The sequence below is a fragment of the Panthera onca genome, chromosome C2 (assembly GCF_046562875.1).
Source record: "Panthera onca isolate mPanOnc1 chromosome C2, mPanOnc1 haplotype 2, whole genome shotgun sequence".
In the NCBI taxonomy this organism is placed as follows: domain Eukaryota; kingdom Metazoa; phylum Chordata; class Mammalia; order Carnivora; family Felidae; genus Panthera; species Panthera onca.
Genome location: NC_138347.1, coordinates 9,377,675 through 9,521,853, shown reverse-complemented (window position 1 = coordinate 9,521,853; position 144,179 = coordinate 9,377,675). Strand labels below are relative to the sequence as shown.

Genomic DNA, 144,179 nt, shown 5'->3' with positions numbered 1-144,179 from the left:
GAGAACATACACTCTCGTATTTGCCTACCTTCCTTGGAAGAGAAGCCACGGGCTCCACGTTACAGAGGAGTAAAGGGGGTATCATTCGTTTTGATTTTTTCAAGATTTTATGTTTTCAAAATTAGATGGAGTCTTAATCAAAAATATTGGGGCAGGGAGGGGGGAGTCAACTGCCCTAGGAAGGCAGATACAGCTACGTTATTGGGGGGCGCACCAATCTAGACATCTGCTCCTGACTTGCCCTGGGCTCAGCCTCACATGACCACCCGGCTGCACTGGACCCTCCCCCAGGGGCTCCCACAGACCCTCAGCCTTTGCGTCCCCACCTGAGCGGGGTGCCATCCCCTCCTTCGCTCTCTCCCTCCTCACCTTAGTCTCCCCTTCTCCTCCCAGCCTTCCCTGCCACTCTCTGCTAGACCTCAGTTACCGAAGTCGCAGTCCTTACCATTGCCAACGCTGGAATGTTTTGGCACCCCCTGCTTAAAAGAACTCCGTAACCCCCCTCATGTACAGGTTGACATCCGAAACTTCCGGGTATGGTAGGAGGAAGCTCTTCATGTCCAGGGCCCCCACTTATCCATTTCTCCGCCCATCCTATGCTCCCAACACTCCAGACAGCCCTGCAAGCCTCCACGGGCCGAGCACACTCCAGGGCCCGGGACATCTCCCCTCCATGCGGGCACCCTCCTCCTCTTCTCTGCCTAGGGAACTGCGACCCCCACTTAAGGGCTCTGCTGGAGCATCACCTCTTCTGTGAAGACTTCCCTAACTCCCCAGGCAAAGACAGTCCATCTTTCTTCCCCTCCCCACAGGTCTCAGGTTTGTAGAATAGCACTTACCCTGCTCACTCATAATCATTCTGCTTTTAAGATTCTCTTCCCCAGCGAGCATCGAGGGCAAGGAGATAGCCTGCAAATCTTCGTATGTGAGCCCTCAGCACCTTAGTCACCTCGCCTAAAACACGCATCCTGCTGTGTTTTCCTCCATAGCGCTGACACATACGCGGCCTGCTTATCTTTTCTCTGTCTCCCTGCCCTAGAGTATGCGCTCCATGAAAGCGGGCACTTTTGTCTAATCTGTTCTCCCCTCTATCACCGGTTCCCAGAACAATGCCTGGTCCACCCAAAATGATCAGAACAGGATTTGGCACATGTGATTCATTGGTTGTTGAACGAATGCTGAAGTCCCACCCACCCCTTAGAACATTCATGGATTTTCTTCCACCCTTTTCTCCACCTCCCTGGAGATCCAGCAACAGAGACAGTGAGGCTCTCCCCTCCCATCCTGTCATTCCGTGAGCGTATTTCAACCTTGCCTCTAAAGAGAGTATAAAAATCCCAAAGGCAGGTGCCATGACTTTTAAGAAAGAGACAATTAAATATAACTAGTGCCAAGTGCTTCCAAATGTATTATATCACTTCGTCTTCTCCCAAACATCCCACAAAATTATTTCATGATTCCAATTTGGCATCTCAGGTAACCGAGGTGCAAACTTACCCAAGTTTATGAGGCCTTTAAATAACAGAGCAAAGACTCAAACCATGTTTGACTCTAACATTGGTGTTCTTTCCACTACCCTACTCAACTTTTGGTTACTACAGCTTAGTGTTAAGTTTTCCCACAAATATAGAAAAGCCAAAAGAAGAAAACCAGTCATGTACAAACTCATCATCCAAAGACAATCATTATTAACGTTTATTCTATGATTTAGTCTTTTTCACCCTACATATTTTTAAATAATTGTAATCATACTAGGAACTGGTTATACCACCTAATTAATATTTTCGTTTGTGTCCCATATTTATAATGAATATTATAATGATATGATAGTTATTGTGTTTACCCCTGAAGACATTTTTCATGTATTTTTTAAAAATTTTTTAATGTTTATTTATTTTTGAAGGAGAGAGACAGAGCATGAGTGGGGAAGGGGCAGATAGAAAGGGAGATATAGAATCTGAAGTAGGCTCCAGGCTCTGAGCTGTCAGCACAGAGCCCAACATGGGCCTCGAACTCACAAACCGTGAGATCATGATCTGAGCTGAAGCGGGACATTTAACTGAGCCACCCCGGCACCCCTTTCATGTATGTTTCAAATGTATACTTTTTTCCCTTGTGACTTGCCTATTCTTTCTCTACTCATCTCTTTGAGGCCTTAATAATTTCCTTGTACCTGTTATAAAGCTCTTTCTAACCCTTCTGTGAATTCTTTTCTATTCTATTTATCAATTATCTCACCCAGTAAGTGCCTAGCATCATGCTGAATACAAAATGGGTGTGACATAATATTGTTGATTAATCATTTAAAATTATTCAACCAACCCAGTGACCAAGATTAACATCACCAATGATATGTCATATTGATATTGTGTATTCCTGAAATGATTCAATGATAAAGGCACTTCATCTCTGTGGTATTCTTCCCCAAACTCCATAACCCCAGTCTAATCATGAGAAAACGTCAGACAAACTCAAGCTAAAGGACATTCTCTGAAATACTCGACCAGCAGTACTCTTCAGCAATGTCAAGGTCATAAAAGGTAAGGGAAGACTGAGAAACTGCCACAGATTGGAGAAAACAAAGGAGACATAATGACTAAATTCAACATGGTGTCCTGGATTAGGTTCTTAATAGAAAAAGGACGTTAGTGGAAAACCTAGTAATACCAGAACAAAGTCTGCGGTCTAAGTAATACTAGGGCACCAACGTCAATTTCACAGTGTTGCTAAGTAAGCCATGGTTAGATAAGATGCTGACATGAAGCGAAGCTGGTTAAAGAGTATGTAAGAACAGCCTGTGCTGCCTTTCCAACTCTTCTGTAAATCCAGTTATTTCAACATTAAAAGGTTTTTTTTATTATTATTATTTTACTTTAATGATTCACTCTGGATACATAACCAGCATCACTTCACAGAAGATCACATTTTTACTCTACACAATCTTAGCTCTTTCATCAACAACTGCAAATGACAGAATAAAAGAACTGTTTACCGGCTTCGTAATAAATCAGAAGATAGCTAAGACCCAAACAAGTATGATGTATTGGATGTGAGTTTGCCAAGTTGGAAGAGAGATCAGAAACATGATTAGGTCATTAAGACAGGTCAAAATCACCTTTCTAAGGCAGGAAAAGTAGACCAGACAAGCTAAAGGACAAGTTCCCCTAAAGCAGCACGGTGTGCTGGAAACAGCCCGGGTTCTGAAGCTGAACCCTGGCACTGCCCATCTCCAGTTGGTTGGGACCTGAGGAAAGCAAATGACCTTCCAGAGTCTTGGTGTCTTCAAATGTGAAATTGAAATAGTAATATTTCTTTCGTGGGGCTCAAGAGTAAGGGTCAGCAAACTTTTTCATCAGATAGGAAATATTTTCTGTTTTGGGGCAGATGATCTCTGGCTCAGGTGTCACCTCTGCCAACATAGCTTGGAAATAGCCATAGACTCTGACCAGAGTCTTAAAGAAGGTCCTAACTGGGGAGGGAGAAGAATAAGGAAGAAGAGATTAATAACTTTCACGTGCCACAGAACTCCCCCAAGCCAAAGCCAGGATGTAGCACTGTATAGAGCCCTCTATTTCTAAATGTAAATACTGTTCATGTATCAGCACCCTAGGAATACAGTAGCAGTAACACATGTTCGATATGTTATTTTTAAAATATTCAGTACAATTACAGGAGAAAGAAAAATAGATGGGATGGATGGAATTCAAAGAACATATTACTTATACAGTTAGGAAGCCAGGGGCTTGTGCGAAGCAGGTGAAACACATTGATGTGTTAAGTAAATTGATGTGTTAACCACAGGCAGCGAGTAAGCATATAGCACAATCCAGAAGATATGCTGTAGAAATAATAAGTTAGCCATATAGAACATGTAAAGATAGAATAGATTGAAGCTATTCTCTTAAAAGGGAGGTGGAACAAACAAGTGTTACCAGTAGATAAAATGAAGTAGAAGAATCAAGTCATAAGATCCAGATCATGAAACCTTCAGGCTAATAGCTTTTTCATCCCTAAATTGGTCACTCATTGATGACATCCATTATGGTCCCATTCTGGCCCTGTATGTGCTCTGTGCTCAAAAAACACACTTTTTTGTGGTGCCTGGCTGCCTCAGTCGGTAGAGCATGTGACTCTTGATCTCAGAGTTGTGATTTCAAGCCCCACGCTGGGTGCAGAGATTACTTAAAAATAAAATCTTTAAACACACACACGCATTAAACCCACAGTCACCATATTAGTTTCCCATTATTTCTATAACTACCACAAACTTAGCAACTTAAAAGAACTGAATTTATTATCTTATGGTTCTGGATGTCAGAAGTCTAATGTAGGTCTCATTGGGCGAAAACCAAGGTGCCGACATGCCTCCATTACCTTATGGTGGCTCCAGGGAAGAATTTGTTCCCTTGGGTGTATGAGTTTGCTAGGGCCGTGTAACAGAATACCACAGACTTGGGGCCTAAACAACAGATATTTATTGTCTCACAGTTCTGGAGGCTGGAAGTCCAAGATCAAGATGTTAACAGTATAGATTCCTTCTGGGGGCCTTCAGGAAAGGATCTATTCCAGACTTCTCTCCTGGCTTGTAGATGGCCATCTCCTCCTTATATTTTCATATGCTCTTCCCCTTTGTCCTTGTTTGTGTCCAAATCTTCCTCTTCTTATAAATACATCAATCATATAGGATTAGGGGCCACCCTAGTGACTTCATTTTAGCTTAATTTCCTCTGCAAAGACCTCATCTCCAAATATGGTCACATTCTGAGGTACTGGAGGTGAGGACTTCACCATATGAATTCAACAGAGGTGGAGGACACAAGTTAGTCCATTCACACTTGGCTTTTCCAAATTCTAGACACCACCTGCATGCCTTGGCTTATGGTTCCTTCCTTCATCTTCAGGGCCAGCGGTGTAGCATCTTTAAACAGACATCTATCTCTCTGACTCTGTTTCCATTATCACATCTTCTCTAACTCTGACCTCCCTGCCTCCCACTATCCCCAAAGGCCTCCTGTCACTACACCAGGCCCAGCAGATAATCCAAGATAATCCCCCCATTTCGAGCTCCTTTATCACATCTGCAAAGTTCCCTTTGCCGTATGAAGTTATATATCCATAATTCTAAAGACTAAGGCAAGGACATCTTTGGGGGTCAATATTCTGCCTAAAACAGCCACTAAGCAGGTTAATTGGTGACCTACAGCCATTGGCCGGATATCTTCCCAATAGATATCCAAGTATGTGCCGGTTACAGCACCTTCCACCCACTGGGCCCCCTTGTTTAACTTCCACTCTAGTCCTTGTAATCACATCATTGTCAAGGAAGGCTGATGCAGCAGATACAGGGTCAAAAAACAGCCCAGGATTCTAGAATCCTGGAAGTATGGTGCCAGGTGCGTTCACTACCCCATCCGTTTCTTGTTGCTTTTCATGGTATGTTTTGAATTGATTGAATAAACTGTGTGATTTAAGCATCTCAATTGGTCTGTGAAACTTCCTGTTCCATGACAGCTGGGATAGCCTGCCTGGCGGGGTATTAGAGGCTACCAATACATCAAGGTCATTTTCCACACGTCATCTGCTTTCATACAGATGCAGATTTTTCAGTTAACAGAGAACTCAGTGAAATTACAGGAAGGCAAGGTCCAGGACATGGGACTTGGACTCAGGGAGGCTAGTCTTGGGTAGAAGCCAGCGATGAGCGGCCCAGAGTCCCATGAAGGTCTCAGCATCAGAGGACTGGGTGGTGACAGAGTATCCACCATCAAGGAGAAGGACCCTGCAGGCCAGCGTCCCCTTAGCACATTGCCCAGGCCAGCCCTGCTTACACAGTGCCCGCGGCTCCTGGCAAGCCAGATTCCAGGAACATTGTGTCAACTTGCTTTGAGGCACTTAGACACACCAGTGAACTTGGAATAATGTGAGCAGTCTGACAGCTGGGACACGAACAGGAGGGCAAGGAAAGGAACAGTGAACAGAAATCCTGTCTCCCCTTTAGTGCTGCTTCTGAGCTATGACTTTCATAATTTATGGAATCCAGAGCAGAAAAAGAAAGTTAAAAAACTTATGCATCCATAGATTTTAAAAACTTTCTGCCTTTTTCCAAATACCAAAATACCAAAAACAGAAAGATTCCAGATTTCAAAACGGAAATATATGCTTAATTTAATTTTTGAGAAAGGAACACCGTTTGAAAAACATTCACAGGTGTTCTTGTATACCAAACGTTGAGTTCTAGAAATAAATTTTTACTTCAAAAAGCCTTTAGAAAGTTAAATTAAAAAAAAAAAAGAAAGTTAAATTAATATCCTTTTCATTCAATGTAAGTCTTTTAGAAGTTTAAAAAAAAAGAGCTTTTATCAATAGTAATTGTCACTGGAATGCTTTCAAACCCCTACATTTTGGATTTATTATTAAAATGGGATGAAATGTGGCAATGCAAGCTGGTGCAGCCACTCTAGAAAACAGTATGGAGGTTCCTCAAAAAACTAAAAATAGAACTACCCTATGACCCAGCAATTGCACCACTAGGAATTTATCCAAAGGATACAGGAGTGCTGATTCATAGGGGCACATGTACCCCAATGTTTTTAGCAGCACTATCAGCAATAGCCAGAGTATGGAAAGAGCCCAAATGTCCATTGATGGATGAATGGATAAAGAAGATGTGGTGTATATATACACACACACACACACACACACACACACGCGCACACATACATACACACACACACACATACACACATATACACACATACACACATACACACATATAATGGAGTATTACTTGGCAATCAAAAAGAATGAAATCTGGCCATTTGCAACTACGTGGATGGAACTGGAGGGTATCATGCTAAGTGAAACTAGTCAGTCAGAGAAAGACAAATATCATATGACTTCACTCACATGAGGACTTTAAGAGACAAAACAGATGAACATGAGGGAAGGGAAGCAAAAATAACATAAAAACAGGGAGGGGGACAAAACCGAAGAGACTCATAAAGATGGAGAACAAACTGAGGGTTGCTGGAGGGGTTGTGGGAGGGGGATGGGCTAAATGGGGAAGGGGCACTAAGGAATCTATTCCTGAAATCATTGTTTCACTATATGCTAACTAATTTGGGTGTAAATTTTAAAAAATAGAAAATAAAATTTTTAAAAAATGGGATAAAATGTGTCCTGCCTGGTAAAAGCACATGGGGAGTTACAGGGACCATGCCAAAAACACTTTGTTTTCTATTCCAAATTCTAAATCAGGATAAGCCTAACACACGTGGGCGTGTCATCGACATTGAGCCCACCACAATGATTGGAATCAAGTGTTTCCTTGAGCAACAGGCATCATTAATAATGCATAGGTGACAGCTCACCAGTCTCTCCAAGTGACAGAAGATCCTATAAACCCTATGAAGCTCAGTAATTGATCTCCACATCCCAGGGTTATAAAAAGCTGCCTTTTCTGATAGAAACCTTCATAGTTAAGCTTTCAGGAAATAAATGATACAGGTATAAGGCAAGGAGAAAAATAGTTTATTTCCAAGAAAAGACTAATCTAGGTTTTCTGCCACTGACATTGTCATATATGAAAAGACGCTATGTGAGAAATACCTCCCAAAACTCAGATACAACCCTAGTTTCAGAATTCCCTGATCCGACCCTGAATTTATAACCAAAAGAATAAAGAACTCTTCCTGAGAAAGGTTGCATTTTGCTTTCATATCAAGAATACATCTGTCCTCCCTTTAATTCCAATTACAGATACTTATTCCAAGGAATTAATCAGAGATGTGAGAAAAATGCATATATAACAATATTTATTTCAGGATCAATTCTCAAAGTAAAAAATCTGAAACGATCGAAGTGCCCATCAGTAGGAAAATCATTAAATAAAGTGAAGAACAGGCAAAAGATGGAATAACACATTGCCTTTAAAAACTGGGTTTTCGAAGAGTATTTAATGATTGGGAAGTATGCCTATGATATAATGCAATATGAAAAGGAGTATATAAAATTACAAATATTATCTGATTTAAATTTTGTCTCTAAAATGATTAGATTACTATTTTTATGATACTTTCCTGTTTTTTCCAAAATTTCTACAATGGAAAGGTATCACTTCCATTACTGGCGGGGGAGGGGTGAATATATTATTCAAAGAAATGGATTTATCCCAAAGAAAACTGCCCCTTTCCAGTGCTACTATTTTTACAGTAGCCCAGAGTACGGACGGAGAGGAGATTACAGGGAAGTTTCCAGTGACCACACCCTCCAAACTGTTTCTACCCAAACCCTCGCAAGGCATCTCCCTGGTTGAGATCGTGTCTACACCCCCAGGGGAAACACTACTACAAATACTGAACCAGCCCAACTATAACTTTTCAGTTACACTGATGGTTCCAAGTTTGACAACAAAGCAGCGTTATTAGTAAAGTGGGCTCTGTCTATTCAACAACAGACGATCCTGCCCTCCACCCCCAATATTCACAGATAAGCAGTTCAACAAATACACCATCTGCTCATACAACACTTCCAGGGTTCCAGCACTCTGTGTAACGATACAGAGTGTGCTGTCCATGTGTGTGAGCGGCATGTGGGCAAGACCGAGAGGGGAGGGGAGGGAAGGAAGAAAAGGGGGAGAATGCTCACACAAATGACTAAAGACTGGGCCTGGCTAATCTAAAAATTCACTAAGCATAAAATTATTTAGCATTTCCAGGATAGGGAAGAACACATCTCTAACCCTGGCTTAAAGGAGAACAGCCCGTCTGTTTCTTCTTCCAACCACTCAACATGAACATCACCAGCTTTGTCTTATGCCTCTGTGTACACAAGTAGTCTAGAGCACTTGAAACTGGTGCCCAGTGAAAAGGGAGAATTGCGTTGTTCTTTCAACAGGATTTCCTAGGCTGAACTGCATGCATCATCCACATGGGTTAGCACACGGGTTAGTGAAGATTTGGCACGGATATGGAGAGACATCTAGTGGCCAGTTGGGTGAAAAACAGGGCAACAGAGCCTGCAGGATGGCATTTTATTTGATAAATAATTATTAAGTATCTAATGTGTCCTAGGCAGCAGGCTAAATCTGGGGGAATACAAGGATTAAGACCCCAAAAAAGGAAGAATTTTTCATAATTTGTAAATGTATCACATTAGAAAATTCCTTTCTTCTGTTGTCTCTATGAAAGACAAAACAAAAATCCTACATTCAAAACAGAACATCCCTTAGAGGAAAACCAGATTATTCGCTCTCCTATTTAAAGGCAATTATTTTCCAAAAGCTCTAGAAATATTCTACATCAGTAATTCCAAATTTGAAATACACATAACAGGCTTTCTTTCTTTGATTTTTGTAACAATTTTCCCCTATTCCCTCTCCCAACCCAGAAGGCTGAGCCATATAGAAATACTGCTCTTAAAGTAATTTTAGGGGCACCTGGTGGGGGGGGGGGGGTCAGTCAGTTACGTGTCCAATTCTTGGTTTCGGCTCAGGTCATGATCTCACAGTTTCATGAGTTCAAGCCCCACATTGGGCTCTGTGCTGACAGCGCAGAGCCTGCATGGAATTCTCTCTCACTCTCCCTCTTTCTCTCTCATGCTCAAAAATAAACATTAAAAATAAAAACAAAAAATAAAAGATAGGATGAACTGTTGCTATTGATACCCTTGTGTCCTCCCTTGTTTCCTTCCCAAATGGTCAGTGTCCACTCCATGCAGCCTTCCCAAAACCCCCCAGCCCACAGCAAGGCATCCACGGAGCTGACTGAACCTTTGTGACCATTTTACAGCCCGGCTTCTCTAGGCTGGCAGCCCCGTGACACCTCTTTCCAGACCTTCATGACAGCACCCCTGTGGCACCTGCGCCTACAGAAAAGACTGGGTGGGGGGCACGCTGCATTTCCCTCCTGTCACAGCTGACCCCCTTTCCTGTCAGCCTGGTGCACAGTCAAGGCTCTGAACCAGCTCACTTGCTGCCCTCTCCTTCTCAGCAAGTGCCTTCTTGTGGTTCTGAATATCAGCACCGTGCCAGGCTGATCCCGCAGAGGGGATGAACTGGGGTCAAGACCTATTTGTCCCCATGCATGCTCACACACACACACACACACACACACACACGCACACTTGTACACCTCCTCCCCATTTCACAACACAGTCTTTTTTTTAATTTACATCCAAATTAGTTAGCATATAGTGAAACAATGATTTCATGAGTACATTCCTTAATGCCCCTTCCCCATTTAGCCCATCCCCCCTCCCACAACCCCTCCAATAACCCTCTGATTGTTCTCCATATTTATGACTCTCTTCTGCTTTGTCCCCCTCCCTGTTTTTATATTATTTTTGCTTCCCTTCCCTTAGGTTCATCTGTTTTGTCTCTTAAAGTCCTCATATGAGTGAAGTCATATGATATTTGTCTGTGACTAATTTTGCTTAGCATAAAACCCCCTAGTTCCATCCATGTAGTTGCAAATGGCAAGATTTCATTCTTTTTGATTGCCAAGTAATACTCCATCGTGTGTATATATATATATATATATATATATATATATATATATATATACCACATCTTCTTTATCCATTCATCCATTGATGGACATTTGGGCTCTTTCCATACTTTGGCTATTGTGGATAGTGCTGCTATAAACATGGGGGTGCATGTGCCCCTTCGAAACAGCACACCTGTATCCCTTGGATAAATACTTAGTAGTCCTATTGCTGGGTCATAGGGTAGTTCTATTTTTAATTTTTTGAGGAACGTTCATACTGTTTTCCAGAGTGGCTGCACCAGCTTGCATTCCCACAAGCAGTGTAAAAGAATTCCTCTTTCTCCACATCCTCACCATCTGTTGTTGCCTGAGTCATTAATGTTAGTCATTCTGACAGGTGTGAGGTGGTATCTCATCGTGGTTTTGATTTGTATTTCCCTGATGGTGAGTGATGTGGAGCATTTTTTTCATGCGTCGGTTGGCCATCTGGATGTCTTCTTTGGAGAGGTGTCTATTCATGTATTTTGCCCATTTTTCACTGGATTATTTGTGTTTTGGATGTTGAGTTTGATAAGTTCTTTATAGACTTTGGATACTAACCCTTTATCTGATATGTCATTTGCAAATATCTTCTCCCATCTGTCAGTTGCCTTTTAGTTTTGCTGATTGTTTCCTTTGCTGTGCAGAAGCTTTTTATTTTAATGAGGTCCCAGTAGTTCATTTTTGCTCTTGTTTCCTTTGCCTCCAGAGACGTGTTGAGTAAGAAGTTGCTGCGGCCAAGATCAAAGAGGTTTTTGCCTGCTTTCTCCTAGAGGATTTTGATGGCTTCCTGTCTTACATTGAAGTCTTTCATCCATTTTGAGTTTATTTTTGTGTATGGTGTAAGAAAGTGGTCCAGATTCATTCTTCTGCATGTCGTTGTCCAGTTTTCCCAGCACCACTTGCTGAAGAGACTGTCTTTATTCCATTGGATATCCTTTCCTGTTTTGTCAAAGATGAGTTGGCCATACGTTTCTGGGTCCATTTCTGGGTTCTCTATTCTGTTCCATTGATCTGAGTGTCTGTTCTTGTGCCAGTACCATACTGTCTTGATGATTACAGCTTTGTAGTATAGCTTGAAGTCTGGGATTGTGATGCCTCCTGCTTTGGTTTTCTTTTTCAAGATTGCTTTGGCTATTCGGGGTCTTTTCTGGTTCCATACAAATTTTAGGATTATTTGTTCTAGCTCTGTGAAGAATGCTGGTGTTACTTTGATAGGGATTGCGTTGAATATGTAGATTGCTTTGGGTAGTATCGACATTTTAACAATATTTGTTCTTCCTATCCAGGAGCATGGAATCTTTTTCCCTTTTTTTGTGTCTTCTTCAATTTCTTTCATAAGCTTTCTATAGTTTTCAGTGTATAGATTTTTCACTTCTTTGGTTAGATTTACAGTCTTTGATAATGACAATTTCAGGAGATGAATGAGTAAGTGGCGACCACTGTCATAAAACCAAGCTTGCTCACCCACAATGCAGAAAGTCTTAGCTGTCCAAAGAGAAGACCAGGTCAACAGCCCGAGGTCAGAAGAAAGGACTGTGTGCTTCCAAATGAAAAATAGCCAGAGAAATTACAAAGAGAATCATAGTAACTAATCAAATTGGAAGATTCAGAATTTACCTTCAGACAGGATTTCCTCTGTTCACAACTGCATACACACGTCCATGTCGGGACAGACCAGTGGACCAGCAGCACCAGCATCAGGCAGCCCCAGCTCAGCCCCGTGTCACAGCCTCCAGTAAGGACGGTCATGCTGGCCCTCCCCCAGGCCTGTACCCACATCTCTCTCAGCCTTATAGCCTGCCATAGGGTGGCCATCGCCTCCATGGCCCAGGACAGTCCCCCTTTACACCTGTTAACCTGGCATAAATATTGTTAGCGCCCTCATTAATTACAAAGAGTCCTGGTTTGGACACTAAATTATATGGCCACTTACTTTGGGGGACCTTTCTCCCCACCACATACCTTTCCTCTCTGACTTGCAGAGTCAGTTCTAGCATGTGACATTCACACTTGTGAGTTCCCACCAATGTGCCCTGGCCCTCTCCATGGTTTACAGAGGCCAGCTGCGATACCTTCTGGATCGTCTACTGATGGAAAAGGTAAATGGCTCACACGTGCCTTCTGTTCTCTCCCTTCCTCCTTCAAACAAATTGAAAAATAATAGCATCAGATATCCGTGTGCAAGTATTTTCAACAGTACAGATAAACTAATGCATGGGTCCTGTCAACTGAGACATATTAGAAAATAAGTACAGTAAAACCTTGGTTTGCAAGCATAATTCATTCTGGAAACATGCATGTAATCCAAAGCACTTGTATATCAAAGAGAATTTCCAGACCCATTAGCTCACTTGTGATCATGTGATGTTGGGAATCATGTACTACTTGTATCGCAAGACATCACTCATTTATCAAGTTAAAATTTATTAGAAATGTTTGCTCATCTTGCAGAACACTCGCAGAATAAGTTACTCTCAATCCATGGTTTTATTGTATCTGTGAGTAAGGGAAGATACTCGGTGTAAATAATCATCTGCGAAAACTTGCAGGGGGGCTTCATTCAAAATTTAAATAGGATGAAATTCACAAACATCATTATTTACTCATAATTATTAGTGACTCTCAAGAAAGTAGCAGAGCATAGTTCAAATGAACATTAGAACTGACATGTATGTGTAAATAAGTCTACTTTATAAATGTCATCATTACTCTGCCAACTGTGAACATGTACCTCCCACCACGTGGTAGACACTCAGCAAGTACTTGTTGACTCTTTTATTAATAGAAGGGGGAACGGATAAAGGGCCTGAATATGAGACAGGAAACCATCAAAACCCCAGAGGAGAAAGCAGGAAAAAACCTCTCTGACCTCAGCCGCAGCAATTTCTTACTTGACACGTCCCCAAAGGCAAGGGAATTAAAAGCAAAAATGAACTATTGGGACCTTGTGAAGATAAAAAGCTTCTGCACTGCAAAGGAAACAATCAACTAAACTAAAAGGCAACCGACAGAATGGGAAAAGATATTTGCAAATGACATAGCGGACAAAGGGCTAGTATCCAAAATCTATAAAGAGCTCACCAAACTCCACACCCGAAAAACAAATAATCCAGGGAAGAAATGGGCAGAAAACATGAATAGACACTTCTCTAAAGAAGACATCCAGATGGCCAACAGGCACATGAAAAGATGCTCAATGTCACTCCTCATCAGGGAAATACAAATCAAAACCACACTGAGATACCACCTCACGCCAGTCAGAGTGGCTAAAATGAACAAACCAGGAGACTATAGATGCTGGTGAGGATGTGAAGAAACAGGAACCCTCTTGCACTGAAGGTGGGAATGCAAACTGGTGCAGCCGCTCTGGAAAACAGTGTGGAGGTTCCTCAAAAAATTAAAAATAGATCTACCCTATGACCCAGCAGTAGCACTGCTAGGAATGTACCCAAGGGATACAGGAGTGCTGATGCATAGGGGCACTTGTACCCCAATGTTTATAGAAGCACTTTCAACAATAGCCAAATTATGGAAAGAGCCGATGAATGGATAAAGAAATTGTGGTTTATATACACAATAGAGTACTACGTGGCAATGAGAAAGAATGAAATATGGCCCTTTGTAGCAACGTGGATGGAACTGGAGAGTGTGACGCTAAGTGAAATAAATCATACAGAGAAAGACAGATACCATATGTTTTCACTCTTAGGTGGAACCTGAGAAACTTACCAGAAGACCATGGGGGAGGGGAAGGAAAAAAAAAGGGAGGGAGCCAAACCATAAGAGACTCTTAAAACCTGAGAACAAACTGAGGGTTGATGGGGTGTGGGAGGGCAGGGAGGGTGGGTGGTGGGTATTGAGGAGGGCACCTGTTGGGATGAGCACTGGGTGTTGTAAGGAAACCAATCTGACAATAAATTTCGTATTAAAATGAAAAAAAAAAGAAAAAACTAGAAGGGGCCCCATTTCTCAGGCCATGTTTGCAGGCAGCTGCACAGGGGTGGTGAGTTTGAGCAGGCAGTCAGACGCACCTCGCTCTGAAGCCTGGCTCTACTGTCTTCAACGTCTTCAACTTCAAACAGTCACTGATCCACGCTGAGTTTGTTTCCTACTCTGTGAAATAGGGGAAGAAACGACCCCTTCACATTGTTATAACAGTGCATTTAAAGTGCTGAATGCAGGGGCGCCTGGGTGGCTCAGTCAGTTGGGTGCCTGGTTCCCGATTTCGGCTTGGGTCATGCGGGATCCTGAGGTCACGGGGTTGAGCCCCATGTCACGCCCCATGCTGGGCATGGAGCCTGCTTGGGATACTCTGTCTCCCTCTTCCTGTGCCCCTCTCCCCCACTCACATACTCTCTCTCTCTCTCTCTAAAATAAAATAATAATAATAAAGTGTTGAATGCAGTGCCTGGCATCTAGTAAGCTTTCAGTCCTTATTTTTATCTAACAGATACGTGTTGTGTTTATTAAATGCCAGTCCCTGTTCTAAGCACTTCACAAATATCAATTTATTTAATCCTCAAAAAAACTCCCTGATGTAGATGCTAGACGTTAGTACTATCCCCATTTCACAGATGAAACCCGGGACAGAGGGAGTTTAGGTTGCCTGCCCCGTTGGTTAGCACGCTGTCAGTCTGGCTCCAGAGTCTACCCTCTCTGCCAATGTGCTCAGCTGGTATTCTATTTTGCTACATTGGTCGAGCCCACAGAGGGAAGCATTAGAGCCCACTGATCCCCAGTGGGGCTGAAATGGAAGGCCCACAGGTAGTGTCTGGCACATACACCTGGACACAAGGACAGTCACTGTCATCGTGACACATCAGGACATGGTGACCAATGAGATACTCGATCGCCAAATGATTCTAGCTTAAAGCCGGATGGGTCCTGCATTGTGTTCTATTACTTTAGAGAGAAATGACTTCTGTTTTCTCCTTTGCACTGATCTGAATCATCCTGGAGAGAAGATGAATCCAGTAGCAAAGGCTTCCCAGGTAAAGAACCGAAGCCAAGTTATTCCTTCAAGAGGCAAGCATTTTAAAGGATCCTGCCGCTTTCATGTTTAGAAAGGACACATAAGTCAAACTGCGCTTCAGAAATATTCAGTTGAGGGGCACCTGGGTGGCTTGGTCAGTTAAGCGTCCAACTTAGGTTCAGACTGCGATCTTGCAGTTGGTGAGTTGAAGCCCCCATCGGGCTCTGTGCTGACAGCTCAGAGCCTGGAGCCTGCTTCGGATTCTGTGTCTCCCTCTCTCTGCCCTTCCCCCGCTCATTCTCTGTCTCTGTCTCTCAAAAATAAATAAACATTAAAAAAATGTTTTTAAAAAGAAGAAACACATTCAGTTGAAAAGCACAATTTATTGACCCCCTGATCTCACTAGGCTGAGAGCATGTGAGGGGCAAAACCTGCGACAGTTGTATTGTGTCCCCCCAAAAAGCTACAGTGGAATCCTAATTTCCCACATCTCAGAGCGTGACCTTATTTAAAGGGAAGGTCTTTACAGAGGTAGCCAAGTTCAAATGAAGTCGTTAGGATGGGTCCTCATGCAATTTGATGAGTGTCTTATGAAAAGGGGAAATTTGGACACAGATGGGCACACAGATGATGCGACAAGACAAGAAGACAGCTGTCCACAGGCTATGGAAAGAGGCCTAAAACAGCAACTTTCCTCGTGGCTGTCACAGGGACCCAACCCTACTGGCCCCTCAATGTCGGACTTCTGGCCTCCAGAACTGGGAGAGGATAAAATTCTGTCCTTTAAGCCACACAGTGCATGGTACTCTGTTACACAGCTTGAACAAGCTAAGACATATTGGGTAGCAGGTTTCTGAACTCAGACAAGAACTGAAGGTCACCCAAGAGACACATGAATGAGCAGATATTCAGTTACACAGGAGCCCGTGCCCCCGAGGGAGACCAGCAGATTCCCATGCTTCGTCGTGGTCAGGGTGGGAGGTGTTCACGTGATCTGAGCACCGAGGATCAGCCCCCTGCTGCCCCCATCCTGCTCAGCTCCCCTCTGGCCAGCCTAGCCCAGGGCAAGCAAGTCCCTTGCTCTAGCGCCTGCCTAGAGAACCCCGTCTCCTTATGTGACTGGCCTGTAGGTCTCCCGACACCTACTTGATTATGACCTGGGTCAGCCTCAGCTCCTAGAAGAGACAGGCATATGTCAGTGTGTTTTCCTCCACCTAGATTAACCCTTCATCTAATTGGCAGACATGTAGCAAATGGAAATAGTTGAACCCAAGGGTGTTACCCTGTAAAAGCAGAAGTCCTTCTCCATATTCCTTCTCCAAAAGTCTAGTCTACCTTTGTCCTTGACCTCAAGCCTTTCGGAATAAGTTATGTATTGGTCTGTGTGCCCCAAAGCCTCAGTGCTAACTCTGACCACCCATCTGACAAACATACCACTCTGCCCTCTTAACTCCCAAACCCTCTGCATCCTTGATGATTACTGTTGGGGGTCTGATGCCATGAAAAAAAAGACAAATATAAGAGTATTGAGGCTGGTTTGAGGTCTGGAAAATATTGCATTTATATTCAACACCAGCTTGAGCTAAGCCCTTCAGATTTGGAGGAATCACCTGTCTAACTAAAGTTTAATCACTTCCATGGCTTGGAGAAAAAAGAGAATGTATAGGATATAAGTAAGAAACAAAAGAGGCAGCGTCATATATCTAACTACAGTTTTCTTAATATAAAATATATAGATCTTAATTCCCTTCAAACATCTCTCAGAGGGGGAGAGACAGAGAGAGAGAGACAGAGAGAGAGAATCTTAAGCAGGCTAAGTGCAGAGCCCAACATGGGGCTCGATCCCTGGGATCATGACCTGAACCAAAATCAAGAGTCAGATGCTCAACTGACCGAGCCACCCAGGCACCCCAGGGATCAAATAGTCTTAAATTAACCATTTAAAGCCTTAGCCATTCCTAGTATAGGCAAAGAATATTTAATAACGTGAGGGACATATTTGTACATCAATGTTAAAGGGAAAAAAGCTATAATGTCATGTACATATAATCACACACAATGATTTTCTATATGTGTAGAAAAAAAGGAAATACTTCACATAATGGCATTTATAGCTGAGTGATGGATTCCAGGTAATTTCTTCACCTTATGTATTTTCCAAATTTACTATAAAGTGAGTTTGCATTACTTTTTTCATCAGAAAACAATGCTATAGTTTATCCTAACCATTTATCAATAATACACATACTTTATAAGCATATGAATACTGATTACTTTTCGCATGCAAGCGATGTTAGCCCATTACATAACATGTTATAACCAAACTCAAAATTCATTACAAATTGTGTACAAGAACACCTAGAAGCACAAAATGCACACCTCAATCAAAAATTAAAGAAAATGCGTGAGTTGTTATTTGGGCAAGGATAGCTTTTGGTAACTGACTCTGTTTGCTACTAGAAATACATGCCATGTGCACCATTCACCTGTCCCTCACTCACTCCAACGGCCTGCTCAGCACCACACACCCTGCCACAGCCCCACACAAATGCTTCGATTACCCACAGTCCTTAGCAAAACTAGGCCAGTGTCCAGGGCACTGGCTCCTCAGCTCACTCACACCTATGCCAAAGATGTAAAATTTGGTGTAGATGCCTGAGCCTCAATGCTTCAAGGTGTAGACCTTTCGGCCAACACTGTAGCCATTACTATGGGGCCAAAGGGAAGAACAGTGATTATTGAACAGAGTTGGGGAAGTCCCAAAGCAACAAAAGATGGTGTGACCATTGCAAAGTCAATTGACTTAAAACATAAATGTAAAAATATTGGCACTAAACTTGTTCAAGATGTTTCCTCATCATCAGGGAAATATGAGTCAAAACCACAATGAGATACCACCTCACACCCATCAGAATGGTTAACATTATCAACTCAGGCAATAACAGATGTTGGCGAGGATGTAGAAAAAGAGGAACCCTTTTGCACTGCTGCTGGGAAGGCAAGCTGGTGCAGCCACTCTGGAAAACAGTATGGACGTTCCTCAAAAAGCTAAAAATAGAACTACCTTACAACCCAGCAATTACATTACTAGGTATTTATCTAAAGGATACAGGAGTGCTGTTTCGAAGGGGCACATGATCCCCAATGTTTATAACAGCACTATCGACAATAGCCGAAGTATGGAAAGAGCCCAAATGTCCATCGACTGATGAATGGATAAAGAAGATGTGGTATATATATATACAACAGAGTATTACATGGCAATCAAAAAGAATAAAATCTTGCCATTTGCAACAAGGTGGATGGAACTGGAGTGTATTATGCTAAGCAAAATAAGTTAGTCAGAGAAAGACAAATATCATACGACTTCATTCATATATGGAATTTAAGATACAAAACAGATGAACATAAGGGAAGGGAAGCAAAAATAATATAAAACAGGGAGGGAGACAAATCATAAGAGATTCTTAAATAGAACAAACTGAGAGTTGCTAGAGGGGTTGTGGGAGGGGGATGGGCTAAACGGGCAAGTGGCATTAAGGAGGACACTTGTTGGGATGAGCACTGGGTGTTATATGTAAGTGATGAATCGCTAAATTCTATTCCTGAAATCATTATTACACTATATGTTAACTAACTTGGATGTAAATTAAACAATAAATAATAATAAAGAAATATATCTACTTCATTTATGTCTTCCATTGCTTTCTCAAGTGTATGAAATGACAGCTTATGTGGAAATCAAATCAAAGTCAAATTATCAATGTTATGTGTGTGGCTGGAGTTCAGAATTACCTTCATAAAGAGTCCTGAGGCCCCAAATGAATATTCATTCCACACTCCACCTCCAATCTCAGCTAACAAAAACAAGGGAAAAGAGTAGAAATGTTCCCAAGCTCAGGGCTCAGCCAGTGTTTGCATATGACCAAGAAAAAGAAAGATGTAAGCAGACACAACCAAAGTATGGGCTAGAAGTCCCTTGTAATTGTAAAGGTAAATGTTTGATTCATTGGATTCAGGTTGAATAATTTCAGTTGCATGATAGAAAATTATACACTGGCATACAGCATAGAAACCCTTCATAAGCTTTGTGGGATCCCTACATGACCTTTTTAAATTTCCTGGTCACCAAACATGTGTCAGGAACAGAACTAGAACCACAGATGCCATGACAAGTAACTGGCCCTACACCCTAGGAAGAGTCTGGAAACTTCTTTCTCACGTCTTGATCATGTTCTTGGATTATGTTTGGTTTTAGTACACGTAATGGAGGCATAATTCCTCTTTCAGAAATACCTGGAAATTAACAATTGTTTAATTGTATATTATGCTTATTCTGGCTTCAGTGAAAACGCATCTACACTATAAACTCCTATAAAGACTCGAAAGTTAGACCATAAGAAATACAGCCCACAGGCCACTGCCTTGCCCATCATTGTCCATCCCTCTTTCTCCTACAACCTGCAGCCTCGTGTGAGGTCTGTTCACCATAATACAGTATCATTCAGCATAATACAGTGTCATTCTTATGAGCTGTTCCTAATACTTTATATTGCTTTTGCACATTCCTTGCTACTTTTATCTCATTTGTGCTTTACAATACCTTTGAAAAATGGGTGGAAAAGAAATGTAGTATGAGTTGAGACACAGAATGTTCTAAACCCTTGCAACTCAAGACCAAATTCCACTTTGGCACTTACTACTTACTTCTATAGTCTGCCAGCTGTTCTCCCTGCCTCTTCCACCCCAACCCACTCCTGCCCCATCTCCATCAGGACATCAAAGGGCTCTTTTAAAAATTCAAATCTGATCATGATACTCTCCTGCCTAATCCTCCCCAATGAGCCCATGTCACCAACACTGCTCAGTATGTTTTCCAGGCCAGCATTTCAGCCCCACCAAAGCCTCCACGTGTGCATTCCCCCCACCTGGACTTCCCTTGCCCCACGTGGTCACCAGAAGGCCAACTCCTACTCACCCTACAAGACTCAGCACAAGTATACCATCTTTCATGAAACGTGTTTCTTAGAAAAACTCAGTTTTTCATTAGGAAAGACATTTGAATCAGTGCCTTCTTTGGAGGGACACCCTTTGAGGGATGCTCTTGACCCTGGAGAGAAAGCTATACCAAACCTCAGATAATTTGTGTCTCTGCTTTTTCTTCTATCAGTACCCACAATCCCTTCTGAAGAGGACTCGGCATACCAGAATGGAAGCCATGTTGATGTTACTATCACGACCTCAGAAAATAGACACGGAACCAGTCGAAGCTGACAAGGTCTCACAGGAAAATGCACATAGAAGCAAAAAATACACTTGGTTATTTTCTGCCCTTGCATAATACACTTTCTGTGAAAGTAGATCTTCCCCTTTCATCACTGTGTCCAAGAACTTTTGGGAAATAAAGTGGCCACTCTGTGAGTTAATCTGTAAAACCATCAGATAATGAGCACACAGGAGGTTCAAGAGAAAGAACAGCTCCCAGACCAGCAAGACCCTCAGGACTAGATTAGCATATCTAAAGACAAAATGTGTTCCTTATAAAGGAGACTGGTGAGGCACAGAAGCTGTCCAGCCCTGTGCAGCTGGCATTCCTTGACCTGAAATTTCGTAACTCCAATCTCTGTCTCACCTTCATGAGACCATCTTTTCTGTCTTCTCCCCTTATTTTTTCTTATAAGGACACTTAAAATTTGTGATTTGTCATTGACTTTAGGGTGCCACCTTATCCAGGATGATTTTATCTTGAGATTGTTAACTTAATTGCATCTGCAAAGACCAAATAAGGTTATATTCACAGGTTTCAACCTACAACAGAAATCATGCATCACTCTAATTGAAACCTTATCATGAACACCTCCAGTTCTGAATCCTGGCTGACCACACTTCTCTCTGATTGATTTCATGCCCCAGGTCACATGACCTCTCTGGAGTTCTGATATTCCAACCTCTCTGCAGTTATATTCTTTATGGAAAATCAATGGATAAGAATTTTGGTTTTACACTTGAGTCTTGCGAGTCAAGTAATTGTGTATCTGTGCTGGAGAACCAAGGTTCCATCTTGTAATGTGTTGACCCAATACTCTTTCTGAGCCTACTGGCGTGGAGCCCAACTCAAGTGTGGTAAATTCCCTATGGTAAGCCATCAAGGGAAGCTTCCAGAGAGACTGCTTACTGGCCATTCTGCAGATGACCCTCTCCTATGCCTGGCCATGCAAGGATAGAGAAGCAGAGAGGATCAGAGGTCCTCAGTGAACCAGTAAACATTCCGGATCTTTCCACTCTGTTTCTGTGCTGACCACAGTGGACCTTTGAGCCAATATTCAAAGAGACAACTGTGGGGCCAGTTGGGGTGGCAGAAGAAGAGGTAGAGAAGAACCTTGAAGACCATCGTGAGCCCTAACAAACTGTCTGAGTGAGCAATGCCCACTGCAAACAAGTGGGACTTGTGGCTGGGCAGCCACTTGAAGGGAAGCACAGACCTCCTGCATGGGCTTTGACATGCAACCTCTCCTCCTTTAACATGCTCAGCTCTGACTCTGGTCATTACCCAGGAGACAAGGAGGGATGACAGGGACAGATCTTGAGAAAAGTAATGGTCAGCTGTGGAGCATCTTCTCTGTGAGGCCACAGCATAATCCCCTAGGAAGGGGAGTCTGATTTCTGCAGCCTCTGCCAGCCAGGAAGCTTCAAGCCATTGGGATCCAATATCCTCAGTCTCGGCAGGCAAATGTCACCATCCAAGTTCTCAGGGTCTCCTCGTTAAGATCATATGTGTCACAATGACACTACATGTGTGTCCTCAGGAAGACATTTCAGCTGAGAGATTAAAAAGTTCCAGATGCTTTCCTCTGTGCGCTTCTGGCAACAGTAGAAATTCACCGACTGTGGATGTGCTCATTACCAGCCTATGGCCCCTGAAACACGGAAGGGACTCAATGTGAAAGGATGGGCATAAGGGCAGATTTGTGAAGCCAGAGCTAGAGACAGGGAACTCAACAGTGCTTTCATGAAAATCATCCTGGTTTATGTTATTAAAGTTAATTTAACCTAAAAACACATTTTTCTTTAAGTATGAAACACATAGGTCTATAATGAGTGTCCTGCCGGGGCTCCTGGGTGGCTCAGTCAGTTAAGCATCCAACTTCAGCTCAGGTCATGATCTCACAGTTTGTGGGTTTGAGCCCCACATCAGGCTTTCTGCTGTCATCACAGAGCCTGCTTTGGATCCTCTGTTCTCTCTCTCTCTCTCTCTCTCTCTCTCTCAATTAATTAATTAATTTTTTAATTTTTTTAAAAAATGAGTGTCCTGCCTGGCTTCCCTTCATCTCCCATACCAAAACTCACCCTAAATGCTGTCTGCCCAGTCCCTAATCAATTCTGGCCATGCAAGCAAGAATGCAATGGCAAGGAGCTCCAGTTCATTCCTGCCCAGTCCCCTCCCCATCCCCTGTGTCACCAGATATCCATGGGACGTTGTCCAAAAGTGGCAGTGGTTTCTGGAGAGAAAAAAATGACTTACTCGAAAGAAGAGTTCAAGGAGGGAGTGGTGCATGTTTTGTGTTGCATTTCAGACCTAACCCCCCTGGGTCTCTGCCTAACAGAAAGGAATGAAATATTCTGGGAAACATAAGCAGTGCGATCATTAACTCTTAGGCACAGTGTCCTAGATACCCACCCCCACAGCTCTTCAGACAGGAAATAGCAATACCACTTTAGCAAATAGCAATGAACTTAATAACTTAGTATTTCCTATAAAGAGGAGTAGAGGAAGAGAGAAATGACATGTTAAGCTTGCATAACCTGCTGTGTCTCACACGTACGAATCCTACTTATCTAAAGGCTTCAAAAGTCAACCCCAATGTGAACACAGAAATGTCACTGTTTGAGATGAATGTGGTTATTGAATATACTTCTGCCATACTGACCTTTCCAAATGCCATCTAAGTTTCCTACAAGGATTTTGGAATACGTCATATACACCAATAGTAGGTATTTTTGTTACATTGAAGGGTTTCTCATCCTCAGGTAAGGATCAGACAAGAGCCTTAAACAACTCTTTTAAACCTGCCTGCCTTTTTTGTAATAGAAGTCTTCATTTTCGAAGGTGAAGTATGCTGTTTTTCATGACAGCTTTGTTGCCACCAACAGAAATTCAAAGTATGGTTCTGAAGGTGAATCAGGTAGGATTACCTACATGCTGTTCTTGAAATCCAGCTCAGCTTATGGAAGAAGTGCCATCCATTTTCATATTCCATTTTCCAGGAAAACGTAGTCCATGTTCAACAGAAGGCCATTAAATCCCAAACCAGTGGACCCTGTCTGCCGGCGGGACACAGCTACATTTGAGTCAACGTCTTAAAGAAATACATTATCAATGTGTAAACACGAACAGTTCCAGGAAGCAGGAGTTTGTATTCCTGCCTTGTGTTTCACCGAAACCAAGACCCAGAGCTCACGCTTTCAGACAAAAGTTGAGTCAGGTTTGACCCTTGCTTCCACCAACTTCACTGACACTCCAGAAAGGCAGAGTTGCCTGGATGAAACCAAAGAAACTTCTGGCAACCTCCAAATCCTGCTCCTGATCGTGGCCTATACAAAGTGAGCCTGAGAAATGTAATTCATCCTAGGAATGCACCTGGAAAACAGCAATATTATATCCACCAGGGGAAAAGTATTCCTGGGGAGTACTGTGGGCTCTGAAACGTGAGGCTTCTCGTGCTTTCATAATTGTTATCCCAATTAATGTAACTGCAGACACCATTCTGTTCCCAGGTACAATTGTGTCCTGTTCTGAAGCTCACAAAGCCATTTGCATCAACACTTGTCTCTGCGAGGGAGTCTCAAGGCTGATGACCCCTCACATGGGCCCATCTACCTCTGTGCAAGTGCATTTTCTTTGCATTTCAGTTATATCCCTGACCTTGGAGGGGACAATGTAAAGGGGAAGCCTGATTAACTTTCCATTTATAAACCAATTATTTTACTATTGGCACCTTCATTCTGAAATCACTGACAGAAAATCTTTTACAAAACAAAATGTAATGAATGAGAAATCGATTGGATTTTTTTAAAGTCTGCCTCGAACTCAGCTATTAATAAGAGATGTCCTTTAATAAGAAAGGTCTCTCTGTAGAAGTTACTCCACATCAGAACCCAACTGTGCTGCTTCAATGAAGGACAACATTTTCTGCTCCCACCACAGACTCCTTGCCCTGAATATGACCCTCCCAGACACTCTTCCCAGAGGGCAGCTCAGCTGCCCCCTTTCTCTCCTGTAGGTCTTCATTCAAATGCCACGTTCTAGGTGAGGTCTTCCCTAACCACCCTGTTGATAACTGTAGGGCCCCTGCCCCATCACACCCACCCACTTTCTCTATTCAACTTTCCTTCACAGCACTTCTATACTTGACAGTCTTTACCTTGTGTCCAGCCCTTTATTTTGCTTATTGCGTGTCTCCTTCTATAAGAATGGAAGCTCCATGAGGACAGGGAGATAGTAACGACACCCAACCAGAAACCAGAACTGAGCAGTCACTCAATAAATACAATGGTCAATGTTTAAAATGGAAAGTCAAGGGGTGCCTGGGTGGCTCAGTCGTTTGAGCGGCCGACTTCGGCTCAGGTCACGATCTCGCGGTCCGTGAGTTCGAGCCCCGCGTCGGGCTCTGTGCTGACAGCTCGGAGCCTGGAGCCTGTTTCGGATTCTGTGTCTCCCTCTCTCTGACCCTCCCCTGTTCATGCTCTGTCTCTCTCTGTCTCAAAAATAAACGTTAAAAAAATTTAAAAAAATAATAATAATAAAATAAAATGGAAAGTCAAAATAAAATTGCCTACCAGGGACAAATAATCATCCTTATCTCCACTAAGGTAGACAGTATGGTGAACCCATTGTCCAGGTGAGCCAAGGACAAAAATATGATAGGAGGAAAAAACTTGCCTTGTGCCCTTGCACATCAGATACAAAGCCTTGTGCCTTCCATTCCACCTCGGATTCCTGACTCTGGCAATGGCCATGATCTCTCTGCATACCTCCACCTGAAAGACTCCAGAGAGAAGAGACGAAATGTTCCTTCTGGCTTCTGGCTTGCTTACTGAGACACTGGTCAGTTGTTTGCAGGACCGGCTTCAAGACAGTGCAATCAGAAGGGCTCCCATGCTTTGTTTAATGTTCTGTTGTCAATGTCTTCAAATTCTTAATAATTTCACCTTTGAACTTGAAAGTGAAGTCCAGTAGGACAATGAAGGGTACATGTGAGCAGAAAAGATTCATGAAATGAAGGGAAAAGCTTCATGTTTTAGTGCCTTTAACAGCTCTTTTTGTCTATCTTTTCCAACAAGCAGTGCACAGGGACCCAACAATTATGTAGTTGGCCCCAACTGTATCCAGTTTTATTTCCGGAGGGCAACAAAAACTTTCTACAATGGTGAAAACCTGTTGTGTCTTACAATCTGTTCTCCCAACTTGAGAGAAACATGGTCATCTTTTTGGCTAACAACCACCACCACCACAAAGCTCAGATCCAATTAAACCAGAAATTAAGAAAAGCAAGTGAGGCAATGAGTTGCTTTTGGAAGGAAAGAAAAAATAGAGAAAATTATTTTATAAAAGTAACTACTGGAAATGTTAACAATAGCAGCTTGAAAACTAGTCCATTGTTTGGAGACTCGTCAAAAAGTTATTCATTGAAATCATAGGACAATGTCTATAGCAAGTGTACCAGGTACTAAAAGAGAACTGTTTAATCCACCTTTTCCCCAGGGGAAGAGTGGGGACCAGTAAACATAATCCAAGGCTTCTCAAATATTGGAGAGAATTTGGCCACTCAACAATTATGCAAATTAATTGAAGGCAAAATGTATCTTTAATTCCACAATTTTCTAACTCTGAGAAAACTCTATGAACCCACAGGTTAAATTAAAATAGAGAAAATTTAAATGAGCTGCTGAAAAGCAAAAGTTAGATGGGCCATTTATAAATTAAGTTATCATGACATCCATGATAACAAGAAATCAAACAGTTTAACCCCCATAATCTCAAAGGCATAATATTTTCCTAATTTTCCAGACCTCCCCTGTTTCTCTAACTCCACTATCCTATACAAGAGGATACAAGACCTGAGAAGCAAAAGCCAACACCTCCAGGGGCCCAGACACATAACACCAATGTGTAAATCAGGCTGGATACAAGACAACAGGAGAGGTGGGTGAGTGGGAGTTGCATGTTTCTTTTCTAAGGAGGATTTTTTTAAGTGGGGGCCTGTGTTAGTCTGGGTCTTCTGAAAAGCAAAAATCAAGAGAGGATGACATGTACAAGTCATTTATTAAGAGAGCTGCTCATGAAAGGACATGGGAAGGAACCAGAGGAGGCTATGAGAGATGCTGGACCATGATGCAAGTCTGCCCCAAGGAAGGAAAGAAGTTCAAGGGGATGCCTCCTGAACTGCAGAGCAAGTCTACAGAAGGTTGGGCAAGGCCACCGAGGAGGGCTAGAGCCACAGCCAGAGGCATCCCACCTCTCCCAGAAACGGAGCTGCCTCCATATGCCACCTTGCTCAGTCATGGGAAGGATGGCCTCCGTGCCATCCAGTGATGGATTTCAGAGCACCACAGCTGGGGCTGTAAGTTAATTTCCACCCTCACCATTGGAGATCTGAGGCCATACCCATGGTGGCCATAGTGCCTACAAGATACACCTGAAAGCCAGCAGTTAGAGACTCTGCCTGAGCCCACTACAGTTGCATTCTTCATTCTCTTGACACCACTCTCTGGATGAACCGCCATCATCCTTTATATCTATATGTCTCTGCTGATAAAATGAGAGTTTAGTTACCCACCACCCCGTTCAGAGACTTTGAAAAGATTTATTAGTTGAACAATGGGCCTTGCATTGCTAGAGCAAACACATTTTCAAAACAAGCTGTCATAATAGATCTGTTGGACGTTCAGTCACTGGAGTTGCCTTCAGGCCATGAAATTTGGATCCGGTGTTCAGTTTGTTCCATTTCCTCAAGGAGGTCACTGTGCCCCTTGGTGAATGTGATTCCATGGTCAATAAGTTATGCAGAAACAAACAGCCTTTTTTTGACTAATCAATTTTATACGAGTTTCTGGAACATAAAGGACTCTCTCGTCCTCTGCTTTTTATACAGAAAAGTGTTGCCCTTGGGAAAGTCTCAGTGATCCCACTGTTCCTCCCACAGATACCAGAAATAGTGTCAGTGTTATATTTTAAAAGTTGGGAAGACAAAACCCCCAGCACCACCACACCCAGGGCCTGTGAAAATATCAGCAGCATTGTTGCCACACAGCGGGACCAAATGTACAATGGCTATATTCCCCAAAGTAGTCTCAAGTTACCAAAATCATTCTGTTGAAGGCTGAAAGAAAATAAAGTAGAAGGTCCCTGTAAATACGGAACTAGTGAAGAGAAAAACAATAAAAGGGCATCTTTTTAAAAACACAAATGTAATATGAAACATGAGGGAAGATTAGTAGCTAAGTCCTCACAGGGGGGACCAGAAGAAAAAAGACAACTCTGCTGTTGACATGTCCAAAATACCACCTGAGAAAGCACATTGCAATGGGCTTGTCAGAGGGAAGGTGACAGTCTTCCTCTGTAAGAGTAGGCAGAGAAAGGATCCAATAAAACTATGCCCGCAAAAATACATGGTATGTGTTTTTTGGAAGGAGATAAGTGGAGAAATACTTTGTCAAGAACTAATGTGGTATGTAGGGAAGAAAAGAACGTCAGAGTTCTAAGTGAGCAACATTTTACTGACATTGTTGACCAAGGCCTCAGTTAGACTATGTCCTCTGAAAATGAAATCGTGACATCATCTGTGTACTGCCTTTCCAGATCATTATTCACCCACCAGGAAGCCCAAGAATCCTCACTTTCAACATGTTCCCCCAATGAACACCGTACCCTAATATTTTCTTTCAGGAAATGGCAGCCATCTGTTCAGTCATACTCACTGGAAACCCATCCATCTTGGAAAACTTTTCTCCTTCACCCTTACACCACCCATCACCAAGACCACGTGGCTTCACTTTCCCTTGAATCCATGTATTTAACCCCAACTTCCACCCTCGTCCAGACAAAGGTCACTCTTTGCCTACTCTCCAGTGACTGCACTCCAACTGGTCTCCTCAATTCTACTCTTGCTGCACACCCCCATCATTCTCTGAAGAGCAGCCATCGATCTTCTCCAGACACAAATGGGATTGTAGTGCTCCACTGTAACCTCAACTTCTCCAGTGGCTTTCAGTTCTGCTTCACTTACAAAGACCCTCATCCTCAACATGCCACACAAGATCTTGCATGGTTGCACCCTCTCTCTCCAACTGGTCCACCCACGTCCTCAGCCCCTGACACAGCAACGGCACTGACTTCTTTGAGCTCTTCCAATACTGTACTCTTTGTGGCTTCAGAGACTTTGCAACTACTGTTCCTCCTGCATTTTCTAAAGTTCAGAAGCTACTTCCTCAGGAAAGCTTTCCATAACATGCCTTCAACTACCCCATCCCAGAATAATTTATGCCTTTTTTAAATTTTCCTTATTCTTCACTACTTGTTACACAAAAGAGAGCAAACCGTGCACACTGTCAGGCACCTCGGTTTTTTGTTGTTGCTGTTGCTTAACTGAGCAATGTGTTCCAAAGACCTCTCTGAATCAATTCACTGAGTGCTTCCTTACTATCCTCTGCAGCTCCATGGGAGGGCACTATATAGAGGCACCATGGTTTGTTTAACCCTTTTCCCCATCCAAGTCTTTTGCTCAACAAGACTGCAATGCCTGTCATTGTGTACATATATATCCAGGTCTGACTGTAAGGTCAATTCCTGCAGAAGTAGGACAATGGAAGTGTACTGGTGATTTTGATAAATTTCCATGCATATGTATTTTAAAGTAAAGTCTCACTTTGGAAATCTAAAATTCTGGGGTAAAAAATAAATCAGGAGATGGTGGGAAAGCCTTAGAGCCAGACATGTCCAGGCTTGAGTCTTTGCTCTATTATTTATCAACGATGTCAACACAGGTTAGAAAACTCCTCTCAGCCTGTGTTGTGGCTTCAAGCAATTCCCAAGCCTCCATGCTCTGCTGAAACTGCCCCCATTTTTCCACTTGCCAACTGGACACCTCATCTTACATGCCACACATCTTTAAATTGCGAATACCCAAAATGAAACTCATGATTTACCACTCTCTGGGTCTCATGGTCGACCCAGAGAGTCTAGGACAACCTCTCTCACCAGCCCTGAAGTGATCTTTCCAGAATACAAACCACACCTTTGTTGCTCCATTGATTAGAGCTGTTTGTTTGTCCCCCACCTTCTGTGGGCAGGTATCTACATACCCAGCATGTGAAACACATAAACCACAGCCTCTCCCTGCCCCACGTGTACCCCTCCCCTGGCCTCTTGCCACAGCAAACTCCTGCCTTCCTCTGAGAAGCTATGTCTTTCAAGCAGCCTTCTCTTTGCATATGGAACTCTCGTTACCTCTGTGCTTTTCATTTCACTTAGCAAATAATTTTGAGTGCTTAATATGTGACATTTATCTTTTAACTCAAAAAAATGGATGTTTAGTTTGCCCCCAGACTACTGAACCCTTATAAACTTCATTCATGTAACAGACCCCTGAATTTTCACAAAGCTCCTCCTACTTCTGGTACACAGGTGTCTTACTAGGGTAGTATTTCTCAGCCTTGGCACCACTGAAATTTTGGGCCACATAATTCTTTGTTGGAGGATGGGGAGGGTGGAGAGCTGTATTTTATAATGTGTGGTAGCACATTCTGGACTCTACCCACTAGATACCAGTTGCTCACAATCCCCCATTTGTGACAATCAAAAATGCCTATAGACATTCTCAAATGTCCCCTGGAAATTAAAATCCCCTAAGAACCAATGTTTTTGGGCATTTACGATGCTTTCCACATCCTGATCAGCAAGCCCAAGTAGCATGACGTCATTAGGAGGTGGACCCGAAGTGATGTTCTGTGCAATGTCAAGATGACAAGGCCCCTGTAGACGTGTTGACAGTGAATACATACAGCTGTCCTTCTCATACAAAGGCACCACTACAGATTTCCCCTGTTGATGAGGACTGAGAAGGAAGCATTTGCCAGATCAATAGTCACGTACCAATTTGAGACCATGTGTCGATCTTCACCAGCCAACACAGCACGTCCAATGTAACAGCTTCAAAAGAGATCATCACCTAAAAAACTTTGTGGTGGCCTGATTACCTCTGCTATAATTCACCTGATACCTATACAGTGGGTAAATTTAATGGTGATATTATGGGACCACCACCTTGCAACCTTTATGTCTTTGATGGTGGCAGTAATACCTACAGTTCCTCCTGGGATGTGATGTTGTTTCTGATTTACTATCTTGGATAATGGGGGAATAACAGTTTCAGGTGGTCTTACTTGGTCTTTGCTCCTATTATGTCCATTATTTCACAGGTCATGAGACCTCCTGGGAGTTCTAGAAACCACTGAATATGTCTATCCTGTTCTGGGACCTGAGAAGTAACCACAGGATAGTCTTGTGGACCGATGGACCCATTGCAAAATGGACATGGGGTAAAACTTCATTTGTCACCTACTCTCCTAAAGCTGCTAATCTAGCTGTGGACCCAATGTGTGGCATTTCAAATCCCCTGTTACCAGTGTCAGCTTAGGCCTTGTATGTAGAAGTTCTCGAAAAGTCTGGCTAGTCCCCGTTCTCTGGCACTGGTTACATGGGGAAATATCTACAGATCCCTTGAAGGGGAGGATTAAAATAGTAAATTTTCGTGTAGACTTGTGGGAAACAGTAGCATCCTTCTTCAAGGGGACCCCAGCCTCTCATTAGAATCTTTGGATTCTAGATGCAAAAACAGACTTACATTTGAAAACTGAGTGAGAGACCATCATTTTCCACTGAAGTTACCTTATGTTCTCCAGCTTCTATTATCATTATCATTATTATTATCCAATTTTAACAACACCCTAGCCAGCTGTCTGTCTGTCTCCTGTTTGGGAACACCGTGATCTCTTAGCCATTGCTGCACATCTCTGAAGGTTAAGGCACCCTAACTGCTACTCTGCAGTGTTTCCAATTATGATAATCATGGCCACCTTTGCCTCGGCTGGTTCAAAGCTGCTCCGGAATCTTATCCCCACTGACACTAAGGAGCCCAGCTCCACGGCAGTGTTTACCACCATTACCCCAGCCTACAAAAGACAGACGCCACCTCTCACACATGTCAGTGAGCCCTTAACTTGGGCATTCCCATTGCCTTCAGAAGGAAGTGTCCTCCAGTCTCTTTCAAGAAGCATTGTTGAGTGGAGGGTACTCAGGCTTTACATAGACAATCCATTCTAACATTCCCGACTCCTTGAGCCTGACCCTTTCCTCCAAATTATGTCAAACATACTGCAGCATCTCTCTCCTATCCATTTGAGGCCATCAACCCACCCAATGTCAAGGAGTCACCTCAACAGACTACTAAGACCAGCTCCAGGTAACCATGACAACCTGACACCCTCGAGATCCACTCCTACGTGTCTTTGCTGACACATCTTCCCATTCCTGTAAGTCCTCTGACACACGGACAGATTTCTCCCGGAGCTGAGTACATTTCCCCACCCACTGAAGCTGTGCTCAGCTCTGACTCCGGTCATTACCCAGGAGACAAGGAGAGATGACAGGGACAGATCTTGAGAAAAGTAATGGTCAGCTGTGGAGCATCTTCTCTGTGAGGCCACAGCATAATCCCCTAGGAAGGGGAGCCTGATTTCTGCAGCCTCTGCCAGCCAGGAAGCTTCAAGCCATTGGGATCCAATATCCTCAGTCTCGGCAGGCAAATATCACCATCCAAGTTCTCAGGGTCTCCTCGTTCTCCATCAGGGAACTTTCTTTGACATTAAAGGGACTTTAAGGCTGTCCATTTAGTCTTTTCCATTTCCTCCATCCTTCAGATCAGATCCTGACTTTTAGAACCTTGTGTCCTGCAGCTTTAGGAGATGAGAACCCCCTTTAGAGCTACCATAGGAATACCCTGGCTTTCAGAGAGAGCTTCAAGATAGCAATTAGCTGCCTATTATTTTCATCTAGTATTTTCTTTTTGCAAGGCTTCCAGTGCCTTTCAAAGTGATTATCCCACATCACAATCCTTATAAATTTTCATTGCCTCAAAATGGGCCAAGTGTCACAGTGAGTTGATACCTCAACACTCTACCTCCACCTTCTCCTTGTCCTCATTAACCACAGATAAAAGCTTTGGTAGCTGTGATGCCACCAGATGCCAGGTGATGTCACCATGTGCTTACCACAACCAACGCCCACCAGAGTGTCTGCTTGCTGGAGTCAACACAAATTCCAACTCTTTTGGCCCAAGTTCTCTAGACAAGAGACCCTGGAGCACACACTTATGTGCTAACACTTCACTGCAACGTGCACTCCTAGAGAAGCAGGGGTGTGGGGGGGCGGGGGCGGGGAGAGCAATGAAGCAGGGCAAAGGGAGCCTAAATGCAGAAGTGCAGAGTACCAAGTTGGCCAAAGCTTCGTAACAGCCTGGCTGTTTGCGTGACCTCATGAGATGTCTTCAGGAAGGTTGTAGGGACTATGACATCTCAGAACAGTCACTGGGGCTCAGGGAGGGGGGGCAGTGGTAGGGAAGGGCCCGTCAACCAGCCTCTTCCTATCAGCTGCCTCCCACTGGGCAAAGTCAGCCCCATGGTTTTTGTGTCTCCACACTTTCAAGACAGAAACCCCAGCCTCTTCCAGTGCAGTGGGCTCTCCTTGCCAGTCAGGGCTGAAAGGACAGTGGCTTGACCTGCAGTGGTGGTAGCGGCGGCCTCAGTGACCTGACTCTGTGACTTTGGGAACAGTCCAGGCCGAGGCTGGGCAGATATGTGGTGCGCGGTGGGCGGATCTGGGTGGGTCCATAAGCGGACTCTGGCACACACCCTGAGCACTAGCCTTGCCTTTGCATATTAATAAGGCCAATGGGTTGGAGGTAAAGAAGCACAGACACGAGACACAATGACTTGCAAAGTCATGTGAAATCTGTTCTCATCCGTTTCAGATTCACATCCTTAGTTTCCTTCTCTGTTTGTTTTTTTAAAGAAAGACGGTTATATAGCAACTAAAGACATGGCTATTTCCTTAATGCAGTCACTGAACCCGTGAAGATAACCACAGTTTTCAGGGAATTTCACCTGCTTAACCAAGAAGGGGAATTTAGAAAACCAGAATTGTCTTAAATTATAAATTCTACCCTGGGGGTACGTTCTTACAGCTCACTGCTGCTGTTCCATCCCCTGGATTTTTGCTTTAATTAGCTAGACAAATTGCATACATTCTGCATTTCATTTTGTACTTTACAGCCTCAACTCCTTCGGCTTCTTACTGCCTCACCCGCCCTCTGGCTGATGGTCACGTCTGACTGCAGAACAGCTGTGTGTGTATGCTTGGCGGCAGGAGCCCACTTGTCTGAGACTACAATCGGCCAAAGGAGAGAGAGAACAGAAAAGGTCAGAGTGCCTCCCATTTGCACCTACTAAGAGCCAAATTGAATCTGAGGGACCTGGGATATTTCAATTATAAAATGTACCATGTCTGACTTCATTACAGATTCTGCTCTTATAGTTCTTTTATTTATTTTTAATTTTTTTTTATTTATTTTTGAGAGAGAGAGAGAGACAGGGCATGAGCTGGGAAGGGGCAGAGAGAGAGGGAGACACAGAACCTGAAGCAGGCTCCAGGCTCTGAGCTGTCAGCACAGAGCCTGATGCAGGGCTTAAACTCGTGAACCACGAGATCATGACCTGGGCCAAAGTCGGACGTTCAACCTACTGAGCCACCCAGGTGCCCCACAGATTCTGCTCTTAAAATGGCACAAAAGTTGACTACATCATATTTCATCTGAGTGATGGCCATTACTCTTTAAAGATACTGCATTGAATATTTTTATTACTGTACCATTTTGTGATGTGAATAATCACAATGTATTGCATCTGTGCTATCTGTTTAAGTCTACTGAAAAACCTTTCTGAATATCCCTGTATTTCATACGTTTGAATTTAGGACTTAGCAGCCAAAACAAACTTTGCCTTTGTATTAAACGAATAACACAGTGCAGTACAAGTCAGCCCAGGCCAAAAACAAGAGCACACACAAAAAAGTGTATTCAATGGCACATCTGCCGTGCCTACACAGTCTCCTGTTACAACCCAAGATAATGTGCACTTACCATATTATTCTGGTTTTGCATTCAGCAAACCAACATTCATGTGGCATTCGAATGCCACAAGAGGACAAGGCTTAAAAAGTAATCCTTCATTTTAGTTGTGGGTCCAGCTATCTTTGGAGTACATGACCTGAGCACTGCCAAGAGCTTACAGAGCAGCAAGATTGACAGCCCTGAAGGAGAGACAGCCAACACAATATTTACCCACTATATGAATGTGGAGGGGTTGTTTGTTTCCAGTAAGAAATATCCCCTCTTGGAACATGAATCTTTCAGACTGGATTAGAAAGGGGCTTTCGTAGACATCCAAGGAAACAGCTGATCGACACTTGGTTGTCAGCCACAGTGCCCACTGCCAGACATACAAAAGGGTCCCTCACGAGCATATTTTGCTTTAGGTTCTTAACTGTTTCCCAAACTATTCCTTTTCTGGAGTAAAATGAGAAAGAATATTACACAGATGAGAGAGAGCCATGTAGGAAAAAAGAACCTCACACAACAAAGGTATCCACCAAATACTTGAGGAAGGAAGGAAGGAAGGAAGAAAGGAAGGAAGGCAAGCAAAAGAAGGAGGGAAGGAAGGAAGGAAGGAAGGAAGGAAGGAAGGAAGGAAAGAAGGAAGGAGAGAAGGAAGGAAGGAAGCAAGGAAAGAAGGAAAGAAGGAAGGAAGGAAAGAAAGAAAGAAAAAGGAGGAAGGAAGGAAGGAAGGAAGGAAGGAAGGAAGGAAGGAAAGAAGGAAGGAAGGAAGGAAGGAAAGAAGGAAAGAAGGAAGGAAGGAAAGAAAGAAAAAGAAGGAAGGAAGGAAGGAAGGAAGGAAGGAGAGAAGGAAGGAAGGAAGCAAGGAAAGAAGGAAGGAAGGAAGGAAAGAAGGAAGGAAGGAAGGAAAGAAGGAAGGAAAGAAGGAAAGAAGGAAGGAAGGAAGGAAGGAAGGAAGGAAGGAAGGAAGGAAAGAAAGAAGGAAGGAAAGAAGGAAGGAGAGAAGGAAGGAAGGAAGCAAGGAAAGAAGGAAAGAAGGAAGGAAGGAAAGAAGGAAGGAAGGAAAGAAAGAAAAAGGAGGAAGGAAGGAAGGAAGGAAGGAAGGAAAGAAGGAAGGAAGGAAGGAAAGAAGGAAGGAAGGAAGGAAGGAAGGAAGGAAGGAAGGAAGGAAAGAAAGAAAAAGAAGGAAGGAAGGAAGGAAGGAAGGAAGGAAGGAAGGAAGGAAGGAAAGAAGGAAGGAGAGAAGGAAGGAAGGAAGCAAGGAAAGAAGGAAGGAAGGAAAGAAGGAAGGAAGGAAAGAAAGAAAAAGGAGGAAGGAAGGAAGGAAGGAAGGAAGGAAGGAAGGAAGGAAGGAAGGAAAGAAGGAAGGAAGGAAGGAAGGACGGAAGGACATGGCACCATATGCATTTTTCTGTATCTAAGGTCTTATCTGTCTAGTTAAAGTTTGGAAAGATAAACTAAGCAGTGTCTTTTTCATCCCTTTTTTAAAGTAACATAAACAAGCATCGCACTTATTAAAAACTAATATTAATTATAAAATGTGGAAAATAAGAAACGAAGTTCCCCCAAACCTATTCTTTAGCCATTACCTCCAGTAACCATTTGCTGCATATTCTTCCAGGCTTCTTTCTCGAGCATGTATAAAACATATGTACATATTTTTAACAAAATGGGATCATATATATATATATATATTGTATCCTCTTCTGTAAGTCACTTTTAAAATCTAATTTTCTATTATAGACATGTTTTACGTCAGAATACACAGTAACTATACCTCACTCCTTTAAACACTGAATAATATTTTACGAATCACTTACCCAATCCCCTGTAGATGAAGCAGTATAATTATAAGGTCAAAAATAAAGGCACGTCCTTCTTCTTAATAGATAGTGTCAAATTTTTCTCTAAAATACTACACCATCAACAACACTGACTACTGTCAATTTCCTTAATGCTTATGATCTGGAAGAAATGTGTTTTAGTTGTTCTAATTTGTATTAGCTTGACTATCAGTGAGGTTAAGCACCTCTCCTATTTATAAGTTATCTATACTTCTGTGAATTGCTTTTTCATATCCTTTGCCATTTTTAACTGGATTGTTTATTGCTTCTCACTGGTTTGTAGAAACTTAGGCACTTCTTAGGTTAATTGTTTTAGTTATATATAGTGAATATTTTCTCCACCTTGGTAATAGTTTTTTAATTGGGATTATGTTACTTTTAGCTATATAGAAGAGTTTTTCTTTCAATGCTATCAAATACATCTTTCTAAAACATTATGACTTCCAGGTCACATGTCACGATTTAAAATGCCTTGCCTAGGGGTACCTGGGTGGCTCAGTTGGTTAAGCATCCGACTTTGGCTCAGGTCGTGATCTCATGGTTCATGGGTTCGAGCCCCATGTCAGGCTCTGTGCTGACAGCTCAGAGCCTGGAGCCTGCTTCAGATTCTCTGTCTCCTTCTCTCTGCCCTCCTTCCCTTGCTCACACTCTGTCTCTCTCTCTCAAAAATAAATAAACATTAAAAAATTAAAAAATAAATAAATAAATTTAAAATGCCTTGCCCACTCCAACATAATGAAAATGTTTTCTGTTTTTACTAGTACTTTAAAGATTTTCTTATGTTGAGATACATAATCATTTCAAATTTACTTTTACATGCAGTACAAGTTAGAGATACAACTTTTTAAAAATTTTTTTAATTCTTAAATCTTAGTTTTATTGTTTTTCAATTTTACCCAGTTACAGCCAGTTTAAAACATAATTTCTTCATTAATCCATCCTATTGTCACTGATTGAAAATGACTCCTTCATCATCTACCAATTTGCCACTTACAGTTAAAGGCTTTTAGAGCCAAGACTGAGGTTTTCAGAAGAAGAAGCAATTCTGCCTCAAGACTGCAAATAGAAACCCTGGCCGAGTTTCCAGCTTGCCTGGCCTGCCCTGCAGAACTTGGACCCAACTGTGCAACATCATCTCTTTATTTTATTCTGCTAATCTCTTGGTCGAATCCTGGGCTGGCATCTTATTCTTTGAATTACCATGACCTTATAGTTTGTTTCACATCAAGGAAAGTAAGAATCTCCCCTATTACTCCTTTGCAAAAGTTCCTTGGCTCTTCTAGTGCCTTGCTTTTCCACATTAACTTTAGAATCAAATCTGCAACATACACTTGCTGCCTTAGAAGAACCCTTTCCCTCCTCCATCCAAAGTCCACTTAGAAGGCATCTTCTGTGTGCTGGCCGTGGTGGGTAGGGGCTCTTGCAATGGTCCCAAGCATTAGAGAGCCCACAGTCTGATGGGTTATAGACTAATAAAGAGTGAATTTCCATGATATAATGTAATGAGGGAAATAAAGGATGATCTGGATGTTCGAACAAGCTCAACGCCAATACAGAGCTTCAGGAAAGGTTTCTACAGGAGGTGCTCTCTAAACCTCAACATAATAATCATAGGAGTTATGCAGAAAAAAAAAATAAGGAAGAGAGTAGATCAAGGAGGCAGAAGATCAAGAGAGTAGGTTACAGAAGGCATGTTGAGCCAAAAGACCTGAAAAATGTCTAAAGTGATGGAAACATGATAGATGAGGCAAAGGGCCTGACACACTATATTAAGGAGGCTGGGTTTCTTCTGAAGACCGATGAGCTGCCTTCAAATGGGTTTTGAGCAGAAGAGAATAAGGGAAATTTGTCAGAGACAATGAGTAATCCTTGAGGATCTAAGCGTTCCCAGCCCAGTGGGGCACATCAGGTTAGGCGGTGCCATGTGACCAGTTCCAGCCAATGGGCTGTGTGTGGAAGTGACGTGTGACCTTCCATCCCAAAGCATTTAAAAGCTGGTGCTTGACCCTCCCACACTGGTTGCCACAGCAACCCGGAAGCCCCCGTGCTGAAACGGTGGCTCCCCAAGGTGGCAGCAGCCTGGACCACCAAGTCACTACTGCATGGGGGTAGCTGACCTGAAGAGCCACCCAACCCACGCTGGAATTATCACAAGGCAAGAAAGAAATCTCTATGCGCAAGCCACTGAGACCTCGAGACTTACTTATTTCTATGGTACAGCCTGGTGCTAACCTGACTAATAAAGTTCCCAAACACAATCCACCTTTTCAAAGCTCCACAAACCACTGAAAGTCCCTGTCCTCTATAGTTAAGAATACTCCTTCCTCCCTTGGGGAAAAAAGGATGATATAAACTCATGTCATTGCTATGTCTTTTCAGGGATTTACAAATCACTTCACTGATGAGCTCTGTGCTCCCCTGAACAGATGTGAGGTTCTTCCTGCATAGGGAACTCCAATCTGCAATTTTCCTCTCTCCTTCTTCATGGTCCCACCTTCTCTCCTTATTGCCTCTTTGTTCTTTCAGCCCTGGCCTTTTTCCTATCTTTCTTCATCAGTGAGATGGTCCTGGTTGCTAACTCAGAGGCAGCCATATGGCAGCTATAGCCACACACAACGACTTTGCTTCCAGCCCCTCTGTGCCTTCACAGGGAGCAGACAGGCTCCATAGCAATGCTGCTCCTGCAGACAGAGAGACCTGAGTTCAAATCCTCCCTGGTCTCTTCTTCTTCATATGAACTTTGATGGGTTCCTTACCTTCTCTGAGACGTAGTTCCCTGTTCTGCAAAATGGGGCTACTAGTACTTTTTGGAAGTCTTTTGGAGATTATGGGAAATATAAAGTTCCTAGCACAAGGCCTCGGCCCACAGAACATGAATTTCCTAAAGGTCTGTTTCTTTTTTTTTCTTTTGCCCTTTCTTCTGAAGGGTAAACCAGCTCCTTTTGGCTCCTCCCCGTTTAATTCCATTTTTATTCATCCAGGTCTTTTGATGGACAAAACCCCATACTCAAGTCTGTGGAGGATGCCAGTGATCAGCCAAACTAGGCACGGAGGCAAGATATACTCATGGAGGAAAGTTAGCAGGCTAGTAATAAAATTTGTAAATGCCCGGTGTTTAATATGAGGCATAACCCTTGAAGAAATACACAGAAGGAGAAATTTCCTAGGCTCGGGTTTAGGCTAATGACTCAGCACAGGAGGCAGAAGGGAGAAACTGGTCCTGTTTTCCCAGTGGCCAGGACTCTCACGGCTCAGTCAGGCACCCTCTCTAGTTCCTAACTGTCATCGGATTGACAGCTGTCCCAACGATGACAGACGAAGAGAGATTTCTGGACAGGCTCTGTCCACTCAAAACAGAGACCCCCTTAGGTACTATCACTTGTCTACTGATTCAGGAAAGTGAAACACATCTACTTTTGAATGAATGTACCCACCCCACGGTTGTGGAAGGTCTGTTCTGTACAAGGCACAAGAGTAGTTACCACCAAGGCTGTTCTTGACATTGAAGGCTGGGACGGTGTCTGGTGCCGCTTAGCTTACCCTGAACCTAACACCAGCAGCAGACACACAAAGGGTATTTACACAAGGTCAGAAGATCATCCCAGGGCCCCGTAAACAGTGCCCACAGATGTTCTCAAACTTCTGACTGGGGCAGGGCCAGCTCCTTACTGAGGTCAACACCTTCATGCAGCAGGTGGCCTGCACATGAATTTGTTTCAAGTCCAACAAAGCTCCAGCCACCACTCCCAAAGAGGAACGTGCACTTTATCCGATCCTATCACACTAAATACAAAAAATAGGCAAAGTTGCATATCAACATAACATACCCACGTGCCTAAGACTCCAATATCAAATGGCACATTCAAAGGCCCTGATAAAAGCAAAACAAGTCAATAGTGACTAGGTCAACATTTCTACTTCTGCTTCTTTCCAAACCCTTTGGTACATGGAAATTTAATGAATGGAAGGTTGATTTCTCCCCAGACTTTAAGGTAAACAAGTACCAAGGGTGTGACACAGCACCAAAAAAACCAAACAAGATCTTAGGATGGATTCATCAATAGAGGCACACCATCATGAACAAAGGCAACAAATCCCCACATATGAATGATAGATGCGCCCCTCCACAATCAGACCTGGGGGATCCCTGCAGGAGGTGACAGAGTGGTGACCACTGTGCTTCCTTTGAATCAGTGAGGACATTCAGGCAGGAGACAATCAGCTCAAACACTGTGTCATCTTTAAATGTTGCAAGAACCAGTGTGAAGACAGCTAGATTTTACCACATAGTTCCCAAGGCAGTGCTGAGACCAATAGATAAAAGTGACAGGGACAGAATATTGCAGCCCTCAACCAAATGTGAGGGAGACCTTTCAAAACGATTAAAGCTGTTCAAAAAATTGTTCAAAGTCTCCTGAGGTGGTGAGCATCCTGTCACTGATATATTCACACAAATGTGTCTTTCCACTTTCGTGGCTACGTGGAAATTTAGAGGGAACATGAGATTCTTCGGGCTTCAAGTCAGGTTTTGTGGAAAGTGTCCCAAAGGACAGAGAGGTTAGGCCGGGTGGCCTCAAATGACTGTAGTTAAGGTAACCAAAAAGTGTTGCTTCCTCAGATATTTTCTCCTACGACAAAGGTTAAGAATTTCCCCGGGTCAGGTTTTGAATCACATCTTTAACATTTCCAATCCTTCTCCCCACAGGCATGTCCCCTGCTCAGTGGCATCTGGGTGTCTTTGCCCACTTCTCCCAGACCCCACAGTCACACCCACACTCTTGCTAAAAGCTGTGGACTATAAACTTCATCATGTATAATGCAGAAAGGGAATCATTGATTTTGTTCTGATTAGTCATCATAATGCTTTTCTCTTATATGTACTTAATCGCTGTGGTTTCTCCGAGAATGGAAAGCTTTCCTCTCTATAGAAGAATCCAAATAGCTCTCTAAACAGACACCAGCTGGGCAAACAGTGCAGAGAATTTCGGTGCAATGTGATGAGAGCAACCACACCCACAGCCAAGGCCAAGCAGCCTCTCCACACGGCAGCCAAATTACAAAGAACTGTGGAGGGACTCCTTCTGATCTAACCGTAGGGTGCTTCCATTTCTTAAGAGAATGTTCCATCCAGCTTTGTGGTTAGTCGCAAAGCCTGAAAGTGACTCATGGACTAGAGCATCGGCCAGTGTTTCCCTTCCAGGACTAGAACCGGACGGAGTCGAGCAGCACCAGCTCCAGCAGGAAACGATAATTCAGCTGGCGGCCTGGCCTTGGGCCACAGTGACAGGCTTCCCTGTAGGCCCCGTCGCTCTGCAGGCTCCCCTTCCCGCCTTGCCTCTTCTCGCTAAGCCTGTCTCTCTGCACAGGGACGAGAGGCCTTTCGTGTCCATGTCTGAGGGATGCTGGGGAAGTGTGCAATCTTAAACACAGGAAACACAGACGGTGGCATCCAAGACAGTGTGCTCTCCTCCGCTCTCTGCTCTCTGTTCCAAAGGAGAGTTCCCAGCAGCTAACAGGGTTGTGTGACCACCCACCATTACAGAATTGTCTGGGGAAGGATGAGGTGGGGTAGGAAAAATGAATGGATGAATGGATGAACGAATGAATGAATGAATGAATGAATGAATGAATGAAAGTGACTTCTCTAAGACTACAGACTGTTGAATAACCAGGTGGTAATCTTCCCTTAACGAATGTTCTAGCATGGAGAGGCGGGGACATGTGGGTGTGAGAAGGGTCATAGCCTCCTCCTATTCTAAGGGAACCAATGCTTGCTAAGCCAAGAGGTTCCTTAGGGCTGGAGCTGGGACCTGTATTTCCAACTAATGCTCCAGAGGACACCGCAGCTGATGGAAGAGACAAGAAAGAAGAGTATCTTTGATGCCTAGGCCCCCTGAGGTCTGACCATGGGCACAGTCAACCTCCCAGAGTAGGCACAGCGAACTCAGAAGCTTCTCCTTGGACACAGGACCACCCAGCTTCTTGCTCCATTGGAGGAAGTATGAAGCCACATCTTCAATTTGTGTTTTCACATTAAGCAGCATCAAGCCCTTTTGTGTCCTCAGATTTTGCCTGGACTGGGTAGTGTCTCTACACTGCGAATTCCAAATTACCAGACACAAACACACTTTTATTTCTTTGCAATCTTTATTTGACCTAGAACACACTCGGCGGAAGCTGAGCTGCATCCTGCAAGGGTACACTGCCCCCAGCTGGTGCTGGGCTCGGCGACCCAACTGGACCACATCAGTAAAGCTGGCTCCACCTGGTCCGGGTCTCCAGGCTGAACACTGACCAGGCTTTCAAATACAAGACTTGGTGAAAACAGCGGAACTATTAAACCTACCTGTGAACTGAAAACTAAATTATATGTATGTTCATTCTCCTTGGAGCTGACCTGGGCATTAGTTACATCCATGTCTGAGAACTGTAATCAGCAAGATGCCAATGTCAACAGGGGGTGAGGCCCAGGGCACTGTGGGTGCAACAGTGCACTCCCCCTCTCTCTCCTTTGGAGAGTGGAAAGGGGTCAGCCTAAGCAAGGGCAGGGTTCTGGAGAGACATGGGGAGGGAGCGAGGGAGGCAGGTGGAGGCTGTGTTATTGGTATAGAGAAGCGCATCCCAGCAGAGAGGGTGTCTGCCTGGAGCACAGGTGATGACTGTCCTATGGACACAGACACCACAGGTGGCCTCAGAAACGAGCTCCTGCTCTGGCGGGTAGGAACCATGGGTGGAGGCCTCACAGAGCCCACCTCCCTGGCTTCTTTCCACGCTCCACCCTCTTTCCTAACTTCCTCCTCCAGAAGCTTCCATGGAGAAGCAGCTGTGCTGCGGGCAGGTGTGGTAGCTCCTGGGGCCTGAGTCCCATCCACAGACACAGGCAAGGAGGCCCCTCACTGCCCTGGGGCCAGTTTCCACTTGCTCTACCCTGACAGCAGCCCCAGCACTCTGGTCTGGAACTCTCCTTGTGGACTCTGCCCATCCTTCTTTATGTTCTTGTTTCTGCGTGACCCATGCTGGGATGTTGCCCTCTTTTTTTTCAGGGACCTAACTCGGTCTCTTCTTAGGAACTGCCCCAACTCCCTCTGTATATTGATTGCATTACCTCCACCGATTGTTTTTTGCAGAGCGTAGCTTCCCCCAGATCAAGAAATGCCCACAGCCCCTCTGAACTGAAGAACCGGGGTGAAACACAGAACTCTCTGGCTCCCTCTCCATCCTCCACACTCTCTGGCAAGCCCATCTTCCGGCACAGGCTGAGCCCTGCATGTCGCAGGCGAGGAACCACTGGCAAGAGGCGTTTCTCATTGGGTTCCAAGAATGTGGAATCGTGAACACCATGGCACATTCAGGAGGACAAGTCAACGAGAGCTGGTACTGCGATGGGAACTGCGGACAGAATTCCTCAGTGATGCCTCAACTTTGAACTTGGACGAGCAGGTAAATGGCAAATGAGGGAAGGAAGACCAGCCAGAAGGGGCATGGGTGCATGTCCATGTTTAGATCCTCCCCCAAAAGTACCTGCTATCGTTATCCCCTTGCTTCATCATATACACAGTATGCGATGGTAAGTGTATAACTACCACCTCCCCAAAAATCAAATGTGTGTGTGTGTGTGTGTGTGTGTGTGTGTGTGTGTGTCCCTTTGTAAGTTTCTTATACATTTTTTATACACAGGATGTACAGCACACAATTTACAAAAAATGATAAAATACATGATATCCCATAATATTCTTTATTATAAATCTGTACAGTTAATTGATTCGCACAGAATTTTTTGAATTTTGCCACACCTTCATAATTTCAGCCAACCAATGGCCGTAATGGGGGAGCGAATGTAGTTCCAGGACGAATGTTGGTTAATATTTTGTTTACATTAGCAAGTAAAGAGAAAGCAAAATGACAAAAGTATATGGCAGAGCCTCACCTCTTCATCAGTCATGTGAGCAGCTTTTTTGTTGAGTCAGACAATAGTTTTCAAATAGTAGAAGACCATGTACTCAATTTCTGTGTTATTCGTGAGGTAACATCCACGGACACGACCAACTTTTAAGTTTAATCAGTTCATCACCATTCACATTTCGTCCACCATTTTGTTATGTGCACATGGGTATGTTTATACCGAACGATCAAGCCCTAGTTTGTAGCGTTAGCCATCTCTTTCATGTAAGTTACAAGTTCTCCCCTCATGGCCTATTTCAAACTACCAAGGTGACGTCACCAAACGCAGAGTCTGAAAGAGATCGTAGTAGCAGGCCAGCATATGAGATTTTCACACACACACATAGAATAGAAATAAATTACCTCAAAAGCACAGATAATAGTAAAATCCAGTAAATTAATTAGGTGATGAGGTTAGCATATTTATTACCATTGTCTTTAGTATATAATTTTTATTGTAAATTTATATAATTTAATTTTTAATGTTGGCTGCGCTTAACGACTGGCTCGCAAAGTCCCTGAAAATTTAATTATTGGGTCTCACAAGCCAGTTCAAGCCACCTCTAACACACCATTGTATGAAAATGGGATCACGCTCTATGCAATCTTCAGGCAGCTGTTTTATCACATATTATGTTATTCTTGTCTTTGGACCTCCCACCCTCTTCTTTGCTCACAGCTCTGTCACAGGATGTGGAGCCCTGAGAACAACTCCCAGAATCCCTTGCCAACAGGATTTCTATTCTATTACCAATGAGAGGTGGATGGGAGGACAAAAGTAGATTTCATCATCCTCAGGCAGTGATGGTGGCAGAAAACACGGGCTCTGCAGAAGCAGTAGTGGCTTCCTGAGACTTCCTGGCCTGTGAGGGGCACCCTCACCCTTGGGTTTTGCCCCTCCCCCATCCTTTCCAACAAATTTGTAGGGCCTGATTTCCTGTATTCAGCCCTTCCTGTTGGAAATATGTAGAATGGTTTCTGGTTTTCAGATTAGAAGATTGGGATTTATCCATGTTCAGGCATGGAGCCCAGTGCCACCATTTTCACTGTGGTATAATATTCGATTCTAGGATGGTATCACCTAGGACACCCCACAATTAGGCTCCATTTCACACCCTGCTGACCCAGGCTTTAATGCTTTCAATACAGCCAATATACCCAAATTATACTGTCACAAGCAACCAGACATTGTTCTTGTGTTTACCCAAATGGCTCTCATGCTTACCCATTAGACATGTCATTCCTTGCTCTTATCAGCACCTTCTGCAGGTGATCCAGTGGGCCTTGCCTTCTAGTCCATCAACCTTGACCTAATGTGCTCTCCTGTGTTGAAGGAGGGCCTATTGATGGTCAAGAGACTGGTTCCTATAGGTCACTACAAGCCCACAGGAGCAGGATGAAAACAAAAATCATATAATAAAAATGTAGTTCACCTTCTCACAGTAAATTAGTGTTAGTTGTAAGTTTATAATAGTGAAACATAACGGGCAACAGTCCACATATGCCCACTAGTCAATCAGACTCAGCCACGACTTCTCTAGAGTGCCCCCTGTGCTCACACAATCTGTTCTGAGATATGCAGGAGAGAAGTTAATTTATTGTTAGGAAGAAAAGGGAAAATATTTCTCGCCTTGTCTGTGGGCCCTATTCACCCTTCAAAACCCAATTCAGACATCTCCTCCATGATGCTTTCTCAAACACTACCAATCTGAAATACCTTGCTCTATGTCCGCTGTGCCTTGTATATAATTCTTTATACCCTTGAGGGATGAGGTAATGTCTTTTCCCCAAAGAAGAGATTTGCTTACCACTTACTGTTAAGAGCATTGGAATCCCCAAGTTCTGTGTTCCTCAGCTGTGAGGCAAACCCCCTGCATGCTTAGTATCTACCTAGGCCCCTTCATGTTGCCCTGTGCGACATAGGGGATGACAAGAACCCATCCCAACATGAAGCTCATTCCACTTGCTGTGCCACGAATAACAAGTCCTTTGTCTCTGACCCAGGAACCTTGAATCTTTTGCCAGCATCCACAAAACAGGAACAGGCTGATGTACTAGCTTGTAAGTAGAATACAATCCCAGATCCTTCACAGATCCTGGACCGACTCTGTGTCTTTTCATCCTTACAGGCTCCAGAGTCCAACACAGGTCCTGATTAGTATATGTCTGGATTTTAATCAAGTTGAATTGACAAGGGGCGCCTGGGTGGCTCAGTCAGTTAAGCGGCCGACTTCAGCTCAGGTCATGATCTCACGGTTTATGAGTTCGAGCGCTGCACCAGGCTCTGTGCTGGCAGCTCAGAACCTAGAGCCTGCTTTGGATTCCGTGTCTCCCTCTCTGTCTGCCCCTCCCCCGCTTGTGCGCTATCTCTGTCAAAAAATGAATAAACACTAAAAAAAAGTAAAAAAAAATTAAAAAGTTGAATTGACTAGACCAAAGACAAGAACTTTTCTTCTACTGAGTACCATATAGCCCAATGTTTCTCAACCTTGGCACAACTGACATTTGAAGACTGTCAAACCAGGGCTTGATTGACATTCTTCATTGTGGGGGACTGTCCTGTGCATTGCAGGATATTTAGCAACATCCCTAGCCTCTGCCCAGTTGATGCCAGTAAACCCACTCTCTAGTTGTGGCAACCGACAATGTCTCCAGACATCGCCAAGTAATTGTTCTTTGGGGAGGCAATATCACTACCCCCAAGAACCACTGGATTAACCTATCCCAAGGATGTGGGTGACGGTTGGAAGGGCAAGCAAAGGGGCCATAATTAAATGATAATTTAGCATAGTCTGAAATTTTAACACATTGGGGAGAAATATAAAATACTGCATCATCTATTATATCTCAGTAAAACTAGGGGGAAAATATTGCACTACCTGCTTTTCACAGCTAACAGTAAACACAACTGTTGTTAACATCTATGGCATAAGTGCCATGCAGAGGCCATCAACTAGATCTCCCCATTTATACCCTCCAGCAATGCTGTGAAATAAGCATTTCATGTTATAGGAATCTGAGGGATGGATTGCATAAGTGGCTCACCCAAGTGGAACAGTTTACACTTAAACACAGAGCTACGAATCTCCAACACTCTTGCTCTTAATTATTAACCAACCTCGTGCTATAATCCCAGAAAGAAAGGGGGAGTCAGTCTGGTGGTTGGAAATCATGAAACGGGAAATCAAAGCCTATCTTAAGAAAAAAAAAAACCAAACTCACATGTCGATACCAGTGTCTTAACGGTTAAAAATACACAACCCTTTAGATATTTTAAGTGGGCAGATAAGTGTCAAAATCTGTAATAATATGTACTTTGATTCCTACATAAAAATGTTAAAATACAAGCCCTCATGTGTTGCTGTCTTTTCTGAAAAAAAAAAAAAAAAAAAAAAAAAAAAATGCTAACCAGCCAGTCCAGGAAGGAGAAAAGTGCCAAAACCTGTTTCAACAAGGCAAACACCACTCAGAACTTTGGTGGAGTACCTTCTCCATCTGGCGGTAGGTTAAAGAATTGTCCCTGAAACACTTCGAGCCACCCAGTACTCTGAATGAGTCAGACACACAGTGATGCTCCAAACTGATCAGATTTGTAATTTGGAGACAGCAAAATTACTAATTACCTATGGAATTACAGGGCTGAGTAACTCCTAAATAAAAATACTATTTTGACTATATTTAAAACTTTCTCTGAGAAGCTAACATTCTTAAGTACCCTACATCCTTACATAGATTTGGTCCATTCCAATGGATTTGGTCCATGAGGATGTATTCCCTATATACTTAACGCTCAGAAATATTTTAAATGCACTACAGTGTTTCATCTTGGAGGCAGAGAAAGATAGCAAGAAAGGAAGGGGGAAAGAAAAGGAATGGAAGAGGGAGGATGTTTTTGCCATATTCTGTGGAGAACCAAAAACCATAATTCTATTAAAAATACCTATGTATATTTGTCAAAGATTTAAAATTATATAAGTGAGCTTCTTGCAGGAATCCTGAAAAACATCATCTAGAAAAATAAATGATGACTTCTCAACTAAAATAATAAGTTTACCTAAAAGTGAAATTAATGTCCAATACTAAGATATACATGAATAACTTATGTTGATAAAAAATATCTTTGGGGCACCTGGGTGGCTCAGTCGGTTGAGCATCCAACTTTGGATCAGATCATAATCTCCCAGTTCATGGGTTCAAGCCCTGCGTTGGGCTCTGTGCTGACAGCTCAGAGCCTGGAGCCTGCTTCAGATTTTGTGTCTCCCTCTTTCTATGCCCCTCCCCTGCTCACTCTGTGTGTGTGTCTCTCTCTCTCTCAAAAATAAGTAAACATTAAAAAAAAATTTTTTTAATCTTTCTCCAGGGTGCCTGGGTGGGTTGGTCAGTTAAGTGCCCAATTCTTGATTTCAGCTCAGGTCATGATCTCACGGTTCATGAAGTTGAGCCCCACGTCGGGCTCTGAGCTGACAGCACAGAATCTTCTTGGGATTCTCTCGCCCTCTCTCTCTCTCTGCCCCTCGTCCCCTTCTCTCAAAATAAATAAACATTCTAAAAAATACACGTTTCTCCAATTATTTTGTTTCTAATATAATTGCCTCATATCTCCATTCCTCAAATCTTTAAACTGTTCTCTTTCTTTTCACGGTAATATTACAGAACAATCTGTAACACATTTTTATTCATCTAACAAATATTTTATTGAGCACCTACTATGTACCAGGCATGGGGCTATAGCAGCGAACAGCTATAACAGGAGAAGGGGCAATCCACAGGCTCTCTACTAAGTGTGAGACACCATTTCATTTCATTTTCACAGCTCTGGATGGTGGGTCTCATTATGCCCATTTTACACATGAGGAAACTGGGGCTGAGAGAGGTTGAGTGGTTTACCCAAAGACTCAGAGAATAAGTGGCAGAGGCAAGATTCAAAATCATGTATCTTCTCTAAAGCCCAGCTCTTAAGCCCTGTACCATCCAGCTACACATTTTCTTTCTTTAAAGTATATTTATTTATTTTGAGAGAGAGAGAGAGAGACAACACAAGTGGGGGAGGGGCAGAGAGCGAGGGATAGAGAGAGAATCCCAAGCAGACTCTGAGTTGCCAGCACAGAGCCTGATGCAGGGCTCGAACTCATGAACCACAAGATCATGACACAAGCCTAAGTTGGACGCTTAACAGGCTGAGCCACCAGACGCCCCCCAGCTACAAGTTTTCAAGAGCAAAGCAGACAGCACGCACGGGGAGCTGGTATGTGTGGGGCAAAATGCCTGGTCCTGGGGGGCACAGGGAGACTCGGCCCTGCCTCCTGGAACTGAAGCAGCACCTGCCTGCATGAGGCTTCCGGGACCAAGCACCCACCTGTCCACTCGCCAGCATTTGTTAACAGTAACTAATCTCCCAAACTCAGCTCCAACATTCTAGGGGGGAAAATCATTCTTAAAAATTAAAATTAAAGTGAAATTCAACAAAAAGACTAACATGAGGAGGATCATCAACAGGTCCTGTGATTTCCCCATAGAGGGGTGGGAAAGGTTAGGTTGGGGCTGCGGATTTCATGTGGCTTCCCTCCCTCCCCCCACTGAGTGAATGGGGCAGGCCAATTACTGGAATGTTCAGGCGGCCAAATACACAGACAAGTGGAGATCTTACGTCTGGACCAAGAATGCATTTTGAAAGGCTCGGCGACACAGAGCATAGAATGAGGAATAAAAAAATTACAAAAGACGCTCACTTGAATAGATGGAAAGTCAGCACTTCAATATATATCACTTCTATATATCATAGATTCAGGACCGCATCTAACAAAAACCAGAGTTGACATCAGAGGAGAAACCCCGTCGCAAACACCACTGCTCAATGAGCTCATTACTCCTGGCCGTTTCTGGCAAATCTTTGTTTCCCACTTCTTGTCTAAAACACACTGTTTGCTTGGCAGAAGGAGGGAGACGTGAGAACCTCCTACAGCAAATGTTGATATAAAGGAAATGTCCCAAGTGACCGGTGGTATTTATCCAGGTATTATTTCTGCCACCTGCACGGAGTTTACCAAGTAGGTTGGGGGGAAGGGGGCCGTGTCACTCTCTTGTCGTTCAGCTTGAGTTGCCCGGATACCCCTTTTTGGATTCAACAAGGAACATAAATCTAATTGTCCCTCTCTTCACTTAAACCGTAAGGATCCCAAATTAGGTCATGTCTGTGAACCACATGAATGAACCCTGGACACTGGAACTCTCTGTGTGGCTTGCGAGACCTGCCCTCTGAAACCAGAGGCAGCAAGCTTTGCAATCGAGATGTTCTGGGGTCTTGTCAAACACGGTCAACATTCAAGAGTTCTTCCCCTTGGCTCAGTCTCGGGGCGCCTGGGTGGCTCAGCTGGTTGAGCGTCCGACTTCAGCTCAGGCCATGATCTCATAGCTCGTGAGTTCGAGCCCCGCGTCGGGCTCTGTGCTGACAGCTCAGGGCCTGGAGCCCGCTTGGGATTCTGTGTCTCCCCCTCTCTCTCCGCACCTAACCCACGTGCATTCTGTCTCTGTCTCTCTCAAAAATAAACGTTAAAAAAAAGAAAACAAGAATTCTTCCCCTTGGCAGGCATCCATTTTGGCGTTCTCACTCCTACTTACTGATACCAATGAGCAGCTCTCCGAGTTCTGATTCCCTTTCTGCAGCCAAACTGCTGACTTACGTTAAAAACACCCTCAGCATCGCGTGGGTGGCTCAGTTAGTTAAGTGTCCACTTCAGTTTGGTTAATGATCTCATGGCTCGTGAGTTCTAGCCCTGCATGGGGCTCTGCTCTGACAGCATGGAGCCTGCTTGGGATTCTCTCTCTCTGCCCCTCTCCCCCTCAACAAATAAATAAACTTAAAAAAGAAAACACCCTCATAAACTGCCACTTGTGGGCACAATTGTCACTGCCCATTCACTTCAGAACATACTTAGTTTCCATGGAGCAGAAAAAGAGAAACAAAGGAAGAAATTTGACGAAAATAAACCCAGAAAAGGACACAATTATAAATGTATATAGGAGCAAACTTTAAAGCTGTAGCTACTGCAGAATCATAGGCAAGTCTTAAAATAAGGTTTCTAACCATTGTGGAAATTGTTAAAGTTTCTTTCATGAAATCAACTTTTTTTTTCCTTTAGGCTATATTTTCATATCATAGCATTATCACAACTGTGATTAATGAATTATCTGCATAATTTCTAATTTAATGTCGATCTCCCTGGTTATTCTGTAACTCTCTCAGGCGAGGACCTGACTGGTTTACATCCCAGCTGCCCTGTATATTATTAACTGGCACATAGGAGGGACTCAAAAAAATGTCAACACTAGCTTTGCAATAGCGCTATGATTTCATTATTTCCATGTGCCACCTGTGTCAAAAGCACTATACATCATTTCCCAGGTTTGTCACCATGCTACAGTTATGCAAGATGTTACAGGGGTGACAGGCGTATGGGACCTCCCTGGATATGTTTTTTATTTTGCCACTTCCTGTGAATCTTTGATTATTCAAAGTCTTTGATTTCACCTAAACAGTGGAACTTCCATTTGCCCTGACGCCCACACACCACACGATGCTCCTGGCTTGCTGGATTTCACCAGCGTTTTCCGTCTTTCACCAGCTCCACTTCTAACAATCCGACATCCTATATAATACCTGGGAGCTCATCCTTTCCTCCCGTGGACACTTGACACAGCAGATCACTGTGTACAACAGCGACCCTCCTGAGACAGCCAGCCAAAATGCCAACTATGATGGCAATTTTCATACGATTTATCCCTTTCTGTCTTCTCCACACAGACACCACCCAAAGTTGTCACATGGTAGTGATATTCAAGAAGAGCTAGCTGGAATACCAAGGGTCACAGAGAGATGTTATCATGATGAGCCAATCATCCCCTCAAGATTGTCGGTTGCCAATAAAATCCAGAACACGCATGTCCAGGTTCCCAGTCGGTGAACCACACTCCTAAGTACTATGTAGCCACATCTGCGACGGCCTCACACTACACAAAGAATGAGGCCACCACCAAGCTGCCAAGAGCCTCAGAAAACGGTACAAAGTACTTTCAAATCAACAGAAAGGCTTGCCATGTCACAATTTTTGAATAACTTCTCACCCCTTCCTCCCCAAAAGCCACCACTGGCTGAAGTTTGACACCACAGGCTTGAATCACACAATCAGATTCAAACTCTTAAATAAACCGCTGAACAGATATTAACTTCCCTGTAGGCCTGGGAACACAATTCAGCCCTGCTGGGCATAAAGGGAGATTGAGTATGTAGGGGCAGAGCCGCGTCAGGAGAGCAGAGCATTCTCAGAAAGTGGGTTTACCAGCTGCCCACACCAGCCCCGAGCTTGGCCCACTCTCTGTGCTTCTTGGCCCTCCTAGTTGATGTCCTCCTCCAGGGAAAAAAAACAAAGGGGGCCCACCTTAACACTGACATTAGTCTCTGTGGGTCAGAAAACAAGAGCTGTTCAGCTTTCCAATACCTTCACCAGCTCAAAGGCTCAAAGCATTACCTGTCGTTGACTCTTGTTGTAAAGACAATAGCAAACAGCAGAAATTCAAGGGCAAACAACTTTGAGAGCTTCTCTAAACAGTGAGGCTTGGCTACCAGGAAAGAGAAAAATAAATGAAAACTAATCTTCATTACATCCTGGACAAAAATGGCAGGGAGGGAGAGAGCCAAGAGAAGGAGAGAGAAATGATCGTCATTTAAAATGTTTTAATATGGCGGCGCGATCAAGACTAACTTTCCCACTGCCAGGCAGTGAGTCTGGAGAGGGCCAAATGGCCCATTCTCTCACAGGCTTTTCAGCAGAAAAGTAATACCCATTTGTATAACATTTATAAATCAATAAAGTACTTGCACATGTGGAAACTCAAAGTCTCAGCAACCCTGAGCTATTATACCCACTTTACAGATGAGGAAACTGAAACTCACGAGAGACACAGAGTCAGCCGGAAGTGGCAGAGCCAGGGGCACAATGGGACCAGTCAGCTGGTCAGTACAGACATGAAAGAAGCGGCTGAGGACTGTGCTGTGCTATTCTTTGAGGAAAAAGAAATAAAGCATGGTCCCAACAGTTTATTTTTGTTTTTACTGCCCTTGCCTTAGGAGACATATCTAGAAAAATGTCGCTTCGGCCAATGTTAGAAAATATTGCCTATGTTCTCTTCTAGGATTTTTGTGGTTTCAGGTCTCACATTTAGGCCTTTAATCCATTTTGAATTTATTTTTGTGTAGGGTGTAAGAAAGTGGTCCAGTTTCATTCTTTTTTTGCACATAGCTGGCTAGTTTTTCCAGCATCGTTCATTGAAGAGACTGCCTTTTCTCCATTATATATTCTTCCCGCCTTTGTCAGAAATTAATTGACCATATAAGCATGGGCTTATTTCTGGGCTCTCTGTTCTGATCCATCGATCTATGTACCTATCTCTGTGTCACCACCACATTGTTTTGATCACTACAGCTTTGTAGTATATCTTGAAATCTGGGATTATGTTACCTCTGGCTTTGTACTTCATTCTCAAGGTCATTTTGGCTATTTGGGGTTTCTCATGGTACATACAGATTTTAGTATTATTTGTTCTAAGTTCTGTGAGACGTGCTGTTGGCATTTTGGTAGAGATTGCACTGAATCTGTAGACTGTGTTGGATAGTATGGACATTTTAATAATATTCATTCTTCCAATCCATGATCATGGAAGATCTTTCCATTTGTGTCGTCTTCAATTCCTTTCATCAAAGTTTCACAGCTTTCAGAGTACAGGTCTTTCAGCTCGTTGGTTAAGTTTAGTCCTAGGTATTTTATTCTTTTTGATGTAATTATAAATGGAATTGTTTTTTAATTTCTCTTTCTGCTACTTCATTATTAGTGTATAGAAAAGCTACCAATTGCTGGGTATTAATTTTGTTGTACAGCAAAGGAAACCACCAACAAAGCAAAAAGGCCACCTACTGAATGGGAGAAGATATTTGCAAATGATTTATCCAATAAGGGGTTAATATCCAAAATATAGGAAAAGCGTATACAAATCAACACCAAAAAAACAAGCAAACAATCTGATTGAAAAATGGGCAGAGAAACTGAATAGACATTTTTCCAACAAAGACATCCAGATGGCCAACAGACACATAAAAGGATGCTCAACATCACTAATCATCAAGGCAATGCAAATCAAAACCACAATGAGATACCACTTTATACCTATCAGAATGGCTAAAATCCAAAAGACAAGAAATAACAAGTGTTGGTCAGGATATGAAGAAAAAGGAACCCTGGTACACTGTGGGTGGCAATGGAAACTGTGGGGACCATTGTGCACCCATTGTGGAAAACAGTTTGAAGTTTCCTCAAAATATTAAAAATGGAAATATCATATGATTCCATAATCCACTACTAGGTTTTTACCCAAAGAAAATAAAATATATATCTATATAGATATAGATATAGATATAGATATAGATATAGATATAGATATATATACCATATATAATATATAATATTCCATTGTGTATGTATATACCATACATGTATATCCAATATATATATGTGTGTATGTGTATGTGTGTATACAATGTATACAATGGAATATTACTCAACCATAAAAAAAGGATGAGATCTTGTCATTTGTGACAACACGGATGGCCCTACAGGGTATTACACTAAATAAAACAAGTCAGACTGAGATAGTCAAAAAGCATATGGTTTCATTCATATATGGAATCTAAAAAAAAATGAATAAACAGACAAAAAGCAGAATCAGGCCTACAAATACAAAGAACAAGCTGATGGTTGCCAGAGGGAAAGGGTGTGGGGCGAATGGGCAAAGGGGAGTGGCACGTTCAAGCTTCCCATTATGGAACGGATAAGTCACAGGGATAAAAGGCACAGCACAGGGAATACAGTCAGCGGTGTTGTAATGACCTGTATGTTAACAGATGGCAGCTACACTTGTGAACACAGCATAACGTATAGACTTGCTGAATCACTACGTTATACTCTTGAAACTAACGCAACATTGGGTGTCAAGGATACTCAAATAAAAAAGCAAGCAAGCCTAGTCCCCGATGCGGATGAAGGGGGCTGGGGGATTCCTCTCCATCTTTGCAGTGGATCTAGGAAGCAACACTTCAGGGAGTTACTTTTATTCTTACTCTGACAATTCAAAGAGAAAAGTGCCTAAGCTGATAAATTCTCATTTCAAAGGTGATTCATAGACTATTATCTCCAAAAAGAAATCCACCCAGAAACTTGAGATGAGAGAGTTAGGAACAAAGGGCTCCAGCTGTTACTTGAATCTGTCGGTGCCTCAAACGGGACAGCAGCTTAAACCAAAATATCAAAGGACTTTTTAAGGCCAGCAGCTCACCTTGAAGTGACTCCGGAATACGACCCCAGCCGCAGATGGAGACACTGGATCTCAAAGGCCAGGCCCACAGTGGCAGCAAGAGGTCAAGTCCACGACTCAAACCCAAGACTGTTTTCTGACTTTGCCACAAGGAAGGGCAAGCGAGGCACACCCTCTAGTGCAGGAGAGCAGCGGGCTCTCCACCCGTGCATTTTGAGGACAGGCAAGCTCTCACCTGATCTCGGAAGGTGGCCTGAGGGGGGCAGAGAAGGAAGTCGGAGGTGAATGTTGCCGCAGCGGAAGGAGCAGAAGGAACGGGTTGGGTCGGACCAGGGCTCTGCCCTCCGAGAGCGCCCTCTCCTGTCGCCACTGGGAATAAAAGTGCTGGGCCTCGCTGGGAGCGAATCCAACCCTCGCCAGTGCCCTGGGAACATATAAAGATAAATAAATCCCGAGGCTGGAGAGAAGGGACTGGGGCAAGATCCACCCCACCAGCCAGGTCCCAGGGAGACCCCACCAAGCTTCCACCACCCAACTGCTCCCCACTGCTCTGGGAGAGAGAAACAAACGCCTGTCTTGTTCAAGGAACGCAAAACACACACACAGGCTTGGGACGAGAGACAACACTCCCTTTGATGACATTTTGGATGATATTTCTTCCATTTCAAAAGGCACCAGGAATTTGCTCTAACTCAATGCTCTGTGAGATAACTGAGGCTGCCTCAGTTTTCCCAGCTTACTTCTTCAGGAGGTTAATTCCAGATTTCTCTTTCCACCCTAAACGTTGTAAGGAGTTAGGCCCATTTTGTTGGCCTTTCCTTTTTTTTTTTTTTTAATCGTGGCAAAATATGCGTAACATAAAAGCTGCCCTCTTAACCATTTTTAAGTGTACAGGCCAGTGGCGTTCGGTACCTTCACATGAGCCATCACGTTCCTCATCTCCAGACTTTTTCATCTTCCCAAATTGAACCTCTGTCCCCGTTAAACACAAAGTCCCCCGTCCCCCTTCCCTAGCCCCCCACATCCACCACTCTGCTCTCTGTCTCTACGTGCTTGACTACTCTGGGGACAGCACATACAAGGAATCCTACAGTGTTTGTCCTTTCGGGTCTGGCTTGTTTCACTGAAAGGTGACCTCGTAGTTCACCCCTGCTGTAGCATTGTGTCAGGATTTCCCTTCTGCATTTTTAAGGCTCAATAATGTTCCATTGTAGGGATCTATCACATTTGGTTTATCCATCAGCCATCAATGGACACTTGGGCTGCTTCGACCTTTTGACTCTGAATGACGCACCTATTATCAGAGAAAACTCTGCTTTTATTATTGTGATGTCACTGCCCAAGCCCATCTGAAGCTCGGGCCAGGAGTCGTCTCAGTGGTTTCGAAAACCCCCCTGGCGTTCAGTGCCCTCCCCCACGTGATACCCAGCCCCCACCACAAAGCCCAAAGCAATCAGAAAACAAAACTCCACGCTCACACAGTCCAAGCGTCACACACACCCCATCCCTCACCCACCCCAATCCTCACCCACCCCAACTCTGACACACCCCAACCCTCACATACCCCAACCCTCATACAACCCAAGCCTCACAGACACAGCAACTTGACATACCCCAACTCTCACAAACCCCTTCACACATACACCCAGTCCCCACACACCCCAGACCCCCCCTGTCTCTAGGGACTTTATGGGCTGGCCTCCAGCCTACACACAAGAACCACAGGGACTTCCCAGCCTTGGGGCATCATTCAGGGAGCCCCAGCATTTCCATTTCTGTCTCCCTCCCTCTCTTAATGGGACCGCATAGTTTTGAAAACAAAATGCCTCCCGCCTCTGCCACCTCTGCCATGTGAGCGAGGGCACCTCCAGGTCTCCTGGACAGAAAGCCCTGCTCTCACCTTAGACACTGGAAGCAGGGGGAAAAAGAATTCCTGTAAACTATCCTGAGTTATAAAGGTTTTTGCACACTAACCCCAGCCTCTTCAGACCTATTTTTATTCCATTATGTTCACTTGTCATCCAAAAGGAGGACTCAAGTAGAAAAACGCATTTTAAATATCCTAAGGTTTTCCTGCTGTCCTTGGGCCATAGGTGGTACAGAAAGCCTATGGAGAGAGCTGTTAAGGAAGGAGATGGATCTAGATGCTGTTCTATGGATTAGGCAGAAACAGGCTGTGCCAGTCTCATTCACCAGCCGTTTCCCCGGTAAAGACTACAGGTATGTAGTTGGTGCCCAATCAGTGACTATTGAATGAGGAAGTGAAGAAACGTTTCAAGTCAATGGAAGGTGAAGGGAGAGAATGGGTGCCCCCTTGAGTGTCCATCTTCACCTTGAATCAGCCAGGGTAAAAGTGCTGCTTAGCAGTGGGAGCTTTGGGGAAAACCTAGAGTTGAGTCCAGGGGCTATTTAGTCTTCGCTCACCAGAAGAGGTTGGGCCAAGGTGAAATTCACAGGCAGGAAACTCTGGGTGCACCTGCCATGGACCTGTTCATGGACCTTACGAAGCATTCCCCTAAGCTGTGGCTGCATGAGATGCAAGGACAAGAGTAACGAGACTCGCACAGATGCTCCTGAGCCCGGAAGGGCAGTCTAGTCTTTCTGGATCGTCTTGACAATGGGAAGTTGCCGCAAATTCCAACCTGCTTGCTTTCCGGCTTCTGAGCTCCAGCCCTCTAGGGAGGTGGATTCACCACTCACTGCACCAGTAGGTAACCCACCCTGTACCTCCAACCTCAGGCAGTTCAAGCATCAGTTGGTCAAAGTAGGGAGAAGGATGCTTTCCCACACCTTTTCAGGAAAATTGGGGGAAAAGGTTTTTCTGCTAACAACATATGCATATTGGCTGACTTTACCAAGCCTGTGGTTAGTTACAGCCACAGATTTGGGCAAGATTTGGACACAAAACAAAATGACCCAGCTGCTAAGACCAGGGCTGCTTCTCAACAGGGCACTAAGGAAGTAAATCTAGTACCAATCAAGTTGCTGATAAAGAAACCTGATCAGAAACAGCAGAAAAGACGCTCTCCTCTGTCTCTGTTAGATGGGCCCTTTTCTGTAACCAGTCTGTGTTTTTGTCATGAACCAGTGCATTCAGCTGTATCTCAGAAGACCCCCACTCTGGGTAGCAGTATGCTTGAACTTGAAACAGGAAAACTGGAACCCATCCTAACAGGAACCAAGAGGTAACCTACAAGGAACAACACAAAGCTGTTGACCCACCTCTTGTAGAAAGCATTGTTCCCGGTTTATTTAAAACACTAGGGCCACTGCAGAAATAATTACGCGTACTAACCATACTGCTCCTCACTTCAAGTGACCTCTTCACAGCAACCGAGACCCAGGAAAAGTCTGTCATTAAGGTTCATAAAGAAAAGATAGGTGTATCAACATTGAGGTTTTGTGGTGAGCTGAGAAGAAGCCTCCCTAGAGTCTGCTGGTTCTATCTCACCAAGCTATTTTCTCCCAACATGGCTGTGGTCTGGTCTTCAAACAAGCTGAAAGATAAGCAAATACCCTTCCTCTCAGCTTACATTTGACTGCCTTCAGCATCCAGTGTGTTTCATGAATGACAACAATATAGTAGAAAGCCACAATTCACCCACACTCAACCACAGAACTCCCATCTAGAATAAAACAGAATTGGGGCAGAGGAACCCATCCAAAAACAAAATCAAATTTGATTGAAAGGTGATACAACCAGCCTCTTTCAGCTACTGATCATTCTGAAGTGGGAAATATGAGAGTTAGGGAAATCACATGACTAACTCAAACCACTATAAAGTCACAAACCATGTCTTAGAATCAGAAACAAAAACTTGAGAATGGATTGCTAGACAAAATCTACACTGTCCAACTCAGTACCACTAATGACATGCAGCTGTTTAAATTTAATTTTCAATTAATTAAAATGAAATAAAATTTACAATTCAGCTCCTTACTCTTGCCAACCACACATTTCAAGGGCTCAGCGGCCACATATGGTTAGTGACCACCATATTGAGCAGCACGGATATGGAATATTTCCATCATGGCAGAATGTTCTTTTAGACAGCACAGGACTACACACTAAGAAAGGAAAAAAGAAAGGGAATTTAAAAAGCAATAAAAGAGTTCTCCTCAAAAAAAAACAAAAAACAAAAAACCCAGAAACGTAAGTATCCACCGTGTCCCTATCTTGTGCTTCCTGAAGGCATATTCAAACATAACGAACACATAGACGATATGAGACTTTAGGGCTACATAGACCACCGATGTTCCATAAAAGCTAGAAATGGAATATGTGCCATGGGTATTTTTGTAATTGTCATCAATAAGCTGAGAGCAACCCTTTCAACAAAATGTTAGTTGGTGGCCTCGTGCTCATTTTGTTGATCTATTCTTCTGATTTCTAGTGGAACAAGTTCAGATCCTCCTGAAAAGGAACAGGAAAATATCCTACTTCCCACTTCTAGAACACATATATTTACTAGCCCTCTTCTTTCCATAAATGTGCATCATAGATTAGAGTTTTTGTTTTTGTTTTTGTTTTCAGGAATTTCCTTAGCAGAAGCCTCTGCCCCACCACCACCTTGAACGCCAGCTTTGGGGCAGTAGAGAATGTCATAGTCAAGGTTCCTTGCACAACAAGCAACAGAAACCAATCTGTCCTACCTTAATTAGAAAAGGAAAATTGTCAGATGGATTCCAGAATACTTCATGAAGCCTAAGGATAATGAGGCATCATGAGACACTCCAAGACTTGACAATCCACTGTCTCTGTCTCAAATTTCTGCTTCCCTTTGTCCAACAATGTAATTTCTTGCTCTCTTCAGAACTTCATTCTCTGCTTCTCTTCTCACAGAGTAGAAAAGGGCCACCCCTCAGCTCTAAGGAGCATATGTGGCCACCTCATGACTCTTGAATTTCACATGTCCCTTGGTACTTAGAATTTCAGAGACCCAATTCCAAGAGCCCAGGAGAACTGATTAGCTCAGCTTATCTCTCAGTAGTCCAAACAATCATGGAGGGAGAGTGGAACCATCTAGAGTAAACATGTCAGCAGCAGCTACTGAGGTACAGAAGAGTGGGAAGCAGAGAATTCTCAGGGAGGGTGCTCTGAGCAGTGATACCAAGGATGTAAATGGGGAAAAATGTGAGTTTAAGAAACTAAAGGGCCATCTAATAGATACATTCCAATAACCCAAAATATTATAATACAGGATGTCTATAAAATCTGGAAACATAGCTAATATTATTTTTATTTGTAACAGATTAAATATGTCTTTGAAAACAAGTATATTCATTCACTTGTGTTTCCCAGACATTATGGACATAGTTTACATCATATGCTTCTTCATTGCTACATTGCTCAAAGAAAGCAAAGATTTTATAAAGAGATTAAAGTGTTAGCAAATTATTTCCAATATACTTGAAAAGCTGAGATGATTTTTATTCTTAAATTTCTGAATATACATGCTTTCTTTGGAAGGAAGTATAGTCATATTTTATAGTTTAATTTAGTGTTTTTGTAATAGTCTTTACTTTAGAGATATTCTGTGAAATTGATTTTTTACCAATTATCTCCCTGTTTTCTCAGAGATACTAAATATTGGTATTCTTTGAAAGGTACTGAAGCAAAAACGATAATAAAAGCCAAATTATCCTCTTTATATTTTTGCTGTGAAAAACTGAAAAAAAAAAAAAATGGGGACCTGAGTGGCTCAGTCAGTTAGGCGTCTGACTCTTGATCTCAGCTCAGGTCATGATCTCATGGTTCATGAGACTGAACCCTGCATCAGGCTCTGTGCTGACAGTGTGGACCCTGCTTGGGATTCTCTCTCTCCCTCTCTCTCTCTTTCTCTGCCCTCCCCCACTCGCACCTGTGTGTGCTCGCTCTCTCTCTCTCTCTCTCTCAAAATAAATAAATAAACTTTAAAAAAAAACTAAAAAAAAAAAAGTTTATAGGTCACTCAATGCAGCTCAGTTTTTTGGCAGACATTAATACTGTACTTTAATTTTTAATAATATTTGCCCAAATTTTTTACACTAAAAATTAATTTCTAAAGGAATACCTTTCCCTTGTACTGAAAAAGGCATTTATTCCCATTTGCATCTTTTTATCAGGTAAGTTTTTTTTTCTCCCGGAGCTCCCAGGAAAAAATAAAGATCAAGTCATTTAAAATGGAACACATCATGGGGGCCAGAATGGCCAAGGAAGTAGGTAACAAGCTGAACCTTTCCTTTATCCCTTTGGCTTTTCATGTCTCATGTCCCAGGCTTTCAAGATCTCCAGAAGCCCACCCAGTTTTCCCTCTGTTCATAGCTAGTGGGGTAACAGGAAAAACATAGGCTTTGAGGTCAAATGCTGTCAATAAGCTACATGATTTTGAGAAAATTACTTCATCACACAAAGCCTGTTTCCTCATCTGAAAATGAGATTAATGATGGAAATCTCACAGTTTTGTTGTGAAGATTAAGTGAGTCAACGTGTGTAAAGTACCTAACCTCAGCATACAATAAACATATCTATATTCATATTAGAATTATTATTGTCATTTTCTTTCTTTCAGTGGCATGGCTTTTAATTAGTACTATCTTTCTGAAAGTGACCTTCTTTAGCTTGGTCTTGCAAATCCCTCCTCTCCCAGCCTCAGTTCCAGCCCTCGGATGCAGCTCAGCCCAGACTCCGAAACAAAGGAACAGCAAGAACAAGTAGACGCTGAAATGGCTAATAAATATTGCTAAACCTCTATAAGTCTGATTGAAGAAAAGAGAGAAGGCACAAATAAAAAGTATTAGGAATGAAAAACAGAAACAGAAATACAGATGTGCAAATTAAAAAGAGAAAATTATGAACAATTTTTGCCACTAATCTGATAACTTAATTGAAATAGGTAATTACCTAGAAAAATATTAATTGTCAAAAATGACTATAGAAGATATAGAAAACCCGAATGGTCCTATGCCATTTACAAAATTTAATCTCTAATTTAAAATCTTTCTCAGCTGAGTAAGTACATGGAGTTTATTATACTATTCTCTCCACTTTTTATTATGGAAAATTTTAAGTATATGCAAAAGTTAAAATAATAATTTCTCATATAGAAATGTTTTTGCAGGTAAGTTTTATCAAACATTCAAGAAAGAGGGATTCTAATCTCTCATTAATTTTTTCAGATAATAAGAAAAAACAGTACAACTTACTTTTTATGCTAATATAATCTTAATGCCAAAAATAGACAAGAATGAGATGAGAAAGGAAATTTTAGGCCAGAGAAGCTATAATGGGAACCGGGGCATGTTGAACTCTATGGTGACCTGGCCTTTCAACTTTTATCATCCTTCCTCTTTTATGTTGTAATTTATCTTATTTAAACTTCAGTCCTTCCACTAATGCCTGATAAATCCACACACCTGCAGGGTGGTGTTGTAGATGGATGTGAGGAATAAAGCCTGTCCTATACATACTGTCCTGGCTCTTCAGAGACCCAGAGACTAGATGCGGAGGCTCTAGACCATGTGTTCCAGAAAGGAATCCTAAGTAAAGTAAACAGTGAGGATATCAGCGACTCTTAATGGTTTTGCTGCCCCTTTCTCTAGGTGACTATTCAAAGAAATGATTTCATCTGATCACATCTTATGAATCAGACAGGTACACCCCACAGCAGCCCTATGGCCATGGCTCAGGACAGGCTGATGCCTTTCCCCTACTCATCTCATTAGAAGCAAAGCCCATGACCTGCTGCCCTTGTCTCCCAAGGTGTTACATCAGATACATCAGAGGTTCAGAGCTATCAACTACTGTACTCATGTGGCCCTCCAGCCAGCAGTGTGTCCTCATTTGAGTCATAAGCCCAACTCTACACTATCTTGCTAAGTGAGACTAATTTTAGCAACTTCAGAAACTAAAATATTCTTGCACTTGGCAATTTCCCATTGTCCAAGGCTAGATCATTGCTAACAGGACCCACGTAAACGGGGATGGGCATGAAATATTTAAAAGACTGACATTATCTGCCCGATTGATGTAGAGAGTTCATTTGGGGAGTACTAAAAGGTAAGTTTGGTTATACCAAGCTAGACCCAGGGGAGAATGGTGTTACTTGTTTGAATAAACCAGCGGGGAGGGGTCCAGCATTCTTTTAGCAGCAGTGTAATTTTAATGAGTAAAATTATATAGAAACCTTCAATATATAAGGCTGATGAAATCAGAGCTGGTCTTCTTATAGAAGGAAGATGGAGATTCAGAAATTCACCCACTTGACTTTCTCCTATCCTCTGAGTCAACCCCTCTAGATTGCAGACTCCTTCCCTCGGCACTATGGGTATTGGGCACACAGCTCAAAGTCCATTGGCATGTGACATTAAAGTTCCACTTAAAATCTTTGTCACAGAGTCATCCATAATATGGAGTTAGGAGGTTTATGTAAAACAGACCCTCCACTTTGCCAGTGAGAAAACTGTGAGAAGGAGAGTCTTCCTGACCTGTCTGAACTCCACGTCTACTCAATGGCAGAGGCAAAAATATTATATATGCACCTTGACTCCCACCTCCTCCTATTTCCACCACACCCTACTGAAGTTTCGCCAATTAATTAAATGGAATTGGTGAACTTGCATCTACTACTGACTCCTGTATTGTTAACTATTCCCATACCTCAATGATACGTGTACACACTTCTGCATGGTTCTAAGGATATGTGTAGCAGAAGTCCTGGCTAGGCTATGGATGAGGCCTGCAGAGATAGATGGCCCAGCCACACACACGTCATCCACTAAGCATCATGGTAGCCAGAAGCAACTTGAACTTGTTGAGCCTGGGGGCAGGTAGAACAGGGCCAGGGAAGGGGAATCAACAGAAGGGAGGAATAGGGAGACTGTGGGGGTCCCTGGGAAAGAGCCTACTGTGCTAGATAAAAGGGTTGGATCTGATGGTCCAATCTCACCAGCCGAACCTGAGGGATGGGGGGAATGGCAATTCCAGGTATGACAAATGCCTCTGCCTAGATGTTGTCCCAAACTCAACCACACTGACAGTGTGTACACGACTTGTGAAAGAGAAGAGGTGTGGAATACAGACTATTTAATAAGCTGTAAGTCCTAGAGGATCCAGCACCCAGAATCTCCACAGAGGGTCCCCCCACAAAAGAGATTAAAAAGGTGTTTCCCTACTAGCAAGAGTGGTGGTAAGCCTCAGGAGGCAACAGACACTGCATCCTTCCCCCGAGCCTACTCCCCACCCCCAAACAAGGGTCAGCAGCCTGAAGGAACCTCAAAGCTACAAGAGACCTGAAGTTCCAAAAGCAAAGCAAGGCCTCCCTTTAAGTCCAACACAGGAAACTACAGAAAATCACACTGATTGTCCCGGCTTGTGTCACATGACAACTCCCGAACCAATCGCCATGGGGAAAGGACATATGCCACGAGTGGCACGTGGAAGTCAGGTGCGCTTTGGGCCAGCCAGCCTCTCCCAACCATACATCATGGAGGAGGAATGGCAGGACCCCTGAAGCTGAAGATAAATGGGGGAGGGGCGGTGAACAGACCAAACAACCGCAGATTCTTAGGCTGAGAAATGTCTAGACTGTTACCTAAAAACAATCAAGAATAAAAGGTTTGAATAAGCTGAAATCCTTTTAGAGAGGAGTATCTGAAAAAGGAGATGCAGAAGAAAATTTAAGAAGGTAACCATCATAGGCAAGGGGATAAGGACACTGATAAGGAGCTAACACAACCAGAGATGGAATAACAAGAATACAGATGATAAAGGAATAAACTAAAGATCAATAAAAGCTAGCTACCACCTAGTCACACCTCCCAACAGTACAGCTATGGTTTCATTTTATCCTCCTCAACAGCCCTGCCTCAAAAACTGTCATCCCCCAGCAAGAGCCAAGCAATCTGGGTTTCACGAGGTCATAGCATCCGAAGTCATTTAGCTAGTTCCACAGCAGAATTCGAAATCAAGCCCAGGTGTGAAGGACCTCTAAATCTCTCCCACCCCTTTCACGTCCCTCACCCCCCTCCCACACCATACTGTCTCCCATGTTCTGCAGTTTTAAAGCCAAATCATGAGGATTTTGGAGCTGGTGTATTTTTGAAGCTACGGTAACAGCCATATTAGAGGCTAGTGTGTAAGAATTCAATAACTACTGAGAGTCTACCTGGAATGGAGAGAAGAAAATTGGAAAACCAGCAAGGTTTAAGGTAGTGCTTCTTGGGTATCAAAAGCATCTCTGAATGCTTATTAAAACTACACCTTTGGGGCACCTGGGTGGCTCAGTTAAGCATCTGACTTCAGCTTAGGTCATGATCTCGCGGTTCACGAGTTCAAGCCCCACGTCAGGCTCTGTGCTGTCAGCTTAGAGCCTGCAGCCTGCTTCGGATTCTGTGTCTCCCTCTCTCTCTGCCCCTCCCCCACTTGCGTTCTGTCTCTGTCTCTCAAAAATAAATAAAAACTTCAAAAAAATTGAAAAAACACTACACCTTCTAGGGGTGCCTGGCTGGCTTGGTAAAGGGGAGCATGGGACTCTCAATCTCAGGGTCATGAGTTCAAGCCCCACACTGGGGGTGAAGCCTACTCAAATTTTTTTAAAAAGTTTAAAAAAACAGGGGCGCCTGGGTGGCGCAGTCGGTTAAGCGTCCGACTTCAGCCAGGTCACGATCTCGCGGTCCGTGGGTTCGAGCCCCGCATCAGGCTCTGGGCTGATGGCTCGGAGCCTGGAGCCTGCTTCCGATTCTGTGTCTCCCTCTCTCTCTGCCCCTCCCCTGTTCATGCTCTGTCTCTCTCTGTCCCAAAAATAAATTAAAAACGTTGAAAAAAAATTTAAAAAAAAAAAAAAAAAGTTTAAAAAAACAAAAACTGCACCCTCTAGGTCCTCATCCCCAGAGGTTCAAGGTTTTTAGGTATGGGGCGAAGCCCAAGAATGCCAGCTTCAACAAGCACCAGTGATTCTGAGGTAGGCCATTGGCAGACCAGTGTTCAAAAACACTAGTGAGAAACCAGGGCAATTAATAATGGCAGAGTGTGAGAAAAATTGGAGAGAGATGTATGTATTCTAATACTGTGCATACTGGGAAAAGAGGAAAAAGAAACACGTCAAAGGTGACCACTGAATTTACTTATCTCTGCTTTTGAAGATGGATGTCATCTTTGTCCCAGAAAGAGAATATTCTGGAAAAACTAAGCAACTGGAAGGGGCAGGGGGAGGGGGAAGTATCTCCTGCATCACTAAGTGGCAAAGTACCAAACCTAAGCAAAGGCTTAAAATAATTATTAATACTTGATCTAAGGTTATAAAAGAATAAGGAAAGAAAATAAGAGGAAAGAATACACTAAGTCAATGTTATTGATTTACACTCTCTGAAAGAAATGCCAGACTATTATTTAGATGTCAAAATAACTCCAAGAAGAGTACAAGGCTGTTTTGATCATTTGAAACCAAATACCTGCTTTCTCTGAGATGGGGCTTTCAGACATAGAGCCTCCTTAAATACCACTGCGATGCTCTGAACAGATCACATTTCCCCTTCAAAGGTTACACCATGTTAAATTATATGCAATTTCAAAAAGAACAAGTCGTTGTCCTACTTTGAGTCCCCTTCTCTTAAAAGCATGTTTTGACTAAGATTAATTTATAGCCCAAGGAGATTTGGGGAGAGGAAAAAACCTTGAAATTGCAAGCAAAAATAACTAAGAATTCCGGTCACTTCTTAAATATCAAGTGATGTTGTTTTGGGAATAGGACCAGATTTGCACAGAACCACAGGTAAATGGACCAAACTTTGGGATTTGCAGTATCCAATAGACACTTCAAGGCGGGGGGGGGGGGGGGGGGGTGGAATCTAGTGGATGCCACAGTTGTGGAGTGTAGCCATAATGGAGCTCAACGTTGGGCAATTTGCTCAGCCTCTAAGCCCTTCACCAAATGGAAAGTGGTACACTAAGAAAACACGAGGGCAGAGATGCTCATTACCCCACAGGAGTGGTGTGAGACTAATTAGTGAGTGCTCCTGAAGCACTTAAGAATGGATCAGCTGGGCAGTTTGGCTCATTCGACATTAGGTTTCTGTAAAATGTGCCCGTGGCTGCGTGGATAACTGCATCCTGACTGTTCCTATCACGATAGCTGTAGACGTGCTCATCTCTTTCTATACTAATAAGTCCCCTTATTCCCTTAATCAGATTTCTCCATAATAATGTATTGTTCGTGTTTCTTTTAATTTATTTAAGTTTACTTGGTTATTTTGAGAGAGAGAGACAGAGAGCAGGGGAGGGGCAGAGAGAGAGTAGAGGGAGAGAATCCCCAGTAGGTTCTGGGCATTGTCAGCAAGGAGCCCGATGCAGAGCTCCAACCACGAACCACCAGATCATAACTTGAGCCGAAATCAAGAGCCGGAGGCTTAACCAACTGAGCCACTCAGGTGGCCCCGTTTCTTCTTTTTAAAACAAACCAAAAAAAGCATCTCCTTGTGCTTTTTAATATTTTCTTCACATATGCTAGGAATCTCTTTGTCAATCATTTATGTAACACTTACTCTACCAAATCAATGTAACTCATTAACTGAAGGGGCCCCAGGAGAGCCTGTGTGGCAGGTGGTACTAGGGTTCATTCACCCACCTGAGGAAGAAAAACGTCCTTATACACCTCAGCTTTTGCATAGGGTCACTTTGGTAATTCCACGTCCAGAATTTTTTGATTATTCAGATGCAAATTACTGAAGGGAAGATGTTTTCAATGGGATAGGGATTAAGTATTTTCATTGCGGTTTTGATCTGTTGGGCCATTTCCTGGGTCCTTGTATTTTAAACTCTGGCCCAAGACTCATGGATCCTCTTTTGAGGATCTATGGTCTGCTAGGACCGCCATGACAAAACACCACAGACTTGGGGGCGTAAGCCAGAGACATTTATTTTCTCTCAGTTCTGGAGGCTCGAAGTCCAAGATCAAGGTGTCAGCAGGTTTGGATTCTCCTGAAGCCTCTCTCCTTGGCTTGCATATGGACCTTCTCACTGTGTCTCAAGTGGCCTTTCCTCTGTGTGCACACATCCCTGTATCTTTACCTCTTCTTATCTGAACACCAGTACTATTGAAGTAGGCCCCCAGCCTCCAGGACTTCATGGTATTAGAGTTCTCCAGAGAAATAAGCCATAGGATATAAAAGGAGACGTCTATAGAATTGGTTCATGTGGTTATGGAGGCCAGGAAGTCCTATAGTTTGCTGTCTGTCAGATGGAGAACCAGGAAAGCCAGTGGTATAAAACAGTTCAAGTCCAAAACCTGAGAAACAAGGGGTTGATGATTTCAGTCCCAGGCTGAGTCCAAAATCCCAAGAGCCAGGACTGTCAATGTCCGAGGTCTGGAGATGGGTGCCTCAGTTCTTGTAGAGTGTAAATTCAACCTCCACTGCCATTTTGTTCTCTCTAGGCCTCTCAGTGGCTTGGATGATGCTCACCCACACGGGAGAGGGCCATCTACTTGATACAGTTCACCAATTCAAATGCTAACTTCTTCCAGAAACACTCTCAAACACATCCAGAAATAATGTTTTACCAACTATCTGGGCATCCTTTGGCCTAGGAAAGTTGACATAACATCACATTCATTGAATGCTAATTATCTCCTCCAAGGGCCTGTCTCCAAACACAGTCACATTGAAGATTAAAGCCTCAACATATGAATTTGGAGGAGCACAATGCAGGCCATCACAGAGGATATACCAGACACATTAACAGAACCAAAAATTGAAACTCTGTAGAATGGTGGAGAAGTTTAAGCAATTGCTCTATGTTAACTTGACCCATAACACCATCAGAGCACAAGTACCATGAGTTAAACCATACTCCTGAAATAAATCAACTGTATATAGAATAAAAGCACTGAATTTATGGGAAGGGATTGGTCCTATTGCTAATTTCTATCTTTTAATATAATTAAAAGGGGGTTCTACTCAACCAGAACCCTTGGATATTCATTTCATATCCAAATGATAAAGGATGTCAAAATATGTATCTTGGAAACCAACTGTATTTAGCTTCTGATAGGGAAAAATTTTGTGGACATAGCATTTAATAAACAAGAGAAGAGGGCTTTTCATTCAATATCCTTATGATACGAAAAGTGGCTATTAAACTTAATAGCCATTACTATTTCAATAAACAATGAACACAACCCAGAAAGCACTTTATCCAAAATGTATAAAATCTATGCAAATCATCAACTGTGACTAGCCAATGGGAAACTTGGGCTTCCAGCACTAATTTGCTATTGGCCCCAGTACTTACTCTTCCCCTTCATCAAGATGCATGGCTCTACAATTCCCTGAGCCCTGATAGATATCTGTTGTGCATAGGACAGCATAGCCAAGGGGCAACTTATAACACAGATCATTTAAAGGAGGGATAAGATCCTGGAAATGGCCCTAGATTATATTAAATAGCATCTTAAAACAGATATAACCAAAGCCTACAGATAGCTTTTTCTGAACTTCAGACTACCCAACATTTTCTGGCAGCTCATGACATTTCTATCAGCTGCCCACACCTGACATCATCTAAGTGAAAATGTGCTGGGGCTCTCTTAGCCTAACCAATACTGTTAGCTTAAATTTCCCATTTGTCTTCATATTCTTTATTATTTTCTTCTTGTTTCTAGCATTGGGTTATTTCTTCTAAGCCCCAAATCCATACTACTTTAGATGACTATATCTGTATCCAGTGTGTCTGACCTCCCATGAAAGTGTTCTATTTAACTTCACTATGCTGAAGAGTTATGGTGATGAAGACCTACTAATAATTATTAGCAAAGCAGGATGGTGGGGGGCGGGGCGCAGATAGAATTGCAGGGGATACACAAGAAGAAACAGCCCATAGGACAGACTTTCCTTTGTAGTAAAGAAATTTGTGTGTATATGGTGTCTGATTCAAGACATGTATGGCTGGTAATGGCATAAGAATTGGGAAAACATTTTTTACTAACACTTACTGTAAGGGGGAAAGAACCGTGGCTGTTTTTTCTGTCAGTGGCACCCAAACTCTGAAGAACTTCCACAGATAGGACCTACACTGTCCAAATTCTTCCCTGATTACTCTTCCCAAATTATGAACTAAAAAATAACATGGGAGTGGTAGCTACACTGTCCTGTTGCTGTTCTACAGTAAATCGTATTTTACTCCAGGAAGGAATATTTAAAGTGAAGAATACAAAACACTACATTCATATTAAATTCCCAAAGCAAACCCTCTACTTCCTTGGTTTAGAGTGACCGAGGTGGCCTTAATGTTTCCCCCAGCTTGACTAAACCTTAGACAGACTTATTCTTGACCCTAGACACTGACCTCCCTTTCCTTGGAGCATTTTGTCTAAAATAACTTGTAAATTCTTTTTCTGCCACTTTCAGATATATGACATCTTTTTTAAAGCTTCTTGCCAGTTTTATAGTCCAGGGATGTCTTTCTCAAGGACCCGGGAGCCATTGTTTCAAAACGTAATCATCAAAGGAGATAGCAGCCTTATCTCCCAGTCTCTGGGGGAGGGCAGGAGCCCCATATGATGGCCTAATCACAGAGAAAACATTTGCGGACTCAGTAAATAAGCCAATGTGCTCTACACATCGCACCCATCAACCTCCTGCTAACATCCTCCACCAGCTCATCCCAGCCCTTAAAAACCCTCCTGCCCTTTCTTTCAGTAAATCTGACTTCAGACTCCAGTTCCTCTCCCCTTTTGTAACAGCCTTGAATAAGGCCATCCTTGACTGCTTAACTTTGTTTACTGCAATTTTTGCTTTGACAAGAGTTTATCATTCCAATAACTCTGCTCTTCACGGAGAAGCGGGAAAGCTCCTTTCCTCTTGGTTTCAACGAGGTACTTACTTCACAGTTAACAAAGGATCCCTAATTTCTTCATGGTAAAGTGCCTACGAGACATGGACTGTTAATTGCAGGCAAGCTGTTTGAGAAGTCCATGTACATGTGTTAATAAGGAGCTCTAAAGATATTCATTGTTATCATCATTCATTCAACAAACATTTACTGAGCGTTGACCAGCAACTGTGCTTTGGTCCTGGGTACACACTGGGAAGCACGCAGACCCGGTCTCAGCCTGTAAGACACTTCAGTCCAGCATCAGTGTTACAAGGAAAGCATTCGTGGGTTTTTGTTTTGTTTTGTTTTGTTTTTTTCTCTTTTGCCTTTCTCTTTGCTCTGACCTTTGCAGACACCCTTCTGTCTGGGGGGAGAAAGAGGATTATAGAAGGCATGCAAAGAGACAGACCAATGCAAATCAGCACCTTCATGCATTCAAAGTGACATTCTAACATAATATTGATTTCTTATTTGATGCATTTGTTTTAAAAAGAAAATTAAAATAATGAAGAATAACTTTATTTTTTAAAAAAAAAGTGATGTTTTTGTAGCAAGAGATGGCCCTTCAGCCTGGGGCTGTTGTCTTGAGAAAAGGTGTCCAGCTTTCTTATTTCCCCAGTAGCATATCAAGAGCCAGGCTTAGAGGACTAAGCCACGGGGTCTTTATACTGGAGGCCTGGACAGGACCTGCCCTGTTTGGGCCCTGGGTGAACTGTGGTGAGGAGAAGGGAGCCCAGAGGCATGAGGCAAGACAAGTGCCTTATTCCACTCTGGCTGCTATAAAAAACAATGCCATAGATTGGGTGGCTTAGACAACAAACTTCTTTCTTTTAAGCTCAGGAGGCTCAGAGGTCTGAGATCAGGGAGGCAGCATCGTCGGGTTCTGGTAAGAACTCTCTTCCTGCTGTGTAGACATCTCTCTTCTTGGTGTGTCCTCACATAGCAGAGGGAGGCCAGGAGCTCTGGTCTCTTCCTCTTCTTACCAGAGCACTAAGCCAGGGGCGCCTGGGTGGCTCATTCGTTTAAGTGTGTGACTGTTGATCTCAACTCAGGTCTTTTTTTTTTTTTTTTAATTTACCTCCAAGTTAGTTAGCATATAGTGCAATAAAGATTTCAGGAGTAGAATCCAATGATTCATCCCTTACATATAAAACCCAGTGCTCATCCCAACAAGTGCCCTGCTTAATGCTTCTTACCCATTTGGCCCATCCCTCCACCCACAATCCCTCCAGCAACCCTCAGATTGTTCTCTATATTTAAGAGTCTCTTATGTTTTGTCTCCCTCCATGTTTTTATATTATTTTTGCTTCCCTTCCCTTATGTTTATCTGTTTTGGATCTGAATTCCACATATGAGTAAAGTCATATGATATTTGTCTTTCTCTGACTAATTTTGCTTAGCATAATACCCTCTAGTTCCATCTGATAGGGAAAAATCTGTTATAAGATGGCCAACAGGACCGATAGGGAAATTCCAGTAGCCGACCCAAGACTTCCCTTCCGGGTTCTTCTTCCTACCCCACTTGCCGCGCGTTCCAAATTTCTACTAATGCAGAATGTGGAAGTAACAGACTATAAATTGTTTCCTCTGCTTATGCTCAGGACTCAGACCTCTGGATAGTGATCTCCTCTGAGCCTGCCAATGTGGTGAAATAAATCTCCTGCCTTCCAAGATCTCCGAGTGCTGCTTGGTTCTTCCGCTGGGTGATCCAGACCAGGTTCCGTAACACATCCATGTAGTTGCAAATGGCAAGATTTCATTCTTTTTGACTGCTGAGTAATACTCCATTATATATATACCACATCTTCTTTATCCATTTATTTGTTGATGGACATTTGGGGATCTCAGCTCAGGTCTTGGTCTCAGGGTCATGAGTTCAAGCCCCACATTGGGCTCCATGCTGGGTATAAAACCTACCTAAAAACAAAACAAAACAAAGCACTAATCCCATTTGGGGGGCTATACTTTCATGACTTCATCTAAACCTAACCACTTCTCAAAGGTCCCAAAACCATCACACTGGGGGTTAAGTTTTCAACATATGAATGGGGGCTGGTGGGAGACAGAAACATGCAGTCTGTAACTACAAGCCAACAGGTAAACTATTTTTCAAGTGAGGACATCCAGGACAGAGTTGTGGCCAGACTACATGTGGCTACGAAGGAACCAGATTACAGGCTGCCCCCCGTCTCAGTTCAGGGCCTGGACACATCCTGCAAAATCTGACAGCACACAAAAGCACGGTCATTCCAAAGGATGCCTTGAAGAGCAGTCATCCTGGGCCGCCCGGATTCCTGGCTTGGAGCCAGGTAGGGAATGAGGCTCAGAGGTCTGCAGGTAGCAACAGTCAGCAAGGGAGAGCTAGCTGATGTGTCCCAGAGGTACTGCCCGGGACAGGCTGCAAGTTCACCAGCTACAGACAGAAGAACCAGCACAGGGAGGAGAGAACTATAAACACAAAACCCCCCACTTCCACCCAAAGCCATTTTAGGAAGGGAAACAAGGGAGACTCCTGGACCATGTTGCTCTTTAGGCAATTGCCTAAAGAAGCTTTTTAAATTCAGTTGAGGCTTTTTAAATTAAATTGGATGAGATAAAATTTAAACTGGAGGGGACTGAAAGCCAGATCTTACCCAGTAACCTGTGGGGTGGGCTGGGGGGAAATTGGATCACACAGCCACAATGAAGGCTTTACATTTTCTCTGCAGTATCAGTTAAATTGATGACCCTGCACAATAGGCAGCCTTGGTCGCTTGCAGAGATACATTTCATCCTCATGACAGCTGGCACTCTGCTTGTCCTCATTTACAGATGAAGAGGAGGGGGCACAGGATGGATGACAAAAACTTTCCATGGTCCCAGAACTGGTAAGTGGTGTATCAGGACCCAAATTCAGGTGAGGCTCAGTCTAGAACCCACACTTGTAGCCCGTACCCTATACACCCCTAATCAGAAGACAGTTAAGCAGAAGGCCTGGGTAATCAGGATGCCCATTCAAGCAAAAAGAAGGTACCATATAAAGCTTTCATATCAAAACATCAAGCAAAAATGCCCTAGCAGCAAGCAAAGCTCCATGACTCCTAAGGGTCTTATACCCAGTGACACAATCTGCCCCCAAAACTAAAAAACAAAACAAAACAAAACAAAAAAAGAAAAGAAAAAGCATAGCAGCAGCAGCAATAATTAAAGATGAGATGAGAGCAATGAAGAGAAATGGAAGTTGGAAGAGATTCCCCATGACAGCTTTATTTTTTAGGGAAAGAAAGACAAGAGACTGATTTTTCTTCCCACGACTCTGGATCAAACTGAGGTTTGATTAAAGAAATGACCTTGAACCAGAGCAGAGAATAATAAAAGATAATTTCCAGTAAGTATGCTAGCTCAAATTAATGACTTACTCTTTATTTTTAAACTGAATTCAGTAGAGATTTACATGCATTAGGTTACGATGATTAACATTTGAAATTTGACCTTGAAATAATCTTTACATTGTAAATTCTTAATGATCAAAACAATGTTCTCAGTGATTAAAACATATTAGTGATTAATTATTAAAGGAGAATAATTGCAAATACACATTCCTAAAATCTCAAGGCTTTTAAACCATTTGTACAAATGACTGGACATTTTTTAAATTTGCTAAGAAAAAAAAACCCTCCATCTGATTCGCATTGTCTTTTTTCTTTCTTTTTTTTCTTTTCTTTTCTTTTTTTTTTTTGATTCACATTCTGAATCCAACAACAAGAGAAAAGGTACTTCTTGCAAACTAGAAATGCACACAACTGTGATCGCATCAAAGCCAAAGAGAGTAAAGAAAATTGTTCTGTATAAATCTGTAACATTAAGAAATAATCCCAAGAACTTCCTAAGGAAGGTTAATAAAAGACCAGTAGTTTTGATCATCATTTATCTTTTAAAAAACACTTTGAGGGGCACCTGGGTGGCTCAATCAGTTGAGTGTCTGACTTCGGCTCAGGTCACGATCTCACGGTTCATGGGTTCAAGCCCCAAGTCAGGCTCTTTGCTGGCAGCTCAGAGCCTGGAGCCTGCTTCAGATTCTGTGTCTCTCTCTTTCTCTGCCCCTCCCCTGCTCGTGCTCTCTCTATCTCTCTCAAAAATAAATTTCAAAAAACATTTTAAAATTCTTAAAAAATACTTTGTACTCAGTTTAATAACATACAGTCATGATCTTAATGCTATGTCTAATAACTATGACTGATGCCCAAGCTGATAACTGGACAAGTGAGCTACCTAGCAAACTAGATTTGCCCAGGGGCACCTGGGTGGCTCTGTTGGTTAAGCATCTGAATTTGGCTGAATTTGGCTCTCACGGGTTCATGAGTTCTTGTCCCATATCTGGCTCTCTGCTCTCAGCATAGAACCCACTTCGGATCCTCTGTCCTCCTCTCTCCCTGCCCCTCTCCCCCACCTTGCTCACTCTCTGTCTCTCTCAAAATAAATAAATAAACTGAAAAAAAAAAAAAAAAAAGCTAGATTTGCCTGAACAGTTTTTCCTGAGTAAGAAGGTTTCAAGAAATAACTGTATCTCACACCATAGGGAAATAATACTCAACCAGATTTTGGCCCCATGTATTTTAAGCCATCTTTCCTGATGCCATGGCTCTTCTTAACTAGGATGCTCTTAGGGTGCCTGAGTGGCTCAGTTGCTTAAGTGTCCGACTTCAGCTTAGGTCACGATCTCATGGTTCATGAGTTCAAGCCCCACGTAGGCCTCTGGGCTGACAGCTCAGAGCCTGGACCCCCCTTCAGATTCTGTCTCCCTCTGTTTGACCCTCCACTGCTTGCACTCTGTCTCTTGCATTGTCTCAAAAATAAATAAACATTAAAAAAAATTTTTTTTAAACATTAGGATGCTCTTGTGTGGAGATTTCCTCTTGACAAAAGGAGCCCCAGAGTGGGTACAAGCCAGGGCTGACTATGGCTGTCCCAGGGCCAGGATGAGGGCCTCTCAGGAACCCCTGCCTCCCAACAGCCGACCACACCTGGCCAACTCTTTGGGGGAAGATCCAAAAGCATTCCCTACACTCTCCCCAAATCTGTCCCTTGTCTTTGGGGTCCCATAAGTAGCGACGACCTTTAATAGAAAAAGAAAAAGGAAGAAAGGGAAATTTTCTGGGGCATTGACCTACATAATTTTCTCAGTGGTCAAACATTACTTTTCACAATCTATTCTATGTTGATCATTTACCTATTTTTTCCAACATAAAGGAGTGATATTTGAAATGTTACCTATAGTAACTTTCTATTGCTGTGTAAAAAATTACCACAAACTTAGTGGCTTAAAGTAACACAATTTTATTATTTCACAGTTTCTGTAGGCTAGGACTGGCACATTTTAACTGGGTCCTTTGCTCTGGGTTTAGACTAAATGTTTGTGCCCCCCCCCCCCCCCACAAATTCAGATGCTGAAGCCCTAATCATTTATGTTCCAGGAACTTTGGGAAGTAATTAGCCTTAGATGAAGTCATGAGGGTGAGCCCCATGATGAGAAGAGTGTCTTATGAGAAAATGAAGAGACCAGATCACTCGATCTCCACTATGTGAGCACACAGCAAGAACACAGCCATCTGCAGAGCAGGAAGAGGGCCCTCACCAGACGCAGAATCTGCCAGCATGCTGACCTTGGACTTCCAAGATCTCAGACAGTGAAAAATACATGTCCGTTGCTTAAGCTGCTCAGTCTATGCTATTTTTGTTATAGCAGCCAGAGCAGACTAAGACAGTCTCACAAGGCTGAAATCAACTTGGAAGCCAGGTACATCTTCACTTGCGGGCTCAGTGAGGGAAAGAACCGCTTCCAAGCAGCTTCAAGTTATGGGCAGAACTTGTTTCCTTGGGTCTATGTGACTGAGGTCACCATTTTCTTGTTAGCTGTCAGCTGGGGACCACTCTCAGCTACTAGAGGGTGCTCTCAAGCCCTTGCCACACGGCCCTCCCCAGAGGCCCCCTCACACTTCAAATCAATCTCTTCAGAAGGCACTCAGTCACTTTTAAGGGCTCATCTGATTAGGTCAGGCCCACTTTCAAAATCAACTGATTTGGAACCTTAATTATATCTGAGAAACTTCTTCATTTATGTCACATAACATAACCTAATCATTGTGCTCACAGTACCATCCACACTTGAGGAAGGAGAATTGCATAGGGTGTATATACCAGGAGTCCGAAATGGGGGGCCATCTCAGAATTCTATTGGCCTGGTTTCTCCGGGGAACACTGACTAACATACACAGTTATTCTGTGAGTTATATTTCAGGCTCCACTGGAGGTCTCTCCAAACCCAACGGGCCCTTTATTTTACACACTTTCATGCAAGAGGCAAAAATGGTAACCCCTGAAGGATTTTTTAATGTTCCTGACAGCCTAAAGGATCCCAGCAAAGTTTTATTCCATGTAACCTTGAGTCTGTACTTGGTTTGCTTTCCACAGAATCCAATGACTCTCTGGTCCCTTTGATGCTTTTTTTCTGCAGGTGCAATTTGTGTTCTCTTAGCCTGATGATATAGGAAGTGGGAGACAATAAAGAAAACAGGGAGTGCTCTTGTTGAAGGGGGTACCATAATCAGTATCAGATATTGTCAGCTGCATATAATTGAAAACCTAACAAAAAGGAGCTTAAAAAAAATAAAGATAGTGTTACTTCACATAACAGAGATGTAGGTGGGGTGAGAGGGAGAGAAAGAGAGAGAATAGAGAAGGGAAAGAAGAAAGAGAAGAGAGAGACTCCAGGGTTGATTCAGTTGCTCATCAAACACGTGCCCTCTTTCTTTCCTTCTTCTACTCCTTCTTTCCTACTTTCTACTTTCTACTGACATCCTGGGGGTATTGCCTTGGGATGACTGCCTTCCTAGTCGCAAAGAGGCTGCCATAGCCCCAGGCATCACACAGAGATGACATCAACAACATCTAGAAGCACAAAGGTACTATTCCTTCTCAGTTGCCTCTTTTTACATTACAAAAGAGAGCATGAGGAGACCTACGTTATGCTACAAAATACAATGAAAAACACCAATACTTCACAAACTCTTCCAAAGAAAAGAGGAGGAAACACTTCCAAACTTTTTTCATGGGGTGAGATTACCTAATCACCCTAATACCAAGACAAAGATATTATAAGAAAACTTAGACCAATATCCTCTATGAAGATAGACAGAAAAATCATCAACAACATATTAAGAAACCCAATCCAGCAACATTTAAAAAGGATTATGACCAAATGGGATTTATCCCAAGAATGCAAAGCTGGCTGATATGAAAATCACTTTATAAGGGGAAAACAGCCTTAGACAATTGGTAAACAAATAGATATGGCTGTGTTACAATAACACTTTATTTACACACTTCTGGGTATACACCCAAAGAAATTGAAAGCTGCAACTCAAACAGATATTTGTACATCCATGTTCAGAGCAGCATTATTCACAATAGGCAAGAGACAGAAACATCCCACATGTCCATCAACTGATGAATCGATAACAAAATATGTTATATACATACAGGGGAATATTACTCAGCCACAAAAAAGAAGGAAATCCTGTCACATGCTACAAACTGCATAAACCTTAAGGACATTATGCTAACTGTAATAAGCAAGTCACAAAAGGACAAATACTACATGAGCCCACCCCTAGGAGGTAGCTAAAGGAGTCAAGCTCTTAGAAACAAAAAGTAGAATTGTAGTTCCCAGGGGGAGAGGGGAGAAGGAAAAGGGGAGGTGTCATTCAATGGGTGTAGAGTTTCGGTTTCACAAGAGGAAAGAGTTCTACAGATCTGTTGTACGATGACGTGAATACTGAACTGCACATCTGAAAATGGTTAAGATGATTAAGTTTTACGTTATGTGTTTTTCTCACAATAAAAAAAAAAAAAGCAGTGATGCAAGTTGAATAAGTTCTGGAGACCTAATGTACAATGCCATGGCTATAGTTAACAATATTATATTGTGCATCCAAAATTTGCTAAGAGGGCAGATCTTAAGTGTCCTCGCCACAAAGGGAAAAAAAGACATGGTAAATATGTGAGGTGATGGATATGTTAATTAGCTCAATTGTGGTGATTATTTCATAACGCACAGATGTGACAAATCATCCAGTTGTACACCTTAACCATATGCAACACTTAAGTCTCAATTAAACCTCAACAAAGAAGAGAAGGAGCAATGAAATGCCGATTCACACCACATCACGGATGAACCTCAGAAACATGACGCCAAGTTAAATAAACCAGACACAAAAGGACACACAGTGTATGACTGCACTGCTATGAAATATCTCAAATAGGCAAATTATAGAGACAAAAGGTACATTAGACACTACCAGGGGCAGGGGTGGGAGGGGAGTTACTGTTTCACGGATACAGAGCTTCCGTTTGGGGTGATGAAGTTTTGGAAACAGGCCGTGGTGATGGTTGCACAGCACTATACTCAATGCCACTAAATTGTACACTTAAAAATGGTTACAAGGACACGTGGGTGGCCCAGTGGGTTCAGCATCCAATTCTCGGTCTCAGCTCAGGTCATGATCTCACGGTTGGTGGGTTCGAGCTCCACATTGGGTTCTGTGCTGACACCACAGAGCCTGCTTGGCATTCTCTGTCTCCCTCTCTCTCTGCCCCTCAACCCCGCCTCTTAAATAAATAAATACACATTAAAAAAATGATTAACTGGGGCGCCTGGGTGGCTCAGTCGGTTAAGCGTCCGACTTCAGCTCAGGTCACGAACCACAATTTTTTTAAGTTTGTATTTAGAAAAAAACAAACTTCAGTTCCAAAAATAGGGACTGGCAGTTCGCTGGCCCCTGATCTAGAGTCTCTATAACACTGAGGGGACTGTCGGTATATCTTTTTGCTCCAGAACTACCCCAGTGTAGGAGATATAAGGTGATACGTACTTGCCATGAACTCTGACGTCCTGTGTCCTTTCCTTACGAGGACGCACGTATACACGTCTGGAACGTGGAGGAAGGTGTCCTTCTATTAGGTTATGTGGCTTTAAAAAGCCTCCACACCCTGTCGCGGAGGCTGTACTGTGTCCCTGGAAGAGAAAACACAGAGGGACTGTCTGGGCAGAGTGCTCAGACCAGCTGTTCAGGACACCCGGGCACGGCTCACCCCAGCACTGTCACGCACGCACTTGTGCTCACGACCTCAGTTGGATCTGCCGGTTCGAATTTGCTGGCTCGATGACACCCTGCTTGGGAAAGCATGTCGCTTACAAACGGGACCAAGTGAGGGGGGCATTGCGCGTTTGGCGGATGGCTGCCGCCGTCCTTAGGCGTATTTTCAACCAGAAGCAGAAACAGCCTGGTAGGAGCAGACATGAAACGCGAGGCCTGAAGTCATAATTCAACGTAGAACAACCTGCGGGCCGGCGCAGGTTTATTAGACGGCTAATAAAAATAAATCATGGATGTGTTTTTAAAATGACTCCCCATGTGTTGTGGTTATTTCTCAGGCATACTGTAAATTACCTGTGAAGTGCTACTTCCTACAGGGATTTGTTTTTCTCTCTCTCTCTCTCAAATACAAAGGGGTTATAAGGCTAAAGAATGCAGACATGCATCACGTCTGCAGAAATCATAAAAAAAGATCAAATGTAATATTTTCTTTCAACATGGATGACTGCTTTGAGATTTTCCATTCAAGCAGCCTTGAACACAGCGTCCAGCGTTTGCCAATTACTCCTGACAAATACCATTTGGGCCTGAGTGATGTTGTAAGTGAAATAAAACAGTGGGAGGGAAAGACCAGAACATGATAAAAGGCGTTTTTTTTTTTTTTTTGGTCTGCTGAGAACTTACTGTAAGTTATACATTCACGAGGGAAGGCCTTGCTTCCTGCCAGTGATAGACCCCATGTGATTTTGAGTTCTAAGGTGACTTTTGTTTGACAGTAAGAGGAAGGGAAGACAAAACTCAGTTTTCATGTCCCTTAAAAGGGAGTCGGCTCTGTTTTCCTCCTACACAAAGGAAAAACTGTATATAAACAAAAGAAGGGACACCAGGCGCTGTTCCTCATCATTCCACACAAATATAAGCTCATGTGTGAGAATAATGCCGTGAAATCAGCTGTCGGCACGTCGCCTGGCACCATCTGCGAGCTGGAGCATGTCAGGACCCATCGCAGGTAACCAAAGCCACGAGACAGGAAAGGCACAGCCGGGGTCCAGAGTGCGGTCGTCTGTCCCCCCCCCACACGCACACACACCAGGAACCCCCGGATGGCCCACTTCCTCATTCTTTGAGATTCCAACCAAACTCAGCCCTACTCTTGATCACAGTGCTGCAGAGAATCGGGGAGCGGCCCACAGAAGTGACCGGAAAGAAGCTGCGTGGGGATGAAGCCCATGTGGCATCAAGCGGACCAGAGCCGTGTGCAGCGCAGTCTGCCCTCTTGGGCAAGGAAGGGACTTTGCCTCGTGACCCACTGAGCTGGGCTTTCTTCATCCTTCAGACAGAGAATACGGCATGGCAAGGATAGAATCAGTCCATGCATGGCACCCATCTGGTCCCGCGCTGGCCCCTAGAAGCTAGGCAGACCCCGGAAATAGGTAAACCAGGTAAACACACGGCCAGGCTAAAAGTCCCCGGACTCTCCCAGTCAAGGCCCACCGGTGTTACCCGTGTTAATGCCTCTGCAGTGGCTTGGTGATTTCGTAACAACACTGCTGCATTAGTATCTACTTTTTCCCTGTGAATATGAACCTCAGAAACGTGTGTCAGGGAGACTGGGGTTCCATGGCCAACTGCCCAGCAGCTCCCCAGCATGGGGGGCAGGTGAGAAACTGGCAGCCTCTGTCGGGCTACTCACCTGGCACTGCGGGGGCAACTGCGAACAACCATGCCCCACAGTAAAAGGGGCAAAACCATGATCATTGCTGCGATAAGCTGGCCTTATGAGTCCTTGTGAGTCCTGCCCGAAGAGTCCGCAGCCCCGCCCCACTCTCTGTAGATGAGCCAGCTCCCAGGGCACCTCGCATCAAGGACCAGCATCCCCCATCTGTGCTAAACGGGTTGCTGATGGTCAGACTGGCCCAGGAGACTGGGAAGGCTCGACCAGACACAATCCCCAGGGCTAGCCGTACTCCTGAGTTACCGCTTTCCTAACTTTTGCAGACACACGCATCCTGTTACAGTGCAGACTCTGATGTGGAAGGTCAAGGGTGGGGCCTGAGACTCTGCATTTCCTTCTTCTTTCTTTCTTTCTTTCTTTCAATAGAATTTGTTGTCAAGTTAACTAGCATACAGCATATACATTGTGCTCTTGGCTTCAGGAATATATTCCCATGACTCATCGCTCACATACAACACCCAGTGCTCATCCCAACAAGTGCCCTCCTCAATGCCCACCACCCATTTTTCTCTCCCCCTCCACCCCTCCCCCATCAGCCCTCAGTTTGTTGAGACTCTGCATTTCTAACAAACCCCCAATACTGGTGGTCTGCGTATCAGCCTTTGAGGAGCAGGGTTCTAGGTGACCCCAATAAAAGATGCCGACAGCATCCAAATTTCCTCTTATAAAGACATCAGCTAGATTAGATTAGGGATTAGGGACCACCTTAACAACCTCATTTTAATTTAATAATCTCTTTAAAGGCCCCATCTCTAAATACAGTCACATTCCGAGGTTTTAGGGGTCATGACTTCAACACATGAATTTTGAGGAGACATAATTCAGTCCATAACATGCAGTCAATGTATTTTGATCAACCTTCAAATTAGTTAAAAAAATTCTGTTCAATAAATATTTACTGTCTGACATAAAAAAAAAAAAAAAAAAAAAAAAAAAAAAAAAAAAAGATGCCGACAGCACTTAGCTTCCTGAGGGATGGTTTCTGGTGGCAGTGGCCTCCGCTATAGACCCCTGCCACTAGCAAAACATAAAAGAAAGAGGGTGGGCTCTAACAGTTGTCCACTGCCAGGACTTGGGCCTACTGGTACCAGAGACGCTGCCTTCTGAATAAAGAAACAGGAGATTTCATCTTTCACCCAATCTCTGCTGACGTTTGTGTCCACGTGAGCCATGATTCCCAACCTCGGCTGTGCTGCGGCTACCTGCTCTGAGTCTTGACCCACAACGGTCAGAAAGAGCTGGTTACCCCAACGTGAGTACTCTGGACCAAGATCTCTTTCCCAGACGGACAGCTGCCACCAGCAAGGCGACTCCAATCAGATAAAACGGTCATCTGCAGCTTTCTCTTGTCTCTCAATTAAGGGGGGAAAAAATCCAATATGGTAGTAAGGGGCCTTGTCCAGGCCTTGCCAGCACACTTTAGATGAAATGCCAAGGAGAAAACAAGCATCCAGTCAGGGCAAATCCAGAATGTGTATCAATAGTGAGAGGTGTAAAAGGAGAAGGGCAATCAAAAGGAAAGAGGTGTGATAGGACCTCCCTGATCTGCAAGGTGAGTTAGTCTTGATCTAAGCACAGATGAATGCAGAAAGTCAGGCGGACCAAAGAAGTCATTTCAGGTGAGGCTGCCTGCGTGGCCACTCTGGGATGCTGTGCTAGGTCACTCAGTTCACATCACCCGCGGTCTGATCCGGAAGCTGTCAGCCGCCTGTGGACAGGGAAGCCCGAGGACATGCTGGTGTTTCCACTCTACCTTGAAGCTCTGTCTTCAGATCGCACGCCTCTAACAACAGATGGGCCAGCTCTCCCATCAGTCAGAAGAAACAGCTCCTCTCTAGCTCTCCACAAAATTAGCCCCATTTTCTAATTCCAGAAACATCTGGCAGAAGTGGAGTCACAGGAATACACCCTTTTCTTTGTGTGGGTGGTCAGTTTAAACTCCTTAAAAGCTCCCTGTCCTCTGTTCGCCTGTGTGTCAGTCAGGACCTGAGTCTACCTGCTATCGATGATGTTAGAAATGAAAACCTGCTATCTGCTGTGAGAAACTGTTTCTTTCTCAAAAGAAAGTGCTAAATATCAGCATTTATTTATGGCTTGTCTGAACGCAGGGACAGGGCAGTTTCTGCGTCTTATCAGACCTCTCCCCCATCCCAGCCCCTTCCTCTGAGCACAACACACCTGGCTAGGCCCCCTATCTGGCAGCTGTCACCTTGAACTAATGTTTATCTGCCTGTGTTTCTCACCCAAGGAGATCCAACACCCCACAGAGCATAGGAACCTCTGCATTTCATCCCAGTAGCAACACACAGAGTTGTTTTTGCCTTGTCTGGATCCTACTAACATCTGAAAGAAAGAAAAAAAAAAGATACTCTGTTGCCTCAATTCGACAGAGCCTCCGTGACTAGGAGTCAGCATCCCCAGCCTGGCGGTCTTCTGGTGCCACCTAGTGTACGAAAATGGAAGTGTCTCAAGCTCAGAGCAAAGTCCCACAAAGAAAGATTCACAGATCCAGTGTGTATTTTTCAGGCTTCAGTCCAAACACTTGGGACTCTTACAGGTGTGACTTGTTTCTACAAAGTGTTTCAAGAAAATAACTAAAATGCTCTGAACACCTGTTGTGATCTGGCCACTCACACTTAAGCACACTCACTGAACCAAATGTTAAAGCATTTGAGCTTTGGATGAATCTGTTCTCAATATGGATTGGCACCATTTAAAAGGTTATTTCAGCAGCATAAATGTGTGTAGTCATATAGCAATGGGCACTCTGTCTCCTGCCTCCCAAACTATTGTCACTGGAGGCATTAAAGTAATACCAGAGTATTCCAGCTAGGACAAGTTAAAGCAGCTTGTTCCTCCAGTGCAGAGGCTCAGAAAGGGAACTATGGCATATATTAGAGTCACCTGGGAGCGATATGTTGGCACATCTAAGACCAATTAAATCAGAGCCTCCAGGTGGGACCCGGGCTCAGCAGTTTTTAAAGCTCTGCCATGTGCAAGAGAGGTAATATCAGTCAGGAAGATGGAGAGCCAGGGGATCCCAATCTCATCTCGCCCACAGAAACAACAAAAACTGTAAATAAACAATTATAGACCAATGAAAATAACTCAGGGAAAGCTCTGGACTACAACAAAAAAGCAGCAAAACTCCTGCAGAGCTTAAAACCCAAGGGTGGTCACATAGAACAGCACAGGAAGCATTTTGCCCACATCTCCCCCTCCTCAGGTCAAGAGCAGCTTGGTGCACGGGGATCCACTCAGAGGAAGCTCCTCACGGGGTAAATGAAAGCAGAAGAACCCCAGCAAGCCACACCACTGTGGATGTTTGCAGCCTTTACTACCATGGCCTCCCACGGTCTACACCATTGCTGATCCCAGCTCATGGAGCTGTCCAGCCTCCCCACCACCAAGCCCCTCCTCACAGCTGGGGCTGTCGGTGCAGTAACATGTGGGGTCCTGCCACTGCTGTGTCCAGCTCTTTGGGATCGAGACTTTGCCCCACCACCTACAAGATGGGTGCTACTACTGCCCTGAGCCCTGCCCTCAGCTCAGGTCGCAACTTTGTCCCATTACAGGGGCTGCTGTGAGCCCCACCCCCAGGTCCCAGGTCAAGGCTGGGAACCTTCATTGATTAGGCTGTGTGGCCACTGCTCTGACCCCCACCCTTCAGGTCCCAGGCGGCTGCTCTGAATCATTATTGCCAGGTCACACTACCTCTGCTCTGATCCCTGTCCCTGGGTTCCAGGTCAAAGCCCTGAACTGTCATTGGCAGGGGCACTGCTATGCCCTGAGTCCTGACATGCTCCCTGGATCCTAACATGTGGCTTTCAGAGGCCATCACTAGGGATGCGCTTCTGCTTTCCTGCAACCTTCCCTGAGGCCAAAGTTGGGACTTTGACCCACCACCATCCACAGGCTGTACTACTACTGGCCTCTGCCCCCTGCCCCCCTGGGCCCAAGCTATTGCTGTACCTGCCATCCCAGGGCCTGTGCCACTGCTGCGTCACCCACCTGGCCAGAATCATTGCAAGACCCAGAGACCCAGACCCTGGTTTCACAGAGTTCCACGTACACCCACCTTAGACATCAGCGTCACTGCCACGGGCAAATGCATCTGTGCCTCAAGACCCAGGAACAGTGGTAGCTCCACATGGCTCTGATCCCAGGACTCTGAGTGCCAGCATGCCAGACTATATGCCAAGAGGGATCCCCCCTCTGCTAGAACTTTCTCCCATGGGCAAAAATAGGAGAACAGAAGATCCTAGCAATCTTCACCTCTGAATATCCCAAAAGCCTTAGTTACCACTGTCATCCAGTCTTGGCCACAGAAGACCCCCCACAACTCTGCGCCTACACTGACCTCAAGCTGATGAAGTTGCATGGATACTACGCTGCTGTGCCTTCCAAGAACCAAAGATGCTGCGTCCCACCCAGCTGGCACCCTTGCAGCCACCTTTTGGTGAAAGTTTTGCCCCACCAAAGCCAATTCAAATGGCTGGAAGAGGTGAATGCACTCCCAAATGTGCAAACATCTACACAAAGTCATCAGAAGCATGAAAAAGCAAACATGACACCATGAAACGAACATGATTTTCCAGTAACCAGTTCCAAAGAAATGCAGATCTGTGAGTTACCTGAAAAAGAATTTACAATAATCATTTTCAGGAAGCTCTATGAGCTTCAAGAGAATACAGACAATTTAATGAACTCAGGAAAACAACACATGAACAAAATGAGAAGTTCAACAGAGATATAAATCACTGAAAAAAAGAACCTAACAGAGACTCTGAGTTGAAAGAATACAGTGAATGAAATAAAAAATGCAATAGAAATCTTCAACATTAGACTCAATCAGGCAGAAAAAAAAAATCTGGAAACTTGAGGACAGATCAAATTGAAATTACATAGTCAGAGGAGAAAAAAGAAATTGGAATGAAAAAAAAGTGAGGAAAACCTATGTGAATTATGGAATACATCCAATGAAATAATATCTGCACTATGGGTGACCCAGAAGGAGAAGAGACAGAGAAAGGGACAGAAAATTTACCTAAAGAATGGCTGGCTGAACAACCCAAATCTGGGGAAAGTTTGGCCATCCAAGTACATCAAGCTCAAAGGTCCTCAAATAGATACAACCCAAAGAGATCTTCACCAAGACACAAAATCAAAGACAAAAAGAGAATTTTGAAAACAGCAAGAGACAAAAGATTAATCACATACACATACAAGGGAATCTCAATAAGTCTATCAGCAGATTTATCAGCAGAAGCCTTGCAAGCCAGGAGAGGAGATAATATATTCAAAGTGCTCAAGGAAAAAAACTGTCAACCAAAAATATTTTACCCAGCAAAGTTATCCTTGAGCAATGAAGGAGAAATAAAAACTTTCCCAAACAAACAAAAGTTGAGGGACTTTATCACCACCATACCTGCTAAACAAGAAATGCTAAAAGGAGTTTTGAGGCTGAAACAAAAAGACACTAATTAGTAACATGAAAACAGATGAAAATATAAATTCACTAGTAAAGGAAAACATATCATCAAATTCAAAATACTCTAATACTGCAAAGGTTGTGTGTAAATCACTTTGAACTCCAGCATACAGGTTAAGAAACAAAAATGATATGGGGCACCTGGGTGGCTCAGTCAGTTAAGCGTCCGACTTCAGCTCAGGTCATGATCTCAGAGTATGTGAGTTTGAGCCCCGTGTCAGGCTCTGTGCTGACAGCTCAGAGCCTGGAGCCTGCTTCAGTATCTGTGTCTCCCTCTCTCTCTGCCCCTTCTCCTGCTCATGCTCTGTCTCTCTCTGTCTCAAAAATAAATAAAAACATTAAAAAGAATTAAAAGAAAAAAAATGATTAAAAAAAAAAACTATAGAGGGGCACCTGGGTGGCTCACTTGGTTGAGCGCCCAACTTCGGCTCAGGTCATGATCTCACAGTTCATGGGTTCAAGCCCCATGTCGGGCTCTGTGCTGACAGCTCAGAGCCTGGAGCCTGCTTCAGATTCTGTGTCTCCTTCTCTCTCTGCCTCTCCCTTACTCACTCTCTCTCTCTCTCCCTCTCTCTCAAGAATAAATAAACATTAAAAAAATTTAAAAAACCTATAGAAGCAATATTTTGTTAATGGATAGACAATATAAAAAGGGTAAATTGGTACACGAACAACATAAACTGTGAGTACAAGCAAGTAAATGTGTATAACATTTTTATGCAATTGAAGTTGTCAGTTCAAAATAGTTATAATTATAAGGTGTATTATGAAAGCTTCATGATTACCATAAAGCAAAAAAATCTATAATAGATACATGAATAAAAAAGAGAATGGAATCAAAGCATACCACTGTAAAAAAAATCATCAGCTCACAAAGAAACACAGCAAGAGAGGAAGAATGGAACAAAGTAACCACAAAACAATAGAAAGCAATTAACAAAATGGTGATAGTCTTTACCTATCAGTAATCACTCCAAATGTAAATGGTTTAAATTCTATAATTAAAGGCAAAGAATGAATAGACAAAAAATGGATTAAAAAAGCAAAACCCAACTAAATGCTGTTCACAAGAAACTCATTTGTTCACAAGAAACTCACTTGCAGGCTTAAAGTAAATGGTGGAAAAAGATATTCTGTGCAAATGAAAATCAGAAGACAGTAGGGATAGCTATACTTACATCAGATAAAACAGACTTTAAGTCAAAAACTGTAACAGAGACAAGGAAAATCATTATATAATGCTAAAGGGGTCAATTCACCAAAAAGATATAATTACTGTAAACATCTATGTACTCAATATTGGAAAACTTAAATATATTAAATAATTATTAATAGATCTGAAAGCAAAAATAGACAGCGATGTAGTAATAGTAGGGAAATTCAATACCTTACTTTTAACAGTGGGTAGATCATCCAAAGAAAAAAAATCAGTAAGAAAATAACAGACTGGAATGACACTTTAAACCAAATACCTAATAGACATATATAGAACATTCCATCCAACTGCAGCAGAAAACACATTCTTCTCAAGCACAAATAAAACATTGTCCAGAATAAATCATATTTTAGGTCACAAAATAAGGATTAAGAAATTTAATAACATTGAAATCATATGAAATATCTTTTCCAACTGCAATGGTTTGAGACTGGAAATCAGTAACAAGAAGAAACTGGAAAGTTTACAAATATGTGAAATTTCAACAACACACTTCTTAACAACCAATGGGTGAAAGAAATCAAAAAATATCTAGAGGCAAACATAAATGGAATCACAACACACCAAAACTTATGGGATGCATCCAACCCATAGACAACCTATCATTACACCTCAGGGAACCAGAAAAAGAAAAACAAATTAAGCCCAAAGTTAGCAGAAGGAAGGAAATAATAAAGATTAGAACAGAAATAGATGACATGAGAACTAGAGAAACAATAGAAAATATCAACAAAACTAAGGGTTGGCTTTTTGAAAAGATAAACAATTGACATTTAGGTAGACTAAGAAAAAAAAGAGAGACCTCAATAAAATTGTAAGTGAAAGAAAGACGTTATAACTGATACAACAGAAATTCTAAAGATCATAAGAGAAACTGTGATCAATTATATGCCAACAAATTACATAATTTATAAGAAATTGATAAATTCCTAGAAACGCACAACTTACCAAGACTGAATCATGAAGTCATAGAAAATTTGAACAGACCCATAACAAGCAAGGAGATTGAATTAGTAATCAAAAATCTCCCAACAAATAAAAGCCCAGGACCAGATGGCTTCACAGGTGAATTCTACCAAAATTTAATGAAAAATTAATACCAATCCGTTTCAAACTCTTCTAGAAAATTACAGAGGAAGGAACACTTCCAAACTCATTCTATGAAGCCAGCATGACTGTGATACTGAAGGATACCACAAGCAAAGAAAATTAAAGGCCAATATCCCTGATGAATGCAAAAATCCTCAACAAAATACTAGCAAATCAAATGCAAGAACACATTAAAATGATCACAGGGATTAAAATGATCAAGAGGGATTCATCCATGGGATGCAAAGATGGTTGAACATAAGCAAATCAATAAATGTGATACACCACATGAATAGAATGAAGGATAACAATCATATGATCATTTTAAAAGATGCAGAAAAAGCATCTGACAAAATTCAACATCGTTTCATAAAGAAAAAAATCTCTCAACAAATTAAGTATAGAGGAAGTGTTCCTCAGCATAATAGAAGTCATATATGACGAGCCCACAGCTATATTGTATACAGTGATGAAAAGTTAAAAATCTTTTCCTCTAAGATCAGGAATAGACAGGGATGCTTACTCTCACCATTTCCATTTAACGTAGTACTGGAAGTCCCAGCCATAGCATTTAGGCAAGAAAAAGAAGTAAAGGCATGAAATCAGAAAGGAAGATGTAAAATTATCTGTTTGGAGATGACATGAGCTTATATATAGAAAACCCTAAAGACTCCACCAAAAATCTGTTAGGATGAATAAATAAGTTCAGTAAAGAAGCAGAATATAAAATCAACGTACAGAAATCCATTGTATTTCTATAATTAACAACAAACTATCTGAAAGATGAATTTAAAAAGCAATCCCACTTATAACAGCATCAAAAACAATAAAATACACAGGAATAAATTTAACCAAGGAGATGAAGGACCTGTATACTTAGAACTCTAAGACACTGATGAAAGATATTAAAGAAGATACAAATAAATAAAAAGATATCCCATGTTCATGGATTAGAAGACTTAATACTGTGAAGATGTTCATACTACCCAAATTATCTACAGATTCAATGCAATACTTATCAAAATCCTAATGGTATCATTCACAGAAACAGAAAAAAGTATACAAAAATTTGTATGGAACTACAAAAGGCCCTAAATAGCCAAGGAGATCCTGAAGGAGAAGGAGAAGGAGAAGGAGAAGGAGAAGGAGGAGGAGGAGGAGGAGGAGGAGGAGGAGGAGGAGGAGAAGGAGAAGGAGAAGAAGAAGAAGAAGAAGAAGAAGAAGAGGAGGGGGGGGAGGAGGAGGGGGAGGAGGAGGAGGAGAAGGAGGAGGAGGAGGAGGAGAAGGAGGAGGAGGAGGAGGAGAAGGAGAAGGAGAAGGAGAAGGAGAAGGAGAAGGAGAAGGAGAAGGAGAAGGAGAAGGAGAAGGAGGAGAAGGAGAAGGAGAAGGAGAAGAAGAAGAAGAAGAAGAAGAAGAAGAGGAGGAGGGGGGGGGAGGAGGAGGGGGAGGAGGAGGGGGAGAAGGAGGAGGAGGGGGAGGAGGGGGAGGAGGAGAAGGAGGAGAAGGAGGAGGAAGAGGAGGAGGAAAACAACAACAACAACAGCAACAACAACAACAAAGTTGGAGGTATTACACTTTCTGATTTCAAGCTATATTACAAGCTATAGTGTGGTACTGGCATAAAAAACCATCATATAAACCAGTGGAAGAGAATAGAGAGCCCAGACAAAAACCCACACATACATGGTCCACCAAATTTTGACAAGGGCACCAAGAACACACAATGGGGAAATGATATTCTCTTCAATAAATGGTGCTGGGAAAACCTGATATCCACATGCAAAAGAGTATAACTGGGCCCCTATCTTACACCACTCACAAAAATTAACTCAAAATAGATCAAAGATTTAAATGTAAGACCCGAAACCATAAAACTCCTAGAGGAAAACATAGCAGAAAAGATCCTTGACATAGGTCTTGGCAACAATTTCTTGGATAAAACATCAAAAGTACAGGCACAAAAACTAAAATAAACAAGTGAAACAGCATCACACTAAAGAGTTTCTGCATAGCAAGGAAACAATCAATGAATTGAAAAGGCAAGCTACAGGATGGGTGAAAATATTTGCAAACCATATATATGATAAGGGGTTTATATCCAAAACATACAAAGAATTCATACAATAGCAAAAAAGCAGATAATACAATTTAAAAATGGGCATAGGACCTGAACAGACATTTCCCCCCCACACACACAAAAAAGACATACAAAAGGTATTTGAAAGGTGCTTAACATCACTAATCATCAGAAAAATGCAAATCAAAACCACAATGAGATATCATCTAATGGGATGGCTATTATCAAAAAGACAAAAGATATCAATGATGGTGAAGATGTGGAGAAGAAGGACACTTATATGCTGTTAGTGGTAATGTATATTGGTATGGCCATTATGGAAAACAGTATGATTCCTTAAAAAATTTTAAATTGAACTACCATACCATCCAGCAATCCCAGTCCTGGGTATATGTATCCAAAGGAATTGAAATCAGTATCTCAAAGAGATATCTGCACACCCACCTTCATTACAGCATTATTCAAAATAACCAAGATGAGGAAACAAGGTAAAGTGTCCTTCAACTGATGAATGGGTAAAGAAAATGGAATATTATTCAGCCACAGAAAGGAAGGAAATCCTGCCGTTTGCAACTGCATGGATCAACCTGGAAGGCATTTTGCTAAGTGAAATAAGCCAGACTGAGAAAGACAAATACTGTATGATATCATTTACATGTGGAATATTAAGGGGAGGGGGGCAGTTTCACAGAAACAGAGAATAGAACGGTGGTTGCAAGGGCCGGGGGAAAATGGGAGCGGCATACATCCAAAAGCACAATCTTTCAGATTAGGAACAGTAAGTGCAGAGGAACTAACATACAGCGTGTTGGCTAGTTAATGCTATGGTATTGTTTACTTGAAAGTCACGGAGAGCAGATCTTAAGCATTCCCACCACAGAAAGAAAACAAAGTTAACTGGGGACTATGAGCCGAGGGATGTGTTCATTATCTTGCTCTTGGTGATTGTTCTGTAATGTGTACATATATCAAATCATCACGTGTACACTTTAAGTCTGTACAAATGTATTTGTTAATTATTCCTCAATAAAGTTTCTAAAAACGCTGCACATGTGGTTCCCAGGGACTTCAAACGGCTGCTGCGACCCTTACTGTCTGAGGCTTGGGAGGACCCGAGAAGCAAAGATCTATGCTGCCTGTGACAAACACACCCTTAGACTTGACCCTCCCCCCACTCCCCGGGTCAGTGACATCCTCAATTCCCTTTTATCTTGAGCACTTTGAAGTCTCCCTTTGTGACAAGGGCAAAGTTAGAACGGGAATTATTTACTGTCCTAATAATTGCTACATAGACCCTGCACAGTCTCGGTTTTTGCCTTATCTTCTGGCACTAGCAGAAGGCTTCTAAACGCCCATCACCACAGCTGCATAACCAGACAGGGACCCTTGAGATCAAAAGGAGGGCCCCACCCCCAGGACAGATTTTCTCTGAAATGGGAGAAGGCTGCCTTGCAGGATCACTCACCCCTTCTCGCCCCTCCGCCTTTTGTGGGATGTGGGTGTCACAGTGACAGGGAGGGGGCTGTAAAACTGAAAACCACAGGGAGAGGGCTTGGCCCACAGGGACCTCTGGGGAGGCCCTCTTTCTCCTCGCACCTGGGTGCTGCCTGGCTCCTTGTCGCCAGTCTGCCCAATGAGGTCGATGAAGTTGCCTACTAGAACATGCAAACAAGGGGCGCCTGGGTGGCTCAGTCAGTTAAGCATCCGATTCTTGGTTTGGGCTCAGGTCATGATCTCACAGTTCGTGGGTTTGAGCCCCTGCTTCGGATCCTCTGTCTCCTTCTCTCTCTACTCCTCCCCAGCTTGCACTCTCTCTAAAAAATAAATAAACATTAAAAAAAAATTTTTTTTAAAGAACATGCAAACAAACCAAGACAAAACAAACCACTTTAAGTTTAAGGGGGTCTCTCCCCACCCTGCACTGGAGGCTGCCCATCTTTGGAGGCAGAAACAGGTGTAACTGACAAGTGACAGACTTGAATTCAGACTCCTGGGTTCTAATTCCAACTGTTTGATGTGACAGGTCACGTGACCCCTCTATGCCTCAGGTTCTTCATCTATAAAACATGTAACACCTGCCTCATAGAGCTATTGTGAAATTAGATGGGAAAATCCAATGAGAACAAGAAGGCTGGAGCAGGGTGGGGCCTCTGCTCCTGTTCCTTCTCCACCTCTTCCTGGGCTGGGCTACCCCTTCCCTTTCTCCTCCAACTGCCTCACTCCCCACTCTGATTCTTTTCTAGAAGAATATAGTTGGGGAGTCCGTTTGAGAGAATGTCTAGATCTTACACTATGGAAAGAAAATGCAGGACAGTGAAAGGTCTACCAGAATCAGAAAGAAAATCTGGATTCTGATGCTAAATCCAAGGTCCAGAGTGAGCTCCTCAACCTCTTGGGCTGCAACCAGAAAATAAGGGGTCTGAGTGGATCAGCTCAAGGACCTCTTGTCACCCCAACCCTCAGACAGTGCATGTATTCAGAGGCCCAGCCTTGGATTCATGTGATCTGGGGTCTGCCTAACAATTCACATCAAGAGTCATGAAAGGACCGACTAAAACCTTGGAACCAGCACCTGAGAGTGGAGGGTGAGGGGGCACAGGCGTCTCCCATTGGAATCTCTACAGCCACGGTTCACAAACAGTGGGCACTCAAATCACCTGGGGGCTCACTGAAAATACATATTCTTGGACTTACCCCTAGAGATTCTGATTCTGTGGCTTTGGGATGTGCTTGTACAACCTGGCAGTTTCTGATGCCACAGTCAGGGCACCACATCCTGACAAGCATGCTCTTTTTGTTTTTATTTATTTAAATTCAAGTTAGTTAACATACAGTAGTCTCAGGAGTAGAACCCAGTGATTCATCACTTACATGGGACACCCAGTTCCCATCCCAACAAGTGCCCTCCTTAATTAATGCCCATCACCCCTTTAGCCCATCCCCCTACCCACCACCCCTCCAGCAATCCTCAGTTTGTTCTCTGTATTTAAGAGTCTCTTATGGTTTGCCTCCCTCTGTTTTTATCTCATTTTTCCTTCCCTTCCTCTACGTTCATCTGTCGTGTTTCCCAAATTCCACATGAGCGAAATCATATTTGTCTCTGACTTATTTCACTCAGCATAATACACTCTAGTTTCATCCACCTTGTTGCAAATGGCAAGATTTCATTCTTTTTGATTGTTGAGTAGTATTATTCCGTTGTATACATATATACCACATCTTCTTTACCCATTCATCAGTCGATAGACATTTGGGTTCTTTCCAAAGCACACCTCTATCCCTTGGATAAATACCTAGTAGTGCAATTGCTGGGTCGTAGGATAGTTCGATTTTTAATTTTTTCGATTTTAATTTCCATACTGTTTTTCAGAGTGGCTGCAACAGTTTACATTCCCAGCAGCAGTGCAAAAGGGTTCCTCTTTCTCCACATCCTCACCAACATCTGTTGTTGCCCGAGGTGTTCATTTTAGCCATTCTGAAAGGTGTGAGGTGATATCTCATTGTGGTTTTGATTTGTATTTCCCTGATGAGTGGTATTGAGCACTTTCTCATGTGTCTATTAGTCATCTGGATGTCTTCTTTGGAAAAGTGTCTATTCGTGTCTTCTGCGCATCAAGCATGCTCTTAATAAAGGCTTCAACTATGTGTGATAGAAGGTAGCCCCACCCCCACCCCACATGGCTCTGCACTCACCTGCTGAATACCTTTGGCCATGTTACCTCCCTTCTCTGAACCTGTCTGCTCTTCTATAAAGTGTGGTTAATAACACCTCCTCTCAGGGAATGAGTTGTCATTTTTGAAGACAGGTTCCCTGGGCCATGAGTCTGCTCTTCCATATCTATACTGAGGAGTCTCTTTGCGTATCAAAAGTAGATGCCAGGAGAGAGAGGAGTGATTGATTGATTGATTGATTGAATGATTGATTGATTCATTCATTCATTCAAGAGAACAAATCTACACCTTTATTTACTTTTCAGTCAGTTTAAATCCTTGAGGGGTACAGCATCACACGGATTCTGTGGCCAATGGCTTTAGCATGAAGGTTACTTCGGAATTTGGCACGAACCATGTCATTGTTTCCGTGAGCGTGAGGTACCATTCCCCAGATTACTCTGGTTTTATTTGGTTTGCCACCAGGAGTGTTGTTGTTCTTTGCTTTGTACACATAAGCACCTCTCTTGCCTAGATAGAATTCAGTTTCATCTCGAGCATAAACACCTTTTAAGAAGGCATGTGTGATCCCTCTGGTTCCAGAGACTCCACTTACAGCCAGCAAAAAATGGCTTTGGACCACAGCCTTCCAGGAGCCCTGTTCCCAGAAGGCCTCCACAGGTTCCAAGATGGCAGAAAGAGAAAGGCCCAGGAGAGAGGGGATTTAAATAGGCAGGACTGTAGCATCTCAGCCCTCCAAATGTTCTTCCAAGGCTGGCTGATCCAGCCACACTTTAATTTTACAAAGTCCTAATCAGGTGAGAGCAGGTGCCTCCCTAAGCCTGGGTGCATCTTTCACAGACACGGTCTTTGCTGTATGAACCCTACAAGCGTGGCATCTAGAGGCCAACCGAGGTTTGAATCCTAGCTCTGCCACTCAGCAGCTGTGTGACCTCAGCAATAACTTTACGTTTACATTTACAGAATCAGGAAAATATGAACTCAACCGGTTGTGGTAAGGATAAACAAGGTGATCAATGCAGTGCATGGGCAGAAGGTCTAATGCTATCAGACCATTACTGTCATTGTCAGATTGACAGACTCTGGACCTTCCTGGAAAAAGCATGAGCTGTGAGAAGAGGGGTAGAATCCTCACCAATTAGGCACTAACCTTATTTCTTTAAAAAAGAGCTTTATTGTCGTGTAACTCACAGGCTACACCACTGACCCATTTTAGATGTATGACACAATGGCCACCACCCAATCCCTCCAGCACCCTGGCCCACCCACGGCAGCCACTAATCTACTTCCCATTGCTCTAGATTTGCCCTTTCTGCACATTTCATATAAGTACAATTTTATTTCAAATATTTATTTGAGAAAGAGAGCATACACGCATGAGAGGGGGAGGGGAAGAGAGAGAGGGACAGAGGATCTGAAGCGGGCTCTGCACTGTCAGCACAGAGCCCGACATGAACTCATGAACCATGAGATCATGACCTGAGCCAAAGTGGGACGTTCAACCGACTGAGCCACCCAGGCACCCCTCATACAAATACAATCATATGTGGTCTTTTGTGACGGGGTTCTTTCATTTACCATGTTTTTAAGTCTCATCCATGTTGCAGCATGTATGTACTTTGTTCCCTTCTGTGCCTGAATGATATTTCATTTTATGGCAAAATCTCATTTATCCATTCATCTGCGGATAAACATTTGGGTTGGAGCTGTTATGAATAATGCTGTGACAAACACTGCTATACAAAGTGCTATGAACATTCGTGTTCACGCTTTTGTGTGGACATGTGTTTTTAGTTCTTGGGAGAGAGGGGAGTTGCTAAGTCAGAAAGAGTCTCTGCTAAAACTTTTAGGAACTGCCACACTGGGTTTCCAAGCAGCCACGCCGTCTTACTTTCCATCAGCAGAGCCACAGGGTTCCGATTTCCCCGCATCCTCAACACGTTATCTTTTTTATTACAGGTGTCCCAGTGGGTGTGAATGGTAACCTTGCATTTTTATTAAATTCTACTATGTTTTTGTGAGTTTTTACGAATGTACTCGCAGCCTAATGTTAAAACTACGGAATAGTTTATAGAAGGAAAGTAAATGAAATATCCCCTCAAGGAAAGGTTGTAACAGAACAAAGAGAGGGAGCTGCCCTCTGAAAGGTGAAACAGAACAGCCCCAGAGAGAGCACATGGCACTGAAGAATGTGGCACACGGGGAGGTTGTACGTGGCACATGGGGAGGTTGTACGTGGCACACGGGCAGGCTTATAGAAAAATGCTTCAGGCCTGCTTGTTCCCTCTTAATGTTCCATTCCCTTTAATTCACAAATGACTTTCTGGATCTGTAAAAAAAAAAAAAAAAAACAAACAGGCCCTTTTCCAACAGGGTGGCATTCCTGACAAAACTCTATATTCAAATGTCAGCTGACTGGGGCGCCTGGGTGACTCCGTCGGTTAAGCGTCCGACTTGGGCTCAGGTCATCATCTCGCGGTCGGTGAGTTCAAGCCCCGCGTCGGGCTCTGTGCTGACAGCTCAGAGCCTGGAGCCTGCTTCGGACCTCTGTCTCCCTCTCTCACTGACCCTCCCCCGTTCATGCTCGGTCTCTCTCTGTCTCAAAAATAAATAAACGTTAAAAAAATCTTGAAAAAACAAACAAAGAAACAAAGAAACGTCAGCTGACAAACCGATTTGTGTTTTATTATTCTTTGCTCCTCCAGATAAGACCTACTACCCAACATTAATCTATCACACAGAATGTGGCTGCTGTTTGCCAACTGAAGAGCTAAAATAAATTCCCTATTTCTGTGCCTTCATGGGCCCTCTCAGGACGTGTCTAGGTGGTTCAGTGAGAGCCATTTTCACAGAATTACAGCTCTGATTGTCTAGGTCATTACCAGTCTCCACCTTCAGGCAGAAGCACTTAAAGTGCCCCAGTCAGAGGAGTGCACCTGCTGTTTTTAGCTTGAAAGAGAAGGACAAATAGTCCTTAACTTCGCAATGTGTGTCCCCTCAGGCCAAGTCGGCCAGTGGGAGGCTCACCACCCACAAACTCTGTAACCAGATACCGATGAGGAGAAGGTGTGTTAGTAAGTGACCTCAGGCATGCCCAAGGCAATAGTGAGGAGCAAACAGAAAAGGAGGAAGAAGAAAATGGGGGGGTGTGGGGGTGGGCGTGTAAACTAAAGAAGGAAGAAAATCATGCCACTGGGAAAGAGCCTGGCTTTGCCGGCCCTCACGATGATTTTGCGAGGACAAGCCAAAGGCAGCTGTGTGTCACAGTCAACAGTGGTTTACCCTGTGGGCCAGACTGCCCTACGAGGAGCCATAAGCTCCGCAGACTTTGCAAGAAGTCTGCGGCACACATATACCAAGCATGGTCTATAAATGGAAAAGTCTTATTCTGCAGTTTTCCAAATACACATAGATCTGGTGTGGATGATGAAATACTTCTCATTTGTAAATGCGTGAGTAATGACTTTTCTCATTGTCTATTGTTTTTCTAATCACTGGACAACTAGAGCACAACAATGTTCATGTTAAAGGGTGGCTTTGTTTTTGAAAGGTGTAAAAGCACCTTCACGTAGGAGTTCATACGTATGTGTGTGTAAATATATTAATATATATAGGTCCTAAATGTCCACTAATAGGGGACAGGAAAAATAAGTATGGTATAGCACAGGGGTCAGCAAACGATGGCCCAAGACCTGTCTTTGTAAATAGTCTTACTGGAACGCGGACATTCAACTTGTTTGCATATTGTCTATATGCTGTGCCATAGTCGGGACAAAGGCTGTATGGCTCAGAAAGCTTAAAATATTTACTATTTGCCCCGTTAATGTTTGCGGACCCCTGGTATAGCACATCCTGAAACACACTGCAGCGTGCAGGTGCATGCGAGTAAACAGGGAAGTGGGGGGGAATCCCAAGCAGGCTCCACACTGTCAGCACAGAATCCACAGCATAGCTTGATCCCACGAACCATGAGATCATGACCTAAGCCGAAATCCAGAGTCAGACACTTAACCAACTGAGCCACCCAGGCGCTCCCCACCGCAGCTACTTAAAAATAAAGTCAACACCAACTGCATATAAGAACAAGGAAAGACGTCCAGACACTGTCTCCCGAGGTGAGTGGGTCCCATTTGTTTGGGCTACACTCAAGGACAGGAATTCCAGTGCTGGGGAAGAACAAGACCTGGGAGGGAAAACCGAACTCTGGGCACCGATGCCCGAGAGGGGCAGCCCCTACACCATCTGGCCCCAGTCCGTCCCCAACCTTGGAGAGGCCTGGCGGTCCCTCCACAGCTCCGGCCCCTGAAAGACTTCTCCACGTGTCCGTGCCCTGGGGCCAAGGACTGTTGAGGGCTGTGGAGGGAACATCCCCTCTTCCCTCCCTGGTTCTGAAAAGGATAAACAGGGAAAGAGTAAGGATGGAAGCTCACATATGACCATGGCTTTAGGTCAGTTTGCCCACACTGAGCCCCAGAATCCAGCAGACGTCCCCGCTGAGGTAGAGCTGTGCCAGAAGGCCCGGGCCTCCCGAATGGCATGTTGACGCCCACTGACGTGGAGGCAGCAGGCCCACGCGCATTAACTCCATCCCCACAGCAGGACACAGTAAATCCCGGACACGAACACACCCACGCTGTGGACCCTGACCCCTCCGAGGGCAGGGTGAGTGGGCATTTTCTCTGTAGCACACTAAGTGTGCAATCTTAGGCAATTTCTTCCCCTTTCTATTCATGACACAGGGTAACCGTGAGGCTTAAAACTCTGCATACCAAGGCCTGAGCACAGCACCTAGCATCTAGCAATGCTAACATTTAGTAAATGTTATTGTCTTATGTTCCGATGGCAGTCCAGTTTTTATAGTAAGGGCATATTTTGCTCCTGTGACCGATGATAGAACACCTGCTCCGACTCCCTCCCAGTGGTTCTGACTGTTGACTGACAGGCAGGAAACCGCTATGAAAAGTGTAAATCCTGAGCCAAACTCTGAGTACTAAAAAAGTACTAATTAAGTACACACTTTATATACAAACCATAGTCAGAGGAAAGTCAATAGCCTAAAATGCTTTTATAATTATGAAAGAAAGAAAGAAAAAGAAAGAAAGAAAGAAAGAAAGAAAGAAAGACAGACTCTGAATTCAAAATGACCAACTGAGCACAAAAATTCATCTCCTATACCTCCCAACCCCCCATGAAAATGATAGAAAAGCAGCAGAATAAAAGTGTTAAACACCAGGGTGCCTGGGTGGCTCAGTTGGTTAAGCATCTGACTTCAGCTCAGGTCGTGATCTCACAGTTTGTAAGTTCAAGCCCTGCATCGGGCTCTGTGCTGACAGCTCAGAACCTGGAGCCTGCTTTGGTTTCTGTGTCTCCCTCTCTCTCTGCCCCTCCCCCACTTGAACACACTCTCTCTCTCTCTGTCTCTCTCTTTCAAAAATAAATATACATTTTAAAAAAAAAGTTAAACACCTACCACAAAGAGACTGGGAAAGGAACATGTCTGACAAGAGACTTAAACACATTCTGGAAAACCACAGAGGGAGGTCTGCTGAGGCAGGCCCTACTCTCTCCTGTATTTAATGACTGAACTTCCATTCAATCAAACTCACAGAAGGTGCCCCAACTGTCCCTCCTATAGCCAGCTCCCTGGTTCCTGGTGAGCAAGGGCAAGAAAGCGAAAGGTGGCAGGCATCACCTGGGCCTCTACCCAACACGAGTCCCAGTCCCTGGCCCTTCTACATAGGGGGTCCACAATCTCCTTTTCAAGTTGGAAATCAGAAGGGAAAATGCAAAGTGATTTGCTCAAGTTCAGTGCAGCTGGGGGCCACGCCCGGCTGGGACTGGGGCCTGCCCCACACCACCTACCCCATTCCCCACCCAAAGCCACCCACCACCAGCACATCTCTAAACCAAAGTATCAGAGCAGAATAAAAGCACAACTTCTTGCCCTTTTACAGCTGCTGAGTCAGCGGGGAAGTGGGACACCCAGGGAAAGGCCACACACAGAGCCTCTCAGGCCCCCTCTCTCCTTACAGAGCAGTGCTTTCCTCCTACTTCTTTCTACAAAACTGGGGTCTGTTTTGAGAATATTTTTTGAGGTGCTGTGAGGATGACACATCCATCATCACTTACACTCTAGAATCCACAGAGCCTGCCCTGCCCCCTGCAGATGTCCGCATCGTCTGAGAAGCGGCCACCGCTCCACCCCACAAACAGAGAAAAGCAGAAGGAACAAGAGAAGTATACAATGGTTTAATAGAAACCACTCGGTGACTGTAAATGATTCTATACAAAATAAACCTTTAAAACTGGTGAAGAAGTCACACCCACCACAGGAGGTGATCAAACACATTAGGTGAGGTTACCTAAAAGGTGTTTGCAAACTGTTTAGAATCAGAGCAGAGGCCTGCAGAATCTTTAGTTCTTCGGTCCACAATGTTTCTACCAAAGTTAGTTGGTTTATCGAAGCCACTTCTTCATCTTTCATATGAGAAACCTGGAAAGCATTTTAAAATTATTTTTTTCTTGCAGTAAAATATACGTAAACATAAAATTGACCATCCTGACCACTTTTCAGTGTACACTTCAACGGTACTAGGTACACTCACAATGTTATGTGAGCCTCGCCACCACCCACCCCACAAGTTTTCCATCATCTCTAATGGAAGTTCTGTACCCTATTAACACCAACTCCCCAGCCCCTGGTAACCTCTGCTCTACTTTCTGTAGACTCTGAATTTGCCCATTCTAGATAACTCATGTAAGTGGAATCACACAGTATGTGTCTTTTTGTATTCTAGTTTATTTCACCTAGCATAAGGTCTTGAAGATTCATTAAAATTATTTTTCAATCCCAGTGATGTTTCCATTAAAATGAGTTGATTTCTCATTTAATTAAAACATTTGCTAAATAAAAATATTTTTTAAAAAAAGAGTACTTGAAAATTTATCCAATATAAACACAATGCTAACGGTCAAAAAAACCCCAGAAATTACACCCGTGTTCATCTATGTAAGCATCAAACAATGCCCGAATAAGGTGTAACAGCAAGTACAAAATAGGTAACTTCTTAATCAAAACACTTCTTTAGCAGAAGAATGCGATATTCTAGAAGCATACCTTTTGAAGCACTGCATTGGTCTCCTCTATGAAATAATGGCATATTTTCTGGGCTATGTCCAAACTTGTCTTCTCATTTGTATCTGAAATGATTTCTCCAAGAAGTACTTTTTTCCAGCATGTACTAGAACCAAATTGTTCAGTAACATAATGTCAGCAGGCTCTCAAAAAGTAAAGAAGGCTTTTACACCTCAACACAACACACAAACTCTTCTCCTGTTTTTCTAGAAGCATAACAAAACTCACTAACCTCCCTAACCTCCCCCCACAGATTCCCTAACCTCCCCCCACATGCAGCTCCTGTGTGGAAGCAGACAAGGTATAGAAGCAAGAAGGAGGAACAAGCGAGAGTAAGAATCAAGGCAACTGCCGCTCTTCTGAGGGCAGGCACTGAACTGTGTTGTCATCGCAATCCTGTGTCTGGCACGTAGTTAAGTGGAGCCATGTCCACCAGCCATGGAAACAGAGCAGATGACAGAACAGGAAGGTGAGTTCCAGCCAAAAGGACTAAGGACTGAGGAAACAGGTAGAAGAATTTTCCTTCTCCTCAAGTGACTTTCCTAAACCATGGTAAACTGGACAGAACATGTTTCACAAAGTAAAATGCTCTCAAGATGGAAGGAGCAATCTATGATGAAGCCTTCCTGTACACACATGTCATTCCCATTTTATAATCCAAATATATGTAGGAAATGGGGTTGAAGGGGCAGGTGGGGCCAACTTTCTGCAGGCAGAGGAATGTAAGTGCTTCAGGCTAAGCAAGAGGGAGCCACAGCAAGATCTGAACCAGAAGGTGGCAGAGCCAAAACTACACGCTAGAAAGCAGCACTAAGCAGAGAGGAAGAGAGTGGAGGAAGAGATTCTGGATGCAGAGAATCTGAAGTGGAATGGCTTAGGAAGGGAAAAGTAAGGTGACAAGTGTCACATCAGAGTTGAAGTATACACAAGTCACTTAGAAATTCAGAACAGCTGGCAACCCACACAGGGAATAAAGTCTTAAAGGTCTTGAGCTTTAGAGATTACAACTGAAACCTCAGGAGTAGCTAAGTTTTCAAGGAAGGTAGGAAGGATGGATGGATGGATGGATGGATGGATGGATGGATGAATGGAAGGAAGGAAGGAAGGAAGGAAGGAGGGAAGGAAGGAAGGAAGGAAGGAAGGAAGGAAGGAAGGAAGGAAGATATGCTATATGCTATTCCGTATATTCACTAGATGCTAGGCACAGTGTTTCATATAAAACAATCATCTAATTGAATCTTCACAATTACCTAGCAAAGAAAGCATTATTATCCCCACATTAGACACAAAGAAACTGAGAACTGGGAACAGTAAAGAACCCACCCTAAGTGACAAAGCTCAGGAGAGGTAGAAACAGCATGCAAACACAGAGCCGGCAGAATCCCGGCCTTGGGCTTCTTCTGCCACACCACTCCAGACCATTAGGAGTAAGTCAAAGGGAGGAAAAGCGGTCCAAGGGTGACCTTTGGGAAACAGCCTGTTGTTTTATTTAATTTGAGGTATGTGCCTAAGGACTTATACCTTTTTCCAAGAAGGACTTAAAGACCCTTAACATGAGCACACAGGAGATGAAACAGGTGAGATGAATGGACAGGAAAACAGGACAAAGGAATATTAAGGAAGAAGGAGAAGATACAACCAGGATACACTGCATGCCTTAAAATGCTACACATTTGAAGGAACCACAGACTTGCCTCTGAGTTTTCTAGCAAACAATAAAGAGAAAGAAACGTATCAGACACAGAATCCACAATGACTGTAAAATAAAAACACCCCGTCTGCTGAGAATGAACACAACTCTTTCTGCTGTTGAGACCGGGGAGTAAGTTTTCTCCCTGAGTCCCTGCAGAAAAAGAGGTAAGCCATATCTTAACAGCTGCCATGGAATAAGCACCAGCTACTTCGAGGCACAATGCTAAGGGTTATCTCTACGCATCAATTCATTCAGTCCTCCCAAATGCTCAAGGACCGGGTCACCATCTTCAGCAAGTCCTCTCTTCAAGTGCTTTCTCTCACCTGAGCTTTTGCCAAGTAGTGGACCCGGGCTGAAGGAGCTGCCTGGACCAGGCAACACACAGCCATATAAGCGGACAGTCCTTTCCATGCTGGGGGAGGGACTGGCAGCCTGAAGGTAATGTTAAGGAGCCTAACCAGGACGTGTGTCTACACCGGGGGCTCCTCTACCTGCCTCCCCCATGGAAAGGCCTCTCCTTTAGCAGGGGTCTGGATCTGCCCCCGGGGAGGATATAGCTCCCCAAGAAGCGATTTGTCCCCAGGGAAAAACTCGGTACTCAAGAGGCTTCCCCCTGAACAGTGACGATGCATTTTTTAAAAAATATTTCCTCTAAACAATGCAGGTCACCAGGGAAAAATACCTGAGAATAAAAAGTTCTCAGGGCCACGTACTCTGATTATGACTCTAAAACCAGAATTCCAGAAATGGCAAAAACTTAGAAGTGAAACACTCACCACACGGGCAAGTTCCATAAAGAATAAGCCACCCAGTACACAATGGCATATCTTCCTCCTCCCAGGCTGACTGTTTGAACTTGAGCTAAAAGAAGCCCCTGGGTTATGTCCAGGTTTAAGTACTGCTCATGACCGACACACGTGAAACTTACAATTCTTCAGCTTCCAGACATAACAACTTAAGCGCTGTGAGTAACCTCCAAGATGGTCCATCCCATCCAAATGTCAAATTTCTAAAGCATAAGAACAAACAATGTCACACCTGTCATTTCAGTACTTCATGACACCGTGGCAATGGCTGAAGAGCCAAACATTTTCTGAAGGGGCTGAACATTATGTAACATTTTGTATGGCATCTTGGTCACAATAGTAAAAGAGAAAACTAAGTCCTCAAATACGTAAGAAGAAAGCCAGAGTCAAAACAAAACAAACAAAAAAAAACCCACAAAACTCTTTCTTTAAAAAAAAAAAAAAAAAAAAAAAGGTAAAAAACAACCTTCCAACAGATTGTGATAAGGAGCTGAGCCTGGCCAGAGCAAGAGGTCACATGCCACAGGCCCCAGAGATGAAAGGTGAAGAATGCGCATCACCCCGGGCATCAGACAAATGGCAACCACAGCCAGACTGCTCTCACACTGCTACTGGATCATTTCAAACTTGGTTTCACTTACAGAAGAAAATCTGAAAGGAGAGCCTCGAACCCTGTGTGTCCCACTTGGCGTGGAATCACCTAGCCGCCCCCGCCAGCCCTGCTCCCTGAATGCCTGCAGCACGCCGCAGGGTGACTGAGGGCCAGCGAGGCCTGCGGCAGCCCGATGCCATCCCAGCTGACCACGTGCTGAAGGCACGTCGGTCTCCCAACCGAGATAAACAGGGCTTTCTTTTGGTTCGACCATTTAATACTTCAAATTTGTATCTTATATTCCCAAGTAATCTTCTTGAAAAGTATCTTACGCTCTTGTGTGCCCGCATCAAACACGATTTAGTACACATAGTAAATGCTCAGCGAATACCTACCTGTCAACTGGAACAAGTCAGGAGGTATCTCAGACCTACAGAAACCCTACCCTCCATTTTCTCATCAAAGTTTCCTGAAGGAATAATTTTAAGAAACACTCACTCTATAAAGTCATGATCCTTTAAAATGGAAATCTTCTTGTTCATCTGTTTATCTGCTGATGGAAGATATTTAACAAGTATATCTATATAAAATAAAAAGATCAGAATGAAATTTAGGGTGTCATTCGACAGACATGCGCGCCTTCTAAAGTTACTCGACCTTCTCAACAATCAAGACGTGTGTGAACAGTTTTACCTAATTCACATCGAAAAGCTCCAGTGGAGTCCAAGTCATGAATCTTTATTTGGCCCCTGAAAAGCTACAAGAATTCCAGGGCAAGGGACCAAACATCCACAGTCTCAACGCACGTTCCCACTGAGCCAACGAACCCACAAAACCAGGTCGTTAGGACAGTGGCAGGATGCTGGGAAGTTACACTGACCAGAAACGTAGGAGCTGTACAAACATGAGGAATTGTTTGGAACATAAAGGTTTCAAGAGCCAGAATTCAAAATTGGATATTTGTGATTGTGATCATAAGCAATAACATGCAAAAATTAAAGTTTTTTGGGATAACAGGGTAATGCCTGATTTTTCTGTTTTTAAAATTTCTCTTTTGGGGTGTCTGGGTGGCTCAGTCAGTTAAGCGTCAGACTTCAGCGCAGGTCATGACCTCGTGGTCTGTGAGTTCAAGCCCCGTATTGGGCTCTGTACTGACAGCTCGGAGCCTGGAGCCTGCTTTGGATTCTGTGTCTCCCTCTCTCTCTGCCCCTCCCCAGCTTGCTCGCTCTCTCTCTCTCTCAAAAATAAACATTAAAAACATTTTTTTAATTTTCCCTTCATATTTGTATGCTTTTATTTTTTAATGTAAAAATAACTAAAATGTAAACTTTGTTCAAAACTGACAAATTAATATTTCATGGTCATCAATATTAAAGCTATTCTGATAACAGGAGGTTAATCTCAAAGCTAGTTTTCTAAGAGACCCAGCAAGGCCCAGTTTTTGCTTTTTTATTTCTATTTTGAGAAACAATATTATTATTCTGCCTACAGGATGGAGCTGTTTCACCTTGAACAAAAGTTTCCATTTCCATCAGAACTTGTGTTAAAACTATCCCAAATTATGCATTCAGTAAACCTCTGGCCATATTTCTTCATAGCCTAGAAAACTATTTCTCTGCTGCATCAAGAGAAGGGAAGAAATCAATTTTCTATGTACTGTTATTAATATTACATTTGGAATTTCCACAGCATAAATTTAATAGCTCAATTATTTCTTTTAAATAGTAATACCAGTGATGGCTAATTAGTAGGCCGTAAAAAATAGAAATGAAATCAAGATTTCATCATGACATTAAACACCCCAAAATAAGGACTATGTAAAAGATTTATTCCTGTGATTACCACAGTGCCTCACGCAGTAGGTGCCTAAATAAATTTTTATGTTTTGCTCTCCAATCTATCCTGTATTTAGTGACAGTGACAATGTCTCAGTACAAACATTTCTATTTCTTCTCATCTTTTCAATATTATATTCATTTCCTCAGCGGTTTTCCTTTTCTTCTGTTCTACTGTCCGACTTAACCCAATACAACTTTTCTCAGTTCTTCCTATCCTCGATATCGATGAGGCTTTGTTGTTTCACTGGCCCTATTTAAGGGAAGATAAATGGTATGTATGTTAAGGTTCTGCCATTTTTACTAAAACTTAAAAAAACTATATCCCAAGATGGGGAGGAAAAAAGAGTTATATCATCTTAGTAAGAACAAAGTTGATTCCAACCTTCCGAGACATAAACACAAGCGTGAGGATTATGGATGGAAACGAATCCATACTCCAGGAGCAGTCGCTGATTATCATGAGGGCCATAGCAGATGAACACCTCTTCATGCTTCCTACAGCTTGAAGCTGTTCTAATTTCATAACAGCGAGTTTCCTCATTAAATGCCGCTTCTACCTAGAAAGGAAAATTGTTCAAGTTTTTTTAAAGCCAAGCATACAACTAAAAATATTAAGTTATTGTATTAATTTACGGCAGATGCAGCTTTCAAACACTCATCACTGAATCTAACCACCCGTGGAAAAAGCCACACCTGCACCGGGGCCTCTTGTTTGCCTCCACATCACCCCTCCGTAAGAGAGGGGGTCCTGCCCGAGGATTCTCGGGATGGCTGCACACATGACACCTGACAATGGACAGGTAAGACTGACAGCCGTTTACCAGTCACATATACAGCAATAAGGACACACCAGCCACACAGGGCTAACCGGGGGCTATACTCAGGAGCAGTGTGACCAGCAGGGGCCATGGGGAGCAGGATCTGGAGTAACGAGAGGTGACCCCCTGGCTCTCATGGGAAGATGTGATTGCTTGCTTGAATAGTTTCAAGGACTGGCGGGAAGGTGAAACCCGTTAGGTTGAGGCCAGGTGGGGTGCTCTAGTCTAGCTGATGGGGCCACCGCGGGGGATGGGGAAATCAGCCTAGCCTCTGGGGGGCCCTGTGAGACCCAAAGACATCAAGGCAGCACATGAATTTCAGGTTTTACAATTCACAGCCTTTGAGCAGCAGGATATCGGTTGACACAATCACGTGGATTTTGTGACAATTCTGTTAGTTAATAGATGAGAAAGGAAAAGATGACCTACCTGCTCTCCACAATAAGGAGTGGGTACAGGCACAGAGGCCTCCATACTAAGCAGTAAATCCCAGTGAGGGCAAGGACCAGCAACAGGCTGAAATTGCCAGCTTGCAGCACAACAGATGAGGGCTATGGTCTCGAGTTATGGGCCAAAAGCCAGCTGCAACTCTTTAGACCAAGGACCCGCCATCTTTTTTCCATAGAGGGCCAGAGGGCAAATATTTCAGGCTTTGCCAGAGCCCTGGGGCCACATGCCCACAGGCCGTAGTTTGTGATGCCCCTACACTTGGCTGTGAAATCACTAGTTTAGAGCACAAATGCACTAACAGCCCAATACAAATAAAGTCACGCCAGTGAGGACTCAGTCCCTGTGTCCAGCATCCTATTACACCACATGCCCCCAACATTATTTCACTGACATCAATCACAGACACACCCATCTAGCCTCCACCTCGTCTCTTAATACCGCCAGAAACGCATATTTCTACAAAAGAACAAGCAGACAGGCAAGGAGACTGCCTCGGCCTAAGAAAGCATAGTACAGGCCTCCCTGTGCTCTCCTCTCACTGGCATGTGGGCTAACCAGATGCCATCGATCTTCTCAATATGGGGTAGAGTATGAAGAGAACAGCATGGGCAAGGGCCCAGCCAGTGTATCTCACATGTACCCTGAGCAGGTTACAGGTAAGCTGACACGCTACCTCTGCCCTCGAAGCCAGGCACTTAACCCCAGCAAGCCTACAAACATCATCATCTCCGTTATGTGCCACAGGGGGAAAGGGCTGGGGATGAGATCTAGGACTACCTCCCAAAGAGGGTTTCTTTAATATTTCCCCAACTCCATTTCCCCACAGATATCCACCCATTCAGTAAAGGTTTATCGAATGCCCACTAGGTGCCCGGCCCCGCAACGAGCACTGTGGTTACAGGGCAGAACAAGGCATAGTCCCCGTCCTCACACAGCTCACGGAGGGGGTCGTAAGTCAGTCAGTGATCGTGGCAAAGGTCAACGCTGACAGCAATGCCACCACATGCGAGAGGGAACAGGGCAGCAATCTGGACCTCAGCCCCCACGCTGGCAGGAGAAGGAGGACACTGCACCAAAGGTGAGCGTGGGGGGCTGCTGGTTAAGGTCATCCAGGGGACATAGCACTGAGCGCTGTGGGGGAAAACACAGCAGAAAAAAAAGGGATGCCACAAAGGGAAAACGGGGCTGGGAGAAAGGACAGAAAATTAGCTGGTGGCAGGCAGGTTTACCTAACGCCAACAACACCTCTCTCTATGGTTTCAAAGTCACAGGTTCTACACGTCAGAGTCCCTCCAGAACATGCGCCCTCGTCAACTGCTCACCTGCACACGGGGGCTGTGGTTCAGCAGATCCAGGTACGGGGCGAGCGCACAGGTGTCTGGCTCCGCGGAAAAGTCGCGCCTCCGCCTGTGCTTCACATACACGGCCCTGGTGTTGACCGTGCACCAGGCCCACAGTAGGGCACGGTAGCTAAAGATGCTCCCGACGGCCTCGGAAAACAGAGGCTGCAGGGAAGAGAAGAAGCCTCTGGAGGAAGAAAAGAACTCTCGCACACGGGCTCTCTGCTCTTCGGCCTTTGCTCTCAAAGGTTGGGGAAAAAGCTTCACCACTTCTGGCTCCAAACAAACGGGGCAGGTGTAGGCCTTTGGTAAAATCTCTAGGTAAGGTTTCCAGACGGACTGGTCCCCAGCATGCTTTTCTGAAACCAGAAAGGTACACAGAGCCAGCAGAGGAGATGGAGGAGGCCGCCATCTGTTAAAATGAGAAGCCAAACATAATTTAAATTATTAAATTATTAAAAGGCAGATTAAAAGAATTACTTTTATTCAAAATATGGAATGAGCTAGAGACACAGATATCCCCAGTGGTGTTTTCTGCTCCCAGAGGAACTGTAGCCAAACTGTGACTACACTCGGAGTTTATTTGACGCACCCGACAGGGGGTCTCTTGCCTCCTCAAACTTTCCTCTCCAGATTGCACCCTGATGTAAGTGCCCCAAAGAAGTACACTGATAAGCGACAACTGACTCACTAACCCAAAGTTCCAGCTTTGTTTTTAGGGACTCCTTTTTGTAAAAAGCTTCTTTGCTTCCAACTTGGTTCTCCAGTTTTAAAGCTTTTGCTCCGTTTCACTTAAGTCACTTGGCTAAGGGCATCAAACGTGGTAGGGAAAAAATGGGTGGAAAGAATCTAGACCTGCCCCATCCAATACAGTAACCATTGAGTACTTATAGCTATTTCAGTTTTAGTTTTTTTAATTAAATGTAGCATTTAAAATTCCTCAATCATGTAAGCCACATATCAAGCACTCAATAGCCATATGTGGGTAATGGCCACCATACTAGACCAGGCAGAGCGAAACACCCATTTCTATCACTGCAAAGCTCTACTGCAGGATACTAACCCAGACAGAAATTCAAGAAACTCATCATATATTTGCTAACGTTTTAATTCCTAAATTTACCCACTCTATTACCAATTATACCTTGCAGTATGCAGTATTTTTATTTGTTACCAATAAAAAGATCTCATGTTGCATGAATGTATTTAGAAAAGTTTTCATTAATCTCACAGTCCAGATTCTACACTGCCAATTATCCTACTCAAAATTTCAGAATGATACAGAAAATGTTAATACAAAGAGTATCCTTGCTTCTACTCAGGTCAATAAAGATACGTTTGCCCTCAGAAAAACATGTTGAGGAGATTAAAAGTCCAGAATTTACCCTGGATTAAGAAGCAACATAATCTTTCAACCCTCATTAATTTAGAAACCCCTTCTGCTAAGGATCTTGCTCACTCTGTCCTCATAAAAGTCCCCCAAAACAAAGGCCCCCTATAACAAAAGCCAGAAAACAGTTCTCAGCTCCTTTTTTGGCCTTCTCTCTTCTCTGCTAAACAAAACTAACTCATAATGTCAACAGCTCTTCATAGTTGAAAGAGAATTCAACCATGTACAGTAAGGGTAAAAATAAGAGTAACATTTGTCAAGACCTACTACGATGGAGAACAGGCTACGAGGAATCAAGGTACTCAGAATGATTTACATCTATTCTTCCATTTTATCTTCATTTTCTGTAAGTAATAGATCAGGATTCAAACCCACATCCAAGGCAGCCTATTAAAAACCTTAAAAATGCAGTTTAAAATGAATAAAGAACAAACTTCAGAGAACAAACATGTATCAGGTGTACGAAGGGGTGGTCCTAACGAACTAGGCCTTAATTGACATATTTGCCGACACTGTGGACTTGAGAGGATAAGCACTTGAGCAGACAATCACGTGTGCGGTCACTTACTTAGCGATGTACGCCCCTAAGTAGCTTCTAATCACTGTGTCCGTGGTGAGCAGGCAACTCTCAGGCAACGAAATAATCACCTGTCCCTCCTTACCAAAAAGAAAGTAAAGTTTAGAACAGCCACGCTTTGAGAAGGACCTGTGAGTACAAGTTCTGTGAAGTCCTTGAGTCCATGATCGCCTCCTAAGAACCCAGCAAAACCCAACCACGGACACCAGAACCCACCGGCGGTCTGGCTCCCACGTCCCTGGGTCAGCGGATGCAGGCGAGACTGCTCCGATGGCAGGAACCGCAACCCCAACAACAATCAAAGGTGACTCATTTGACTGACATCCACTAGCAGTCAGCCTTTCACCAGCGCACACGGAAACACTTTGACAACTCACATCACATTGTTCCTTCACTTTCTTACACCAGGGAACAGTGCTAGCTGTGGGAAACGACAGAAACCATTCCATCTGGCGAAATGCGTGCATCCAGTGACTGCTCCCAGCAGTGGCCTACTCTCCATACCACCTGTGCCAACTAGATAAAGAAAAGGCAGCCCGCCCGCACAAGGATCGCATTTTACTACCCGCAAAAGTGTAGTTTGCATTTCCTCCCACTGAGACAGGAATACAGAAAGAAAAATTAAGATGTCAAGTAACAGACACCAGGAAGAAATAAAGCATTAAGAAGGCTGATGTTAATTAAGATCCTGGCTTTCATTATAACTGGCATCTAAGTTGGTTAAAAGTCTCAGCCAAAAATCTTCTGGGTTCAATTTCTGGTTTCAATATATGTAAATCAAGATCAAGCTGGACGGTCCCTAGAGTCCCCTCCTACTCCAACAGCCCACAATTTCAAAAAGCCACTTAATAAAATGCTCTGTATCTTGACTGGAATAAATCTCATCATCATCAACACTTAACAAACTAGACACTTAAAATCTGTGCATTTCACTATGTGTAAAATACGTCCCTAATATTCAAAAAGTTTAACGGAAAGCCATATTTGAAAGCAGATGTGAAGCAACTGCCAATCATCATTTCAGAATCTAAACAAAGATGACCTATATTTACTGCTTTATACGTGAGGCGTATTTCTCCTCCGAAAATAGAGCACAGTCAATTATATGTTCTCTCAAAAAATACAAATACTGTGAGCTGCCTAATTGGCTCAGTCAGTTAAGCATCCGACTCTTGACTTTGGCCCAGGTCATGGTCCCAGGGTTGTGAGATCAAGTCCCAAGTAGGGTTCCATCCTGGGCGTGGAACCTGCTTAGGATTCTCTCTCTCCCTCTCTCTCTCTCTCTGCCCCTCCCCCACTTGTTCTGTGTCTCAAAAAAATAAATAAAAATACTGTACAACAATGTGACTGTACTTAATATTATTGAACCGTACACTTAAAAATGGCTAAAATGGTAAATTTTGTCATATATATTTTACCACAATGTAAAACTTTTAAGTTAAAAAAAATAGAAGTACCATAGTAGAGTTATACATTAAACGGTACCACTCTTTAGGCTAAACATGTGTACACAGCTGGATTTTATAAGTAAGGAACTAAAAATAAACTAAGGGATTAACTTCTAGCCTTACAGAAAATCGTGCATTGGATGTCCTTTAAATAGAACAGAAAGAACTAAAATGGACCTGGGGAATCACCTATGTCATCTACCTTGTTTTCCAGGTGAGGAAACAAGCTGGGGGGCTAGGGGTTGGGGGCCTTGAGCTGAAGGCCACCCTGCACCCTGGGACCGGCTCCGAGGCTCTGCCCTCTGTTTCCTCAGGCGGCACTCATATACCACACACAACCTCTCAGGTAAGTGTGGCTTCCTCCCCTGGCACATTTAAAATATGACCTGCTTTATACAATTTGCTGTGGCAGAGATGGCTAGCTGCCAACCTAACGTGCCTTCTCCCCTCCTGCCATTAATGCAATCGTATCTGGAGGTGCCAGGGAAAGGACACGTCTCTCATCCCTCGAAGCCAGCCGGGGCTGTGCACCCGGTCACTGTGGATGCAATGGGGCTGGAATTTCCTTAAAAGAAGGAAGCCTGCCCTTCCTCACCCCCTGGCTCCATGCTGCTGCTCAAGCTCCAAGAGCTAGACCGTGGACCTGAGGGTGCAGGGCTTCCTCTAGGATGTGCACAGAGAGCTGGAAGGAGCCTGGGCCTCTAATGGCCTGGGAGCACCACACGTGCCCAGGTCTGCCTATCCAGGCTTGCTTACTTGAGAGCAAAATAAACTTCTATTTGTTTAAGCACTGTTACTTTGGGTTTGTCTCTTATATGCAGCAAACTTAATCCTGACACAATTATATTCAAACCTATTATTAGGTAAAAAATGGCTGTGTGTCTGAAATATCTTTAATTCACTTGATCTAAACCACAAAAACAAAGCAGCAAAATCTATACTAGGCGTCAAGGAAAAGAGAAATTCTTACCTGCAAGGATGTTTTGCTCATCAGCCCTCTTCCTGTACCTAAGACACAAAAAGAAAAAAAAAGGGTAATCCTATGATATCTTCAAGATCTCAGGGATATCATTTTGAATAAGAAAAATGCATTTGAACTTCAAAATTACACAGCTGAAGCTGGGCACCTCTCATCCTTCGGCTCCCAGGGGAGAGAGAGGATCAAGGAGCTGTTCTGGGAAATGTCCTGACCTCCTTTTGCATTTATAATCCTTGAAGAGCAAAGAGTCAAGACCTAAAGATAATCGACTTTACACACATCTGCTGAGGTGTCTCTTACAGGACCCTCTGAGCTGGACCCTCTCTCCGGGGACCTACCAGCCATGCTGGGGGCCCGCTCTTGATGCCCACCCAAGCCGAGAGGCTGGACCCTCAACCACTTTTACCCACTACCAGCACCAGCTTTCCAGCGATGATCTTGAGACCTCTTTGACTGGCTGGCCAGTAAAACCCACTCAGGTCCCACAAAGACTGCAGACGACACCCTCCCCTCCCCGACCACGAAAGCCATTAGACTCTCCTTGACCAGGTGAGCTCAGCAGGCGCAATCCAGGACCAGCTCCTCCTTGTGAACCAAGGCCTTGGCCAGAGCAGTCACAGCAAGTAATCTCACCAGCTGCACTGTCAACACCACCAACACCCAGAAATTAACCCTTCCAAGCCAAAGGCTGCCTTCCCGTAACAGACAGCAGCTTTTCTGGCAGGCCTAGGTACACTGTGACCTATAATTATTATGAGGTCCAGAACGTTCATCTTTTCAAATTCATACTTCCTCATCTTTTTCTCTCCACTCGGAGGGACTATAATTCAGCAAAGGTCAATCCCTGCAGGACTACTAGGAGCTCCTACTTCATGGATGGATCTTCTTCCTCAAGTCCTGGATCAGGGGTCTGCCAAGTCTGATTTGACGAGTCATAACTCATCTCCCCACCCAGAAGCATACTGTCTGTTCAGTATTTGGTTTTAAGAACTTATTTAAATATCTTCTGTATGTCCCACAGCAGAGTTAATCACCCCTGTGGGCCAGAACCCTTCCTGGAACCAATTACTAATGGGAGGATTTTTTTTTTCTACAAGGTCATCCTTTAAAAGACCCGCATACTAATCTAAGTGGAAATTTCTCTTCAAATATATATACGAACAGAACCTGGCATACGAAATAAATCTGGGAGATACTTCGCCTGTATCTCTACAACATAGTGTTCAGTATCAGAAAACAAATCACAGAAACCTGCACTTACTAAGGCAAGGTAGGAGGTGGCCATTAGGATCTTATAAAAGTAAAGCTTATTACAGACTTCCCAGCACCTTAAAATTTCTGTAATCATAAATCTAACTGGGAGACCCAGATTGGCCAGTGCTTTTGGTGGCAAAAGGAAATAGTAGGGTCAGTACTCAAATCAGGTGAGAGTCTAAAGACTGAATCCTGCTTGCAACTGAGGAGTCTTGCCTTGCCCCTCCACAAACCAAGATTAAGTCCTCGGAATTTTGTACACCTTGACAGACTCCCACAAATGTTCCCTCCCATCAGATTAAGAGCTAAAAATATATAAAGCATTTAGAGAAGATATGTTGAAATCCCAACCCACAATGTGAGGATGTCAGGAAGTATGGCCTTCGATAAGTGATTAGGTCATAAGGATGGAGTCCTCGTGAATGGGACTTGGTGCCTATGGCAGCAGTAGGAAGAGACCAGAAAGCTTGTCTAGCTCCCTGCTCTCCAACACATGAGGGCCCAACACGAAGACGGCAATTTGTAAACCTGGAATCAGTCCTCACCAGACACTCAATCTGCCCATGCCATGATCTTGGACTTCCCAGCCCCAAAACTGTGAGAACAAAATTGTTGTTTAAGCTACCCAGTCTATGGTAATTTGCTACAGCAGCCCAAACTGACTAAGACAGAAGGTTCTTTGCCCCTAGAAATGTAAGTAGTGGGCTCTGATCATTACCAAACCGTTTTGCTTTAGCTTCTCTGTGACCACGAACCTGGAGGTGGGCCCAGAGACAGTTGTTCCCACTAAAAACAGTAACTCTTTACCGCTCTAAATTATAGATAGATTACTTATTTTAAGGCATCCCATTTAAGCATATGCCAATCCCTGCCTGCTAATTTTAATCCTATCCTTTTTAAGGCAAAGAGACATCTGAGGCATAGACAGGCCAAAGGCACAAGTCCATGCCTGACACTATGTCCTCTTGATCGTCTTGTGAAGAACTCCATCCAGTCAAATCTAAGAGCATGGCTTTTACTATTTTTTGTGCTTGACACACAAAAACAGAAAGTTCAACATTCCGTTAGAGCCTGAAAAAAAGGTTTACCGTCTTAAATAGGAGTAGTCCTAACAGATAATGGCAAGTATTTTAGCCCAAAGTCACCATGTGTAACCGACGCAGAGGGAATAACTACACACACCACCTCATTCAACCAGGCCCACACGTGGTCAATTATTTATCTCGGTGATGTATAAGGAAGTTAATCTGCTCAAAGTTAAATTATGTAATGGCTACTTAATCATCTCAGTGGCCAAAAGGAGCACTCAAGAGGCATACGGTTTAATTTTCTGTAAGGTAAGTGTGCTGTACCTGCCCTGACGGCACAGCAGTCTCTATGCTACACCAGACCCAGAATCCTTCAGAAAAGCATCTTGGTCCTCTCCGCGGATACCTCACGCCCACTTCTGGATGGAATTGGTGGTATGCAGGCACACACCCAGAGCAAGCTGCCAACTTCTATGAGAGAATGTTCCAGAAGAAAATGCTAATCCAAACTCCACATCAAGCTCCTGAACTTCAGAAAATTATGTTAATTAGCCTCTGCTTAGGTGACTGTTAAAGCTACGGCCACACAGAAGGCACACAGAGGGCTCCTCCTCTAACACTTGGAGAGCACAGCCACAAGCCAGCTGAGGCCTTCCTAAGGACTCCTCTCCTCGAACCACACCACCAGAGAATGAGCACCTCCACTGGTTGTTTGGAACCTCCTTCTCTTAGAAAACTGTTTTGACTCACCTGAGCTATGGAATAATCCCATCAGCCTGCATGGCTTGAAAAATCCCATGAAACCACCATAAGCATGATGATAAGGACACCAGGTACATTACATAAATGTCTTCCCTATGAAGACCCAGCAAAGACATTTCCTTCAGGTCTCTTCCAGGAATACCTGCACTTCTGCCATGTAAACAATTTAATTTTCTTTACAGAACACAAAGACTCAGGTGTTGATCATATAAAGTGTCTGGCCACTGGAAAGACAAGTCAAATTTGTGGCTCACCTCCCAGGTGTACAATAAGATTTTAGAATCAGGGCTTTTATGTATTATTCTTATCCCTGCCTTCACCTTATTTTTCTATGCTCATTTTCCTTTTATAATTTTTGATATTATTTCACCACTTGGGAACTTCTCCCCATAAGCCACTTCAACTTATTTTTAAAAAAAGGCAAAGGATAAATAAATATGACAGCTACAAAGTAGGAAGCCTGACACACAACAGAAGATGTGCTCCCAGACAGAATACAGACCACCTTTAAGAACTACACGTGTTTTCCTATCACCTGGGCCCACACGTCTCTCATGTGAAAAAAGTCATGAGACTTGAATAACAGGCCTTACCTGGAAAACAAGCAGGTATTAAGTTTGTATCTTCAAACTTTCTATCTTTCAGCCACTTCTTAAGCTCTATAAATTCAGGCTTGTAGCTCTCATTCACTAATCAAGAGAGAAAAGAAAAAATGGAGTATAAGATCAATATGTAATCAGATCACCATTTAAGAAGTAATGGTCTCACACAGTCCTATTATAAAAGAGAATAAATTTTAAAATATGACTAAATAATGTGAACTAGAAAAGAAAAACCATGATCACCTCAAAGATTCAGGAAAAACATTTGATAAAATCTAACATTCATTCCCGTAAATAATGCCAACAAGGCAAGGATAAAATTTCCTGAATCTGATGAAGACTATCTAACAAAAAACCTACACACCTGATGAAAAATCATTGAAACAGAAACCAGAATGGTTGTTGCTAGGGGCTAGGGAAGAGTGAAGAATGAGGAGTTACTACTTAATGGGTATAGACTCTCAGTTCTACAAGCTGAAAAGAGTTCTGGAGATTCATCACACAACAATATGAATGTACTTAACATTCCTGGAGTATACTTAAAAATGGTTACAATGGTAAATTTTACGTTATGTGTATTTTATCACAATTAAAAATAATTTTTTTAAAAGATCTCAAGTCAGTAACATGAATAAATGGAGAAATATACCTTGTTTATGGATTAGAAGACTCAACATTGTTAAAATGTCAAATTCTCCCCAAAGTGATCTATAGATTCAATATGATCCAATCAAAATTCAAGCAGACATTTTGTATAAATTGACAAAATGATTCTAAAAGCCATATGAAAATGCAAAGGACCTACAATAGTCAAAACCACTTTGAAATACTGATTTCAAAACTTATTATAAGCCATAGTAACCAAGATTATGTAATACTGTCATCCAGACTAATAAAGAAATCAATGGAACAGAAAAGAAAATCCAAAAACAGACTCACAAATATATGAAGAGATGATTTTTTACAAAGGTGCAAAAGCAATTCAGTGGAAAAGGATAGTTTTTTCAATAAATGTTGCTGAAAGAACTGGATCTACATAAGCAAAAAAGGATGCACTTATTCCTATCTTGCACCATCTATAAAAATTAACTCAAAATTAATCACAGACTTAAATATAAAGCCTAAAACTACGAAACTACTACTAGAAAACATACTAGAAAATCTTTGCAACCCAGGGTTATACAAATTTCTTAGGTACACCACCAAAAGGAAGATCCCTGAAACAACAAATTGATAAACAGGACTTTATTAAAATTTTAAATTTCTGTTCTTCAAAAGAAAGACACTGTTAAAAAAGCATGTGAAGAAATGCCACAGAATAATTGAAAACATTTGCACAACGCCTATCTGATCAAAGACTTGTATCCAGAATATCTAAAGAACTCTCAGTAGTCAAGAAAAAGAAAACAAGACATTTTTCCAAAGAAGATGTGCAGATGGCCAACATACACATGAGAAGATGCTCAACCTCACTCATCATCAGGGAAATGCAAATCAAGACCACAATGAGATATTACCTCACACCTGTGATTTTAGAATGGCTAACATCAAAAGCACGATAAACAAAACAAGTATGAGTGAGCATGTGGAGAAAAAGGAACACTTATGCACTGTTGGTAGGAATGTTAACTGGTGCAGCCACTGACAAAGACAGTAAGAAGCTTCCTCAAAAATTTTTTAAAGATAGGATTACCATATCACTCAGTAATTCCACTACTGGGTATTTACCCAAAGAATACAAAAACACTAATTCCAAAAGATATGTGCACCCCTATGTTTACCGCAGCCGTATTTACAATAGCCAAATTATGAAAGCAGCTCGAGTGGTCACTGACAAGATGAATGGATAAAGAAGAGGTGGTACACACACACACACACACACACACACACTGCAATATTACTCGACCAAAAAAAAAAAAAAAAAAGAATGAAATCTTGCTATTTACAACAAAATGGATGGATCTAGAGAGTATAATGCTAAGAGAAATAACTCATTCAGAGAAAGACAAATACCATATGATTCCACTCATACATGGAATTTAAGAAATAAAGAAAAAAAGAGATAAAAAAACAGACTCTTAAATACAGAGAACAAACGATGGTTATAGAGGGGAGGTGGGCGGGGGGAGGGGAAATAGTTGATGGGGATTAAGAGTGCACTTATGATGAACACTGAGTAATGTACAGAATTGTGCAATCACTGTATTGTACACGTGAAACTAGTATAATACTCTACATTAATTGTACTAGAATTTTAAAAATTAAATAAGCTATAAATAAATAAAAATTATCATTTTCAGCTCAAAAAACAATAAAAGAATAATAGTGCAAAAAGACAGAAGAGAATTTACTAACACAGTGTCATAAAAAATCAAGGTGTAGAAATCAACAGCCATCACAAGTACAAAGAAGAGCCAGATAGAAGATGTAATGGAAGAGAATGCCTTTCTTACCATAACCAGAAAACAAAATAAAAAAAGAAGATGAAAAAGAAAACAACCTAATAAAAACATGGGCAAAAGATCTAAACAGTTTACCAAAGAATGCCTATGTAAATAGCAAATAAGCTCAGCAGTCATTAGGAAAATACACATCAAAACCACAATATGACAGCACTTGTACCCATTAGGACGGCTACAATCAAAAAGACAGTAAGAAGTGTCGGCAAAAATGTGGAGCAACTGGAACTCTCACGAACTGCTGGTGGAAACTATACAACCACACTGAAAAACTGCTCGACAGTTTCTTTTTCTTTAAAAGCTGAACATATATCTATCATATGATCCAGTCTTTCTACTCCTAGGTATTGACCCAAGAGAAGAGAAATCATGTGTCCATGCAAAAGCAAAGACTGTACACAAATGTTCATTAACAGCTTTCTTTTTAACAGGCAAAAAAAAAAAAAAAAAAAAAAAAAGAAAACAATCCAAATGTACATCAAGAAGACAAACAAATCATGGAATGTATTCAGCAATAAAAAACAATAAATATTGATAGACACAATTATCTCAAAATAACTATGCTAAGTAAAAGAAGCCAAATACTATATATTATTATATGACATACTATATGGTTATATGAAAATATAAAACACAAATAAATCAATAGTGACAGAAAGCAGATCAGTGGTGGCCTGGATGGCGGCTGTTGTTAAAGAGGGGCAAAAGGAAAGGATTACAAGGGGAAACGAGGAAACTTCTTGAGATGGATGGGTATGTTCATGATCTTGATATGCGGCATTCACTATATGTCAATTATACCTCAATAAAACTTTTCTAAAAACACCATCCAAAATATAAGGCTTCCAAAATATGTTACCATAAACTAGAGAATAGATTTTACAGTAAGAGCATTTAATCAGTGAGCATTTAATGAGCAACTACTATATACAGAGCACTATGTTAGAAACAGTGGGGAATGTTCAACATGTTCTTCAACCTCAAAAGTTGACATCTTAGTTGGGAAATAAGACCTCCATGAGAAACAACTAAAAAACCAGTAAGTAGGTCTTTAAGAATAACACCCAATAAGCATCTTAGCAAAGGGTGACATTAGTAAAAAGTGAAAATGGCATTGCCAAAAAAATAAGACCTCAGCTCAGTCTTAAAGGCTGGAGAAAAGCTGAATAAGCAAGGAGAAGGAAAATAGCTGTTCTAGACTGAAGAAGGATTCAGAGGAACGACAGAGGCAGACATATGTGGGGTGTGTCCAGGGAGCGGCGAGTGGAGAACATACTTCTGGTACATGCAATAGCAGGGTGAAGCCCCCTCGTAAGGAAGGTAATGTTAGGCAGGAGGAGTTCATCTATCATGCAAAACGGAATGAGGAGGATCCCTGGAAGCTTTTAAACCAAAAAGGCAACATGAGAACAGTCCCTTAGGAAAGTTAGACTGAGAGTAACTAATGGAAAAATAAGCAGGGAAGAAAAACAAGGGTGTAGATAACCCAGCAAAGAACAAGCTGAAATCATCTTTCGGTAGTAGAAGGGAGAGGGGGAAGCTACCTGACAAAAACTAGACAAGATGTAGTAGGACGCTAGTGAGAGAGAGAGCAAAGAAAGAAACTGGAAAAGATTGCCTAAGATGGTGCTGACAGGCCTGGGGTCAAGTAGGAAAGTTTTATTAATTTTTATCAAAATAACAACTGCATTTGTTGGCCAAGCAATTCCACATACAATGTCTTGCTCAGACTCAGTTATGCTGAATCTGAAATGATGAATTTACATCCAAACACTGATATTCTACAGGTAGCTATAGGTCAAGAGAAAGGTCAGGACTGGAAACAGAAACCTGGAGTCATTCCCAGAGAAGACACAGGTGAAGCAATGAGAAATACACTGACATTCCCATAAGAGTTTAAAAGAACATAATGGTATTCCTAAAAAGAGTATTAATTCTCTTTGAACACTGCCCATGGGCCTCTGAGAAAAGCTACATGTGTCTGTTAATACCAATCAACAAAAGATTCCTTTTCTTCATCACTGGCACCAAAAGATCAAAACTGTACCTCCTCTTGATACAGAACTTCTGAAGAGTTTCCGTCTTCTGATCCGGCTTGTTCTTCCTCTTCCCATCTTCATATCAAAACTGCAGTTTCTGTTCAGGTGCCCAATCTAATATAAAAGCTTTTTCTTTGCCTTTCTTTCCAGTTGTATGATAAGCACTGTTCTTTGTACCTACAAGGATTTGAATACACAAGCTTATGTTATTTGCTAAACCATTTCTCTAGTGTTTCTGTACACAAACCGTTTATACTGTAAGCTAAATCATCATTCCTTATGCAGTAAGGGACTGCCCATTATACTGCTCACTCTGAAACAGTTTTATGTTAAGGTCCTACTAAATGCTGATTAATCGTCAAAATCCTCAACTATTTCACCACTGTGTGCTTTGGTGACTTATGTATCTCAATTCAAATCACATTTACTAAGCACCAACCTAACATACTTGGAAAAAACAATGGCCATAAAGCTTCTATAAGCTAAGTCTTAGAGGAAAAAAGAAAACATTCTGGGATGCCTGGGTGGCTCACTTGGTTGAGTCTGACCCTTGATTTCAGCTTAGGTCATAATCTCACAATTCATGAGCCCCGCTGCGCTGACAGCAAAGAGCCTCCTTGGGACTCTCTCCCCCTCTCTCTCTACTCCTTCCCCACTCACACACACATGCTCCCTCTCTCTAAGCAGTTTGTTTTTCTTTAAATGCTCTTTCAATGTGAAGTAATTTGTTCTTAGAACTAGGATCCTGAAATCAATAGAAGTAAATGGGAGTCTGCAACAAATTACAAAGGAAATGACCACCAAGAAGGCAGACAAAACAAAGAAATGATCGTGAAATCTACAGACTGTTGGAATATTACTCAGCACTCAAAAAGAATGAAATCTTGGGGCACCTGGGTGGCTCAGCTGGTTAAGCATCCGACCTCAGCTCAGGTCATGATCTCACAGTCTGTGGGTTCTAGCCCCACATCAGGCTGTGCTGACAGCTCAGAGTCTGGAGCCTGCTTTGGATTCTGTGTCTCCATTATTCTCCGCCTCTCCCCTGCTCACACTCTGTCTCTGTCTCTCTCGCTCTCTCAAAAATAAATAAATGTTAAAAATTTTTTTTTAAACAATGAAATCTTGCCAATTGCAACAATGATTTCCATATGTGGAATTTTTTTATTTATTTTTGAGAAAGGGGGAGAGGGGCGGAGAGAGAGAGGAAGACACGGAATCCCAAGCAGGGTCCAGGCTCTGAGCTGTCAGCACAGACCCGACCCAAGGCTCAAACTCAAGAACCCTGAGATCATGACCTAAGGTGAAGTGTGATGCTTAACCAACTGAGCCAGTTAGGTGCCCCAACATATGTGGAATTTAAGAAAGCAGATGGGGACACCTGGGTGGCTCAGTTAAGAGTCTAACTTCAGCTCAGGTCATGATCTCCTGGCTCATGGGTTCGATCCCCACATCAGGCTATGTACTGACAGCTCAGACACTGGAACCTGCTTCGGAGTCTGTGTCTCCCTCTCTCTCTGCCCCTCCGCTGCTTGCATTCTGTCTCTCTCTATGTCTCTCAAAAACAAATAAACATTAAAAAAAATTTTTTTAATAAAAAGAAACAAAGCAGTGAACATCGGGGGAGGGAGGGAAAAACACAGGATAATAACAGAGAGGGAAACAAACCATAAGAGATTCTCAAAGACAGAGAACAAACTGAGGGTTGGTGGAGGGGAGGTGGACAGCGGGATGAGCTAAATGGGTGATAAGCATTAAGGAGGGAACTTGCTGGGTGTTACTGTATCATTAAATTATTAATCATTAAATTCTCCTGAAACCAGTACACTATATGTTAATTAAGGTGAATTTAAATTTTAAAAAATGGTATTTTCCTGCTAAAAAATGACCACTGCAGTTTTTACATGGTACTTCTTTGGAAGCATAAAAAATGAAATCCATTAAGCACACCAGCATGATACAGACAATGGAGTGGAGTATTATGCAGCCATTAATAAGAGGAAGGTATGCACTGTGTTCAAGATACATTAAGTGAAAAAAAATAAAGTTGCAGAACATTCAATGATCCCATTGGGGTTGGCTTTCGACGCATCCTGTATGTTTATAAAACAAGAGGATTTAAGGAAGGTTATTCAAAAGACGTGCCCGGGCAGGGGGCCTTTACTATTCCTTTGGCAGCCTCCTGTCCTCTGCCTTACATATGTCTCAACACATAAGTGACACAACAGGACTATTCCTTAGGGGCGGGCATATGTATGCAGCGTAACCACAGGACTGCTTTTAAACTCTTCGACTGACTCGTAAACACCGGACCGAAACGAGGAAGAAGTCCTGGCGCCATGGCGACCCCACCCCCGCGGGGGGAAGGCTCACTGATCTACCCCGAGTCCCGAGGCCAACCGCGGCCCGTCCCCTCCGGTGCCCAGCGCTCCGCCCGCACCCGGACGCCGGGTGACAGCGCGACGAACGCCACGGGCCTCGCTCCCACAGGCACGGACTCGCACGGGAGGCTGGGTCTCGGCCCCGGCGGTACGAACTCCCGGCCGCAGGCTCCCGCGCACCCCCAGCGCGACTCGACCGCGGTTTAAGCGGCTACACCCGCTGAAGGACGTCCAGGTGACGGGGGCGACGGCCGTCGCAGCGTAACGCCAGGCCTGGTGGGGGTCTGCGAGCTGAGCTCTTCTCTTCACCCCGAACAGTGAAAACATACGGAGAGCTCCAGCGCTCCCCGACCCCGGGACCGGGACCCCGGGTTCACCGCTTTCCGTCTCCCCGTCGTCCTGCCGGCTCACCTCGCGGCGGCGGCGCCGGGCACACCGCACGAGGAAACCAAAATCAGCGCCCCAGGGAAACGTGAGTTAAGGCAAGAGCCCAGCGTCACACGCAGAAGTCGAGCTGCCACGCCCGCTTCGAGTCCTGACCAACCCAAGTCCTCAGGCGACTCGCGGTGCTGTAGCCCCAGCTTCCTGGCGTGCGACTGCGCCTGCGCCTTCGTGTGCGCGTGCGCCCAGGTTCCCGGAAACGTCACGGCCGTCCCCCCACGCCGCGCCGGGGTCAGGGGTAAGAAAACCCAGCGGTCCCCGGGCAGGGAAGCTGAGCTCCATACAGCTGGCCTGCGGAGTCCTTCCTTCCCTAATAGAGGGGACGAACCTCCTCCGGCGTGCGTCCCGACCCGGCCCCTAAAGCCGCCAGGCCCCGCCTGGTCCCTCCATCCACCGACTCGGGCCGAGGTAGCGTCCTAGCAGACAGCGTCAGGCCCTACCTGCCAACCTTTGCCTTGACCCCGCCCCGCCCTTCCCTTCCCCGGCCGACCCGGCCTCGCCCCTTTACTCGGTTAGTCCCGCCCCACTTCACGTTCTTTAGCGTAGCTCTCCCGGTACCGTCTTTACCGAAGTTCAAATCCTTCCTGGATATGGAGCTCAATTTCTGCCTCCTTCCCCGCCTTGATTGCCATCTATGCTTAGTGACTTGCTTGCAGAGAGTACATTGGGGAAAGGGGAGAATATTAACTACAGTGGAGAAACCTGGCTCATACTCCCTGGTCACGTGATGAGGATTCATGGTAATCATGTTGATGTTGGGTTCACCATATGTAAGAAGGGTAGTTCATCTCTGGTATTCCTCCCGAAACCTCATAACCCCAGTTCTTCCTTGCGGAAAATACCAGACAAACCCAAAAACACCCGACCATATATACATTGACAAAAGCTGTCAAGTTCGTGTAAAACAAGTGAACTCTGAGAATCTCTCATTAGGCGGAGAAAATTAAGGAGCCATGACGGTAACATGTAATGCGGTATTCTGGAGGGCATCCCGGAAAAGCATCACAATCTCACACAAATGCATTCAAGACAGGAAGAAAAGGACCACATGAAACAAGGATTTTCCTTTCATGAGGGAGGAAAAAAATGCCTACAACCTTTTTCTAGATGGGAATTGACAAAGATGCTCCCCTTCAGCAAACTCAAGCCAGGCTGCTCTGAGGCTGCTTCTCAACCAGACCTCAACCCTGGCCTATGAAAAGTACAAACTCAGAACAACTGGTTTCATCCACTACCCGCCCCCTACACACACAAATTAAAAGACTTAGCATTATATTTTCAAAAAGCAAACACTAACATAGTTTCTAATAGCTCACAGCCACATCCTTAAGGTGACCCTAGCCCTCTATACCTGCCAAAAGAATATCTGTTCTAACCAACAATTGATAATGGGCCCTTCAGCACCCTTTATTAGAGGATTTACTAAAAAGGATTCACAATTTGAGTCCTTCCTCTGTCCATTTGAGGTATAAATCTATCTCTTACACCTCAGTAGTGTCTTAAGGATTTGAAATGTTATCATCAGAAAAGATAGGGCCTCTGTCTCCCAGTCTCTGTGTAGCCCACACAGCTGGCCTAATGGCATTTACACTGACACACTCTTGGTAATTCTTCATTTCCCTGACTCTACTCAAGCCCCTCCATTCCCCCTCTCTGTGCCCTTATTCTCCCTTTAAAACACTCAGCCACCTCTGTACAAATCCAAGTTAAGTTCATTTCACGCTGGGCCCAATTTCCTGTTTCAATAGTATATTCCTGATTAAAATCTGTCCTTACCACCTTAACCAGTATCCAGCGTTGTTTATCTTTGATAAAATTAAGTACATTGCTTAGATTTTCATATCTCCTAAGCAGCTCAGTCACAATTTGATTCCGGGAATTAAAATTCATGCACCACCCTTTTAAGAAGGCTTATTGAACAAGCTTAGAATGTAAGAAGAAAAGCCAGTGTCAGAGTTCTGTGAGGGTAAATAATCATGGGCAAGGGAAGACCCTAAGAGCTTCATAACTTGTCATTTAACAATACTGTTTTCCTACATCTTTTATGTTAGTAGACACCATAGAACTGGGTACTTTAGGACAGAACAACTGTTTTGAACCAGTGGGTAGTAAAGATGTGGGTTTATTCCACAAGTTAAAAGACATGATAAAAATTCTTTCTCCATATAGCAGCCAGGATGATCTCAGACTTGACTCACAACTAACGAGTATCTTCCATGCTAAACATCAGCAGTACTAACAGAGATCTGGGGCCTTCATCTTTACTCTTTTGTTTTCTTTCTCAAGTTGTTCAGAGGTCAGACAAGGTGCTATGTATGGAAAGTGGTGGTGACCTCGCAAATACACAACCAGGATCAAGACCCAAATGTGACGGGGAAAAAAAAGATAAAAATCATCAAAACAGAAATTAATTCACTGGCTTTAAATTAGCATGCTTTTCAAAAAAATAAAGTTTCAAAACATTTCCCATACTTAAATCTGTCCTTTCCTTTGTGATGCTTCCCCTGTTCTTATGCTTACAAAGTCCTTTTCCCACAAATTTTAGTTATATTTCCTTACACTTGTTTTATGGTTACATTTATAAAACTATAAATTTAAGAAGTGAGAAGGCACTTTTTTGTCTTGTTAGAAATTAACCAGTGTACATTATGCAATCATTTTTGGGATAGTTCTTTCTTACCCCCATAATTGTTAATACCACTTTCATCATAAGCTAAATTCATATTTCCGTGTGATATTTTATGCATTGCATTTTCTTGAGCATCCTGCGTCATTGGCCATCAAGTCTTGTGTTCGTACAAGTACCAAAAGGATAAACAAATCAGCCAGAAAATATGATTCGTGGTCCTCTTGTTTTGCCTTTTGAAACAGCAGGCCTCTCACCATGCCCAAAGTTCCCTGCACACTATGTACTATCTCTGTGGCTTAATTTGGTGAATTTAATTCATCCCACTTCCTTTTCACACTGGCTCACCCCAAGTATAGAAGAAAGTAGGGAGTGGTGTGGAGGGAGGCCAGCAAATGGCAGACCAAGTATACACTTTGATAAAGGAGAAAATCCAAAACAAAGCACTTAGTTATCTTGAGTGAAAAAAAAAAAAAAAAATCCCCAAAGGTTACACTGCACAACTCCATCTCTATAACATTTTTGAAACAATAAAATTTTTAAATGAAGAACAGATTACTGCTTCCCAAGGAATTGAGTGGAGGTGGGGGTGGGCAACAGAGAGATGTTTGGCTATAAAAAAGCAACAATGGGGATCTTTGTGCTGATGGAAATGTTTTCAACATCTCTAGTGGTGGACAGACAAACCCAAGCATGTGATAAAATTGTATAGATCCAAATACACAAATAAGTACAAGTAAAACTGAGGAAATCCGAATATGATTGATGGATTGTTTTCATGTGGCTATCCTTATTATGATATCCTACTATATTGTTGCAAAATTTTACCATAGATGAAAACTGTGTAAAGCGTAAGGAATCTCTGTATCTTTTTTTACTGCTATATGCAAATCTGCAATTATCTCAATAAAAATTGGGGTCAAAAAGAAGCAAAGGGGTTTCCCAAATTGTTTGTTTTTTGCAACTAATTGGAAACCCACCTTGAATTGCAACATAATTGGAAACTATCTAAAGCACTGCTTGTAAATTTCTGTTGTAATGGAGATACTATAGATCTGCACTATCCAAAACAGCGGCCACTAATACATGTGACTACTAGCGCTTGAAATATGGCTAATGTAACTAAGCACCGAATTTTAAGTTGTATTATTTCGATTAAATTTACATTTAAATAGCCACTCATGGCTATCATACCAGGCAGTGCAGAAATGAGATTTGGTTTCATAGTCCCCTTTTCCTCTGTTGTAAATAAGACATAAGAGGGGCGCCTGGGTGGCTCAGTCGGTTGAGCGTCCGACTTCCGCTCAGGTCACGATCTCAGGGTTTGTGAGTTCGAGCCCCGCATTGGGCTCTGCACTGACAGCTCAGAGCCTGGAGCCTGCTTCTGCTTCTGTGTCTCCCTGTCTCTCTGCCCCTAACCCACTCGCCTTCTGTCTCTGTCTCTCTCAAAAAATAAATAAACATTTTAAAAAATTTTTAAGAAAAAAGAAAATTCATTTCCCACCATTGACCTAATTTATGAACTTCTTAGGATCCATTTCCTCACTTTAAAATGGGGAGGGACGCCTGGGTGGCTCAGTTGGTTAAGTGGTCTACCTCAGCTCAGGTCATGATCTCCGGATTCACAGGTTCAAGTCCCGCATGAGGCTCTGTGCTGACAGCTCAGAGCCTGGAGCCTGCTTCCGATTCTGTGTCTCCCTCTCTCTCTGCTGCTCCCCCGCTCACTCCCTCTCTCTCTCTCAAAAATTAATAAACATTTAAAAAAATAATAAAAAATAAAATGGGGAAAATAAGATGCACCCTGACAAGTTATTTTGAATGTAAGAAAGGGCTTCAAACCCCTCCTTCCACCTGTACACTGCAGAACCTGCATACAAGTAACCTGATGACCCTGCAAGTGTCGGGGGAGGTAACCCTGTGACGATTTAGTGACTGTTCCCCACTCTAACGTGAAAACCAACCAAGGACAAACCGGTAGATTTGCTTTCACATACTTAGGGAAGAAAACAACACACACTTGATCTCCTAGCTTATTCCACAACTATAGTTCCAAACACTTCAAGAGATTTTTTTTCCTCACCCGGAAAAACAAACAAAACAGTCCCTACAAATGCCCTATTTGTTGAATTACACAAGTCAATGGTTGAATAGTTGAGAGGATACAAAGAAAAACCCTTGGAGAACCAGGGATACAGGCTCAGTTTAGACTCAATGAGGGACATGGCCAAATAGAATGATTCTCTCCGCTGCCAGGCGGGCAGCTACCTAACCAGCCTCTGCCACCCACCGGCCCTTCCCATTCTCCACCACCCCTGGGAGGTTCCCGGGAAGCCACGCCCTAAGGGGGAGGTGCGTCCCGCCCGCGCGCTCCTAGCGCCCTCTAACCCCGCGCAGGCGCGCCGAACTTGGTGCGTAAACTCCAGAGGCACCGAGCGCAGCGAACGCCTTCTGAAGGTCCGCTCCCCGCGCAAGTACTTCGTGCACCCCACGCGCAACCATGTCGTCACACACCCGCGTGGCTCTGGTAACCGGGGCCAACAAGGGTATCGGCTTCGCCATCGTGCGCGACCTGTGCCGGCAGTTTTCGGGGGACGTGGTGCTCACGGCGCGGGACGAGGCGCGGGGACAGGCGGCAGTGCAGCGGCTCCAGGCCGAAGGACTGAGCCCCCGCTTCCACCTGCTGGACATCGACGACCTGCAGAGCATCCGCGCCATGCGCGACTTCCTACGCAAGGAGTACGGGGGCCTGGACGTGCTGGTCAACAACGCGGGCATCGCCTTCAAGAGTAAGGGGATGGGGGCACGCAGGGGAGGTGGACACCACGGAGCACCTCCAGCCAGGGTGGGCTGCATCTGTTGGGGAAATCGCTGCGGTGGGGCTCTCAGCGCCTGTGGCGGCCCAAATGGCTCCGTAGGGCTGAAGGAGGGATGGGGGACAGGGGTGGGGCCCGGAGCCAAGTCCCAGGGGAATCACAGCGCTTTTCATCCAGAGTGACCTTTGTGTTTCCTAAGACTCCTCGGATTCTTTCCAGGTTGTCACAGGGTTTCTCTGGGATTGGGCTTCAGGGCAGTTGGGTGGATTTTTAATGCATTTTGAAATAAACAAGAAAATGGCACAAATTGGTGAACACAGATCCCGTGTGTGCCCCCTTCACCCACCCTCCCCAAGATGGTGCCATCTTACAACATTCTCCAACCTTATCAAATGAGGACGTTGTCATTGGCACAATACTATGAACTAGAGGCCAGTTTTACAAAAAATTCACCACATTTCACATGCACTTTTCCTCCATATGCCATTCTGTGGAATTTTACCACATGGCTGCTATTAACGCTAATCTCTTTCTCCCTGAAAGCCAATGATCCGACACCGTTTCATATTCAAGCGGAAGTGACGATGAAAACAAACTTCTTTGGTACCCGAGACGTGTGCACAGAACTGCTGCCTCTAATGAAACCCCAAGGTAGGTGTGACAAGGGACCCAGGCAGTGGTGTTTCTGGAATGATCTTGCCGCTGCCTCTATGACTTCATCTACGGGCCCTGCTCCCTCTCCCTGCTCAGCCACACTGGCCTCCCTGCTGTATCCCCACCTGGACAGGTGCCCTTCCCCTCAGGACTCTGTACACACGTGTCCAGCACTCAGCAGTGCCCTCTGTCCCACTGGCCTCTCACAACTGGCTTCTTCTTCTCCTTTATATCTTCATTCCAAACTCTCCTCCCAGAGGCCTTTTTCTGGCTCTGTGTCCTCACAGGTGCACTTCCCTGGGGATTTCTTCCTGGACCCTTCCTTCTCCCTCTCCCTCCCTCTGAGTGATCTTATTCAGGCTAGTGGACTCTTCCCTATCCAAACTTGTTAGGGCCCCCTAAACTCTGTCACCTGCCTAGAACATTCCCAGAGCCCCAGACACACATAGTTCTCCTCCTGCCTCTCTTTCTCCTCAGGACGCCCTGCCCAGGCCAGGTGTAGATCCCTCCCCATCGCCTCCAGAAGGCCTGCACACTCACATGTGCCACAGATGGCCACAGGCCAGTGGTCTATCTCCAGGCAGATGAGGCAGCTCTACTGTCCCTCAAGCCTGCTGTCACCTGGAGAGGCCCCCACACCACTGCCTCTGTCCAGGCCTGCTCAGGCTGCCTATATGCACATTTTTTTCCATAAGCATACGTACAGTACTATAAATATATTTTCTTTTATTTACGATTTTCTTAACCTGTTCTCTACCTTACTTTATTGTAAGAATACATCATGTATGTTAATCGACTGTTTATGTCATGGATACGCCTTCAGTCAAAATCAAACTATCAGTAAACTTTTGGGGAAATCAGAAGTTAATGTAGATTTTTTACTGCATGGGGATTCAGCAATTCCTAATCCCTGGGTTGTCAAGGTTCAACTGTATTTGGATCAGGAAGCACAAAACCAGAAGTAGTTAGCAATGCTCCATTGACAGGTGCTCAGGGAAGGACTATTATACAGAAAAACCCAGAATTAAGGGAAGAAAATTATTGATTGAATGTAACTTCAAGCTTAGTTGGTTGTTTGTGATCGGTCGTCCTTAGGTTTCAGTTTTGTAAGTTTGAGGCATTTACAGGCATTGATTTTGGTTTGCTACATATGCCACCAGGGTATTAGAGCCACCGCAAAGTAATGGCCTCCTTGTTTAATTAATTTAACAGTATAGAAATTAGCTGACAGTCAGGTAAATCCAGTTTTTCATCAGGCTTGTCATTTTCCATCAGTATTACATCCTGAGCAGACGGTCACTCAGTCTTCCGGTACATTTGCTCATCACTCTCCATAGCATCATATGATTCATTTATAAATGGTAGTTGAATCTTACTAAGAAGTCCAATGTGACACCACGTCACAGTGCAGTAGCACATCTAACAGAAAAATAAGAATCAAGAGATGCTGGCACATCGCTAGAGTCCCACTTGGTCACTCACAGTTGGTTCGGTCCATATCACATGAGCAAATCTGCCACAGAGATGTCACTCAGGTTCTCAGGCCTACATTCATCCTTGTTAGCGTGTTCTTATAGGAGCCATTTCTGATTTCCTGTGGAGCATCTGCTCGGCGCCCTCCCCACCAGAGCATTTCTCAGGCATCATCGGAGACATTATGGGTATAACAAGTTTAGGACCGTCCTGTCCTTGACTCATGCAGGCAGTCTTCATTAATGCTCACAGCAAACTCATGATACTTCAGTGGAAATTTTCTAGTACCAAATCTTAGCGAAACTGGAATTCATCTTTCTTTGCCCTTCTCCATAACATTTTGTGTTGTATTTTAGGCAGAGTGGTCAATGTGTCTAGCATAGTGAGCCTCAGATCGCTTAAAAACTGCAGCCCAGGACTGCAGCAGAAGTTCAGAAGTGAAACCATCACAGAGGAGGAGCTGGTGGGGCTCATGAACAAGTTCGTGGAAGACACAAAGAACAGGGTGCACAGGAAGGAGGGCTGGCCTGATACTGCATATGGAGTGGCAAAAATTGGTGTCACGGTCCTGTCCAGAATCCATGCCAGGAAACTGAGTGAGCAGAGGAGAGGGGACAAGATCCTCCTGAATGCCTGCTGCCCTGGGTGGGTGAGAACAGACATGGCCGGACCTAGAGCCACTAAAAGCCCAGAAGAAGGAGCAGAGACCCCCGTCTACTTGGCCCTTTTGCCCTCAGATGCTGAGGGACCTCACGGGGAGTTTGTTATGGAGAAGAAAGTCGAACAATGGTGAACCGAATTCATGGTTCCATCTATGGGGCCCTCTGTGAAACCCCCTCCCTTGCCCAAAAGAACTCTTTCCCTGTCGATACTATCCCTATCCAAAACAAAACAGAGTGTAAAATATCCCTACTTGTATTTGAGTAGTCTGCTAATTCTGTGAAAGATTTTTTATTTTAGCTGTGAAAAGGCAGAGAAAAATGAAATCACTGAAATAACACCAGAAATGAATAAATGGTTCTTTATAAAATGCCTGTTTGTACAGACTGTATATGCTAAACCAGCAGAAAAATCTAATACACCTGAGTAGATGAGGAGAAGTTACAGTCTAGTTCAAGAGTAAGCAAACATTATAGAAAGAGACAGATAGTAATACTTTTAGCTTTGCAGGCCACACAGTCCCTATAGGATCTACTCAGATCTGCTGTTGTAGCTGAAAGAACCCAGAGCCAACACATAAGCCAATGAGCATGGTTGGATGTGCCAGGGAGCATTTTTCACCAGCCTCTAGTATAACATGGGCAACACATCTGCTGTGATCTCTTAAAATATCGGATTCCTTGGGAAAAACAATCGCCACGTGTGAAATAGGAGTGAGAACACAAGATACATCCATACGGCAATCTGAGACAAGGGGAGGAACTGAGTAAGATTGGGTGTAGATCATGACTCCCCAAGTGACTCGCCCCAGGACACCAAAGTGACAGAAGATTCTTCCTGCCCAAACCAAGCCTGGCTCCTGTGGGCCTGAATGAACACCCACCACCTACCTGCCTCCCTTCACAGGAACATCCCTGTTCTAAAGATGCTTCTACTTACTGATTACATTTCTTTTTTTATATATATATGAAATTTATTGTCAAATTGGTTTCCATACAACACCCAGTGCTCATCCCAACAGGCGCCCTCCTCAATGCCCATCACCCACCCTCCCCGCCCTCCCACTCCCCCCCCATCAACCCTCAGTTCTCAGATTTTAAGAGTCTCTTACTTTTCACTCTTCACCAGGGATTTTCAGGCTTACCCAAATGAAAGGTGACAGACCCAGAAAACAAGGGTAGGGTCCGTATTTTAAAAGTTTTTCACTTCAAAGGGGTGAATAATTTCCTCCCTGTGAGCTTGTATTTCTAATCTGACCATGAGGAAACTCAATGTGTAGAGCAGCACAATAGAATCTCAATTGCTCCTTTGGCAATCCATCGCAAACATCTTTTTTTTGATACCATAAAAATAACGCCATATATGTAACATTTATTTACTGTGACCTTGGAAGAACATAAAAAATAGGCAATTTAGGCAAATGGGATTATATAACCATTAAACATTCTAAGCAATGCCTCAGCCCTCAGTGACCTTCATAAACATTCCCTCCCTCTCAGGGCCCACTGGCAGTCACACTGAGGGAGAAGCCCAAAAGTTAGGACAAGACCTAATTCTCTACTTCTCCCTCTTGAATTTCTCTTTAAAAAGCACGGGGATCTTGTCCCCAAGGGCAGTTCTGTGTAAGCAACTAAACTGAATTTTGCAAAGAAAGCAACCTTATCCATTCTGCAGAGAAAGAAGGACACATGCTCAAGACAATATCCGTGCTCCTTTTTTTCTGCTGGGGTTTTCCCAAAATAATTTTCATTCAGCTACCATGAATCTCAACCCCATATAAATCCATGACCAACCACCTTTATTTTGGGGAGCACAGCATTCCAACCAGAACCAATGCTGGGCCTAGAGGGAGGGATCCTAAGAGGACACAGGCCTGGTTGGGCTCACAGTGCAGCCCCGGGGGAGACAGATTTGGTATAGAGAGCCTTCTGGTACCTTCGCTCTAACTTTCTTGAAAGGACGAAGGCGGGGCCTAGTGTTCTAGGAGTCAGCACTGAATCCCAGCACACAGTTCTGGGTCCAGGCCTCCGCACCACTGGCCCTCTGTGTGGCCCACAACACCATCCGTCCCACACACAGGGCCTCCCTAGCACTCCACACGGTCATGCCATCACACATCCCACGTGCCACTGGTGACTGGGGCCAACAAGGGCACTGGCCTCGCCATCGCACATGACCTGTGCCGGCAGTTCTCCGGGGACGTGGTGCTCACGGCACGGGACGAGGCGCGGGGACGGGCGGCCGTGCAGCAGCTCCAGGGCGAGGGCCTGAGTCCACGCTTCCACCTGCTGGACGTCAACGACCTGCAGAGCACCCGCGCCCTGCGTGACTTCTGCGCAAGGAGTACGGAGGCCTGGATGTGCTGGTGAACAACGCGGGCATTGCTCTTGCTAGTAAGGACATGGGAAGGCCAGGAGACCTCCCTTAGGGGACCAGCCAGGGTGAGTTTGGAGCTGGTGTCTGAACCGCTGCTGTGGGGCCATAGCTCCGAGGGGATCAAGAATACCCACCCTAGGGAAGAAGATAGACTGGAGGCAGAGGGAGAGAGGACCCCCAGGAACTGCAAGCCTTTTCAGCCAAAGGACCTTGGCATTGCCATAGATCAGGCTCTCAGGGACTTCACCTGGGTTTTTGCATGTTTCTCTCTTTGAGAATCTCCATGAGTCTTTTGTTTGTTTATTTGTATATTTTGAGAGAGAGAGAGAGAGAGAGCAGGGAGGGGAAGAGAGAGGGAGAGAGAGAATCCCAAGTAGGCTCCACACTGTCAGCACAGAGCCCAATGTGGGGCTTGAACTCAAACTGCAATATCATGATCTGAGCAAAGTCAGACGCTTAACCGACTAAGGCACACGAGTGCCCCTCCATGAATTTTGACTAATTTTGAAATAACACAACAAATCCCACAGGGTCATATGCAGAGATGCCTTGTGCACCCTTACCTTAGCTTTTTGCAATGGTGCCAAATTACAAAGCTAAATAGCATCACTGCGTGAGATAATTCCCTTTGGAACAAAGTGTACACTAACCTACACACTTGAAAATTGACCAGATTGCACATGCAACAAAAATGTTACTGTCACTGCATGGAATCTTCTTAGAAGGCTACTACTTACTAACCTACTCTCTTTCTCCCATACCAGCTAATGACCCCACCTCTTTACATATTCAAGCAGAAGTGACGATGAAAACAAACTTTTTGGTACCCGAGACGTGTGCACAGAACTGCTGCCTCTAATGAGACCCCAAGGTAGGTGTGACGACTTACAGCAGTACTGTTTCTGGAATGATCTGGCCCTGCCTCTCTGACCGCATCTACAGGCCCTGCTCCCTCTCCCTGCTCAGCCGCCCCGGCCTCCCTGCTGTGTCCCCACCTGGACAGGTGCCCTTCCCCTCAGGACTCTGTACACACGTGTCCAGACTCAGCAGTGCCCTCTGTCCCACTGGCCTCTCACAACTGGCTTCTTCTTCTCCTTTATATCTTCATTCCAAACTCTCCTCCCAGAGGCCTTTTTCTGGCTCTGTGTCCTCACAGGTGCACTTCCCTGGGGATTTCTTCCTGGACCCTTCCTTCTCCCTCTCCCTCCCTCTGAGTGATCTTATTCAGGCTAGTGGACTCTTCCCTATCCAAACTTGTTAGGGCCCCCTAAACTCTGTCACCTGCCTAGAACATTCCCAGAGCCCCAGACACACATAGTTCTCTTCCTGCTTCTCCCTCTCCTCAGGATGTCCTCCTTTCCCTCCTCAAATCCCAGCCCTCCAACCTCCCCCCGCCCCACACCTCTACCTAAAACTCTAACACACATCTAGATAACACTTGTGCTTTCCCAATATAATCCTGGTCACAGACCCCACCATCCACCCTCCATGACAAATGAGGTCACCATGCCCACCTCCTGATTATCACTGACCAGGTCCTAACAGTTGCCCTATGGATTTGCCCCCAACCTTCTCCATCCCAACTCTCCAACAGAGACTCAGCTGTCATTTCTGGCCAATTGTAACCTTCCAAAGAGACGCTACTTCTTCAGTCTTTTCCTTTCTGGTTATTCCCTGTACTTTCTGGGTGCTCATTTACTCCCAAAAGTCCAGGACCAAAGCTCAATCCTGAGCATAGCTTCTAGGGATCTCTGTCGTCAGACCTGCCAAAGTCCAGGCCCATAAGTTCCCCTCACCTTGTTCAATGTTTGCACAAAACAAACTGCTATAATTCCCTGGTTCTAAACCACTTTAATATTTACCTCCACGTTAATATGATGGGAGAACCACCACTCGTTTAGTACACTGAGTAAGTGAGGTGACACTTTTAGAAAGATCAGGGTGTCTGGCCTGAGTGAGCACATGCGTATACAGTTTACTGTCAGTTCTGCCCCCACTGCCTCTTCATTCCTGGAAATTTCTACTACTTCTCCTTCTACCACTGGTTTCACCGGCACCCAAAGGGCGGCTCTCAAATGTCCCCTGACTCCTTTACTCACCATAAGGTTGATGTGGGACGAGTTCCTTGTGCCAGCATCACACTTCCTACACGTATCCCTTAGAAGGCAAAACTCACTTCTGGCCGATTGTTTTCTCACCTACAGAACAGTGTGGGTGCCTGCTGTGTATTTGGTCATGGACCAGAATGAGAAATGAGTGTTCTCCTGCATTTGCTGAGGCAGGCTCTAATCAAACAATTGATCCTGACTCAGAAAAATTAGACTCAGGGACCTAGAAATGCAAGCTATACTCTCAGTGTAAGAGCAGGGTTTTCTTGACTTTGAAAATAGGAGAGTTCTTCCATTGTTTGGGGGGATGGCAGCCACAGCAGTTCATGTTACCATAACTTTACACCCTTTAGCAAGACTATCTGGGAGAAATCCCAGCTAGCATAACCAAAAGCAAATACTTTCCCACCTCCCACCTACTTTGGAAACCAGGATAGAAAGAACAATCTTGAATGACGTCCACCAGATCTCTCTAGTTCAGAACCTTTTCAAAAATGCAATGTCTGCTTCCAATGTCTGCTTTGGGTTTTGGCATGAAAGGACAAACCAAAAGACAGAATCGTGAACCTAAGCTCACAATAGTATATGTTCATTCTTCTTACTTTTTAATCCTTTCTTCAAAAAGAGTTTTACTGAAATAACTTAGCCACAAAAACAAAATACTAAGAATCTACAACACCCAGGTGCCCACCACCAGTCTTAACCAGGCAATCAGTATCAAGGTCATGTAAACCCTTTCCCACATTCTATATCATTTCCCTCCCCTGCCCCGCAAATTCCTATTCCTGAATGAGAAGGATACTCTCTTTAAAAGGATAAGCTGTTGTTCCTCCTTATTGTCTTTATCTATGGTTTTATTTCAAAAAGATACTAAGATATAAACATCTCTAAGGAATTGAGCAAACTGGAAATCTGAACATTGTTGTTCATCAGATATTAGCTTAAAGTACTAGGTGGAAATACAGTCTTGTTAACGCTGCACTTATCAAGGAAACCTTAAAAAAGGTGTTCTCAACCTTCATTTGAAAAGGTACTGCTTTGCAATATCCTTAGTCTGAAACGCCACTAGAGGAATTTGCTTGGAAAATTACAATAGTAAACGTAACTCACTCACACACACCCTCTGACATATTGGTTCTAGAAAGGATAGGTGGCTGGGCATTCTAGATGTGATGTACTGGGCATCTTATATATGGTGCCCATTAATAACATGGAGGAATAATGAATCTCAAGGTCACGAGCACAGCTGGTTGCAGACTGAGGTCATGGGACATCCAAACTAGTGGTTCTTCCCACTACTCAAGGTCCTCAAATCATTTTTACTTGATCCCCCTCTCCAAATGAAGCCTTACCTGGTAAGTTTAGAGAAACAACATAAGGACTCTGCTTGATTGGGCCTATGTCTTCCTCGTCTCAGGGCCCCAGGTACCTCAGGGAAAACCACAGGAGGCACATTTAAAACCCTGAGGTGTTTTGTGAAAACCCCCTATCAGTCCAGAGACTTAACAACTGGTCCTCTTGGTATTAGAAAACATGAATCTTCCAGGGAATGTGATGAATGTGAAATCATCAAAGGTCACAAGAACCAGCTTGAACTTACAGACTCTGAATAGCCTTGAGAATCAAGTAATGCACTTGAAATTTGTGACTCCCAATGAGATGATGTCTAAAATACCCTGCGTTGTGTAGATCACTGTGGCTCTGCTTGAGGACAGTGAGGTTTGGAGAGTAGGAGACAGTGAGAGATTTCCTAACAATAGATCCCTGGTCACATACAGAGTAATGGTCTGGATAAACTGTAAGCCCAACACACACCCCGGCCCCACCAGCACAAGAGTCCTTTCTTACCTGGGTAATGTGCTTTTCGTAGTGACTGTGACAGGGCAACTGTCACACTACCTCACGCACAGTGTCACATACTTAGAGTCACACATACAGTCTCTGTCTCACGCACACTCCCATTCACATACATATCACACACTGACGTGAACTCACACACCCTTAGCACAAGGACACTGGGATGGTCCATACACTTCTTAGTATATAGGCTGCGTGCATTCCGAAATGACACTGAAAGCCATGAGTCCACGCTGACGACAAAAATGTTTGGATCAGAGTCTTTGCTGTATAAACTCCACAAGTGCTTCCCATTCCTTCTCATGTGATTCCTGTCCTGAGCTGTCAGACCAGAAGCATCTACCATCTCTCCCAGTTCTAGGAGAAGCCCCCTGACAGCCACCCTGCCCGCTTGGGGATGTGCTCAGTGCATGGGACAGGCCTGAGGAAGAGGGTTTGGTTGCAGCATCTACTACCAGGAATTTACCTACAAAACCTTTTACTCCCCATCACGCTTACAGGTAAGCATTTTCACAGCTGATACTAGACTTCCTGAGATAGAAAATAGAGAATAGGAAAGAGGTCATCACTTCATTACAAACAGCCTACGGAACGTTAGTAGAGTTTTCCATTTACTATCTATACTAAAGGTACTTAAGAAACTGGCTCCGCACCCTAGGGAGTAAATGTAGCAGTCTTTCTACTATAGCAGTTACCCAATGTTGGTTCCTCTACTTCTGTCTTATTTCACACACTTCTGTTTTTGAAACTTCAAATCGTTAATATATGTTACTTTTGTTGTGAAAGAGGCAAATGATTTTTGAAAATGAAATAAACTAGGGAGAAGTAATAAAATCGGAGAGCTGCTTACTAAAACATCTAACTTTTCTAAAAATATTGTTTAATGTTTATTTATTTTTGAGAGAGAGAGAGAGAGAGAGAGAGAGAGCTGTCAGCATAGAGCCAACGCGGGGCTCGAACTCACAAACCACAAGATCATGACCTGAACCAAGATCAAGGGTCAGACATTTAACTGACTGAGTCACCCAGGTGCCCCTAAGTTCCATTAATCTTAGCTTAGTATGTTGTAGATGGAAGGAAGTATGGAGTAACTGACTCCTTTCTCAAAGGTATTCATCTTAGAAACCTGTTACATTAATAAGACAGTTTCTGCAATTCATTTTAATTGTCTCTAAACACCACCAATGAGAATCACAGGGTCATGCATTATCTCTTACACTGAACTTGTATGGCACTGACATTCCTTAGTGGGATGGAGCTCAGAGTTAAGTGACCATGACTGTCTTTCCCGGATATTTACATAAAATAGGGATAGTTTCCTAATTTATTGAAGCTCTTACTGTTCGTAAATTCTCATAATCTTTCTATTAGGCTAAAGATACTCATGTAGATGGAAAAATAGTAAGCTATTTATACATGTCAATGTAAGTTCACTTTTATGAATAATAACTATACTTTTGAAAAAGAATTAGTGAGAACTGTGAGATTGCTTTACACTTTTAACTACTTTACTGAGATACAATTCACATATCATACACTTTACCCGTTTCAGGTATGCAATTCAGTGGAATTTAGTATATGGACAGACTTGTGGAACAATCACTTCTTTAAGATTAGCATACTGTCATCACCCCAAGGAGAACCTGTGCCCTTAGCACCAGCCCTCTTTTCCCACAATCCCACTGCCTGAAGCACCTCTAATCTATTATCTGTCTGATCATCTACTTCTCTGGACATCCCATATATAGAGAATCATATAATGAGTAGTCTTTTGTGACTGGCCACTTTCTTTTGGGTAATGTTATCAAGATTCATCCATGTTATAGCATTTCTTTTTTATACTATCTTTTTAACATGTGACTGTTCCATTGCCCCTTCCCATAACTATATTGCCTGGTGTTTTCTCACTGCTCCCAAGTTGATGAAATTCCAACATAGAGAAAATACCACACACCTTAGCCCACTGAGGTGATTTCTTTTTACCTGGTTTTATCAGAGGGACAGCCCACAAAACACATGCAGTCTGTTCTTCTTCAAAAGGTCATCACTAAAATGATCAGATGTTTGTTGGTTAGTAGACACTTGTTCATAGAGCACTGGCCATGGGACCATAAGATGTTAAGATGGTTCCAAAGGGGACCTGTGAAGAAAAGTGGCTCTCTACTCATGATTGCAGTGAGCACCGACTTACCTTCTGATAGCACGTTCCTGTAGAAGTCACTTTCTTTTCTTTATGGGACATCTGGGCACTGCACACCCCATTAGATCATTTCTCTGACATCCTCTGAGACATTATGAGTCTTGCAAGGTTCAATATTGGATTGTGTCCTTCATTTATATAGGAAGACTACATTCACACTCCTAGCAAACTGGTAACTGTCTCCCAAATGGGCAAATCTAAGGGATTTTGGTATTCATCATTCTTACACATGCGATTCTACATGACCATTTGTGTTGTATTTTAGGCAGAGTGGCCACTGTGTCTAGTATAATGAGCTTCATAGTTCTTAACAACTGCAGCTCAGAACTTCAGCAGAAGTTCAGAAGTGAGACTATCACAGAGGAGGAGCTGGTGGGGCTCATGAACAAGTTTCTGGAAGACACAAAGAGCGGGGTACACAGGAAGGAAGGCTGCCCTGATATGAAAGTACTCACATATGGAGTGTCAAAGATGGGTATCACTGTCCTGTCCAGAATCCATGCCAGGAAACTGAGTGAGCAGAGGAGGGGAAACAGGATCCTTCTGAATGCCTGCTGCCCTAGGTGGGTGAGAACAGACATGGGTAGACCTACAGCCATTAAAAGCCCAGAAGAAGGAGCAGAGACCCCCATCTACTTGGCCCTTTTGCCCTCAGATGCTAAGGGGCCTGACGGGGAGTTTGTAATGGAGAAGAACATTGAACAATGGGGACTCCCCCCCGCCCCAGTTCCCTCCATGGGTCCCATTATGATACTTCCATGATATGAACAAAAGGACTACACTGTTAACAATGTTCATATCAGAGGAAGTAGAAGGAGGAGGAGGAGGAAAAGGAGGAGGAGGAAGAACCACTGTCCATATTGAGTACTTAAATTGAATTGGTTACTAATTCTGGGAAGTCTTTTGTGATTTCTTCTGTGATATATGAGAAGAAAAAGTGGAATTAATGCCAACCAACAATGAATGAATATCATAGATGAATAAACAATTATAAGTAAATGTCCATGTGTGCAGATTGTTTCTTGCCAACCAGCCCCAAAGTCTAACAGACCCTAAGTTAGGTCAAGAGCAGGGACAGTTTCACTCAGGTGTTGGTAAACATTAGTGAAAGAGCCACATAATGAATATTTTTGCCTTTGCAAGCCAGTGGTCTCTAATCAAATCTGCTTTTGTAGCTTGAAAGTCACCAGAGACAATATATAAACCCATGAATAGGGCTAGATTTCCCTAACTAGCATACTTTATCAGC

General features: G+C 43.5%; 2 protein-coding genes and 1 pseudogene across 8 annotated transcripts; 2 read left to right on the top strand and 1 right to left on the bottom strand.

The window, feature by feature from the left end:
• Positions 1 to 55,243: 55,243 nt before the first annotated feature.
• Positions 55,244 to 126,605, bottom strand: SETD4 (SET domain containing 4). 7 transcript variants are annotated; one of them, XR_013557830.2, is made up of 14 exons: positions 126,492 to 126,605; positions 123,353 to 123,521; positions 118,838 to 118,933; positions 115,192 to 115,229; positions 112,765 to 112,853; positions 110,789 to 111,218; positions 108,581 to 108,755; positions 106,859 to 106,940; positions 105,891 to 105,971; positions 103,252 to 103,375; positions 102,497 to 102,627; positions 94,059 to 94,276; positions 80,630 to 80,772; positions 55,253 to 56,297 (listed from the first exon to the last, which is right to left on the bottom strand). XR_013557830.2 is itself a non-coding variant. In XM_060640463.3 (12 exons), the coding sequence occupies exons 2-12, from the start codon at positions 123,423 to 123,425 to the stop codon at positions 94,198 to 94,200; spliced, it is 1,398 nt and encodes a 465-aa protein (XP_060496446.1). In that variant the 5' UTR covers positions 123,426 to 123,521; positions 126,134 to 126,414; the 3' UTR covers positions 91,826 to 94,197. The 7 variants fall into 7 exon arrangements, 2 of the variants coding, with proteins under 2 accessions (XP_060496446.1, XP_078308933.1); XR_013557829.2 differs by lacking the exon at positions 126,492 to 126,605 and adding an exon at positions 124,238 to 126,415; XR_013557828.2 differs by lacking the exon at positions 126,492 to 126,605 and adding an exon at positions 126,134 to 126,414 and having other exon boundaries at positions 55,254 to 56,297.
• Positions 126,606 to 131,185: 4,580 nt separating this feature from the next.
• Positions 131,186 to 134,761, top strand: LOC132683984 (carbonyl reductase [NADPH] 1). Its single transcript, XM_078452806.1, has 3 exons — positions 131,186 to 131,575; positions 132,146 to 132,253; positions 134,086 to 134,761. Exons 1-3 carry the CDS (start codon positions 131,287 to 131,289, stop codon positions 134,520 to 134,522), a joined length of 834 nt encoding a protein of 277 aa, XP_078308932.1. The 5' UTR covers positions 131,186 to 131,286; the 3' UTR covers positions 134,523 to 134,761.
• Positions 134,762 to 135,174: 413 nt separating this feature from the next.
• LOC132684375 (carbonyl reductase [NADPH] 1-like) lies at positions 135,175 to 143,929 on the top strand (annotated as a pseudogene).
• The last annotated feature ends 250 nt before the right edge of the window (positions 143,930 to 144,179 follow it).

What these genes read in the sequence shown, in the direction of transcription:
- LOC132683984 (XM_078452806.1), top strand. Translation starts at nt 131,287, where the DNA reads ATGTCGTCACACACCCGCGTGGCTCTGGTAACCGGGGCCAACAAGGGT. An exon ending in CGCGGGCATCGCCTTCAAGA is followed by an intron (nt 131,576 to 132,145) that starts GTAAGGGGATGG and finishes TCTCCCTGAAAG; the next exon opens with CCAATGATCCGACACCGTTT. An exon ending in GCCTCTAATGAAACCCCAAG is followed by an intron (nt 132,254 to 134,085) that starts GTAGGTGTGACA and finishes GTTGTATTTTAG; the next exon opens with GCAGAGTGGTCAATGTGTCT.
- SETD4 (XM_060640463.3), bottom strand. Translation starts at nt 123,425, where the DNA reads ATGAAGATGGGAAGAGGAAGAACAAGCCGGATCAGAAGACGGAAACTC. An exon ending in TTAGGGGCGTACATCGCTAA is followed by an intron (nt 111,219 to 112,764) that starts GTAAGTGACCGC and finishes TCATTTTAACAG; the next exon opens with ATGGCGGCCTCCTCCATCTC. An exon ending in TTGTGTTTATGTCTCGGAAG is followed by an intron (nt 106,941 to 108,580) that starts GTTGGAATCAAC and finishes TATTTTATATAG; the next exon opens with ATATACTTGTTAAATATCTT.